General features: G+C 39.1%; 4 protein-coding genes across 6 annotated transcripts in view; 2 read left to right on the plus strand and 2 right to left on the minus strand.

Moving 5' to 3' along the window:
• Window positions 1–7,187, plus strand: part of LOC134653741 (uncharacterized) — a gene marked incomplete at its 3' end in the record, with an annotated part of 13,020 nt that extends 5,833 nt beyond the window's left edge. The window contains exons 2-5 of the mRNA XM_063509136.1: window positions 3,823–4,187; window positions 4,389–4,539; window positions 4,776–4,894; window positions 7,022–7,187. Coding sequence (XP_063365206.1) covers window positions 3,823–4,187; window positions 4,389–4,539; window positions 4,776–4,894; window positions 7,022–7,187 — 801 coding nt within the window. The remainder of the gene's footprint in view (window positions 1–3,822; window positions 4,188–4,388; window positions 4,540–4,775; window positions 4,895–7,021) is intronic.
• A 22,083-nt stretch (window positions 7,188–29,270) lies between these two features.
• On the minus strand, window positions 29,271–33,893 carry LOC134653742 (facilitated trehalose transporter Tret1-like). Its single transcript, XM_063509137.1, has 4 exons — window positions 33,873–33,893; window positions 33,275–33,349; window positions 31,445–31,580; window positions 29,271–30,559 (listed from the first exon to the last, which is right to left on the minus strand). The coding sequence occupies exons 1-4, from the start codon at window positions 33,891–33,893 to the stop codon at window positions 29,271–29,273; spliced, it is 1,521 nt and encodes a 506-aa protein (XP_063365207.1).
• Window positions 33,894–36,781: 2,888 nt separating this feature from the next.
• On the plus strand, window positions 36,782–76,204 carry LOC134653544 (uncharacterized). Its single transcript, XM_063508924.1, has 3 exons — window positions 36,782–37,128; window positions 63,298–65,858; window positions 76,078–76,204. Exons 2-3 carry the CDS (start codon window positions 63,298–63,300, stop codon window positions 76,184–76,186), a joined length of 2,670 nt encoding a protein of 889 aa, XP_063364994.1. The 5' UTR covers window positions 36,782–37,128; the 3' UTR covers window positions 76,187–76,204.
• On the minus strand, window positions 52,808–55,987 carry LOC134653538 (uncharacterized). Of its 3 annotated transcripts, XM_063508915.1 has the most exons (3): window positions 55,713–55,987; window positions 54,674–54,770; window positions 52,808–54,209 (listed from the first exon to the last, which is right to left on the minus strand). In XM_063508915.1, exons 1-3 carry the CDS (start codon window positions 55,932–55,934, stop codon window positions 54,199–54,201), a joined length of 330 nt encoding a protein of 109 aa, XP_063364985.1. In that variant the 5' UTR covers window positions 55,935–55,987; the 3' UTR covers window positions 52,808–54,198. The 3 variants fall into 3 exon arrangements, with proteins under 3 accessions (XP_063364985.1, XP_063364983.1, XP_063364984.1); XM_063508913.1 differs by having other exon boundaries at window positions 54,674–55,987; XM_063508914.1 differs by lacking the exon at window positions 52,808–54,209 and having other exon boundaries at window positions 54,225–54,770; window positions 55,607–55,987.
• Window positions 76,205–109,308: the final 33,104 nt, after the last annotated feature.

The following is a 109,308-nucleotide window of genomic DNA, read 5'->3' on the forward strand; positions in this document are numbered from 1 at the left end:
AAATTAATTTCCAGTTACTGATGAAGTTAAAGTGACATTGACATCACAATATTTGTGACCCCCTCCCTCTCCTTAAACGTGTGACGTAATTAATGGATGACCCCCAAGAAAGAAAAAAGAAACACTTTGAATAAATAGGTACGTTTTTATTTCTCATTAAATCTCTCGCGACGTAAATAACAGACTTACAAACCATAAAGTCACTTAAGTATGAGCTTTCCGTTAAAAAAAAAACACAATAAGACACCTGTAATAATTGCACTAGTACTTATGTGGTAAATATCTGGCAGGCATACCGATACCGGTTCAAAAACCAGGGAAGAATGTCCGTCCGAGAGTTGCCCACGATCTGTTCAATTCCGATAACCTTTACTTGACTTGTTTCCATTGCCTCATCAAAATAATAATAAATATATTTAGGTACCGTAAAATGGGGTTAGTAGGAATTTCGGGGGGAGTAGGGATGCGAATCTAGAATTTCATTTTTTTACTAGCTACTTTAATTTTCGGGCACAGGTTGCTCTTAAAGTAATTTTTATTGGCAACTCTAAGTTGCCAAATCATACAATTTTAAAACACACATTCACTGTCAAAGTTGATGCTCGAAAGCGGCGGATTTTTGTTTGAATTTAACTTCGGTTTTATGTGAAATTTGCCAAAGTACCTAAGTATTATTCAACCTTTCGGATATATACTTTCGGTTTATATACTTACGAGGCTTATTGAAAACAGAAAAACATAAGTTACATTTTCCTTATTTATAATGGTTTTAACATAGAATAACGATTGAACCGCATTTGAGGGTTTTTATGGGGTGAGTAGGTATGTATTGAGGAGTGAGTTGGGAGGACAACGGGGACAGTTGGGTCATGAATGGGGAGAGTTGGTGTTACGAACGGGGTGTACCGGGATGTTAGAGGGGGGAGTTGGTGTTTGTAGTTCAGGGTTGTCAGGGTTTTTGGCTTCAGCTCCGCGCGCGCCTTCCAAAGGTCCGGAACACCATTGTTCCGTGATGGGAAAGACATACAAATATACTATTATTAACCTACCTACTAAAACGTTACCTATAAATGCGAAAGTAATAACTCTGTCTGTTAGAAACTAGATAGGATAGTTTTTATTAATTATCATCAAGATCATCATCATCACCCTACGCAGACGAAAACAGACGCAGCTGAGCGTAAGCGCTGAGCGAGATGGTGGTGTGGCCTGGGGCCGTGGATTGAATTTCTAAGAATAAGTTTTAACAAAAAAAAAGTAATCGATGAAAAGCAATTTTCATATTTTTAGCTTTTGTATAAATTTTTCTTCACTTGATATTTTGAACTAAGAAATTTTGGGGAGATTAAAAAGGTTATCGTGTCGGGTCGTATAGTGGGCTCGCGCCGCGCATGCGCTGTGACGCAACCACTTTCACCCAAATCAGTATCTACAGCGCGCGCGCAACTTTTGATACAGGTAGGGTAAAGGCACCAGTAGTCAGCCTTATAACGACTTTTTTAAGTTTGAACGTTCGGTATTTCTACAGGATTAGTCGGATAATTAAACAAATGACATGGTTAGATCAATTGTTTATCATAGTTTTAAAACAAAATATTTAAAATAATAACAATCCTCTTTATAATATTTCTAATTAATTTTAAACAAAAAGTGGCACTTTTCTCCAGTAGTCAGCCTCCAAAATCCAGTAAGCAGCCTCTGTGTACCCAGTACTCAGCCTATATAAACTATTCATAATAATTAGATCAAAACCACTAATATTTATATCAAAATCAACGATATTATAATATTTATTTTTTCTTTATAATTTTTGTTATCGTTATTGTAGTTAGATGTAGTTTTTAATTTTAGTTTATAATTTTTTGCATATATCAAAATCTACGATGTTATACAAATACTTATCTATTTTTTATTAGTATTTTAGTTATTGTTATTGTAGTTAGTTGTAGTTTTTAATTTTAGTTTATTTTTTTTGCATATACTATGTATTATTTACCTACTTTTGTTTACTTATTTAATAAAAAAAAATCTTATAGGTACATACAATTCTTATGACATGAAATTTGTTGGCCATAGGTACTTAATTAACTAACACTATTCTTGCAAACTAAGAACCGCAATATTTATTTTCTAATAATTAATCCATCAAAAATTAATGAGGTAAATCAAGTAATATACAATTATGTTCCTAGTAGGTATTCGGTAAAAAATAATTAATTGAGTCTATGCAGATCTAATTATCATTAATAAACAAAGTCATATACCGACCAGGAAAAAGTAAAATGATAGTTATGTAGGTATAGTTAACGTCAAAAATATGTATACACTTTTGAATCTTATTTCAATGAGATAGGGTTTAAAAATGTGGACATATTTTTGGCAGCGACGTACCAAGCAAGGTCGATGGCTGAGTACTGGATCCGCGAAACCCAGTGCTCAGCCGCATTAAAACGTTATTTCAAATGCGGCTGACTACTGGATTTTACTTTAAATTGACTAGGGCATGCCTAACTAAATTTGAAAATGTAAATTTAACGGTCCTAACGGTCGCATTGGCTCGAAAATAATAAAATAAACGAATAACCCAAAGGTCAGCCGTGGGGGGCTGGGCACTGGATTCTTTGGAAAAAAGTGTTATCCAGTGGCCAGCCCCCTCAATTTATAAGTGAAATATTGATATTTTCATTCAAATATAATGCAATTTAATAGATAAATTAATAAATAAACCAATCATTAACAAAAACAATAACTTTTAACATTAAAACATAGTTTTTCTTGCCTGTTATGAGAACACCACGTGCAGTAAAAAATATGGCGGACATGACACTATTGCACTCGTCGACAAACAGCACCTGTATGAACGAGTATATTTCTTCCCCCCGTTCCCTCACCGCACCTGTCGTGTGACGTATTAACCAATAAGGAATCAAAGCTCCTATTTGAGTACTCGCGATTTGTTTAAATGAATATACCAGATATTTATGACCAATAAACGACTCAAAAGGCTGACCACTGGTACCTGGCTGGCCACTGGTGCCGTTACCCTATAAGTTAATAGTGGCTTAACTAAAAAGATAAAGATAAAATACAATTAGGTACTCGTGACGATCACAAAACATGTCCGAACAATAGCAGACAAAAAAACAGGTGTGCATCAATTGAGCCAACTCAGCATAATGTTAGCTTTGAAGCCAGGGCTGGTCTTCTTTAGGGCCCATTTGGTTATGCCACAACATTATAACACATAAAGATTCCACATATACGAGCTTAAATAATAACTACAGGGTGGCAAAGCGACGACGGAGACCCAAGTTTGATCAAAAGGCAATGAGCACAGTAAGATTCCCTCCTGCCTCCCTCATGTAAGAGCAATAGAGAGGCCGATAATGATGTTCGATTTTTCGATGTTGGCAATAAGGTCTTCTGCTCTGAACTCAACTAACGGTTCCCTGCGATCTTGACCGGATCGTAGTTCACCGTATTGTGTTGGGGCTCCCTTGCTGCTTGCTGCCTCTACTGGTTTGCGGTCACTACCTCGCGCATTGCCTCTACGATGCCAGTTACTACGGTTTCACTTGCCTTTGACGCACGACTTGACTTTTGTAACTTTTGTAACCATTAGGTACTTTGAAATTTACACCACGTAGCCGTACGTACCCTATGATGTCTCCTACCTTTCCCCAAACTATAGGTACTTCTTATTAGGTACCTAAATGAAAAGCTTAGGTCAATGAAGAAAAAAACACTAATTAAAGTACCTATATTATAAGTATAACCTACTAACATAACGTTTTCAACATGATGCCAACCTTATTGTTCCAGTTAATAATATGGACGTTGCTGCTCTCTAGTATATCATGCTACGGCGTCACAGAAACACAGGAGGAACCCGACAACGTCACCACTCTCTACCCTATCTCCAATAACTCCAGCGACCATGCCAACCAAACCGACTCTGTCAAGACAGCCACTTCCCTAGCTGAAACATTAAACAATGACAGCAACAAGACAGAGTCGAAGGAAGAGCCAGTGATAGAAAAGCCAGGGAATGACAGCAAAGAGTTCAAGCCAAGTGTCCACTTCCAGGACTTTTTTGATGAAGATGATTTTGGAATTGTTTCGCTGCCGACGAAGCCGACGGTGGACGGGTTTTCGCCGCTGAAGAAGCCGCCTTCTGCTTTTATCGGGTAAGTTTTAGTAATTAGCGATGTAACAGATAACAGCAAATACTGATCTGAAGTGAAAGCCTTAAATGATCAGCACTACTGCTTAATTTTTAATCCGAGAAAGCTTTTATCCGTAGAAGACATGATGGTTTTGAAACAGTGTGTTACTTGAATGCTAATAGAGTTAGGGACTTTTAGATTCGTATTTGTTTAAATTTGCAGCTCAAATAAAGACGCCTTCAAATCCACCAAGGTGAAACCGCCGCTGGAGAGGTTCCCCTACAAGTTCCAGGACGCCATCTTGACGAGGGCCAAGCCAAGATGGCGGCCGAACGAGCTGGAGTCGCGGCCCACAGTTCCCGTGCCCGCGCAGGTAACAATAGGACCAACGACAACCACTTTTGCAGCTCACATAAAGCATAAAGATGCCTTCAAATCCAATACGAAGCTGCGAATTTTTTGAAACTATTTCTTATAGACTTGAGGTGTGCAATATAGCTATCATCCTACATTCCCGCGCTCTGTGAACACATAGAAAATGAAAAGCGATCGGGTGGCAGGTTTGTTTAAAGTAATGATGGACTCTAGTTAGGATTATGTAATGTGCAGGTGCCAGCTGGCGGGCTGTACAAGAAACCTGATGCGTTCAAGGACAAGCCGAGCATCGATGACGACGAGCAGTTCGGGCTGACGTTCCACGACGAGAAGGAAACCCTTGTTAAGAAACGGTGAGATGAATGGAGTTGGTCGGTCAAAGTAGGTCGAAGTACTATACAGATGGCGCCACTTACATTTTTTACGGCCTGGATGCTAGCCTTTTAAGCCAAATCTCATAGAACAAAACTAGAGACAGGTAAAACCTATGCTGGCGCTATCTATTAATTAATAAAAACCTTTTAAATGTTGCCAACTCTTACGGCTGATATGAAATAAGTTCTTTTGCCAGCAATTTTTACGAAATATAGGTGCTTTAAATCGCTTTCTCTTTCATTAAGTTAAAACAGGCCCTCCTTTTTCCACCGCGATGTTATGAATCATTGTGCCGGTATGCCGGACATGGTTCCACCCAGTCTGTCGTAGTCCGGAAGAGACAGCATTTAACCGCGGATTTGTCTGAGTCCCTTAATTTCCAACCAGTTATTATTAATTGTTCCGGTATTATTGGACAAGGCCCTGCCCCGGTCCGGTCTGTCGTAGCATCCGGAAGGTTTGCCTCATTTAGAAGACGTTTCTTTTCCGGGCAGTATCTTACAGTTATTAATGCTTTGTGCAGGACAAGGCATCTCTGCCTATTGCAGCATTCAGAGACAAGCATACGAGTATACGCGACGCGAGTGGAGGCTTGGGTCACTTTTTCTTAGTGTATGACATTTATTTCAGTTTATAATTTATATAGTAGTGTTTCTACTTGAAATAACAACAAATTAAAATATTTTCTTAAAATAATTTAATTTGTTCTAATATGTATTACGAGTAGGCCTCGGGTATGATACATACATACTTGTTATTTTATTTTCCGGTATGTCAGAGAGGGCTCTAACCAGTCTGTCATAGTCCTAAAGAGACAGCTAGGTAATATGCCGCGAGACACACCCGTCTCAGAGGCCCTTTTCCAATCAGAATAAAATAGTGATTACATATTAGCGTCGGAAAGGTGTGTCCGAGTTAGAGGCCCATTTCTATTCAGTGTGGTCCGAACGGTCTGCCGTAGTCCGGAAAACAGCTAAGTACATGCCACAGGTATCCAAAGAATCTAAAAATGCTGTATTGTAGAAGAAAGGTCAGAGATAGTATGTAGGTCGTGATTGTCAAGAGATTTCGTAATTGCGTCATGGCTTTATTCATCTAACTAAATTAAATGTTGTATTTAAATGTAAAAGAAAGAAATATCGTTACAATGTAATAAAGGTTTTCGTTGCTTTTTACTCCTATACCATCCTGAAAGTGTAATCTTTGTTTTGCTCGATTTGGCGGGGGCACTACCGTGCCCCCAGATAAGATGCTGCTGAGCTTTTCAAAATATAATCTTTTTCCATTACAACAAATTTGTTAAATTGGAATACACTATACGAAACCCACACGAAACCTATTAGCCAAATAGCCATCAGATACTCCTAGTTACATAGTTAATTAGGTAGAGCGGAATCGAATATTTTAAATGGCAAAAGGCTAAAGAAAGTAGATTAATCATTAATACGACTCAATCTCCGCTTGTACTCATAGCATAGGTAAGGTACTTAAAATAATTCAAAGTTTCATTAATTGCCTAATAGACGGATGTAATAAATGCCGATGAATAATGTAATACGCCTACAGACATGTTGGACAAGTAGCCATTTTAGGCGTGCATAAATAACCGTGACCTATGTACTAATAGAACTACTAACTGACCTTATTAGGTGGACCTTATATCTTTGAAATAAGGTTCATTGTCGACGATCGAATGGTATGCATTATCTAACCACTTGACTCGCCGCTCGAATGATGGACAAGGAATTTGTCTTCTAAATACGGCGGTTAAAATACGCAATCTTGAGTATCAGGTGATTTATTTGTTTTTATTTAGGTACCTTGATGTCATGATTTGATGTATCTAGATTTCAGACGATATATTTCGACGTATTGTAACGAGTTGTGTAAAGCTTTTCCTATGCTTATTTATTTATATTTTAATTTCGTAATACATGGCACAACATGACTCCTAATCATAGCTCATTTATTTAGTGTTGATTGAAAAATCGACAATCGATATCTGCCCCTAGCTCGAACGCTCGAATAGGTACTTATTCAAGCTTTCGATATTTCGAAGTTGGCGGTATTGATCGATTTGTGTAAAATCCTGTTTCATTTTTCAGTGCAAATCCGTGGAAGAGTATCCTGCATCTCCTGACGGCGTTCATCCCCGTGGGACTCATCATCTCCGCCCTCACTCCCAGCGTCGTCACCATACACAGCACCGGCTCCGGCGGACCGGGACTCGGACCGGGACTCGGACCGGGGCACGGGCCGGGAATCGGACCGGGACTCGGACCGGGACTCGGACCGGGACTCGGACCGGGACTCGGACCGGGACTCGGACCGGGGCACGGGCCGGGAATGGGACCGGTAATCAGGCCAATGGGTCCGGGAGCTTCTGGCATTGAACCGTAAGTCTTATCGACGACAATCGACGGCAGTATTGATTATTTTCTATTAAAGTCATTAATAATAGGCCGAGAAGTATAGTTTATCATTTAATGCCACTACGAGTCTGCGACGGGTCGTTCTTCGGGCCGAAAATCGAGCCAGGGATCGGAAATCAGGAGAATTGGCGCGAAAACCTGAACATAATGAGTATTATCGACTTAGTATAGGTAGAGTTGATCATCTATTGGGTTTGGAATCGGCCAACAATGACCACAGTATACCACATGTTATAGATTCACAGCGACAATCCGTGCACCTGTTCATCAATCTGTAGACGCAGCTCCGTTTAAGATGCTGTCGCATAAGCGGTACAGTCATCTGCAATAATATGTTAACTCTTCGAAGGCAGTAAAAATGTGACACGCTCTATATAATTGCTCTATACTAAATAACATCGTGTCAGATATTTTTGCGGCCTTCGTTGTGTAACATCTTCAATATTATTGTAGGCGACTTTACTTAGGTAAGTACGTGTAAAATATCTCCAAACGTGGCGGTGTGAAATGAGAATGACGGTTGAGGCAACGGTAAAAAGCTAAAAAGCCAAAGTGGACGTCATGTCATTACAAATCCCCGGCCTTTAATCAATTTCATTACCTTATCTTTATGTCATTTAGTACTCATCAATGAGTCATCAAAATTGACAATGTATTCTTTTCTCACACAACCCGAACCCCGATCTTCCTTACCATGGTATAATAATATACTCCGCCTGGTACTCTATTCCGAGATTCGCGAATGACCTAACTGGCACTTGCCTACGTCATCATGCTGTTTACAGGTTCTCAAACTTTAAAATGTGGGAGAATTTTAACCAACAGTGAAAATTATTTTAACGGCATTAATTTTAAGTTATTCATGTAGAAACATAGTAAAATAAAACAAATCTATACTGCACTTTTCACTCCTACTCTTACAGTTCCGAATAGAGCAGCCAACCATTTTCGTAACAAAACATTAATTACGAAGCTTACGACGCATGGTCTAATAAAACATGGTCTTCTCTTCCCAGAGTGTCACTTGCCTACGTCACAATAACATTGCCACTTTATTTCAACATAACATGTTACATGGGTACATTATATCTATGGTTAATAAGTTAATTTATTTCTTTATAATTTAATAATTTTCATTTATATGTATTTTATCTTAAATTTTACAATAACACGTCATTTTTAATTATTCATTCGCAATATCTTCCGATTCACGAAAGAAATTTCAGACGTTCGGGTAATTCTGTTTAAACTACTGGCAACACAGGATAGCGCTTTCACATTTGACAATCCGCCATTTTGTCCCTGACCGACCGTCCTTGTCGAACGCGTGTTAATTGTTATTCCCTTCTCGCTCAGTGTCAGCAGTCGCAGTGTTTTCCAAACTTTTCACGTCGTAAGCTTCGTAATTAATGTTTTGTTACGAAAATGGTTGGCTGCTCTATTCGGAACTGTAAGAGTAGGAGTGAAAAGTGCAGTATAGATTTGTTTTATTTTACTATGTTTCTACATGAATAACTTAAAATTAATGCCGTTAAAATAATTTTCACTGTTGGTTAAAATTCTCCCACATTTTAAAGTTTGAGAACCTGTAAACAGCATGATGACGTAGGCAAGTGCCAGTTAGGTCATTCGCGAATCTCGGAATAGAGTACCAGGCGGAGTATATTATTATACCATGTTACGACGTGAAAAGTTTGGAAAACACTGCGACTGCTGACACTGAGCGAGAAGGAAATAACAATTAACACGCGTTCGACAAGGACGGTCGGTCAGGGACAAAATGGCGGATTGTCAAATGTGACAGCGCTATCCTGTGTTGCCAGTAGTGTAAACAGAATTACCCGAACGTCTGAAATTTCTTTCGTGAATCGGAAGATATTGCTAACGAATAATTAAAAATGACGTGTTATTGTAAAATTTAAGATAAAATACATATAAATGAAAATTATTAAATTATAAAGAAATAAATTAACTTATTAACCATAGATATAATGTACCCATGTAACATGTTATGTTGAAATAAAGTGGCAATGTTATTGTGACGTAGGCAAGTGACACTCTGGGAAGAGAAGACCATGTTTTATTAGACCATGTTCCTTACAAATTTACGTAACGCACGTGACCAAGACGTGACGCATAATGACACCGGCGCGGCGGCATGACACAAACGCAAACGCAACCATACCATCGCGTGCGCATCTACATCCGCGTCCACTCTCCACGGCCAAACGTCGGAACCCGCAACCTTTTACACACACAAACCGTCCTTTCGATCGATCAGATTTTTCACAGTCGGAGAATAAAAGTCGTATAAGACAACGTTTTACGTAAACAGTTCGTTCTTTTGTTAGCAATTTTGATTGTCCATTCACTTGTTAATCCTCACGCCACCGCACCGGTTAAGAGCGTTGCCACACTGTCCGGTCCGATATCGGATGTCAGATACGACCACAAAGAAGTAAAGCTTAAAAGCGGTTGACACTTTTTTAAGAACATTATTGTTAATCGTTTTAGGTGTCAACCAGTGTAGTCAGTTATGTTGTTTTTGTAAACATCCCTTCAATTTATTATTGTTCTAAATAAAGTTTCAATACAAAAATAAACTGACTTTACGGCATAGGGCCCATTCTAGCGGCTGTTTTTCCAAGGTCCATCCGACATCCGGTATGGAATCGGACAATGTTGAAACCCTCTAAAAGTCAGACGAAAAAGTGGATCGGATATCACAATGGCAAAAAATACTAAATACTCAGTTAACTAATACGCTGTTTTTTAGTTATAAAACGAAACAGTTCAAGTATTTGGATTCAGTAATCAACTTGCCGTGTCTGTGTCTAAATACCACTACGGCGCCGTTTTTCTGACCTTTTTTTATCTAGAAAGTTAAAATATTTGAAATAATTACATTATTGCATTAGTTACGCTTACAATAACCCTACTAAGTAGGTACATAATGAAGGGAAAAAATGCAATATTTTTAATTGAAGAACAAGTCGAATACACGAGTAAGATACAATCAGATAACATGAATAATTTGTACCCTACAATAAGCAGACCAAATCCAAGTAGAGGTACCTATTGCAAGCAAGCAAGTATTTTAATGTCACTAAAATTATGCCACATATATTATACCGACATGTGAAAGAACCCTTGAGACCTAGTCGCATAACATATGTTAGAATTTTGAGAAGAGAGTTTAGAACAATATTGTGCATATAGGTATCAATAGTAGTATTATAGTGAAATATCTTGAAGGCATAGCGCACGGAGGATATCCTGTTTGAGCGGCGCACGCGCACATTGCACAACGAGAAAGCCGGATGCAGGACTTATATCTACGGCTCGCGTAGTCTATTGACGCTTGCAAATCTAAGTGTCACATATAATAAAATTACAACTATTTTTTGAGTATCGAATGCCATCTGACGTTCCGGAACAACGAGAAAGCAGATGCTGGACTTATATCTAAGACTGTACTCTCATTTCCAGCCCACTTGGTAAGCAGTGACTGTAGTCTATGGACGCTGCAATCTGGATGTCACACACGACCTATTATAATTTCAACGATATTCCTAAGTATGAGGCGTGTTTGGAACAACCTAAATAAAACCAACCAACGGAAAGTCTTTCTTCAGGTTTAAGGTACTTTCAAAGAACCATAAAGTACCTTAAAAATCTCATTGCGTGCATATAGTCTTGTTGACTCGGCCTATTGCCATGGAGCTGAACTGTATGCAGTCGGATGGTAGCAAACGAAAGTCCTCGGTAGAAAAACAGAAACACACCGAGTTTAGGCTCTTATATAAAGGTCTCGAAAACTACTTAATAGACAAGCAAATAAGAAGATGTACAGTCAGAAATAAAAGTGTGTCACAAAAAAAAATTGTCACTTGTTGCAGCCTGCCTCCACGCCTGTTCCGCCGCTCGGACGAGGTGCTCGACCCCCTCCCCCCACCGGCAACCACCCCCCCACCAGCCATCAGTGAGCCGTGTCGAAGACGCCTGCTCTGTGAGCTACATTCGGAAAAGAACTACCACAGCCAACAGAGGTAAATGTTTTAATACACTTTTATTGCTTCTCTTGTAACAATACAACTATATAATAATTTAAAAAAGAGGCAAACCCGCCTGCGGGAAATTACTACACGAGCGCGTTTTCATACAACATGCCGTTAAAACTGAGATTGGGATAGCATAGAGTGCCATGCAGGGTGTTGTCCGCCCCCTGGGGAGCTTGGCCACTTTTTCATTCGAGTTAAGACATGTATTTATTTATTTTATTTGCAGTGGACGTCGTGGGCGCGCGTGCCACAAGCTGCCCTGCGACGACACAGATGCGCTTGCGCACACCCTGCACTGGCTGCTACACAGACCTCCGGGTCGCCCGGACCCCAACAGATTTAATTAACTTCAGTTTTTAGACAGTCCATCTAACTAACATGTGCCGTCGGATAGTTTAAAAAAAACGCGAAATTCCCACAAAGATAAAATTCGAAAACTTCTCATAATATATCTTTGTTTGTTGTTTCCTATGTTTCCTGTGAAATTTTCCTGAAATAATCCGTGAACTATTCCAACTTTTTGGAAATTTTCCGAAATTTGCACGTAATTGTAAAGCTAAATTTGGACCGGACTTGACGTGACAAAGTATGGCCGTACCATTACAAACGTCATGTTTTCATAGTAATTTGACGTTTAAGGTCAAAGAGTAAGTAAGTAGCATAATATATTTATGGTGGCACTCCGACACTCTGACACTCCAAAGTCTGTGCAGAGTTAATAGCTTGCGGGAACTCTGTTTTGTTTGGCTTTTTGAGAAGAATAACGACGACTGAGATAATTTTTCGTTCAGTGTAATGCATTTATGAAATAAATGTTTTTGTTTTTATGTATTTAGATTCATGTATTACATTCTATGTCTCAATTAACTATAATCGTCTGTAATTTTGGCATTTGTAAGAACTGAGGCTTGTAAAGTTTTATGAATAAGGGGATATGAATATAAGAGGGCTTAGCCAAAATGACTATTGTTGTTACAAAACGCGAATCAAAACATAAATAATAACGGAAATACCTATTCACGTGAGTTTTCATAGCATCTGTCGTTCCGATACACGTCCCGATGTGCGATTATCATCTTGACTAGGCCCCCAGAACGTGTAACGAAACAGTTACAAACAAAAACAGCCGCAACAACCATTGTCTTATTGTAATGGCTCAACATTTTAAAAAGCCTGTATGGTTACAGCACATCAGGTAGGTAATCGCGTTGAATTTATGAATTTAAAATTGTCCATCAGGGTCAATTTCTGAACACGATTTTTTTTCTGTCCGTGATGAAAATCGCGGGTTAGCATCAGACAATACTTACCAATTTTTTTTTACATATAGAAGTCACACTTTCACACCGAGTTCCATATGAATTCACTGATTAGTTGGTTTTTAGAGTACACATAAAAATACCTAAAGGCTCAAATTACTACTCCCGTGCCCTGTCCGGAATCTACTTTTGAGCATAATGAAAAATCCTACGAAAAATTCTACATTAGTATCACTAATTTAGTGTCAAATACTTAAACTAGATGATATTTACTATCACTGAGCACATATACTATTAACTTCATTGTGGTAAATAACTCGTGATCGATGTCTAAATTGTGTCCGAGCGCGCGAGTAAAATTTCGTCGGCAAAACTCAAAGGGCTCTGACAGCCGACGTTTGTATTTGAACCGCCTCGTGTCCCGCCTCACCTGTACTGGCAGTATTCGGCTGTCTCTCAAAGCAAGCGGATGTAAGTCAAGCCGCGGCGTGTTCGAGCAAATCGCGTAAGTATTTCGGAATCCGGGTGGGCGACAATTTTTTTCTAATTTCGATGCCCCTTATAAATTTTATTTTCCACATAGCTTTTCAATAGCAATTGTCATATTTAGGAGCCCTTTATGTATCTTTATGTAAGCGATAACATAACAGTTTGGTCAAACACGATTTAAATTTTTGGCGAATTTTTTTATTACGAATTCTAATTTCCGTGCCCTAATTCCCATAACAAATTTACCTAAAACAGCTGATTAAGTGGCACGGGAATTAGAAAGTATTACATATATTGTCAACAAATCTTTTATTGGGGGCACTGTAAGTTAATTGGCAATGTTTACGTCATATTATTATTACTTATATATATTGGCATTGAATATATATTATATGTAATAATAATACGACGTATATCTTTCTATTTTACATTTAAGGAAATCTTAAAGAATGCACAAAAATCTGTGAATAGTTTTTTAGTATAAGTACTATAGTACTTACATACAGGATCGACCCGAATAACCCGGGCAATTTTAATACGTAAGGTAAGGTGGGGTAAGACGACACCGGGGTAAGACTATCACTTGTATGGAATCCTTGTACTGTTAGTCTTGCCCCACCTTACCGTATTCATTGATCATATTATAACATTAAAATATTATATAAACAAAAAACTATTTCTGGAATTATTACATATTATAATACCTGTACCTAAGGTTACATGAAACAAAATGAATCACATTTGCAATGTTTTGTTTTTGTAAATTTGACAGCTGACAGCGTATGCCGTATAAAGTTTAAATATCTGGGAGACCGAGCTTTGCTTGGAAAACATATAGCTACTACCTAAAAACTCAAAAATGCGCGTTTTTCCAGAGATAACACCTACCTAGATAGATTTTTCACCCCAGAAAACCCTCATATATGATAAAATTTCATCGAAATCGTTAGAGCCGTTTCCGAGATCCCCGAAATATATACAAGAATTGCTCGTTTAATAGATTAGTTGTTATAAATTAGCTTTTCTAATACAAGAAAAATTAAATATATCCTATTCTTACTATATTATAAATGCGAAAGTATCTCTGTCTGTCTGTCTGTTATCTCGTCACGCTTAAACCGCTGAACCAATATCATGTTGATGATATTTGGCATGGAGATAGTTTGAGGCCCGGGGAAGGACAAAGGATCTGGGGACACGGCAGTGCCGCCGCCAAGTCGAGCAAAACAAAGTGGCACGGTCAAAATAACATTTAATTTGAACATGTAATCTAAGAATTAATGCACTTTAAAAAGCCCTTAGTTTTGTCACTGACACAATCACTCACGATCATCATTATTCTAAGGTACTTCTAGCATACCCACAAGTTCCAAATTTGAAACGTAATTAGGTTTAAGCTTTTTAAGCCAATACAAATCTAATAATACTGCAATATTAGTCGCGTTCTAAAGATCTAATAACTGCATAAATAAGTTTGTAATCCTATAGAAATATATGCGATAACAAATTTACCTTTTAGTTCTTACAATTAGTAGGGAAAGTAAAGGTACACTACGATGTACGATGTGAGTATGAATAAAGATGTATATAGTTATGATATGTGTATACATAGTATCAGTATGGTATGGGTATGATTACCTGACAAGAAGGACAGCCTACAAAAAGAGATGGGATCCTATCAAAAACATTACATGTAAAAATAAAAAGATGCAAGTCTCGCAACGCAGTTCTTCTACTACAAAAAAAGTTTTGAGATGTAATGTGAAACCAAGTCGGTTATTTTAGACAATGCCAGGGGGGTATTAAAACCGTAATACTATTAGATACCTTATTAGGGTTCCGTAGCCAAATGGCAAAAAACAGAACCCTTATGGATTCGTCATGTCTGTCTGTCTGTGATAGTCTTACCCCGGTGATAGTCTTACCCCACCTTACCTCATATGTGGTTAAACAATTGTTTGTGTTATGAATTTATGAAGGCAGCATATTCGATTTCTTCAGATTAACTTACACAATAACTTCTTCTCTCTGTGCCCCTATTTATTTCTTAGTATCATTTCCTATACGGCCATAAAGCAGATCATACACCTTGTACCTATCTACATGCAGATACATAATGACACTTTTTAATGAATAGTTTTGTATGTAAGGCGGACATGTTTACGCAACTACTCAAAGTATTGTTTTGAAATATATATATTTTACTAAGAAAAAGAGATTAGTTGCCATTAAAATCAAGGAAACTATTAGTCAAATACGTAGTTTTTAGTGTATCATACTTTCGTAGATTTGTCGTCCGAAACTAAAATTAAAGTAGATAAATATGTTCGATGCCGCTTCAGTATGGTTGAAGTATATTATTGTAGATTAAAATATACATAAATAATAGTTTTAACTACCAAAATAAGCTAAGAAAACAATTCCTGTGCCATGTTCTAATTTCCGTGCTAGTAAAATCTAATTCCCATGGACACACTAATTCCCGTGCCCTGACCAAAATTTTAAATTGAAATAACTTTTATAGTTTTATGAATATTTTTACCCCATAAGAAAATTAATGTTTATTATATTTTTTATCAAATTATCAGCATATTTTTTTTTGTGTAATGTTGGTATTTCAAAATTCCATGGGAATTAGACAAAAATGCTCGTTTGGTGAAATTGACCCATCATATTTACTTTCAAGAAAGCTGAATTTCTGGGTGGTAAATAAAAGTGATGTGAAAGCTTATTCAACATTCCACACCCGACAGCACGGATTAAGATCGCAGGCGCAAGTCCAGGCGGTGACTGGAAGGGGAAGTAAATAAGTATTCTTTATTGCACCGCAAAAGAAAACAAAATCAGAAAACGAATTACAGTGTAAATTAATTTTGTATTTAGCAGAAACGTTTGCAAACGATACCACAATGCTTAGAAATAAAGGAAAACTGGAACTCGATACCCGCCGGCGACCCCCTAAGGCGGAAAGATACGGAGAAAATATTCGCTATCAACAGGTTAGGTAGTCTCGGTAGCTCAGTTGGTAGAGCGGCGGGCTGATATCCCAGAGTCGCGTGAGTTCATGTAACTTGACGTAGCCAATACCGTATTGCTTTTTTCACAACGCAAGGCATGGGAAACAAGTGCAATCCTCGGGACGACATTATATTGTCATAAGTACAAACGGCTAATACCTAACTGTCAGATAACTAAATGCATCCCATGTGGAGGCCATGGGATGCAAGGCGCAGGGCAACAATATTGCACAGAGCGAGTATATCTTGCCTGGAAAAAGGCACAAAAACAGAAATGCCATTATTACGAATCGAGCCGGAACACTCGAATGAAATACCACTGGTATCGATAGCAAACGTTCCCAAGCCTCATTACGGCGGCACCCCACAAATCCGGCGGTAGTGTTTGCCACGAATTAATGGCCGCCTTGCCACGGAGACGAAGACTAATTGCCGGTTAGCCGATTACGCTAAACGCCCACGCGGGCGTTTGGCGGCTCGCGGCGGATGCGGCGCGCTCCAGCGTAAACGCAGGACGTGTGCGTGTGCGCAGCTCACCGTGCGCGGGCGCAGGCGAACAGTCATGAGACCAGTTACTGACAGCCACATATAGCATAGAATGGCAACCCCGGCTGTCAAACGATAAGCAGCTGATTTTGCTAGGTCCCTTGTAATTATTTTAATTTTAATAATATTTCATGTAATATTAAGCATTATAAGTGTGAATTAAATAGTTTTAACATTAAGTTATATGTATAAATAATAAGTGAAGTGCTTTAGTGACGTTTACAAGTGTCTTGTAATATCTCAGATTTGTAGCCGTTAGAGGTTATAAATTTGAAACCTGTGTTCGCCTTGGAATCCTTTCTGGTTTTTTTATCACTAGTATTTACCAAGTGTGTTTATAATAATCATTGTACAGGGTTAGAACACAGTGTAGACACAGTCAATCGTCACTATTTCATGTAAGTACGTACCTAAATATCGCTTGGCGTGAGTAAGCGATTCCTTGTTTATTTTGAGTTTAATACAAATTGCGAAACCATCTACAATGCTAACCCGCAGAGCAGCCGCAGCGGCTCGCCAGCAGGAGACTGATAAACTCCAACTTACCTTGCTGGAGTTGAAAATATCCAAGGAATCTTGTGCTCAATTGCTCAGTGAAAGGGAAGACAGTGAGAAGGAACTATTATTAGTAATTAATAGCAATGATAAGCTGAAAAAGGAACTATGTTCGTTAGAAACTGATTACAATAATGTAAATTCAGAGCGGGCCCGGCTTCAGGAGACGGTTGACAGGTTCACTGAGTGTAGTGCTGCGTATGAGCAGGCCCTGAAGGACATCAACTCATTGGAGAGAGCACTGCACGACGCCCACGAACAAATCTATGAGCTACAGGAGGCCCAAAACAATGCAGCAGCGGCACACACTCAGACCTTGTTCGAAGAACTGGTCCGGCCCGACTCTCAGTTGGTTGCCGCACCAATTGAAAACCCTGTGGCCACTACAGTTTTAGCCAATGATACTACCACACCAAGGTTAGTAAATTGCAGCGGAAACAAACTAAAGAAATATATTAAATTAAATAGACTCATGAAAAAAAAACAAAAGTTGTCAAAAATAAACAAATTGTTTTTAAAAAAACTGAGATTCTGTAAAATTAATGTTAATTTAGTGGATAAGTTAGATTTGTATTCTGCTCAGTTAGAAAATAGTCAATTACAATATGAAACCGACACACAGACTTTAAAATTAAAAATTCAGAGTTTGGAGGATTCAATACAATCCCTAGAAACAATAAATGACAGTTCGAAAAAGGTGATTAATGAATATTCTTTGGCCATGGATGACTTAATATCCCAGATTAAGCTTAATTCAGAGCGGTTTGAGTCACTGACCAATGCCCAGTCATGTGCTTGTAGACAAGTGACTGAACATTTGTCGACCAGTGTACTTGACCCAAGCCTGTGTGACGGTTTACCACACCAGCAATTAAATGATAATAGCTCCTTCCACACTACACAACAAAGCACACCTAAACCTAATGTTATTATGTATTGTGATGAAATTGGAAGCAATATGGGCTCATTTTTAAACTTTTACCTAAAGGGACTTAGTACAATCAGCAACTGTCTGCCTCATAGTAGTTTTGAAAATATCTTAAGACAAATTTTAAATGACAGTAATATTAATTCTAAGACAACACTGCTTATTCTTATGGGGAATAGGGGTAATGTGAACAAAAATAATTTAATTAAATACTTTGAACAGTTAAACTCACTGGCAGTGCATGAAATTATTTTTTTCACATTCCCCTATTGTGAGCAAATGTCAGAGGCAGAAAATACCACTAGACATAAGTTAAATATATCTCTATATAATCTTTGTACATATAGTAGTAAGTTTAGGATAATTGACACTAACAATTTTGTTAGTAAATACCATATGCCTATGGTGTTTTTGACTAAAGGCAAGTATTGCCTTTCAAATTATTACAAAAGACAAATAGCTTTATCGCTATCCTATTTACTTGACATTTCTGCCAAGAATTTGGCAGTCAATTCTGCTCCTATTGAGCAGCCCAGTATGAACATGGAATTGGTTCCAGTCATAACCAATGATTTAAACTAGCTGTTAAGACAAAAGATTCTGTCTCTGGCAATTTAGTTTTAAATAAATATAATGAAAAATACTGCAAACATGGAAAGTATATCCACCTGGTGCATCAAAATATTCAATGTATTAGAGGTAAAGATTTACAGATTGAACTTTTTTTGAATGATTTTAATATTGATATTTTATGTATTACTGAACATTGGTTAAATAATAATGAATTAATGCCTCAATTTAATAATCACCAGGCGGGAAGTTCGTTCACCAGACTTAGTTCCATACATGGTGGGTCATTAATTATATTAAATAGTCAGTTAAAATTTAAGGAACGTAAGGACATTGTATCCATGTCTGTTGAACGGACTATAGAACTAAGTGCAGTAGAATTGGAGCAATTTATTGTTGTCTGTGTGTATAGGCCGCCATTAAGTAATTTTGAACTATTTGAAAGCATAATGGAATCTGCCCTACTTAAAATATCATCTTCTAGTAAGAAATTGCTTATATGCGGCGACTTTAACGTAAATATTTTGGAAAATTCAACAATGTCTTGTAGATTATTGAATCTTTTCAAATCTTGTAATCTCAACCACATGTTTATGGAGCCCACTAGAGTGACTGCCTCTAGTGCAACCTGTATTGATAATATTTTCACTGATATTTTTCCTATTACTAAAAAAGTTATCAGCAATTTAGAATCAGACCACTTAGGTCAATTAATGGTATTTGAGGCATTAAGGAAAAATACTATGAGAAAACAAATAACTTTTGTACCAGTAACCTCGGACCGCGTGGAAAGAATGAAGCAAAGTTTAGTTCAGGCGCTACCCTTTTTGTCTTCCGATATGAGTCCTAATAGTATGTATAATTCATTCTTTCACACTTTTATGGAACATTATAATGCGATATTCACCTCAAAATCGGTCGTAGTTAATGGTGCATCAGTTTTTAGTGAGTGGGCTACTGCGGACTTACATCAACGAAGACGTGAACTGTATGCCTTGTATGAGGAACGGCGGTTTAATCAGAGTGATGAATTTAAAGAACATGTCAAGGAATATTCGAAGAAGTTTAAAGTAGATTGTCATATAGCTAAGCGAAATTATCTAAGTCAGAAAATAAAAAGTAGTTCCGACATTATTAAAGCAACCTGGAAAGTAATAAATGTGGAGACTGGTCGCTCGAAACACACAATTAAAGAACTTAAACTAAATATTGATAACAAAATTATAGATTCCAATTTAGAAGTAGCTACAGAATTTGAAAAATTTTTCACGGAGGTACCAGTATCCACAACTAAGGATTTAAATTCATCACCCTCATCTGCTGTTACATTATTAAAACATAACGCTCCAGAGTGTTGTGGAGACCTTCATTTTGAACATGTTTCTACCTCAGATGTAATAAAGGCGTTTAAATCAATTAATGTCAAAAAAACTAATGACCTCTGGGGAGTCTCTGTCCATGCTGTCAAATCCTTAGTAGAAATTGTAGCGCCTGACTTGGTAGTTATATTTAACAACAGTGTTGATTGCGGCGAGTTTCCTGATTTAATGAAACATAGTAAAGTAACTCCTTTATTTAAATCTGGTAGCAGCTCTGACCCCACTAACTTTAGACCGATATCTGTGCTACCAACATTTAGCAAGATTTTTGAAAAATTAGTTCTTTCTCAATTAGTACGACATTTTAACGTTAATAATTTAATGCATAATAAGCAGTTTGGTTTTACGCGGGGTCGCTCAACAACCGATGCTGGTGTTGAGCTAATTAAGCATATTTTCGATGCCTGGGAGGAGTCACGAGATGCTTTAGGTATCTTCTGTGATTTGTCTAAGGCCTTCGACTGCGTTTGTCATGAAACATTAATCAGGAAACTTCATTATTATGGAGTTAGAGGATCGGCACTGAATTTACTTAAGTCCTACTTAAATGGTAGAATACAAAGGGTCGATGTGAGTGGACAGCGATCACCGGGGTCATTGGTCTCTATGGGTGTACCGCAGGGGTCAATATTGGGGCCTTTCCTGTTCCTTATCTACATAAATGACTTGCCATTCCTTGTAAAGACCCACCATGATATAGTGTTGTTTGCAGACGACACCTCACTTATTTTCAAAGTCAAACGACAGCAACAAGCTTACAATGATGTAAACGATGCTATTTCAAAAGTAGTAAATTGGTTCAATGTTAATAATTTATTGTTAAATGAGAAAAAGACTAAATGTATTAAGTTTGTCACTAGTAGTAACGTTAGGCATGTGCAAACAAGTGTCATTGTGAAGGATGAGGAATTGGAATTAGTTGATAGTACAGTTTTTCTTGGTATAACTTTAGATTCTAAACTCCAGTGGGGTCCCCATATTGCTACTCTTTCGAATAGACTGAGTTCTGCAGCTTTTGCAGTGAGCAAAATCCGTCAGTTAACTGATGTGAAAACAGCTCGATTAGTATATTTTAGTTACTTCCATAGCATTATGGCATATGGTATTTTACTATGGGGTGGTGCTTCAGAGATAAATACCATTTTTGTTCTGCAGAAGAGGGCTATTCGAGCAATATACAAAATGAACCATAGAGACTCACTTAGAGATAAATTTAAGGAAATTGACATAATGACAGTGCACTGTCAATACATTTATGAGAATATTCTGTATGTACATAAAAATATTGTAAATTTTAGAAAAAATTGTGAAATTCATAATATTAATACTAGAAATAAACATAAGCTCGCAGTGCCCTTCACTCGGCTCCATAAAATTAAAAAATCATTCATGGGTAATTGTGTGAGATTTTATAATAAACTTCCAAACCATATTACTGAATTATCTATTAATAAATTTAAGAATTATGTAAAGCGTAAACTTATATCTAAAGCGTATTATACCACACAAGACTACATGAATGATAAAACAACGTGGGATTAATTGTTATTCGAAATGATTATTTATATATTAGGTATATTTGATTAATGATGAGGAAATTGATATTCCGAATATTCCGATGTTTGTACTTCTTTTGTGTTTTTTATTTACTTATTTGACATTTAGATTTTATTCTAGAAACATTCTAGACTAGTATTTTTTATACAATTTTTTTATCATGTTTGACGATCCTTTTGTGAAATTCTTAAATTTGTGTTAAATTTGATTTGTATAATAATCCAATATTATTATGGAATAATAACATCAATAAATTGCTCTGATAATTAGCTTAAGATAATTTATAAGTATGTTACGATTCATAAGTGCTTGTTGCTAGGCCTACATGAATAAAGATATTTTTGACTTTGACTTTGACATAATGTTCTTTTTTCTCATACATGCCCGGAAATATTGTATGTACTTCTGTTCGCGATAACAGGCTGCGAAATGTCATGTGTTAGGTGTTACAATTAAACTCATTGCACGGTCAAACTTTAAACGTGTACTATAATAAGTGTGTATTAAGTATGAACGTTAGTTTCTTTCTTATTGAACTTTGGGAACAAATCATATTATGAAATATTTTAATTTGTGTTTTTTTATGTTATATTAGTTATTTTAAACTGAATTAAATAATATGTCATATACTAAAGAAAAACGCGAAGAGGTAACGGAGCGGAGTGGCCTAGAAGTCCACGGTGTCAGCACTGTCAGCCGCGATAGCTGAAGACGCCAGTTCGAATTCGGCCTCCGCCGCTAGAGGGAGAGCTATCACTTTTTATTCAGTACGTATATATATGACATCTATTTCAGTTTACATTCTTGTTCTTACCAAATTAAAAGAAAATTGTGAAAATTGTCATCATCACCATCTGGGTCAACAATATTATGTAGATACTCATATTCAAGACATCCTCAAACATTTGGAACAAAATGAAGACGCACTGCACCCCTGGTTGACATTTTAATTGCTGATGGCTGGCTAAGTAGGCAACGAATTCAATCGATCGATCACATGCCGCAATGTATCGCAAATCACATGCGATTATCGTCACGTTTGGAGAGGCCACTTCTCGTCCGAGCGTTCGACTCGCCTGACACTTGTTTTGCAGCGTGTTGGAATCGCGTCCCAGCCGTCCCAGGAGATCGATCTAGAACGGGTTTGAAGAAATATAGGTGCGTCTAATGGGATTAAAAGGTACAAGCCAATTGCGCAGGGCGCTACTTTTATTAGGGCTTTGATGAAATCTTGAAATGTAGTTAAATATTAGCTGACTATAAATTTGTAAATTCAAACAAGTAGATTACCTAACCTATAATATCAGTAACGACACTTCGATTAAATTATTTTTCACCTCAGCAGCTCGAACAAGGGTACTTTGCTACTTAAAAACAGTGAGCAAAATCGCATTTTGCTCACTGAGTGAGACAAAATGACATTCAAGTGACCTTAATATTCAAATGTCATTTCAACATGCGGGGTCTAATACAAGTTCGAAATACTTGGATTTTATTATCTCTGTCCCTTTCACGTCGTTAGCAAAAAGAAAGAGACAAAAAAAATTTCAAACGACATTCAACGGTATATTGACGGCTTATAATAGACCCCCGAAAACCGTCAGAACGCATCGTTCCAAAACACATACAAGTATGAATTCTTAATATGTAATTAATGAAAATAAAGTTTCAGATTTGATACAAACTGATAAAAACACTATAATTTACGTAATTTATTGTACGATTAATTAAAAATTAAAAAACACGACTGCAGTTTAAAAGCGAACTGAAAAGCTAGAAATAATTTTTAGTTATGTTAGGTACTCAACTTAATAAATGTAAAATAGAATATAAGTGTTCAGTCAGGGTCATAAACAGCAATCGGAAAAGTTTAGGCTCATTTAGGATCGTGACTGTACCTGCATATTTTATTTCGATTGCAGTCGGGGACCTGTGAATGGGAAAATTTCAATATATCAAGGTCCCCGACTGCAATCGAAATAAAATATGCAGGTACAGTCACGATCCTAAATGAGCCTAAACTTTTCCGATTGCTGTTTATGACCCTGACTGAACACTTATATTCTATTTTACATTTATTAAGTTGAGTACCTAACATAACTAAAAATTATTTCTAGCTTTTCAGTTCGCTTTTAAACTGCAGTCGTGTTTTTTAATTTTTAATTAATTTATTTTATTTTATACATTTTAGTGACCATTTAAACCAACCACATGTTTTATGATTTAAGACAATTTAGTTGCTTCAAGGAGATTTCATCACGTTGATCATTGATATGTTAGCATAAAACGTGCTTAAAAACCTAACTAGGTCTGGTCTGACCCAAAAACCAGACGTATTGAAAAGTGCTATATGGCTTAATATCTCTGCAACTACATAATTATTTCCTATTAGTTGGCTTTCGGCCTTCGCAATTAAGATACTTGGGGAAGCTGCAGAAAGCGTGTATCTTTTTTACGCTCCAGGCCTTCGGCCCTACGCGAAGCTCGGCCTTCGGCCTTCGCAATTAAGATACTTGGGGAAGCTGCAGAAAGCGTGCAGCTTTCTGCGCGAAGTTCGGCCTTCGGCCTTCGCAATTAAGATACTTGGGGAAGCTGCAGAAAGCCTGCATCTTTCTTACGCTCCAGGCCTTCGGCCCTACGCGAAGCTCGGCCTTGGGCCTTCGCAATTAAGATACTTAGGGAAGCTGCAGAAAGCGTGCAGCTTTCTTACGCTCCGGGCCTTCGGCCCTACGCGAAACTCGGCCTTAGGCCTTCGCAATTAAGATACTTGGGGAAGCTGTAGAAAGCGTGCAGCTTTCTTACGCTCCGGGCCTTCAGCCCTACGCGAAGCTCGGCCTTCGGCCTTCGCAATTAAGATACTTTGCGGAAGCTGCAGAAAGCGTGCACCTTTCTTACGGTCCGGGCCTTCGGCCCTGCGCGAAGCTCGGCCTTCGGCCTTCGCAATTAAGATACTTGGGGAACCTGCAAAAAGCGTGCATCTTTCATACGCTCCGGGTCTTCGGCCCTACGCGAAGCTCGGCCTTCGACCTTCACAAATAAAAAACTTGGGGAAGCTGCAGAATGCGTGCACCTTTCTTACGCTTCGGGCCTTCCGCCCTACGCGAAGCTCGGCCTTCAGCCTTCGCAATTAAGATACTTGAGGAAGCTAAAGAAAGCATGCACCTTTCTTACGCTCCAGGCCTTCGGCCTTCGGAATTAAGATACTTGGGGAAGCTGCAGAAAGCGTGCACCTTTCTTAGGCTCCGGGCCTTCGGCCCTACGCGAAGCTCGGCCTTCGGCCTTCGCAATTAAGATACTTGGGGAAGCTGCAGAAAACGTGCACCTTTCTTACGCTCCGGGCCTTCGGCCCTACGCGAAGCTCGGTCTTTAGCCTTCGCAATTAGGATACTTGGGGGAAGTTACAGGAAGCACGCACCTGCCTTACGCTTCGGACCGTCGGCCCTATGCGGAGTTCGGCCTTCGGCCTTCGTAATTAAAATACTCGGGGAAGTTGCAGGAAGAGCCCATCTGCCTTTTAAGTTTTACTTACGTACGTACTACGTACGGACACAGCTATAGGTACTACAGAATGAGAGATGAATATCATTATCTCATTCTAACAAATAGCTTTGTCCCTATTTACGTAAGTAAAACTTACAAGTGTATCTCGGGCTTTATATAAAAATATACGTATAAAAATATACGGTTATAATGACACTTTGTTCCGTCGGTGTAGAGTTGTATCTGAAGACGGACTCTACAATCTCAGACTCTCTTCAAAGAACTTATTTACACTTTTCTATTCCCTTAGCGCAATTTAGAATATATTGGCTTGGTTTCAAAACAAGTAAAATATGATTAATATAATTTTTTTTTATGATCAGCGGTCAAACCACTTCCTTTTAATATCCCAACAATAGGATAATATTTGGTTTTATGAGATTGGCTTTTCTTAATATATTTTGTTAATTCTTACTTTCTTAAAATTGGACTTAAACCCTCATATTTTATATATATTATTGATCGTCTTTCAAAGCGCTTCATTTTGATGCCCTACTCGATGGGTTTGCAAGATATTTTTTTCTTAAGGTTGCGTAATATGGCGTATTAAGTCCGCCATATTGATTTTGTAATGACGTCACATAGCCTATGTCACCCGGGATGACGTAAGGATTCTAATGATATATCATACATCTAAATCGGTTAAGGCATTCTGAAGTTATCGTGGAATAAAGAAACTCACATACATATATACATACAAACATGAACGCTGAAAACAATACACTCTTTTTTTTTGGGCAGTCGTGTAAAAACACTATAATTTACGTAATTTATTGTACGATTAAAATAATGAACTCAAAAAATACACAGTATATCACGTAAAATAAATAATTATACTTTTAAGAATCTCTACAATAGTTTACAAATAGTAAGTATCCGTAATTCGGACCGTACGAGGGGCGTTCAAAATATTCTCGGTATTGATATCTTACGACCTCTTCTAAAATTTCTTTCGTTACTGGCCGCTAAGGTTTATTCATTGACATTAAAAAAAAGTATAATTCGAACCGAGATAGTCTTTTGTTTTTCTGCAATTGCTGAACAAACATGAACATCCTGTGCGAATTGACAATGTTAACTAAATTAGAACATCGATGCGTGATAAAATTCTTGACAAAACAGGGTAAAAATCAAAAAACCATAAAAGAGGAAATGGATTGTGTTTACCGTGAGTCTGCTCCTTCTTTATCTACCATTCAAAAGTGGTCAAGCGAGTTTAAACGCGGAAGGGAGAGTATTGAAGATGACCCTAGACCTGGCCGGCCTGTAGTAGCTACTTCACAAGAAAATATTGATAAAGTGGAAAAACTTATATTGGAAGATGGTCGAGTGAAGGTAAAATCTATAGCACAAGTAACCAATCTCTCTATTGGTACCGTACATGATATTATACATGACCATCTTAATATGTCAAAAGTAAGTGCAAGATGGGTTCCGCGAATGCTGACTCGGCTTCAAAAAGACATGCGTGTAGCTTGTTGTTCCGATTTTATTGACCTGTGCGGTGAAAATCCTGATGAGGTGCTGCAAAGAATAGTTACTGGAGATGAAACCTGGGTTCATCATTATGACCCAGAGAGTAAACAAGAGTCCATGCAGTGGCACATTAAGGGTTCAGCTCATCCCAAGAAGTTGAAGGTCATCCCTTCAGCTGGCAAGGTCATGGCCACGATATTTTGGGATTGTGAAGGAGTATTACTAATCGATTATAAAGAAAAAGGTGTAAATATCACAGGACAGTACTACGCTAACATTCTACGTCAATTAAAGGATGTAATTAAAGAAAAGAGGCGAGGAAAGTTAACCAAAGGTATTCTGCTTCTGCATGACAACGCCCCCGTCCATACTGCTCATATTGCCAAGGCAGCTATTGTTGAACGTGGGTTTAAAACTGTTACTCACCCACCGTATAGTCCGGACTTAGCCCCCAGCGACTTCTTTTTGCTCCCCAATCTTAAAAAGGATCTGCGTGGAAATAAATTTTCTGACGGTGAAGCATTGAAGGCGGCAGTGGAGGAGCATTTTTACACGAAAGATAAAAAATATTTTTACGAGGGATTAAAAAAAATAATTGATCGATCTTTTAAGTGTATTAACATAGGGGGGGAGTATATTGAAAAATAAAAATATCAAACTTTTCGTACTTGTTTGTTTTCATTCTCATACCGAGAATATTTTGAATACCCCTCGTATCTTACAATGTTTTTTTTTACAAAAAAAAAAGTTGCCGATTCAAATGTCAATCAATTGATGGTCGTTGTTTTCATATATTACCTATTTTACTGAAATTTACTACGTTTGTTTGTTTGTTTTTGTGTTTGATTGTGGTAATTATACTTAATTGTGAGTATATCTTAAGAAACATGACTAAATAGGTAAGTGATGAAGAAGGATTACATTTTTCGGGTTGTCTAAATGTTCTTACTGCTGAGGTGAAAAGTTTTATGAACTACACGAGATCAAAGTTATTTACATCTCGTGCGCTTTTGAGTCCCTTACTACGCTCAAGATTCTAAATTAGATTCACTCGCTACGCTCGTGAATCTACTATAGAATCTTTCGCTTGCACGGGACTCAAAATAAGCACTCGAAGAAATATCAAACTTTGATCTCTTGTTGTACAAATAACTATTGTAATTTCATCCCTGAATGGGTAAAAATTAGAAACTGACTAACCCTCTTAAAAATAAAACTTTACAAACTTCAAATAGTTCATTTATTTTTTCTCCATGTTTTACAAATAAGTACAAAAGTCAAAAACAAATGATTAACAGCTACTTATATAATTGATGCCAGACCGAAAACTAGCAAATACTACTACATACCTACATGAAAAAATGAATGAATTTATTGCTCAACAGCATTGTCTAATGTCTACGTTTCTCCTCATATATTTACACATGTTTTAATGTAAACATGTTAAACAAAAGCCTGTTTACGAATCCTGTTAGCATTACACATGTCATAAAGCTCTGCACACACATCGTAGATGAAAAACACAAACAAAGGTTACATTTTATTATACCGCTCAGTGCTTTCACAATACTGACGTTGCTACAATCAACTAGAACAACTCTAATGATCCTTAACTCTAATGATATAAAGATGTTTTTACCTTAAAAAACCGCAATTTTAAAGTGGATACAAAATAGTATTTGAAATTTGAAATGCACGCGGCATTTTTAAGGTGATATTATGATATTTTAGCAACTGTTGTGAAGTTGCAAAAATCTCAAGAGTGCCTTATGACACGGATAGTAACGTCTTTTTTTGCCTAAATATGATTTGCGTAAAGGTATTTAGCTGTTACGTTACTCAATTTTAGTATTACGTGCGAAATATTTGCATCGGACGTCCGGGAGCGTGTGTTTGAAAGTTCGACTCTGTCACTTAATATTATAATGCGGACTATTCGCATGCATTGGTTTATTAATTAGACATTAGTCGAGTCGATATAGCTGACATCGTGACATAGAATATGCCCGGGGGCCTGAGGCTGACAGCGTGACATGGTTAAGATTGTTGATAATTGCGCTCTTGGCGCATGTTGAACATTTATTGAAATATAATATGTCAACATGTTTGGCACCGCCGCCTCGACAATACTGGTTTTTTTAAATAAATTTAAAGGTACAAACAAGATCAAGTAACTAAGATATTCAGCCATAGTTGGATAATAAAAAATGAATGCCTTTAGGTCAGTGACTTACTTCAATGGTGACAATGGTGTTGAGACAGTAAGGCTTCCAGTATAGAAGAAAAAAGTCCAACGAGTGTAAGTATACTTACCTAAGTAGATACTTAAGTATACCTAGATAGGTATATTTTTGGGTTAATATACGAACTTTAACACTAGTTTGACGGCATATTTGAATGTGAAATGTATTAATACAAGTAAGTACATATTAAATAAAAAAAAAACATTCACCCCATACCTATCACGGTTCCTTTCTTAATAAAACAGCACACGTCAGGTAAATATGGGATTACTAAAAATTGTACCCAAAAAAGACAAATTTTATTACTTTTCACGCATTTCTAAATTCCCTTCTCCTTCCGCGTGTATTTTCCCATCGCTAATAAACCTCCCATGAATAAAGTAATCCTCGATCTCCTGCAGCGTCCGGTCCTTCGTCTCCGGGAGGGTGAAGTACAGCACCAGCAGGCAGCCCGCCATGGTCGCGCCGTAGATACCAAACGTCCCGTACACCTTCACAGCCCCCAGCAACGTCGGAGTCACCTTCAACACCACCACGAGACACACGGACATCGCCAACCCCGACATGGCCGAGCCTGCCGCCCTGTGGGCCACGGGAAACACCTCCCCGAGCAGAGCTAAAGGTATCACAGTACATCCTAAGTTAGTTAAAACAAAGTACAACATGAACATGGAGATGGGCAGCCAAGCCCGGTCTTTTGATACCACATCGATAGCAGACATATAGAGGTAGCTACAGATGCCTGTCAGAATGAGACAGGCCGCTCCGCCCGTGGCGAACAACAGGGTTCGACGATTCACCAGGCGAGCGAGCGCGGAAGAAAATGCCGCACTCAATGTTGTTATCAGATCTATCGCCAACGTATAGTAGAACGATCTTGACCTGTCTCCCGTAATCTCTTCAGTAATTTGTAAGGCGTAAGCTGGGAAAATGTGCTTCCCGCAGGCCTCTTTCAACATCACAGCGAAGAATACTATGATCAAAGGTTTAACAAAATCCTTTTTTGTGAACTTCTGCAGACAGTTTATCACGTGCGTCTTGAGGCCGGGCTTCTCATGTATTTCGGCAAGCCTTAGCTTTTGAGCTCTAATCATACGGTGAAACTCTACTATTGATTTTGCACCGTCGCCTCTCAGCCATATCCACATTTTTTCACTCTGATCGAATTTCTTACTGACCGCTAACCAGGCCGGACTTTCCGGCCAAGTGCATACTATGACAAACGCTAGGATATGAGAGGTTAACCCGAATATCGCCACAGTTTTCCAGGAGTAATAATGACCTACAATGTGAACAAAAGTATTGCCTGAAAAGGCTGCTACAACCTTGAGGCTAAGGAATATTCCCCGAAGTTTTGGGCTAGTGTATTCTGCAATGATAATGACTCCCAGGATGGTGCTGGCTCCGTAGCCCACGCCGCCAAGGATCCTGCCGGCCATGAGCGTGGGCACGTCCGCGGCCAGGCGGACCAGCAGCCAGCCCAGCGCGCCCAGCAGCACGACCAGCGCCTGCGTCACCTTCCGGCCCCACGCGTCCATGCACCACGCGGAGAACAGGTAGCCGGGGAAAGTCGCGAATCCCACCACAGAAGCTGGAATGGCAAATGCTTTATCAAACAAACTTATCGAAATAACGCATAAGTACCTAAGTATTCATTCCAAATTGATACCATAATTTAACTTAATGTCACGTCCTTAAGAGCCAACAGGAGCTGACATTTAAATATTTTAGGTAAATATACCCGTCTCGGTAACGGAAGCGGCTCCTAAAACTAGTGCGATAAGGACAAGGTGAAAAATCCTGCGTAAAAATCTCAAATATCGAGGTTTCGTACTCGACTGTTTCCTCCTCCAAAACTTAACCAATCGTAACCAAATTTGGAAATCTAAATGATTATGAAATTATCTGTGTCGGACCGTTTTGCTTTTTTGGCTAATTGATATCAGTTTTGAATACCACGCCTCTCATTGCGGCATAGTCAATTAGGCCATTTTGGCCATTTTTGAAGGGCTCTAGCGCCTTAAAAACCAAAAATATCAAAAAAAGCAAAACGGTCTGACACAGATATTGACAATATTAATATGTGTTAAAAAAATCATTGCTCTAGCTTCAAAACCCACAGAGGAAACAGTCGAGTACGTTTGTATGGAGAAATGACCACTCCTGTTGGCTCTTAACCTACGTGAGTCTTCACTGAAGTACGTAGGTGATAACCAACTGTGTATACAATTTGAAGGTATGCTTTATTCTGTACTTGAAACTACTCTACTTGAAACTAAATAAAATAAGTGTTACTTCAATATGATTAGACAATTTTACATAGATCGACCTATGTGGCTAATACCACCAGTTTGTAAACACTTAAGTAAATAAATCCTCTTACCAGGATCCGAAACCAGAAAATTCCATTTCATTTAATAAATAAATTCAATAATGTCTTAATAATGCACATAGAGAATGTATCGATGACACGTACCAAGCCATGACATCGTGTCGGGATCAGTGCTGATGATGGAGTCATGCGCCTTCAGCCCCGGCAGCAGCACCGAGGGGAAGCTGAGAACCATCCCGAGCCCCATTACGTTCAGCAGTACCGCGGACACGGCCCATGTCTGAAAACAACAATTACGAAAATATAATGTTTAAAAACTTTTAACTTGCAAGTTACTCGCCGTTTAATTTAGATCAAATCCTGGACTCTTAATATTTAGATTAAGTTTCTGACGTTCGATTGGGCTAAAAAAGGCTGGTGTATGTCATCATAATTTTGAGTATTGCATTATAATAATGAGATTATGTGATGATGGAAACTGAAGTTGGTCATAGGAATTAGAGATGATATAACAAAGAAACTTCATTGACTTTGGGTTTGTCTAAAATATCGAAAGAAACAGGACAGTCAGCCATAAATCTTGTGTCAAATATAAAATTCACCAGAATTATTTATTATGCTGACTTATTTAGGTATACAGTGTGGAAAGATAAGTCGGGCCCTGGAGGGAAACTACCTTAAATCCTTAAGCTGGCTCATTTTACTTAATGGAGACATTCCTTTATTTTTAAAAAGAAACAAAACTGCATTCAAAATACTTTTCTTTTTTTCTTCAATTTGGCTTGTCGAAAAAAATCTTGAGTACTAAATATTACATTTTATGGATATTTTGTAGGACAGACGAGTTTAAGACCTAATGTTTCTTGGAGAAATGTTATCATTAACATTAACTGTATCGACTAGTAGAATAAAATTGCCGAGTTTTTATTTTTTGGAATTTTTAGTCGGTTCGAGTTTCGGGCGCGGCACGCGAGTTTTAGAAAATCTTTGAATGCAGTTTTGTTTCTTTTTAAAAATAAAGGAATGTCTCCTTTAAGTAAAATGAGCCAGCTTAAGGATTTAAGATAGTTTCCCTCCAGGGCCCGACTTATCTTTCCACACTGTATATCCTATATATTATTATTTCTTTGGTTATATTATAGGTACACAAGTACCGCCTTACTACTTTGCCTTTGTACTGCCTACCCTGTGCCATAAATTTGTGTTTAGTAGGTACAATAAAGAGTAACATATAATACAAGTTAATTACCACATCATTCGTCAAAATTGGCCGAGTAGTTTCGACTTGAAGTACGATGGAACACACATATGAAACCATAACTTACTTGTCGCGCCGATGGAGATATTGCTTCTCTCATTTAAATCAATATTTAAATCCTGTTTTTTGTTGAAACGACACACGACATTTTAATAAAATATACACGTTACATTTAAAACGGACACGAATTACAACACCATTATTATTAAACATAAGTACAAGTATTGTGATTGTTTTTATTTTTAATACGTATTTTTTAAACTTTTTTTTACCGCTACACCTTACACGTGTTTTATTTGTATTATGAAATGATATTCTGAGTAATACAATTTCTATTTCGTAATTAACAAAGTATACGTTCTTCACCTGAATAAACATAATAAGGAACATAGTAGGTATGTTTACATGTACATAATAGCATAAATGTAAAAAACAAAATGATTGTTTGTTATGACTTACACATGTAATAAAGGTAGATACACCTTTCTTCATCTTTATCTGCAGAAAGTTTCATACACTATGTACAACATTTCAATATCATATATTATCATTATTCAATTCAATAGGTAGGTACAAGTCATTATTGATTAGGTACCTAGGTTGGGCCTGGGCATCCATGACAGTTTATATTAGAGTGCTGCATCAGTGAACCGTGGCCGTGGAAGTGAAAATTGGTCTATTTTCACGGGCGCATCCATCGCTTCGCGCTTTCTTACCTGCTCGACTGGTGGTTTGGCCTCGCCAGTGCATAGGTTATTTGTAGAAAATGCTTTTGTGCACTCGCCGGTAATCTAGAAGGTATTTGTAGTAAATATACGATATTGCTTATTTAATAACATTTATAATTATTTTAATTATACTTTTACTGACAATTATAGTTAAACAATAAATATATATACTCAAATTACAATAACTAAATTTAGAAATAAGATGACACTAACACTAAGTTAAAATAAAAAGCAAAAAAATAAACAAAACAAAGTCACAAATAAAAACCTAGCTAAACAACTAGTACATTTTTTTAACTCCGCTCGTTTATTCTTCGGAGAGCTAAATCGCTACAGGACGAAGTATTTTTTACTTTACGAACTTTTATATTGAAGCCGCAGTAAATTAAATACTCAAGGAATATGATGTTTTACTTGTTTCTATATCTTTAAGATTTTTTATTATTCATATAGGTACGTTCTACACACTTATTTCGCCAAATGTATGTAGGTGCCTATAAAAGATAAGATTCAAGAAGGTGATAAGGTTCTAGTCAGATAAAGCACTTGAAATCAAAACAATCTTTACACCCTAACATACACTCACGTAACACTCGCTAAAAACCATTTTCGCTGTCCAAACACTTTAAACACACACATTTTCAACACTCAAGGCGATAACTAAATACCTTACCGCAAATAGAAAACGAAAGGCCATGAATTACACAAACAGATGATATGCCGCAGTTTGACATGTAATTATTGCAACTGAAGAAACTATTTGCGATGTATTGTGTTTCAAAATGTTTGCAAAAGTTACTAACGCGATCTTTGAATTTGAACCTGATGGTATTAAAGCCGTGTCATTTATTATTATTATGATAGGTCTTAAAGAGAAAAGGACGCATGCAGAAGTCAAGACATTTGTTAAGTGAGCGACTATAGGTACTTCGTTTTTTTATCATTAGAAAAAGGGTAAACCATCTTGACGTATCTTTTTATTAAAAAACGCCTTAAAAAAAGAAAATATTACTTATAAAACCAAAGGAATGTAGGTACTTAAATTATCATATAGGTATGCTACATAAGTAATTTGTCGCATAGTTGCTGAGGCTTATTTTAAGTTTTTAAAAATGCTGACCATTCCTAAAAAAACGAAGTAACAGCGTGCATATTTAAGTAAATAGAGATCATGATCTCACGACGATAAAATCCTGGCTGATTGATTATCAACATTGTAAAGGTGTTGATAGATGATCTCCTGAGCCTGCGCTTTTCACTCGCCAAATGAAAGTCATGTGAGGCTTAATGTCTAATGTCTAATGAAACTCACCAGCGGTCTAAAGGAGACCAGACGGCATCGTATTTCAAATATTATATTTGGTTAGGCTAGCCTGAAAAAAATCTCGAAACCTAGTAGTTAAGTGAAGCACGTGTTGCCGCCTCTAACCACTCACTTATCTACCTGATAGTTCTCCTTGACCCCATTTTTAGCAGCTGACGATACATGATCACCACTAGCCCATGCAAATAAGATAGCTATAAGCTGTAAAAGTACATACCCACTTTACGAATGGTATTTTTTCATAAAGTGTACGTCCTTCTATAGAGCATGAATATGCCTCATTGAGCTTTACAAGAGGATTTCAGTTCAGACTTTACGCACTCAATTCAAATTACAAAATCTTTAATAACCTCCTCAAATAATTTATATGCACTGAATCTTTATATTCCTTCTTTATATTCTTTCGTGGGTCATCCCAGACGCTCTCTAACAATTACATTATTATCATCCCATCAATACACGTACGTCGTACAAACCGTGTAATTTAAGGTCAGCCCGCACCTTACCTTCAATTTCAATGACCATCCATAGTAATCTCGTCGCTTACAAAACGTGGATGAGTCGAATGATCACGCTCACCAGTATAATGGCCCCCACGCTATGAATCTTTCGGCAGCCATAGACAATAATCAGGGTCCAGCCGACAGACATTCAGATCAGATTATTCGTTTGCGTATAATTTTCGCTGAAACGTCCAGGTTTTGAAAGAGCCAATTTATATATTACGTAGGTTTGGTTTGTCTGACACCTCGACTCGCTGCGCCATGAGAAGAGTCACACGACAATCGGCACCTTACATCGACAAATCAAAGTGTTAGGTAACAATATGTAATGCCGGAGACGTAGTGAAAGTCAGCCTGAATACCGCGGGAATGTGGCACGCGGCCAGTTATGTAGGCCACGAGGGATGAAACACATACGAGTACATAAATTATTCCTATTCACTTTATGCATGACTATGATGGGGCCGTCCTGGAGGTTATGGGCCGAAGCGATCTAAGACTTGTAATTGTTAATTTACTTACTTTATAAATACACTAGCGACCTGCCCAGGCTTCGCACGGGTTAACAAATTATACATAAACCTTCCTCTTGAATCACTCTATCTATTAAAAAAACCGCATCTAAATCCGTTGCGATAGTTTTAGGAAGTCGAAGTCGTCGAAGGAAGCGTCGAAGGAACGAAGTGATATAGGGTTGAAACGGGATCTAGAACTGTTTAGTGTTTAAGGTACCAATAGCTACCTATACACACCACAGACTTGAGCGTTCACTTGTAATGAGCATTCTCGCGACCAGAAAATAATATACCTCCCTAGCGTTCGTCGAACAATTCGCCAAATTTGCTGGAAAACTGCGAATGCTCGCTGTTCTGCTCGAGTGAATGCTCAATAGACTTGAGTACCTTTAACCATTGGAGAACCTATTTGATAAGGTTTACAAATTGTCTGTCAGCAGAGACGATAGTTGACGACATGGTACCATCGTACATACTGTCAACAAACGCTCGTAGGGCTCATTGCAAAAACAAAAAAATCAAAAGGTTCACCAATCAAAGGTCACTTTACGAGCTGTTTGTACCTTCTTAACTGTGATTAATTCAACGTCCACAGATTCTCACTTAAAAATCTCTTGACAGTCTGTCTCGTAGTTCCTCACATCCTTCCGCGCGTTGCATCAGCCGCGTGCGCGCACGCAACGCTGCAAACAATTTACCTCACGCGCCTATCAAAGCTTTTGGCAAACTATCACTGGACTTGCGTGAAACTGATGGTTAGTAGACACCCGTAACTAATTCCCTAGGTATATACTCATAACTATAGCCCTGGAAGCAGTGAAAATTAAATTAATTATTATCAATTAGTTAAACTTGACTCACCGGCTTACCAATGTAGTTACCAACTAGTATAAGAAATGAAAGAATAACAATGATACCTGTGAATCATGAACCTGCGCACCTGGCGACCTACGCATAAAAATTATATTAGCTACCATATATTGCCTCTATGTAGATCTTTTCCCATCGGGCGTGTAGCGTGTGATACGATACGAGTTAACTTCTCACAATTCCTCATGGATTCCATCATCAGATCAAAACCCAATTAATATGGACCTTGCATGTAACTCCTTTCAAACTAGTAAGTGCATCCCAAACAATATTAGCTATATACACTATCTTATTACTTTCAATAAAAATTACACCTCTGTCATTTAATCCATCCTCATATTTATGTAAACATGTCACAGTTTTCACGTCTAAAAAAAGGTGTTTTGTAACAGATCGCTGCCATTTCCACTCCCTCTTACACAACACGCTCTCTCTACCACCGCGGCGCCGGCGCAGTTGCACCTGACGAGCCAACCGACGCGCACCAATCACAGACTAACAGTGCGAGATTCCAATTTCAAATTGAACGCGAACTTTGATTTATTTTACGTTTCAAGTGCAGTGTTTTGTTTGTTGTGAGTGTGAAGTGTGGGCATGCGTTGAGTTTTCCCTTTCTGCGGCGACAGCACGGTGAGTTGACCTCGGCTTGCGTAACGAAGAAAGTGCATGAAAGTGTGACCTGGAGTAACTCGGGTAGAAAATGTTGGTTGTCCACTGGACGGGTTTGGTAGGATTGTGGACAGGTAAAGTCGGCTTATGCGAACTATGGAGTATTAGCGACTAGAGTACCAAGAGAAGAGTCGTGCAATGTATTGGGCCCCATACATTCCACGACTCTTTCTGAACAGACTCTATCATAATTATTTTCTGGGAAGATAACCACCAGAATCGTTCCTAACGTATCAAACTGTCGCAGTATTTACCTACCACTGACTAAATCATCAATTTCTTTTCTAATTTATCTTGTACGCGATCAGGCCCGTTTAGTTGTAAGTGTAATAATACTTAATAGTTTTACCATAATGAGGCTAATAGAAAATAAGCTTAAAAGCCCTTAAACTCTACAGGAAAGATATATACCTAAGTCTCTGTATGACCTATACATAAAGTACGAAGAGACAAAAATACATGTCATCAAAACATGTTGAATTTAGTTCCTTGCCCTATCTATGGTAACATGGTTAGCTGTGCCATCTGTCACCCAGGAACGGATATAAGATAGTTTGAATCAATCATCATCATCATCTTAAGTATGTTTGTCACCTTAAGACGAGGTCGCGCGCAGAAGTTAGTACGAGTATATTTCTGCAATAACGCGGTGATCTCCTGCACCTGTCAGTTCACTCCTAACTCTGGATGTCATTTTAGCTGGCCCACGAGCTCGTTAATGCCTACAGCCTACCATTAAAACATCGGCATAAGCTCATTCATCTGAAGCCCAACCGGCTCCTTATGCAAGCGCCAGGTCGCGGCCCGTCGTCGATCAACGGCGAGCGTCACGTTATGTAACGACATGAATGACCCGCCCGCGCCGCCCGCCGTGTGCCGGCTTGCCAAGCCTATTAGTGATGCACCTACTCATTACTCATTAGCAAACGTTTATGATTTTTACGAATGTTGGTAAACGTTCACGGTTTTCGTTCATCTTTCTGGTAAACGTGTAAATGTTTTGTTTGCAAATATATCATTCGTTTTATCGTACGTGGGGCCCGTGTATTATTAAACGAACACTAACGTATAAGGGCGTAGTTATTTATCGCCGAGTTATTTACGAGTTCACGTGAACACTAATCGGACTATTTATGAGCATGTGGGTGTTTACTGTTTACTCGTAGATACTGACCTACAGCAGACTCGCTTTGAATGCAAAATGCGACCTACGCGATGACAGGTATAATAAGTATAATTTTAAGCTATACGAGATCAATGAGATCATATAAGGTTGCTTAGACACAAAAGAATGCAAAGTATTTTGTTATCAAAATTGAATCCAGGCTAACCAAAATGAACCATTTACTTGTGGTCTACATAAAAGGAATGGTCGATATTTATAGGAATAATAATGCTTAAAATATAAATAAAGTAAAAGTGCAAAACCTCACGGTCTCGGGCGAGACTCGAGTCCGCAAAGAACTCCGAGATACTAGATACCAGCTCGCCGCTCTACCAGTGAGCTACCGAGACTTCTCCATCTCACTCCTTTATTTCTAAGCTTTATAGTATCTAAACTTAGAATAAATTTAAAAGTGGAAAAATTACTGTCTTGGGTGAGACGAACTCACGGCCTCTGGATCGATACTCCAGCGCTCTGCCATCTGAGCCACCAAGACCTCATCCATAGCCAGCAAATCTTTCCACCATATGGGTCAAGGGGACGTGAGCGACATCTACCGTAAGAGCGTTACACTTCTTATGGTATCTTTTACAGACTTTTTTTATAATATTTGGAATAGTCGTAATAAAATACTTAGAGTTCGATGATGAAATTTTAGAAGTAAAGTACCTACAAACGTAGACGCAGGCCCCGACAATAAATTAGTAAAATTAGGTTAGTCATAGTCATAGTCATCAATGGGAATCGGGTTATTATGAACGCAACGATATTGTGTAAGGCACCAACAGCATTTTCGTCATTAAAGTTCTAGTTAGCTTTTTAGGGTTCCGTAGCCAAATGGCAAAAAACGGAACCCTTATGGATTCGTCATGTCTGTCTGTCTGTCCGTCCGTCTGTCCGAGTATGTCACAGCCACTTTTTCCGAAACTATAAGAACTATACTGTTGAAACTTGGTAAGTAGATGTATTCCGTGAACCGCATTAAGATTTTCACACAAAAATAGAAAAAAAAACAATAAATTTTGGGGGTTCCCCATACTTAGAACTGAAACTCAAAATTTTTTTTTTCATCAAGCCCATAAGTGTGGGGTGGTAGGTCTTCAAAAATTATATTGAGGTTTCTAATATCATTTTTTTCTAAACTGAATAGTTTGCGCGAGAGACACTTCCAAAGTGGTAAAATGTGTCCCCCCCCCCCCCCCCCCTGTAACTTCTAAAATAAGAGAATGATAAAACTAAAAACAATATATGATGTACATTACCATACAAACTTCCACCGAAAATTGGTTTGAACGAGATCTAGTAAGTAGTTTTTTTTAATACGTCATAAATCCCCTAAATACGGAACCCTTCATCATCGCTTTTTCTACCTTAATTAGTACACCTAATTACATAGGTACCTACTTATAGTTAAGTAGGTACATATTTCGTGAAGAATGCCAAACGTTTTGCCTGAGGAAACTTGCACGCGACGCGACGTTCACAAGCTTTAATGTCGCGTGAGCTACGTGATGCAACGCATAGTTGGAAGGCTAGCAATTAACAGCAAAACAAAGTTTTGGACGACATTCTTGTAAACGAACTGGGGCCCGTTTCTCAAAAGCTTGTAACTTGTAATACAAGCGAATGTCACTTTTTGACAGCTGTTGTTAGAAAGGGACTTCCACTTGTATTACAAGTTACAAGCTTTTGAGAAACGGGCCCCAGATATCTCTCCAGCAGACAGTGTACACCAATAACCATAAAGTCCGTTTAAGAAAACAATGCATCTGCACAGACTTTGCAGTGACAAACATCATACTTTTATAGGAATTATTAATTTATGGAGGCACTTTCACTACTCCGATGAATTGTTCGGATTAATCCCTGCAGCTTCTTTACGCCCTACGCGACAACATTATCATCTTAACCACTAAGATGGTTGGCAGTCCTCAACTGCGCGTTTCTCCAGACACTTCCTGCCCCGTACAGCTAAACTGTAAAATGAATTGTCGCCTGCGGTATTAACGGACCGGACCGACCGGATACGACCTTCAAACCTCCAAAGAGCGCACTCCCAGATGGGAGGCCGGCAATGCACTTCACAATCCCTCTGGTGTTGCGGATGTTTATGGATGACGGTAATCGCTTATCAACAGGCGATTCGGCTCCTCGTTTGCCTCCTATATCATTAAAAAACTGTCGCTTGCCGAGTCAGTCTTACTCGTAGTTCAGTACGAGTGTACAATATGTCCGCGCCCACGCCTGTTGCACCCAACCACCCATTGTGCAGTCGGAGTTGCACAATCATTCTCGTTCCCATGAGAATCAGAACCATTAATCCATCTATTGACTTTCCAATTTACAGTACAATTAGACACAACACAAGCCAATTGCAGGGCATTTCCGATTGGTTTTGCTGTCTGTGAAATATCGTGGAGATTTTAACTTCCAGTTTTTTAATCTCACTACACTTTGTGTGTAAGAAATAGTACCTAATGTTTCTATAAGATGGGTAAAATATTTATATTTTTGACTCTAAATGTAGCTATATAATGTTCGGAGTTGGATATCAAAATATTTGCTGTCAACTTTTTAAACAACAGAATATTTATATTGAACTTTACAAGGTGGTTACGAATGTTATACAATGGTATTATACTTATTACAAATCTAGTCATAACAGATTTTAGAATAGTCGCTTATAGAAGCGACTATTTTAAAGCATAACTTTAACCCGAGACTTGGGGCCCGATTCGGATTTTGAAATAGATATCTATATCTTTTAGACATCACCAAGATACGATAACGATATTTTTAGGATCTCACCTGTCAAATTTGACATTTCCGCGATTCTGGAGATACTCTTGAACGATTTCCACAAGATATGGCTTAGAGATCCAATTCACATCTAATAGATATCTAACTCTATCTAACGTAAAAGTGACATTGGTTGCCCGAATTGAGCTGCAAAAGAGAACTAGTTGAAATCTAAACCATACCGTATCTAGAATGGATCTAGTAGGTGTCGTCTCTTGTAAATATCTTGAAGTTCGAATACGGCAGTTGTACACAAAAACCAGACAACATAGACAATATTCATCCCTGTGATGTGATTTAGTCAGTAGGTAGCTATAGACATTCCGACATCGTCTGCGTGGAGTAATCCGTCGTACTTAGGTATAAGATGCATTCAAGTACAAAAAGGTACCTAGGTGTACCTAGGTACCTTTTTGGTATTTCTTACGACTGGAAACGCAGCCTAACGGACGTCAGGTAATTTGATTGATTGGTCGAGGAACGTCTCAATCAGCCACAACTGCCATAATCACGCCTTTTATGCGCATGCGCGGCATTCATGTCAAAGAAAGGTGCATGCGCTTTTATTTCCCGTCAATTAATGATTCATTTTATAATTGCTCCGATGACAGACAACAGTACAGTACCTACTAGATATACAGTGACCATCAAAACCAGCGTATCAGACTATGCGCGAAAGGAAACTGTCGAGATATCAATTATATCTCTGTTTGGAAAAGTATTTGACGGTGCCAGTTACTTTTGGTGCGTTATTTCATACGCTACTTTTGATGCTGAATGTGGAAGTGTCACCATAAACCATAAACGTCAAGTTAAGGACTATTACATTCTAATTTTCTGATTTATTCCTTATCCACATAAATGAGTAAGAACTCCTTTTGTAATAGCCTGTGTAAGTATATCTTATTATACCTACGTATGTTTGTCATTTATCGCTAAGCCAGTGACCCACATAGCGCCGGCGAGAACCGTCACGCGCCGATAACTCGCCGCTAAATGTGTTTAACGACCATCACTCGGCGCAATCATATACTTACATTCAACACATACCTACAGAAACTGATTATATCGCCATATAATTAAAATTGACCTCTTTAGCAACTCAACTACTACATAATGAGTACTAATAAGTTCTCCAGAAACATCCTACCTCGTACAGCTAAATACACCCGCCCGCAGTATTTCCGGACAGATACAACCTTCAAACCTTGAAGGAAACCTCTTCGGCAACCTCTGGTGTTGCTGGTGTCCATGGGCGACGGTAATTGTTTACCCATCAGGCTACTTGTCTGGTCGTTTGCCTTCTGCAATATCATAAAAAGCGATGAAAAATCTCGCATGCGAGTTTAGAGTATGACTTGGCTAGCAACACAATGTGAAAACGCACACAGAACCATCGAAATCCGATGAAAATCCCTTCTGTTTCACAACGTAGGCAATTGTCCCCTGACAAACCTGACTTTGGCAATTTACCGTACATTGCTGGTTCAAGTAAAAGTTGACGCTACGTATCGCCGTTACTTACCGACTTAGAAATGTATAGGTATATATACAGGGAATTATCAGTGTCAGGTGTCAATTGTCAAGTTGATGGTGAAACAGGCGCCTGATGCGCACCGGCTAAATCAGCCTTTATGAAAATGAACAAGTGGCAATACCACACTTGTTGCGTGTGCGCAGCGCAGGTTGAAGTTAGTAACAATGGTGGGCGCGACGATCGCATTACGATACGAGACCTGTCAGCTCTCGGGCAACAAGGTCAATAGATATGTATTTGGCTGACGTGCGAGCGAAGTAGGTATATTACCTACACAGTTTTATTTATTATTGATGTACGTTATATTTAAGACATTTAGTGCCAGTTGCACCATCCACACTCGACAGACTGATCAACGTCGGTTTACTATTCTATATATGTATAATAGATCTTACATGTGTGCATGTTGGAAAAGTTCTCGGAAATTCAAACATTTTGAAAATGAAAAATTTCGATCCCCATACTAAAGGAGTTATTGATATTATTATTGGAAACATTCCAAAGGCACATCAGTAATTGACCGACGCTCGGCGCTCTTCAAGAGGCTTTTCATTACTTTACTCCAAAAACAATTAAAAACAGGTCACTTTGTTACTCTCATGCTAAATACTTACGGTGTTATTCATAAACGTCTGCTAAGTTAATCAGCTGATGATTGTCGTTTATCCCTCTCTATGGCACAACGAAAGATGGGGACAAACGACGATCATCAACTGATTAAGATTAGCAGCCATTTATGAATAACGCCATGAATGGTTAAAAACTGGCGACACGTAGCGACTTATCATAAATTGCAGTGGCGTCGAATGTTTGCAAAAAGGAAACCTCAAGAAAAAACAATAATATACACGTAATTAACGCAGCTACCCAGCTCACGCACGACACAATGTAGACTACTTCCATTTGCAGAGAAAAAGTTAATTAAATATTAATAAGCACTGACCCCTTTTAGGGAAATCATTTCACGAAACTTACGCACTCGTTTCTAATTCTATAACGCGTTCGTTCGTTACGCCATTACGTCATATCATCGAAACTAAACATCGCCGTTAACACTCATTATCTATTAAGCGTTTTTTGTTACGAGTATGTTTAGTTGAAGTAAGTATGTCCATTTTATATTATTTCAAGATATAATTCTACAATTTTATAGGAAGCGATACATGATATAATTTACCCATATTTTGCTCTATAAAAAATGCAAAGTTAGCTATGAATTTGCTTTTTATTTGTTTAAAAATGTTAACATTAATGAATGTTTTTTATTAATTTTCGTCACCACTTATTGCCACCTATACTTCATTTTGTATTTAATAAATGCATGTGCTCACCTACTTATTATAATTATAATTTCCTACTTATGTAATATAAGTACATAAACGTAGAAAAAACTCCCAGGTCAGTTGCGTATAAATCCCCACCACTCCATATATTATTTAAAATGTAAACGGTATTCTAGGTACCTATACAAATAATAAATCTTAACACAAAATTATTTGTATACCTAACATATAATGTCAAGATGGTTTAATTGTACAACACGACGCGACGTAATGTTCGTTGGAACCTCAACCACATTCGGAGGGAGCCGCTCGGAGCCGCTCGGAGCCGTCCGGTTGCGCGTTGGAGGCCAATACAAACAAACGTACATTTTCATTATCTAAATGATGTCATTTTGTAGTAGGTAGTAGTAGTAGAAAAACACTAAAACAACTACATAATATAGAGAGAATACATTATGAGTACAAAGGCGAACTTATCCCCTTAACGGATCTCTTCCAGGCTAACCTTTAAGCAACTGAGACAGACAAATGCGCAATGGCAGTCAAACTATTCTATTCTAGACTAAGGGCCCGATTCGGATTTTGAAATATCTATTAGATATCTTTTAGACATCACCAAAATACGATAACGATATGTTTAAGATCTAACCTGTCAAATTTGACATTTACGCGATTCTGGAGATACTCTTGAACGATTTACACAGGACTTGGAGATCCAATTCACATATAATAGATATCTAACTCTATCTAGCGTAAAAGTGACATTGGTTGCCCGAATTGCGCTGCAAAAGAGAACTAGTTGATATCTAAACTATAACGTATCTAGAAGTTCGAATACGGCAGTAAAGAAGTAGCTATTTAACCCTGAAACATAACTTAATACGGTGCTTATATTTATTATTTATTATGCTTTGTTATCACGCGCCCGTGCGTTTGCTCCCGCCAATACATGTACCAACAAGTACGAGCGAGATGCGTGCGCGAATGACATCAGATATCATTTTGACTTCAAAAAGATTCGTTCGAATCGGCTCCCGAGTCCTGACGTAACCGTGCTTTCACCGCGCGCCCAAACACGAGCGGTTTTATAATTATATCGGAATGCGATGCTTTCTTATTCGATTCGCGCCGCGCGGTTTCCGTATGCCGTAACATCGATCATTTACTTCCGTAGGGTTCGCATGGTATTATCAAATGGGGATTAGCCATTGACATAGATATCTAGGGACTGACTTTACGGGCAATAATAATGAGGCATGACAGGGGCCAGTACAGCGGTGTGAAATCGCTACAACGCGATTGGTTTCATGAGTTCGCATCACGCGCGCGATTGGTTGACGAGTTCGCATTACGCGCGCTATTGGTCGCAACTAGTCGCGTTAGACTGCACGATTGGCTGGAATTCGTGGGTAGCACCGCTGAACTAGTACGATGTTTAGTGCCCCATTTGCCTGTCCTTAGATATTATATACGTCAATGGGATTAGCATATTTAGAATCATATTGAGCACATATGGCAACGCACACAGTTGGCAGAGCGATGGGCTAGTGATCCAGAGTCGCGAGTTCGACCTTAGCTCGAGAATCTCGAGACCAAGATTTTTTTCCACATTTCATCAATTTCTAAGCTTTATATTGTAAACGGCCTATTATATAATAGTGCTCGACGAGGTAGTCCAATATTGACTATAACATAAACAGTATTGTTAGGTAACGCGGTGATAGACTGGTTATTGTGTGACCTAGTTCCAACAAGGTGTTCAGAGCGACGTGAAGTTTGACAACAAGGCGCCTTTAAGACCAACATCACGATACAAGTGCCTATTGTTGCCAACAATAGATTCTGTTCTACAAAAGAACTATTTTGTGTTATAAATACGTAAGTCCGCTGCTAAATCGTATGGACGACGCTGCGTTGAGCAAATCTTTTCGAATATCATTCTAAAGGTACATATGATACATTCAGCTACAAATAAAGGCCAAGAAACTCATGATCCAAGCCAGACCTCGAAGTCACGGCCCTCTGTATGAAAGACCTCATGAATGAGCTACTTTACTACCACAGTATGTTAAGTTACCCAAAATGATGAGTAATAGATATTTACAGTACCTATGGGGCTACTTTTCCGCACTAGTGCGTAAAATAGCACTTTTCGTGCGTATGTCGAAACTTTAAAGTGCCATATGTACTGTAAAACGTTGTTCGATACACGTGCGAATAGGTAATTCGCAACTCGTGTCGATTTAAAACACTCCCTTCGGTCGTGTTTTAATTTATCGCCACTCGTTTCGAATTTCCTCTTTTTCGCACTTGTAATACAGTACATATGGCACTTTAAAGTTTCGACATACGCACGAAAAGTGCTATTTTACGCACTAGTGCGGAAAAGTAGCCCCATATGTACTGTAAATAACTATTTCGATACAAGTGCGAAAAAGAGGAAATTCGAAACAAGTGGCGATAAATTAAAACACGATCGAAGGGAGTGTTTTAAATCGACACGAGTTGCGAATTACCTATTCGCACGTGTATCGAACAACGTTTTACAGTACATATGGCACTTTAAAGTTTCGACATACGCACGAAAAGTGCTATTTTACGCACTAGTGCGGAAAAGTAGCCCCAATGCACTGTAAAAGACATAAACGCGCGCCGCGCTTCACATTTTTAGACACCAAAAAATTTCTAACCATCCATATGTTTGAAAATGAACTGACAATAGTGACATCATTAGATTATCTTCTCTTACTCGAATAGTGTCATAAATTCATGATATAACGTGACATAATCGACCTCGTACATATGTATAGGTACGTATTAATATTAATCGTTTTATTTTGTTTCATATTACGGATGCTAATGTTTTTCCTTCCGTTCCTAAGTAGTTATTAGTAGCTTCCAGTTTCAAGTGCGTTTCATATACACGTTATGTTCAAGACTTAAGGTTCACATTCGTGTGTTATCTTTACGATTATAAAAGTCCTTGGTTTATGCTGTGTTAATTACCTAAGCATGTCTAGTATATATAGGCTTTAAATTTTGCCTGTTTCCGTGCCTTTTTATATATGTACTTGAGAATAGGTCTTATGGTTAATAAAATAACTAAGTGTAAGTATAACTTCCTGTCCGTTTAAAATTTCCTGAGTGGCCATTTTTATTAATAATCTATCAATAGATTTACGGTTAATGCAAATTACGAATATATACCTACTACTATTACCTACCTACCTATTTTATAATTACCACCTAATGATAATATTGAAATCCAATTAGTATTATTTCGGTATTGGGTAAGTATGATATTATATTTATATATAGGGCTTTCTTAATACAAAAAGAATCCAAAAATGCCTTAAAATAAGAAATTACACTTTCTAAATAAGTTAAATAACGCCAAGTTATTGTCGATTTTCCTCGAGTATTGTATAAAGTAAGCATTCAATTAATTTAAATATTTCCAAATACGGCAGAAGCGACATGCAATGGGAGCTTAAAAAGCTTGCTTCAAGTTACTTCATTTCTAGTTGAAGTCTCCGAGCACGTCTGCACGTCGCCTGGCGGCTACAACACTATTCCCACTGCTTACAGAGCCTTATGGGCCCGATTCCAACTTTATGATACGTCAATTAATAGATCTAGAAACGATATGGATTACATATGTCAGTGTGAAATGTGACGTTTCTTCAAACAAGAACATCACTTTTGACACTGACACATCTAATCCATATCGTTTCTAGATCTATTAATTGACGTATCTTAAAATTCGAATTGGGCAGTTAAGGTGACAGTCCATTTCCAACCGCAGCTGCACTACTGTTCATTTTACTATGGAAATTGACAGTAACAGCGACGCGTTCAGTACCAGTAATGCAGCTGCGGTCAGAAATGGAATGTTACCCTTACGCTCTAGCTAATAACAGTTCGGGAGCTCGAGTAATTGCTAAGAAGTTTTAATTTAGATTCAATAGTGCCTATACGTATGTACTCGTAATAAAATTACAATTAGGACTCGTACAAGTAAAAAAGAAGAACACGACTTCAGTTTTGGAAACTCATCTTAAACACTAAAGTTTATATTGTTAACTTAACTAAGTACTTTCGACTCTTTCTTTCGAGTCTTTATGGAGCGTAACTCGAAAGTCTATTAATAGCATTGGTTGTAATCCAGCAGAGCGGAGATTACAACGAATGCTATTGGTTGATTCCTATTATCTCCGCTCGTCTCTGCAACAGTGGAAAGGCAGCCTAAATCTCGGATCCACAGTTGATGGAGAGCGGATCGTGTTGACTTTACCCTAATCTCGGCTACATAATTATGCTCTTCCCTCTGAAGGTTGTATAACCTACACTCGGTAAGCTACTGAACACCACCGCGCATATATTATATGCGTGGCGTGGAATAATGCCTGCGCCAGCGCCGCGTCGATTGCGAACTACTTACCGCCGAATAATGCATAAGGCGTTCGGCAGACCGAATGGCATAACGTAAATCTCGCGCGGACAGTTCGGGCCGTGTCGACTTTTTGTGCACAGTGCATAAATAAATACCTATTGGATTTACCTTTCCCTTAACCCTTTGAACGCTAAGAACCCTTAAAGGCGCCATAAGAAGTCTTACCCTTGGCGCCAAGAACGCTTATTTTTTATCTGACTGGATTTAACTTTAATGTGTGTTTGTAACACCATAACTTTTCATCTAGATAAGTTAAAAATACGCAGTGTTTAACTAGAATCATGAACGGGTTTATTGCGCAGGTGTTAAAAGTTGTAAAAAAATGATGCTTAAGTATATTTTTATACTTAATGTTTATTTCAAAAAAATTGCCAGTTTTTTAAATTGTACTATAACATACTGACATAGGTACGATTTAAATGACCAAGTATTTATGAGTCGTAAAGTATGATTTCCGATTCTGGTAAAAAAAGATGTGTTATTTAACCTAAAATAGGTATGCAATAAACTTGCAAAACGTTTTATACTCGTAGATACAATTTTAATATGGGTGGTACGATTTAACCATTTAGCCAAGTCGTCTACATCATACCGATGGCAGTGCTTTTTTGACTATGTTAATTTAATCCAGAATGCTCATTTTTATAATGAATGTAGCCAAGATACTGAACTTTTATAATATAAATTATTATTATGCAAAGTCAAACACATTTGTAACTACCTCCAAACACAAAATATCCATAACGTTTTTTAAAGTAAAAATGGTAGGTTATAATAACCGACTCTCCTCTATCTTGCCTCGGACCTAATTCGAGGTCAAGTCCATCCAAATATTAATAGATCGAGCATATTTATATCCGTTTACAGGTTGAACGTTGCACAACGCGATTAAATGAACATTGAGGGACCTCATTTCGTTGCAGTAAGGTCTTCGAACGATTACAATTAACAGTAGGTAACTGTAGTGACAACGATGGAACTCGGAACGGATGGAACCCGTCACAGAGATTTTCTAGGAAGCCCTCGAACTTGATCTGGCGTGGCCGTGAACTTGGTCAAACGCCTATCATCCGCCTAGTTTGGCTGCTACATTACCACCGCCAGAAACGAACACAGATTGATACTTTTAATCAATTATCCAAACTCATTTTAGGGTCATACTTACCAAGGTTCACGTACCTTCCGTGGACATGTCAAAAGTAAACCGCTACGAAGCCTAATTTTCTAATTCGACACTTATTATTTTGCGCAAAAATGGGGTCCTTCTTTCATATTAACCTGTGTGATATAATTATTTACGTAGCCGCGAATTTAACGAGATTATTGGCCAATTACCTACACACAATTATCCGAGGCGTTAGAGCGTGATATTTTTAGCATCGCTTGTTACGTGTAATATATTTTATAGCTGTACTATATTTACTCGACGATAGCGATCGTAATTACATGTTTAACATACAAGAGTTAGCAGAGTCACTGGTTTCACTTTCATGGCTCGGCCATCCTCTTGAACATGGTCAAGTTATCCTCGTCTGCGCGAGAGCAGGCGACTCTATATCTCAGAAAACCGCTGTATCTTGAACCCGAGCTACGTACCTTCTGATGTGTAATCAGAGACTGTATATAAACTGGTTCTTGAGACTTAATCGCCGGAGCATGGTAGCTTGGAATGTGTTGATATAATTAACCACATGCACACAGATGGCAGATAATTGTAACGAGCCCGGGAAAGCGTCCGGTGTGCGAGCGAGGCGGAACTATAGTTATTATTATTACTTAACTTAATGTTAAACAGATCATGTTTGAGAAAACCATATCTTTCAAATCACATATGGTTAATTCGGTAAATGGCCTCTCATAATTTTAATAATTACAGTGAAACCTGGTTAAATGGGACCTGAATAAGTGAGAAACCTCTATAGCTGGGACTCATGGTGCGGTCGGTCCCGACGTTTTAGCACTGAATTACCTCTGTTAGTAACTGTTAATAACCTCTGTTAATAACTGGGATTAATTGTTGTTGGAGAATACAAAATGCGCTTTTATGTTTTAATTAACTTTTATTGAAGTTTTGAATTAAATAAAAATACAGTGATCGCGGGACGTGCCGGTTAGTTCGGATCGAGAAGGAAGAGAGAGAGTTGCCATATACATTTTTAAGGCAACTACAAATGTGTTGCTATATAATAAAAATACTTAAGCTAAGTTTACACTCTATATGTTTTGTATTAAACATAGTTGGGGCCAGGCAATATTACATACAGGTAAAGAGTGGACCCGCCAATAGAAACCTAAACATAAGGCAAGTTATTAATACTACATTACAGGTAAAGGACATAATTTAGTTATGGCTCTACGAAATATCTTATTATTAATCTTAACATCAGCTACCCTTACTAATCCGTCCCTACCAGGGAACGTTTTTACTATACGAGCCATTGGCCAATTTAATGGAGAGGTGTTCATATTCTTTACAATTACCAAATCACCTTCCTTTAAATTAGTTTGCTGGTATTTCCATTTGGGGCGGCTTTGTAGCTGGGTCAAATAACTTTGAGACCAAGTTTTCCAAAAGTCTTGCTTAAGCTTAGTGCACATTTTCCAAAATGGAACCCGATTTACTGAGGTTTCAGTGAGATCTATTTCAGGATAAGCAGTCAAGGCTGCGCCACAAATGAAGTGTCCAGGAGTTATATAATCACAATCATTAGAAATAGCAGATAGTATAGGTCTACTGTTCAAAATGCCTTCAATCTCTATGATTACAGTGTTTAGTTGTTCGTAGGTCAAACATAGATTGCCTACTATTCTTTTAAAGTGGTGTTTTACACTTTTGACGCCACTTTCCCAAATTCCTCCAAACGTTGGAGAATAACTCGGTATCCAATTAAAAGTTATATAGTTATTTGAGCAATATTTGTTGACAGAGTCTCTACAATCTTTGGAGGAAAATAGGTCATACAAGTCTTTTAATGTATTAGAAGCACCTTTGAAGGTTTTTGCATTGTCACAAAATATGTTTGTGGGCATGCCACGCCGAGAAATAAATCGTTTAAGACATGCTAAGAAAGTTTCAGTCGTGAGATCAGAAACAAGTTCTAAGTGTATCGCTTTTACAGCAAAGCAAACAAAAAGCGCGATGTAGCCTTTTGTAATAATAGGTTTTCTAATGCGAGAAACCTTTACGTTAAACGGACCGCAGAAATCAATTCCTACATGCTGAAAGGGCCTGCTCTGAGTGATTCTTTCTTTAGGAAGATCTCCCATCAACTGCTTTGCTGCTTCAGCTTTCATACGTATACATTTTATACATTTATGCACCACCTTTTTTACCTCTCGTATACCATTCACAAGATGATGTCTCTGAGATAGAGAGCCTAATACTAGCCTAGCGCCTGCATGCATAAGTCTTAAGTGCTCTCGTTCTATAATGAGATCGGTAATAAAGGAGTTTTTTGGAAGTATAGTCGGATGCCGCTTGTCATAAGACAGGTTCTCTGCATTTTGCAGTCTCCCCACGGCTCTAATTACACCGTTTTTATCTAGAAATGCTAATTGATCACTAATTGTCACAGGCTTATTTTTTGAGAGCAGTACTAATTCTTTACTAAAATGCTCTGCCTGTGTACAACGTACTATCTTCAACATAGAGTCACGCAATTCCCTAGAAGTTAAATTTCTACTTGTTATTTTGTTGTCTTTGTTCAAGCAGTTATTGTAAAATCTATAAATAAAGCCTATTACTCTTTGAAGTTTATTCAAGTTAGAATAATTTTTTAATAAATCTAGAGGCTCTACATTTGTGGTATGGCACAAAATTCCCTCTACATCGTTAGAAGACGCATTCAATGAAGCACCATGCGAGTCTACATGTGTCATGATATCGTCATAATTAAATTCTTCTAAGTTTGTATGTGTATAATTTACATCACAAAGACTTGGCGAACCATGCCACCATAAATCACACTCCTGCAGCTTATGTGGTTCGACTCCCCTTGATAATAAGTCAGCAGGATTATCTTTTGACCTAACATACAGCCATTGTGAGTTTTCAGTAAGCTCTACTATTTGTTTGACTCTATTTTTTACATATATAGTACTTTTTACTGCCTCTGTTTTGATCCACCACAATACGATTTGGGAATCACTATAAAGATACATTTTATGAGGAACTCTATCTTTTAAAATCTTACTGACTCTACTTGCCAATTGCGCTAAAAGTAGAGCAGCAGAAAGCTCCAATTGAGGTATGGTGTGAGATTTAGAAAGTGGGGACACACGGGATTTGGAACACAACAAGTTCACTTGAACCGAGCCATCAGTCATAAAAACTCTTAGATAGAGACAGCTCCCGAAAGCTTTAAGAGATGCATCGGCATACCCTACTAGCTCTACACGTGATACTAATTTAAAATTTACACATCTATCTATTTTAATTTGACCCATTTGTTTTAAATTATTTAAAAAGTTTGACCAGTATAGGAACTTTTCATTTGGGATTGTAGAGTCCCAATCTTTACGCATAGAGCTATGGAGTTCTTGCATGAATAGTTTGGCCACCACAATTACGGGGCCAATTAAACCAAGTGGGTCAAACATTTTCCCTATATAGCTGAGAATTTTTCTTTTTGTATTCAGTATTGTTGCCTCATCAAGTGCAGGACAAGAGAAACTCAATTTATCTGAGTTTATTTCGAGTGTGAGACCTAATGTCTTCACGGTGTCGTTTTGACCTATCTCTACACTATCAATTTGTCTGTGCTCAACTGGTATATCGCTTAAAATTGGAGCGTGGTTCGAGCACCATTTATGTAATGAGAAACTACCTAACTCCAGAAGCTCTACAATTTGCCTTTTCAGCTCTTGAAGTGTCTCTACATCATCAGCGCCAGTCAACACATCATCAACAAATGTATTTTTATAAATAGCCTGAGCGGCCAAAGGAAATTGATCCTTATGCATATTTGCTAGCTCATTTAGAGCTCTTGTAGCTAAAAATGTACTCGATTTTAAACCGTACGTAACAGTTTGAAGCTGCAAGCAGTTGATAGGGTCTTTGGGCGATTCGCGCCATAATATGTTTTGAAGTCCGCGTTGATGTTCATTAATAAAAACATTGCGAAACATTTTTTTAATGTCACAAGTTAAAATAAAGGGATAAGTCCTGAATAAAATAAGGATATCAAAGAGCTCACTCTGTACAACAGGTCCGTTCAGCATGACTTGATTCAGCGATGTCCCATTTCTAGATCTCATTGATCCATCAAAGACCACACGATGAGGTGAGGTTCGACTGGAAGGATTGAACACGCAGTGGTGTCCTAGAAAAAACACAGGACCATTTAAATCATAACCCTCAATATCAACTATCTTTGCATGTCCTAATTCCAGATATAGGTCAATAAATTTTTTATATTGTTCAAATAACAAAGGATCTTTTTGTAACCTTTTTTCTAACATTATGAATCTATTATAGGCAACAGAAAATGAGTCACCTAGGCCTAACTCTTCCATGGGGAAAGCTAATGGCATATCAACATAAAATATATTGTCTTTTAGTGATACAGAGTCCTGAAATATTTTTTCAGCTTGAATAAACTCATCATTTGTAGATTTTTCCACTTCAGGAAGCTTTTCAGAGAGCCAAAATTGCTCCATTACATTTTCCAATTTTTCACCATCAGATATATTAATTAAATTTGTTACAATATTACATGTAGTACCTTGCTCGGGGATACTTCCTCCGACAACATATCCTAACATGGTATTCTGAAATACCGGTCCATTTTCAGTTTTAATGCAGCCCTGCAACAATATAGCAAAATAGATGTTTGCTGCAAGCAACAGAGGGATATCATTTGTAATGTAAAATGTGTCATCAGCTAAAGTTATATTTTTTGGGATATGATATTTAGATACATCTAATGTTCTTTGAGGCAGTTTGGAAGTAATTTCATCACTAATATGACATTTTAATATTATTTTAACATTATTTTTACAAGACTGAAGAGTCAAAATTACATACTCATTCACTTTACATAGTTGTTTACGGAAACCAATAATATTGTTTGGTTCCATCATCGGTTTTAAGCCAAGCCTGCTTACTAAATCTGAACGTATAAAACTGCCTTGAGATGCAGTATCCAGTAATGCCTTGCATGTCACCTCTTCATTATTTTTAGTTATTAATTTGACCTTTATGGTTGGCAGCAAAACACCACTATCGGACACACAATTTAAAATAGTATTAACAGCAATGTCAAACTCACCAGCATCGGATGATAGTGGCTGCTGACTGTCATCATTATTTGTCCTGGGCTTGTCCACATTCACATTGCGCTCCTGATGCAGCAATGTGTTGTGGCCCTGTTTACACATTTTACATTTAAAAGTAAATTTACATTTACCATCATGGTTATTAAGGCATACATTACACATGTGCTTTTCATTTACATAAGATTGCCTCTGAGCGATAGGCAAAATTTTAAATATAGGACAGTTATATATCTGATGGTCTTTATTATCACAATACCTACAGGGCGGCAACGACTTCGATACCACATTTGTAACCTTAGGTATTGATTTGTGAGTACCTTCATAGCAAGTACTTTTATTATTAACATGTTTGTTAGCACCATCATAGTAGGTACTATGTTTATTTTGATGACTATCTTCGAGCGCTATAGCACGCTTTTCTAAATATTCAATGAAACCAGCCATCGTAGGCATGGTGTCTGAGTCCCGGTCTAATTGGTATGCCCGGTTTGTGAATTGATCTAACTTTCGAGTCAAAATTGATATCAAAAGCATGTCCCATTTATCAACGGGTTCATCTAGATTTTTTAATGCATGCATCTGTTGATTTATTTGTGAAACAAATGTTCGTATGGAAGCCGCTGTGCCCTTTTGTATATTAGAAATATCTAACAATATACCTATATGATTTGCAACTAATCTAGCCTTATTGTCAAATCTCTTTTTTAATAATTGTATTGCTTCTTTATATGACTCATTTACCAACGGCAAATTCAGAATAACCGCCAACGCATCGTCCTGTAGGTACTTTCTCAAATAAAAAAGCTTTTGCACATCAGACAGCGAGGTATTCCGATCAATGACAGCAGTAAATAAGTCGAAAAAGGGTTTAAATTTAGTGAAATCCTTTCCGTCATAAAAGGGTATTTCAATTGTGGGTAACTTACATGTGGATGCGTTGTGGCACTCCGAAGTCACTTTTGTATTTAACATTTTAAGAGAGCTATTTATTTTTGCTAATATGGAATAGTATTTCTCTTCAATATCTCCCACCTGTTCACCGTCGCCTTCATCAATGCTTAGGATGTCCATTTGCACCTTTTCGTAATCTTTTAAGGTGGAAATAAGCTTCTCTTTACGCGCCTCTAATATATCGGCGCTGGCGGCTGCCAAAGCTACGGGATCCTTGACAAAACTGTCGATTCTTGTAATGGTTCCTTTGCACTGTGAGCGTATAACACGTAACTTTTTTAATTTCTCCATTTCGGTAGACATATTAACCTGTATTTATGACAAACGAAGGCACAAACACTTTTAAACGAAGGCACAGAGACACGATTGCAGTTTGTTTTGATTTTTATTTGAACGTCAATGTCAAATGTGACATGAACGTGACAGATGACACAAAATGTCAAAAACCGCTGCGAAGTTCCGCAAGATGGCTGCGGTCCGCGCCAACTTCACTTTATATTGAAAAATGAGGAATGCCGGTGGTCGAAAAATTCGACATAAACCGAATTACTTGCGGTTTTTGATGATGCTCTTTTCTTCAATCCGTGTATGATTTTCGTTCTATTATAGATAGAACGAAGTTGCAGGCCAGCAGCGCCAGCCTAGGCACTGCCACGACGAGATACCAGCCGGTATAGACGGCCAGCCAGCTCGCGCACACACTTGCCGCGAACACTATTTCGACGAAACATCGTACACTGATACTTTTCCTTAGAAGGACCACTTGCGCATGGAGAATACAAAATGCGCTTTTATGTTTTAATTAACTTTTATTGAAGTTTTGAATTAAATAAAAATACAGTGATCGCGGGACGTGCCGGTTAGTTCGGATCGAGAAGGAAGAGAGAGAGTTGCCATATACATTTTTAAGGCAACTACAAATGTGTTGCTATATAATAAAAATACTTAAGCTAAGTTTACACTCTATATGTTTTGTATTAAACAGTTGTGATTTTATAGTCCCTTTACCTCCATAATTGAGACAGTGTATTTTACCTCTTTTACTGAGACTATATTTATAAGATTACATTTTCCTAATTGTTTTTTTTTAATTTTATAGGAATTGACCTCTGTATCTGAGATAACGTCAATCTATGACCTCTCTAACTTGGACTTTATTGATCAATTTCCGTATTCTTACTAACTCTTAGTCTATCCACAAATTCCGCATTTGCTTAATTGTGTCTAAACGACTTCAAGTTTCATTTAGTTACTTTATGTAGTTAAAACTATCCAAACGAAAGCTGAAATATTGATAAGTAACACGAATAAACAAATTTTCATTTAATAGATTTCTAAGACGCAATGAAATCCGTATCCATCCGTATCAAATTTAATTGAAAAAAATCTATCCTTTGGAGAATCATTCAAAATAAATTCAAAGAAATATTTAAACAGACTTAACAAATATTTCAGGGACAATGATTATTTTACCTTATTTATTTTTAAAGATAATTACAAAATACCTTATTAACCACCCCTATAACTGAAATATATCCTCTATTCTCACCTCTATTAATGGGACCCTCTGTAAATGAGACAGAAATTTATTTGTACCTGGCTAACTGAGAGCCTGGGTAAGTGGAATACCTCTTTAAGTGAGACAAATCTGCTCGTCCCTTGAAGTCTCACTTATCCAGGTTTCACTGTATATAGGTTGGGCGATATCATTAAATTTTTCAATAGATACTCAATAAAAGTTAAGTTTTCACCTTCAGACTTACAGTCGCCATCAGATATATCGTAGCGGCCAACGTGGTCCCAAATATCTGAACTCCTCTATTGACGTTAAACTGCGTGTTCAGATATATTTGAGCACCTTGGCCGATCCGATTTATCTGATAACGGCTGTACATTGCATTTCAAAGTGGATTTTCACGTACCTATCTGCAAATGTACCTAACTTTAATGCATTGAGATTCTAATCTTCTTGTTTAATTGTTTCTCTTGAGTCATTCTGCAAAGATCCCATGAAATTGAACATATATAACAGAAATATGCATCAATACTTGATAGCACTGCTGATGGCAGAACACACAGTTTTCTGAACGGAGCCGGCCGGTGATTTCTCTAGAAAGTATAAACAATTTAGCATGAAATGGTTTCTTAACGCGCGTAATGTCTTGCAGCTGACACCGTTGCAGCGGATAGGTACTGAGTTATATATAATTTATTATTTTCCTTCAATATTAATTTAAATACCTTCATCGATTTTAGGTGTCATAAAGAGTCATAACTTCACCCGCACAATCATGGCACCTTCATGGCACTTATTATTGTGAATGCTCGAGTTTGAAAAACAACAACAATGTTAGAACTTAAAACGCCGTAGTAAAAAAAACATGTACTTAACCATATTAAAACCTTATGGTGATAAAATGTTTGTCGTTTCGCTTTTGACAGAGTGGTCGTGGCGTGGTCATCATTTCAGCGATGGTGACAAGGTTTACACGCTATTTTTTGGTTAAAAAGGTTCTTTTTTTTGTTTCTGATAACAGTGGTACTATCCATAATGAAATTAATGAAGTATCGTAAGTGTGTATGAAGGAATTATAGCAATACGTCGTTTGCTTTAAACAATAAGAACTGTTCCAAAACGAAAGAGCATAAGTTCTTCAGACTGATAGATGACTACGTGAATTATTATTTCTCACTAGCGATATGGAACAGTTTCCAATAGAGACCGTGGGAGAGTGACACAATGCCATGAAACGCGGAAAGCGCGAGAATGATGTAAAGATGATCGTAATGTCATCTCTATTATGACATATTGACAATGATGGCGTTTCTATCGGCGAACGAGGTTGACATAAGTAGACAGTAATTATGAATTTGATTAATTATTTCTCATTGTTGATTTTCTGTCTGCATCTTGGGACTTGGAAACATGCGAAGGGTCTGGGAAACGCGGGTATCATTTGATGATTATTCGTTAAGGTTCAACGGTATCCTTTTTTCAATTTATTGCTAAGAAATAAAATACACCTACTTGGATAACTACTTACTACAGAACTTCGCCAAACTACGAAACAGTTTGTTAGCCAATATATATATTTTACGTTAGGTATCTAACCATTACGCTCAAGCGCCATGAAAAATGCATAATGTGTCCATGCAATTTTGCAGCTCGCCGTAGATAGCCCCTTCTTATCATGCGATGTCGGTATGACATGTTCAACACTGTGTAGTTGATTACTTATCACTGATCGCTCCAGTTACCGACGCACAATGAACACATTACCCGCTCTCGACAGTCGGTTAAAGGGCAACTTTCTAGAAAAGCGACAATACAGTTAGTTCATGTAACTCTTGTTCATTAGATAAGTGTCCTATAGGAAAGTTAAAGAAAACGAGAAACAATGACAGGTTTTTACTATCCATTAAGAAGAGTCCGTTCTCATGTATTTATCTATATGTATATGTATAGGCAGGTCAAAGAGCGTTAATCAAAATTGCAGGGTTTCATGGCAGTTCACATTTTAATATTAAGAGGATACCTCAAGGGAGACGGAGGATTTGGCCATCACGCCTTTTGCCTTTTATCTCAATTACTCTGTAAATAAGAGTTTTTTTTAAATGTGTGTCCCCTATACAGGTGTTTGACGGGAAACAGACTGTAGCGCGTATCGGATTACATTTCAGTGTCCTACCATGTAATGCAAGTTTTCATTTGTACCTACTTATTACTAATACAGTCTTCACTGCAAATTACCTAATTAAGCTAGGTACCTACCTAGCACCTAGCTCATAATGTATGTAATGTAAAAGGATAATAGTATTTAGGTACTAAGATGTCCTCTGTTTAAAAAAAAAGATTGTTTAACATTTTATCTCTAATACATGGGTACGTTTTCGCATAGGAATAGAATCCAAGAAAAGAATACAGTTTCCCGAGGGGAAAAATTATCTACGCGTCCTGGTTAGGCTCTGAAGAATAAAGTTCGTATCCTGTCCCTTCTTGCAGATATACTTACATCTCAGACATTACCTGTACCTACGTAACTTATATGTTAGTTTTCCAACTCAGGATCATAGTTGTATGTTACCACATTTAGTTGCATAACAGCCATTTACACATATTTTGTCACGTTTGAGAACAAAGAATAGCTTTCATGGTCTATCATTGTCAGTAATAGACTATTATTATGTAAATCCACACGTTTTGTATGTCATCGCCGTCGGATAAAAGAAATTATCGGAGCGCGACTGATGTCCAAGGCGGGGCGGAGGACAATTTGGTGATTAAATTCATAATTACACTGACTGATATCATGAATGCGATACCTTTCACGCTTTAACGCATTCACTGCCAAGAACACACGTACATATGTGTGTTCATTTTGTACTGAAAACGGGGCGCCCAGTACCGAAAGTAATTCACTTCCGAATGTTTACCTTAAACCGATCCGTATAAACACGATTATGATTATGATTATGATAAAATTTTGTAAGTAGAAAACTCAGTAGCCGTTTGTACACGACAAAAAATGCGATGTACGTAGTATGTATATGCATAATATGATGATGAATTTTCCTGTCGCAGAGTTGATCCTTTTGACTCACAGATTGATTTAAGAAGCGATTGATTTATTTATTTCAAGTTTTGTAAAGATTTATTTTTATTATTATAAAAAAAATATGCAAAACTTTCGGGCGTCCACTAAAATTTCAAAAATTAACAAATTTTCTTATGTGTGACGTGTAACATTATCATTTTCATGTAAATAAAAATATATTAGGTATACCTACTGCCGGCACAGGCTAAATATTTATAGGAAATCTTTCACACTTCGCCTTTTAATATACGCTACTATATGTATTAAACACAAGATATTTGTTGTCACTATGTTCAACGTGTCATGACATTCGTTTCGGTGCCACAGAGTAAACCAAAGTCATGAACCGTGTTTGGAGACGCACAGCCGCATTTTCTTTTTCGTTTCACTGTCTCGGCTAGTCGGAGTTTCCCGCTCGCTGACTCATCCGTTTTCCGCCGCGTTTCTTTTCTCCGCTCGCTTTGATGTGCGCCGGCGCCGGCGCAACGCCCGGCGGCAACTGGTATTTGATATTTTATTACTCGCTCACATCAATAAAGCACAATGCGCTAGGAGTGATGTAAACATCATCAAATTGGACGTCAACATCATCAAATAGGCCGTCAATATCATCAAACTGACCTCAATTTGAAAGTTCAAATCGTCTTTAAATATTGGGTTGACTTAGTAAGAATATACACAGAAATAATATAAATATCTCCTATTGGAAAACTAAAGCCGTTAATTGCTACTATAATTTCTTTTTAAGAGACCTGAAATACTTAGTGTTCCTAACATCCTTTTTAGGGTTCCGTAGCCAAATGGCAAAAAACGGAACCCTTATAGATTCGTCATGTCTGTCTGTCTGTCCGTCTGTCCGTCTGTCTGTCCGTCCGTATGTCACAGCCACTTTTCTCCGAAACTATAAGAACTATACTGTTGAAACTTGGTAAGTAGATGTATTGTGTGTTTGGGGTTCCCCATACTTCGAACTGAAACTCAAAATTTTTTTTTTTCATCAAACCCATACGTGTGGGGTATCTATGGATAGGTCTTCAAAAATGATATTGAGGTTTCTAATATTATTTTTTTCTAAACTGAATAGTTTGCGCGAGAGACACTTCCAAAGTGGTAAAATGTGTGTCCCCCCCCCCCCCCCCTGTAACTTCTAAAATAAGAGAATGATAAAACTAAAAAAAATATACGATGTACATCTTGGAGGATACAACTAAACGGAGTAGCCATTAACAGGCTTTCCCCTCTGTCGAAAATAGGCGGCCAACGGTCATACACAATGTATGGACTGACGTTTATCTGACATGGCTATTTTTACGTTACGCATACATTTGACGTTCCCCTCCCCCGCAAAAATCGGCAGACTGTTTTGTACAGAAAATTACAGACATGGCGTCTCCGTTTGATTATATCCTCCAAGATGTACATTACCATGTAAACTTCCACCGAAAATTGGTTTGAACGAGATCTAGTAAGTAGTTTTTTTTTAATACGTCATAAATCGCCTAAATACGGAACCCTTCATGGGCGAGTCCGACTCGCACTTGGCCGCTTTTTTAAATAAACCAACCACAGTTTTTCTTTCATCAATTAACCAATAACCACGCTTGTTCGATGTTCCCTATTGAACCTCTAGCCTAACACCATACAAGAAAAATAGTCGGCCAAATTTGATCAATAATACGAGTACATACTTACTTATTAGAAAATAGAATTGAATTTGCTTCGTTTTAAAATCGAACAAGACAAAACAAAAGCAACTTGTGTTCCATTTCATTGGAGGTAAAAAGGTAATTCACAGGCAAAATTACTTACCCAAAGTGTAAGTTACAGAGCGGTAATACGAATGCAAACGGAATACAATATACATCAAAAAGAACCGTTTTGACTTTCGTAGCTTAATTATTTCACTGTCCTTGTTTACAAACATAAACATCACTCAAGTTGGTTTATTATTCACGCAATGTTAGTATTAATTCCGCTCGGAAAATCACACCGCTTACCATACGTTTATAGGTTTCCTGCCACTTTCACTCACTACGAGGGTTTAAGTGTTATGCGTGTAGAAAACGCGATCAAAGCTCATTGGCTCATTAATATTATATATTGATAGTAATCAACTAATCATCAGGTAATCGCAGTCATATCAATGAATTTATTGACAAACAGCTAGCACGCACGCATGTATAGGTCATTAATTTGAGTTACTTGCATAAAACCTGTCGTCTTATGGTTTTTGCCAGGGATGTAACGGATGTGGTTTTATCGGAACCGAAAGCGGAACCAGATGTTTTAAATTTAGTTTATCGGAACCAGAAACGGAATCGGAACCGAAAACGGAACCGGAACCAGAACCGGAGCCCGAGTCAGTACTATCAGTAGGTATAGATTACACAGCACAACACATACGAATAGGTACTTTAAATTCGAAAACACGGATAAACCAGAACATCTAATTACTGCAGCACGTGGCAAGCGGGGCTATGAGCGAATGACTGGTATAAACCTGTTTATTTTTGATGTACACCGCTCATGTCCTGCTGCCGCGCTAAGCATTGACATCCGATATAACTTCCGTTTCAAAAGTAACGGAACCGGAACAGAAACGGATGTGTAATACCAAACGGAAGTTCCGACTTAACGGAAACGGAAACGGAGCTCTGTAACATCCCTGGTTTTTGCTCGTGTTTTCTATCTGAGAGTCGAGATTCTTGGAATGTTCCAAAACTTTAAAATGATAACTTTGATTTCTTTAATATATGTATATTAAAGAAATGAAAGTTATCATTTTAAAGTTCAAACTCGTGTTAGATAAAAGAGCCCTTGCCAGCTTGTCACAGAGCGATTTTATGAAGTAATGTAGTATCAACCCTACTGTTATACGATGTTTTATTTATAAAAAAAAAATATGGATACAATCTTACACAGATCGACCTAGTCCCAAACTAAGCAAATCAAAATAATTATCATCACGCTTAGAAAAACTGTGAAAGGTTTAATACACAAAAATGAATTCCGTAACTAACAAATGATATAGGTACTTAAGTAAATCTTATCCGTTGTTTCCGTTGTTCCAGATGATTCCTGTAATACGGACGTGCGCCGTGCTCTGCCTGGCGGTGGCTTGCGCTCGCGCCGGCGACGACAACACCACCACCACCACCGTCATCCGCACCACGCTGCTGCCCGCGCGCACCACGCGCACCGAGCTGAAGGTCTCGCGCAGCCTCAACCCCGACACCACCACCACCCTCAACGTCCGCACCAGGACGGGGCACATGACTCAACTTATAGTCAAGAAAAAGGATAGGTCTACTACTCCAGCCACCACAACGATCGCCCCAACTACCTTGCCCATTAAGGACGCAAATGAAATGAAGGCTAACATCACTGAGGAAAACAAAAACAACACCGAAAGCAGAGACCAAAGAAAGCTCAACTACGTAGGCACGCTCAACAGCGACCTAGCTGGATTCGATTATTACTTAAATCGTAAAAACTCCGAGGAACCCAGCGACATCAAAGCGGAGTATGGCAACTGGTCGCCCGTGTCCGTCTACCCCGAGTCCCACATCCAGGAGGACGGCAAGCAGCCGCAGGCGGACCCGGAGACCTCCAGCTACTACCCCACGTACGACAACGAACGGAGAACCGAGAACAAAAAGGTTTACATCACATCGACCAGCTTTTTGGATTACGGAGGCCCTATTAAGAACTATAGGTTTGATCCCAGTAATCCGGTTATAAAGAACGACAGGAACCCCGTCTACATCGAAGTCGTCAGCACGAAAGTTTCTGATGGCGAAGGACGGTCTGTCAAATTGCCGGATCCCGTTGTTATTAGCTCAGACCCTGTTTATACGAAGAAAGTTTTGGACAAGTTCAACAAACGCGGCAGGTCTATTCTGACACTCGGTGATGACGGGATTCCTGAAATACAGGGCGTGAGAATGCCCGACGACGAATCCGATAAAAAAACGTGGCGCAACGCAAGGGTTGTCAACGGTGAGCTTATACCGTACCCGGAAGGATACACACCCCCCAAGGCCATACCGGAGGCCGATGTGTATCCTGACGTATCTGTTGCTGATCCCGCGCAAAACTTCGGCCCGTTTACCAAAGACGACAATTTCGAACCGAAAGACGGTCCCTTCACGAAACACGACAACATCAAGTTCGACGAGAGCGACAGCATCGGCCCCTACATGACCAGCGACAACCCTATGTTCGCGTATAAGCACAAAAAAGAAAACTATTATCCGAAATCCGGGTACGGTCCTTTCACTAAAGCCGATAATTCGAAAGTCGCCAACTCGAAACTCATTGAATATATTAAGCAAATTAACGAGCAGGAATCGAAACGCGACTACTTTAGCGGGCGGAGCTCCCGCGCGCACACCGGCGACCTCGAGTACGCCGAGAGCCACATCCAGCGGCGCATGCTGCAGCATCCCGGCGAGGTCAGCTACCCCGACTCCGCCATGTACACGCCCAAGAACGCCAAGCCGGGCTTCGACGAGAGCGTGAGGAATCCCGTCCTCCAATACGCGCACCCCGATCTAGGCGTGCAACCCGCTAAAGTCACGCGCGACAACCCAGAATATTACGAAAACAAGGAACGTAAAGTGAAATATTACACCACGAATGTACCGAAGAGCGCTCACCCGTATCCCATGGAGCCCATCGACGGATACGGCCAGCAGCGCTCTCAAGGCCCTACCAACGCCAACCGCTACTACGAGGACGAGTACAACAAGTTCTCGTACTACGACCGCAGTCACACCAGCCCGCGCTACCCCTACAGCTACAGCTACATCAAGCGAGTTCCGGAACCTTCCCTCTGGAAGAAGTTCACCGACTCCATGAAGGACACGCTCCACACCGCGACCCAGACCGTCCATCAGCTGACCAAACCCATAACTGATCCTATTGCCAAAGTAACGCAACCGATCTTTGATCCTTTAGTCGAGGCTACACATAAGATATCGCACAACTTAGGACTGTATCCATCAAACTCTTTACAAACTCAGAGATACGCTCAGGATAAAATCGGTGTTGCCGCGGTAGCGTCTGGAGCTCCGGCAATGTTGCCCGCTATAGGCCTGATGGCCGGAGGCGCGGCGCTCGGGATAGGCGCAGTAGCCATGGGCAGGCTGTTCGACGGCAACTTGATGCGAAGTGCGGGCTTAAGCGAGGACTACGACGAGTTAGACAAGGAACACAAGCGCGCTCTAACCGGAGCTCCGTACGACATCGACAGAAAATTCATCAGCCGACAGAAAGTGTACGATGACAATTATAAAATGCCGAGTGAGAACGTGTACGTGGTGATGTCTCCCGACGAAGTGAAGAGGTCAAAGCGCGACGTGTTAATCCAGGCGGATAGTTATCACGGCGAGGATTTGAGAAGGACGAAGCGTCAAAGGCGGTCTCTGTCTGAAGAGATGCCCGAGGAGCTGCAGCAGCTGGACGGCACCGCGGGGGGCTCGTCGCTGACGGCGGCCGCCATGCAGCTGGTGCGCCAGACGGACTGGCGCGACCACCAGTGCGCCAAGCGCACCTTCTGCCGGGTGCTCACCGCGCAGACCTCCGACTCCATCTTCGCCATGGAGAAGAAGATGGAATCGTTACTAAAAATGTAAGTAGCCTTGCCATACTTCTTTACTAACGTATTACGTATTTATAAAACGCGTTTAACATGTACCAGGATATTTAAAGATAAAAGGCAATTTGTTCGTAACAATCATAGACAACGAAACCAGACAAATAAAACATTAAGTGCGCATCACGAATACGAAATGAATCTAACTCAGCATAATAATGCTAGCTATAAGCCAGCGCTGGTATTCCGTAGAGCCCATTCGGTATTTAGTAATCGTATCAATGTGCGCTTTCATTAAAAATAGTAGCTAGGTCCCCATGCAATCATCCAGTATCATCCAGTATCATTGACAGTATTTTTTGAACACTTCCTATCTTTTTACACTTTTACTCGTAGTTATTCCGAAACTGTAGCAGCACTGGCCAGGAATCTTCATGGAAACAAAGTACTCGTTCAAGAACTCTAAATTTCCAAATTTAATGACTGCCGTAATGGACCATTTCTTGAGCGCATTACATTGCATTCGCGCTGCTATACATACATTCCCACACTCTTCGCGTACAAACGACAAACACTAACTACCCTATTAGAGCACACTCTGTCGTTGCGTCACAAGTTTCACTTTCAAAGGTCGCCACTGTCGCCAGCGCAGCGTAAATATCGTCGCAGTATTCTACGCACGCACTATTACATTCACACATGTGAGTTGTTGTGCGAGCAACATTCGTGATTTAAATAACAACGCAATAAATCACGACGGGAATGTATAAGGCTCATAATACGTGTGAAGTTATACTATGAATTGTATTAAGTAATTGTTCTCAATGCTTAAAGGCACAAGCAATTGTTCCTTTCGTATTTATAGTTAAAAATTGTAAATACAATTTTTAACCGTAATACCTACTGTGTTAATATTTCAATTTTGTGATGATAACTGGTAGATAATGCCTTCTGGCATTAAGTTCGCCTTTTGTACATTTTTTTACTGTGCAATAAAGTTTATATGATGCAAATGAGCCTCATAATAGTCATAATAACTCAACATTTAAAGTTTCAAACCTTTAGATTAATATTGCCTTTGCATTCTCATATAAATAAAAAAAACATCAAAATGACGGTAGCAATGTTATTTTAAGCCTAATAATCATGATTTACAATAAAACCATAGTGCACATTACGCGAAAAGTCGGACTGTCTGTTACTTTTTAATCCGGCATTTACGGGTTCACACACCCACAAAAAGTACAACTAATCACACCTATCATAAACTTATGGCGTTGAACCACGAAGTTAAAGCCCTGCCAATGTTTGTACCGTGCCGCAGCTAGAGCCACAAACACGTGCAACGAGTTGCGTCAACTTTCCTTTACAACGGCCCAGCGGGATGACGACGGCGATGACCGTTGGCCAAGTGTTGGCCAACGCTTTTCCAGAAAAAAATACCCACAAGCTCAATCCATCGTCTGTCCTTTACAAGCCAGCGCGTCGGCGATGGCAAGTTGATGACTGTTGTGACATAGTTGGCAAAAGCTTTAGCAGAGGAAAATACTGACAAACACATTCATTCTCCTTCGCATTCACAATCGTGAGATTATATATTCAGTGCAATATGTGCAAAGATATGTACCCAAACCCATACCCAAAACATGGAATCGAATGAGTTAAAATAATTAAATTCGATACTTACGATATAGAGTCTGTCCGGAAAGAGAAGAGTCGTCGAATGTATGGGGACCAATACATTCCACGACTCTTCTCTTTCCGAACAGACTTTACACATAAACATCATTTCTATTACTCACTTTCTAACAATAAATGATTTATATACTATATTCATGACAAAATTCAAACAAAATAAAATAATTAGAACCCTTACCAGCAGAATGGAACAATACTTACCATCAATCTTTAAAAATTACACACATCAGAGAAATGTTCCATCAGTCCTTTGATTGATTTTTTTTCCTTGTTAAGAAACTGTCTCAATAACTGGTAATGCCCCATTTAATGTTGTAACTAAGGATGGACATTCGAGGCCACAATCGATATTACACGGAAACATGTGTAGGTAAAAGGATGGAACTCTTGGCTCAACCGAGAATTTTATTCCAAACTGACAAGTAAAAATAAACTGACAGAATCTTCAACAAGTGAAAATCCAAGATCTGTGCTATATCTCGGTACCCTGCATGTAAATATCCATGTGTTTGTGTTACTGTTACTCCAAACATTTGCGTTGTAGCATCAGTCGCAAAAGTGAGTGGCCGGAGAAAGTGCAGCCTGGACGCGACGCACCGTCATGTAATATGTGCACGCGTGCTGGCACACTGGTCAACATTTACTGATAAATACAAATGCAAAGATTTATATCCGAATGGAAATCTACTGGAAAACTATTTATGATTTACGTGCTAACCTGACAAAGAAAAGTGTTTAAAAATAGCATGAAGAACATCTAGCGATTAAGCAGCTCTATGACTCTTGTTTATGGTAAATGTTGTCAGTGTTTAGAAACTGGTGTTATAGGTAATATACTTATTTTACCGGATTTGTGGTTTACGTATCATTACCACATCCATTATACCGAGTAGGTGTGTTAATGAAAGTATTTTAATAGCAGCTGAAATCTATACCTTAAGTAGAAACCTGAAACTGATGTATATTATTTTTGGTATCCTATTGCCCGGTCCTACGGTACGGTACGGTATCCTTTTACCGTATCACAAACAAATGGCCACTGTTAAAGCAGTTAATGGCAATTAAAGCCCAAATGGCCGGCACCAGTGGGTCTGTGGGGCAGACGGCGTTTACGATGCAGCAGACAGTGCACAATTAACACGTTACATTTCCATAGTGATGGACGTTTAACACGCTTGTTGAATGCAGGCCGCCCAAGTGACCCGAAACAAATATACAACAACGTGTATTTAGCATTCCCTCCATTTGTGTTTTCAATATTTAGGTCGGAGCCCTTTCATACACTACCATCTTTTAACATAATGGTCTTGGTAATTAAAGTTGTCTTTATCTTGGCGAATACTGATAGCAGTATCACAAATAATCTACGAGTCTACGAGTAAGTTCGTATGCATCCTCGACAGCGAAAGCTGTCCCTTTCTTCTCAACTGTAGATTTAGAGGAATATTTATTTAAGCATACGTTTTATCACCATCTCGTTAAAAAAAACCATTGATTTTATGTCTGATGCAAGTCATGCACTAGCTGCATACTAACTGAATCTTCAATTGACAAATAAATTTGTCCACACGTGATCCCTTCGTTAGAAACGTCAGTAAATCAGGCTGAGATGTCTCAGCGACGCGACGCATGGGATGCAGTCACGAGACTGAATCACGACTATCACGAGCGAGTCAGCCGTGACTGACTTATCGCACTGTTTAACTGACAACGAAGTTTCGTTGACAAGGAGTTCTCTTGTTGCAGTTCATTTAAAATAAGGGTTGGCAAGAATACGTACCCTAAATACGCCTTTCGTTTTTTGATGCCGGTTAAAATACAACTGACAAGCGTCCATTGACACACAGAGAAGAGATGAACCTGAACCTCACACATTCATCAGTTCATCCATTACACATCATGGCAACGTTTTTACATCAGGGTTCTCCGATCATCCCGATAGATTCCTAAGATTTTGGTGCCCCCACATCATGGTACCTTAATAAGCAATAACTTAATTAGCCTATATTAGTTTATCCGGCACTGCTAGCTTTGCAGCCAATAAGTACAAATGTGAACCAACTAATATTAGTTGAATGAAGCACGGTACGAGTATCGTTTTTCAGGAAATATCATTCGCCTGTCGCGGCTGCATTGTAATAGATGGTTTAATTGGTTTCCGATCGACAAATTGCATACTCTTAGCATGCTTTGTTTATTTGTTATATTGCTGCTCCGTTCAAAATATTCTTTTACCAGCCATTGTTACCAGCTGTATCCGACTCTTAATACAATCCTAATATCAATGTATTTTTTTTTTTTTTTATTGGGATTCAATGGTTATAAAATATGCTTCTTGATTTATATCCAAATCACTTTAAAGTTGTAATAAATCCTTCTCCCACTTCTCCCACGTTTAAAAAGCAGGCAAATCTAATGATAGGTCATTATCAATCAAGGTTACACAACATTATTGTCATGATTGTCATGAACAACAAAAAAATACCGATCGCACGCAATCTACAGCCGATGGACCATTTTTAATCGAGCTGAGTCAGAGCAAAACATTTTTTCCTCATTGGAGACCAAGCAAATAAAAAAGCAAAACAGCATGACAGCATCGGACGCAATCGAGGCGCCATCGCGCCATTGCATCACCGAATCTAAGCCACCAACAAAACAACCTGCGGGCAGACGGCTTGCCGCCAAAAAAATATGACTGCGACACGCACAGATTAAAACAGTACCCATAGGTACGAGTTGTAAGTTATAATACTTATAATTATGGAAGTAAATCATTGTTATTTATGTATTGTATTTATCGAATGGTATGGTTGTTAATAGTGCTTTGTCTAGTGTTAATTAATATAGTTAGGGAGGCGAGGTAGCTAAATGGCGTAATTCAACGGCGCCGTCGAGACCTATCAAAATCGAAAGATAAAATAATTTCGAAAAGAAAAGCTCGTATGGCAAAAACCATTTTAGCGGTGGGTTTGGCGTGTACGGTTTTTCAAAAATGTTAAAAAAAACAGTTACTTGGGCATTCTCGAGCGCGTCAGATATTCATACTACGTATGCCCCGAGTGCCTCTGATAACAACGGTATACTAATCTGCCGGTTTGCGTGGTGGGGGTAGGCATATAAAGTAGTCAAAAATGCAAAAAAAAAAATTTACTCGAGCGCGTCAGATTTTCGGAAGGGGTGTTAAGTAGGCCCCAAGGAAGCTTCCTTTAAAAAAACTGACGATTTCGGCGTGACGATAAGTTACGATGAATTTTTGAAAATGCAAAAAAAAAAAGTTTTTTTGAAATACTCGAGCGCGTCAGATTTTCATAGGGGAGGTTTATCTCGGTATCCTGAAAGCATATTTTTTTTAATCTGACAAAAATGTTGGTGGGTTCTCTTAATCTGACCGAAAAAGGTTTTTTGGTTCAAAAAATTCCGTGGCCGCGCTTTTTATTTGGACAAAAATGTAAAGAGACCTTTTTTTGTGTAAAATAAAATTACCTTTTTTGTTTATTTAAACTTTTTTTTGTAAAATGTATCGTTCGCGACTTATATGCCGCAACGCGTTCTTAGGAAGACGAAATGGCTCCTCCACACTTCCGGTCATGCGGCGGAAACCGGCAGATTTTGTATTTTTAGTAAGTTTTAGATTATATTCTTCAAAATAAAAAATAAAAAAATCGCGCTCGAGAATGCCGGATTAAAGTTTTTTTTTTACAAGTTCGCGACCCTATAACTCGGCGGCGTCAAGGACTTATCGTCAGATTAGTTAAATTTAGTCTTTAAACACTAAAATCAACCCCCAATATCTTAATCTGACGCGCTCGAGTATTTCAGACTATCCATTTTTTTTTACTAATCTGATCGTCTATCCTAGGCGCGCGTCACTACATATAGAGCTAAATACTTTACAAGGTTGTTCTATTAGGTCTAAGGTATCTCTCATATCTTAAACTGCCACGCTCGAGTATTGCCGAAAATTCCCCTATTCGCCTCCCTAACTAATAGGTTGGTTGTTACTTGTTCTCGTAGCGCAGTGGCGAAAAATATTCAATTCCATAGTGCGATTTGTGCGATAGACTTCATGATGATTCAAATTCTACTCTTTACTGTACTCGACCTGTTCGAGTGTTGTTAGGTTTGCGTATTCGATTATTTTTCTATTGTATTGTTTTACCTTTTGCTCCAAGTGAAGACCTTGATTTTTGGTCAATTCGAATTATTTTCCTACTTGTTTTTGTATGTGGTTTGTGATTGATAATTTAGCATTATGTGTTGGCTTACCCGATAATTCACTGCCATTGCCGCGATTGAATGTCGTCGTGTCCTTCATAATGTGTTACTGATGAGATCTGTGTGTCGCGGACATAACCTCTGGTTGCGCAACTCGGAAGCGGTGAAAGTGCGCGGACGGGCGGCATTCCGGCGCGCGCGCAACTTTGTGTACACATAATATGTAAACAAGAGGGAAATGCGGGATTCTACCAACACTTTTGACGTTCGACTTTTCTATAATGTGTTCAAATTATCACTTGTACTACTTACGTTTAACTGCCAGAGACTAGAGATCGTGTTAGTGATTAGCTAGATTCCAATTTTGCTAGAAGAACAATGAAACTAATTTATTTGCTTTGCTTTAATTTGGTAATTTGCTTTAGGTATAACTTATTAAGATTCGCTAATAATAAATAGGTTTATTATTTATAATCACACCACCGTCTTAATGTCCCGATTGTTTCTAATTGAAACTTTCACGAATTTTTTCACATTATTAGTACCTATTTAGTATTTACTTTAACGCGATCCTTGACGTAGACTTATGCTTTGAAAATGATCTCTGATGACTCGAGGACATTGTTGCCGTGGTTTCAGATTAAGACGAAAGCTTAAAAAAGTATACGCGATCAAGTCTCGTTTATGTAAATAATATTATGAATGTCTGATAGTCTCTGTTGTATCTTTCTGATTAAAATCTCTCGCTCTGAATGTTTACTAACGCACGATTATTTTGAAAGCAAGCACCTTGCTCGCAATGCTCGCACCGTGGTCATGCAGTCCGTAGTCGCTCGCGCAGCTCCAACACAGATGAGCCGATAAGAGGGCGCGGGCGCGAGCGCGACGCGGGCGGCGCGCGCTGCGGGACAACATCGACGCTGATCGATGGGGTTGCGCAAGCGCCGGCTGAACCGTTAGTTTTCCGTGTAGTGTCGACATGACAAGATTAGAGAACATTTGCAACAATACAATTAGTACAGCAGTAAACATATCAATATCAGTGATGGAGTAAACTAAGTAACTCTGGTTTTGTGTTCAGTTTCTACTTTCTAGATCTCCATATTAAGCACTTTCATTTTCATCTCCTCTTTTTAACTGTCAAATGCCATATATCATATGCATAAAAGGCTGTGCACACTGCATATGTGCGAGTTAACGTGCACGTGAGCGTTGTAATATACTGATCCTTATTAAGGGCTCATTTAGACGGTGCGAGAACTCGCATGCGAGTTTCATTACATTGCGTTATTTGATCGGTCGGCTGAATTGTTGTAACCTCAATGGTCCGCAATGTAACTAAAATCGCATACGAGTTTGCGCGCCGAAATGAAGCCGAAATGAGCCCTAAGTAAGAGACGATCGACACACCGCCAAAAATGATAATAGAAATATGTAGGTAGTGCTATGAAGAGTAATAAGTAGAGTTCATACGTAGCATTAAGCTCTTTAGTCTCATGCGTAAATGCATCTCCGGCAGTAAAAATTCAATGTTTAGATGAATCCATGTTGAAAATTACTCGCTACCAATAATCAACTTAAAAATAACTACAGTCTGTATAAAAGTAATCATCATTTTCAATACAACCTCTACATGGCTACATGCCCAATGTAATCACGTTAAGCAAATAACTATAGAATACGTTTACGCAATAAAAATAAGCCGGCTTTATCGCCAGCATCTGATTTCCTCTCACGAATCACGACAAGTGATCATCAGCAGAAATTGCTAAACGAGCGAGCTGTTCAAAATTAACTGAACACAACCTTATTGTAAAGAGTATAAGGGCGTGTGTAGGTTATTTTGGACACCTCGACCGCTTAGTTACTTCTGCTGCTGACTATTATATTCGTCCTGTTATTATCGACATAACATAGCACTTTCATCGATGTTGTTTGACCCTTGGCAGAAGTCGGGCCGATTAAGTGCAAGTAGGTATCTACCTAATAATATTGTAGTACAGACAGAGACGTAAAGTTCAAACAAAACGTGACTCGTGCAGCGTCGCCTGATTGTACCTTTCGATTCAACTGATGTAATATCTTCGATGCCTGTATAAGCTTTTTGGACGGAGATGCGCGTGAATTGAAACTATAATCGCATACTTTTCAATATGGGCTCCCGACTCAACTACCTATACGGGTAATGTAATTGACTTCACTATGAAGAACTTTAGTGTTCTAGACAAATTTGACCAATCACGTGTCGCCGCGGTCAAAAGGACAAAACCAAGCGATGGAACAAAAAACATCAACGAGCTTCTTTTTCAGTAGCTAATTTAGTTTATTTAGGTTGTAGGTACAGTAGAAAAAGTATTGTTTTAACCCTTAACACGGCAAGACATGAAATAATGTATCCACCTATCTCATGGAATGTTTTTAGGGATAGTAATGAGTAAAAAAGTACTATAATTTACGAAAAAAAAATTAAAAAATTCTGAAAGTAGGGTTTTTAGGACGTCCGTTAATTGACGCATAGGAAAAAGTATCGTATACAATAGTGTTATAATCAAGCTTTTCAATCTCGTACCTTCGACCTAAACACGGTACTCGACTTAAAAGCTCTCTATTATATCACGATTGTATAAAATACTAATTTGTCATTATAAATGTTGATCAAAGTTATACATATTAGGTATACTACTAGGTAAGGTAGGTGGGTACTGTAGGTAGGTATAGGTACTAATAAAACAAATATTGGATATCAAACAAAGTGTAATTTTTAACTACAGACTATACAGCCGCAAATCTCAGAACGCATGCCTTGAGAAATGTTGAACCTTCGGGCATGTATCGAACCACATTTATTGTATGTCAATGTAATTTGTTAGGATATAAACGGAACGATATTACCCGCGACATTTGGTGAAGTCAAATAACGAATATAACACGCGTAATAAACAGTGTATTTATGGCCTGGGAACCTGCACTTTGGACACTACCCATAATATAGGATAGGATACCTACATAGGCTGGCTAACGTGTGTCTTGCTTGAAATTATACGATGAATGATTGACAGTAAATAACTAAATACCTAAGTAATTCGCAATATTAACTAGATTCGATTACCCAATTAGACCTTTAGGGATAACTTTACAACTCAATATCTTTTTAAATCTCGGTTTGATCAGGTTTTATATAGAAACTCCGATAAGTTCCAATTTTCGTAACCATAAACCCTAATGCATAGGTACCTAAATATCGACTGAAATTAAAATGTAGGTATTTGATCGCTCCCAGCGTAAGATTTGCTCGGAAAACATAATATATAAAAACTCAAAAATGCGCTAGAGATAAGACCTAGCTAGATCGATTTTTTATCCCCGAAAACCCCCATATAGAAAATTTTATCGAAATCGTTAGAGCCGTTTCCGAGATCCCCGAAATAAATATAGGTATATATGTTTAATAACAAAACTTCCGTGAGACCAAGACGTATTAAATATATTAGAAACGGGTTACTCACGTATTTTAAGTCGAATACGTGAGTGACCCGTTTCTAATATATTTAATAGGTATATATGTATAAGAATTGCTCGTTTAAAGGTATAAGATATACTGTTTTTCATGAATTCAAAACTGGCCCAATTACCGTATAAGGGAACAAGTAATACCTATTATTATGGCAGGCCCAGTCGTGTCAATTTATATTTCAAGTTATTATTTAGCAAAAGGCACTAGATAGCAGTTCGGCCTTCGGCCATGTTTGGGCTACTTACAATCATTTAGGGTTTTCATTATACCACAAATTGATATAGTTTTGCTAAGTTTGCTCAAAGTACTCACGTTACAGCTACTCGTACAGAAGATTTAATTTAGGTGAGATTACGTGACCGTTCTTAAATAAATTAAGACGGCATTTTCACACGCTAGGTACCTAACTAATCTACTTTAAATGAAATAATTAAACTATAAGAACAGTCTCGACATCATTCATGTATTGCTTTACTGCTTCAAAATGGATTGCAATAGCAGTTGTGACCTACATGATGCTAAATAAAGTTATTTTATTTTTTATTTATTTAATAATAGGTAGAGTCACAAGCGATTATAAGTTTATACGCTATTTCAACTTTCAATACCTACAAGCTTAGTGCACAAAAAAGTGAATAAGTATGTCATTATTTTCCTATTAGAAATTGGACATGAACACTATGAATGATGACTATATCTTTGTCATTGCAAATGCCATGCAGAGTGACCTTGGTCCGACTCTACCTTGACATAAAATATCCATATATATGCGTCTGCGACTACATATAATATAATATAATAATATATATGTCTCTCTCATTCCAGGATCACCCGCGGCGGCGCCGGCGCAGACATCGTGGCGCACCACCTCGGAGACGTGATGGCGGCCAGTCGCGACCACGACTGTTCGAGGTTCTACTGCGACCGACACTAGCGCCATCTACACGCCGTTTACGAGCCCTGCCAGGCTACGGCCCAGCCGCAGCCTAGATTAGAATCGTTTATCGGCAAACGCCTATTGAAAAGTAAAACTGTATCCGGACAGATGAGAAGAAAAGTCACGTGATAATTTTTAAGTTTTAATTGGTTGTTAGGTAGGTACTAAGTACTAAACGATACCGATTACTTTTGCTGGTGTCGTTGCCGTGTTACTGTGAGAGTCTATTTTTCAAGTTAAGAAGAAGAAGTGAAGGCCCGACAGCGGCGGCGGCGGCGGCGGCGGCCGGCGGGAGGTATAAGCGGCGTAACACTACCTACATAAAAGACGTAGACGGAATAGAGACTGATTTGTCGATGTGTTGATAGAGCACTGGCAACAGCAACCTTCAACTGACCTATGGTGGATCTTATCACTTTGAAATAAGATTTACAAATTATCAGTTAACAGTATGAGCGATGGCACTACTGTCGCCGACCACCTCGTGCTCCACCCGACTGTTGTTTTTTCGTGAAACCTTTAAACGGTTATACAGTTAGGTACAAGGCATTACAAGTAACCGCTCGATTTGATCTGAGAATAGAGTGGATAATGGTACCAACAAACACTCTTAAAAGACCAACGTCAAACCTTAGCACAATAATATACGGCCTACTTACAATCACATACATAAGTGGGTCTTGTATTTTGTATTGAAGCCAATAGATTTTTTGTCAGAGAAAAAACTTAGTTTCGAGTGAGTCACTGCTTCTCGGAACGTAATACTTTAATTCTCAATTACGAGTATTGATCAAACGAAAAAGTGTTTGACAGAAGGCCTTCGAGCTTTACAAAATAGCTTTTTTCCAAGTGGGTTACTCTATTAACATGTCCAGTATTCTGTCGTAATCAGATAATATCGAAACAAACTCACAAATATATTAACAAGAATTTATTATCAAAGCGGAAGAGTATAATATATTTTTTCTACTCCAGCTTCTAATTACTTTTTTTTTTAAATAATAACTCAATTTTTTTTAAATAAAAACTCTTTTTTTTTAATAGTAACTCTTTTTTTTAAATAATAACTCTTTTTTTTTTAATAATAACTCTTTTTTTTAATAATAACTTTTTTTTTTTTTTTTTTTTTTTTTTTTTTTTTTTTTTTTTTTTTTTTTTTGCTGCAGCTGTCATAGAAAAAGTAATGTATGCAACAGCTCATAATTGGTTCTTAAAATTCTCGGGTCTTTTTTTACAAAACTCGACTACGTCTCGTTTTGTAACTTCGACCCTTGAATTTTAAGAACCCTTATTATATCACTGTTGCATAAACTACTATTTTCTACTCCAGCACTTAAATGTGTCATCTTATGAGTCTGCTAGCAGTCATCTTATGAGTATAATACAACTGCTTTATTTTTTTTAAAGATACAAGTTCCGATCATCTTGATTGAAAGAGGTATGTTTTCATTTACAATAATAACTCTTTTTTTTTTAAATAATAACTCTTTTTTTTTTAAATAATAACTCAATTTTTTTTAAATAATAACTTTTTTTTTTAATAATAACTCTTTTTTTTTTTTTTTTGCAGCTGTCATAGAAAAAGTAATGTATGCAACAGCTCATAATTGGTTCTTAAAATTCAAGGGTCTTTTTTTACAAAACTCGACTACGTCTCGTTTTGTAACTTCGACCCTTGAGTTTTAAGAACCCTTATTATATCACTGTTGCATAAACTACTATTAAATATTAATATATTTCTGAGTATCCTGTACAGTAAAGATATTATTGATAGCGACTAGCCGGCTCTCCGACAAACGATTAATATTTGCAAACGCAAAATTAACGGATGTGGCACAACTTACTCATACAATTTTATTATATTTACGCAACAAGAAAGTGTTACGGTTACATCATGTAGCGACAGGTGTGTGTGTGTGTGTGTGACAGGTGATGTTGGCTACCAGTACTTGAGACCTGTGGCTCCATTCTCAGTTTGAGGGAATAAAATTACACTGAACCCGGTTCAAATTGAACACCTTGTTACGGTTTTGATCTTATTCTGATACGACCTTGAAGATCTTTCACGCTGCAGATTGGTGCATGCGCGCCACTAACAAAGGCTATCGTCAAGGTCATATCAAAACCAGTTAAAAACCATAAATTGTTACATTAGAATCGATCTCACTGACATTTGAAATCTTAGTCGAGACTAGGAGTCTGGCCAGTCACAGTTATTATGACGTCTACACATTCCCGAGAATCTCAGTCGAGACTAGGAGTCTGGCCAGTCACAGTTATTATGACGCCTACACATTCCCGAGAATCTCAGTCGAGACTAGGAGTCTGGCCAGTCACAGTTATTATGACGCCTATACACATTCCCGAGAATCTTTATCTTAGTGACTTATTTGTTTTTCAAAATTATTTGTCTAGTTTTTTTTTACAAGAGTACCTTGGGAATGTGGGAAAAGTAAACGTAAAACATTTCCCGGTGAAATGTACAGTGAATTAATAGGATAGTAATTTATTATTATTTAATTAAATGTAAGTGATCAGCGTGATTTCTTGTTTTAGCCTTTTCCAGGCATAGAACGATTTACCGACCACATACGCGCCAACAATAGAATTTCAACGTTAGCGTTCCGATATAAGGTTCAAATTAGATTACACTTTCGGGAAATGTGTCTTCCAATGAATTATCAAAGCTGGATTAATTGGAATATATTTGGATTTTTTGCGAAAACCTAGTAGACTGGTGCGGCCTGGAAAAAGGTTAAATTATTTAGTGCAGCGAGACAATAATTTGCTAAGTAATTTAGGGTCAAACGAAGCCATACATTTCCAATATAAATTACAATCAACCTTCCTAAAATGACTACAAAAGTTACTATACAGTAGCCATATTTGTTTCGTTCCTAGATATTCACAATGCATTATGTACTTATAAAAATATTGAAGTTGTACTAGAGTTAGACCAAGATATGTCTGCAACGATTTTGATAGCACACGCAGTGCAAGTGTTATTAATACGTCATAATTTCATAGAAGTTTGACATTTAAAACAACACTTGCACTGCGTGTGCTATCAAAGTCATTGCAGACTTACCTTGGTTTATCTCTAACTAAAATTACGTTTATTCAGTGTATTTATTGTTACCAAATAATTATTTATTCGATTACTTTATTCCCCTTAAATTAGTGTTTTTACAATTTATTTAAGTATGTAAATTATTTTATACGACATGAAACGTATGATTCGCTTTTCTTAGGTTAAACTTCTTAGTTAGATTTTCTGTTTCCAATTATATCCGACAAACGCAAAACCAAACCCTCGTCGTCCAAGATTACCCGATACCCCGTCTACCTAGGCTGTAGTACGTTAATATTCTACGCATATTTTATAATGCAAGTGTTAAAGCTATAGTCTATTTTCTTTCAATGAAGTACTGCCCATAGAAAATAGTATGGAACGCTCATGTGATTTTCGCATAGAAAATGTATGGCGTAGTACTTTATAGTAAAAAAATAGACTATAGTGCAACTTTTCAACGCCACGGGCTTATCACACGCAAATGTGGGCCCATTACAAATATAACATTGATTGTATGATTAATTGGTTATGGTTAAGTGAATACAAAAATCTATTTATTTAATTTATATTAGGTGCTTGTAAGTTGTAAATACTGCTTTACTGGATGTAAATTATTTATTTATTACAAATTAAAATAAATTGAAACAATACACTTTGTTTTATTCAACCATGGTTATAAATTGATAGGCTTTATAAAAGCATAATTATTTAAAATAATCTGATAATATGACAATAAGGTCAGCTTTCCAACATTGTTCACACGTACATGCTATAATATTTTAGAAAATAATATATAAATTAACAAAGAATATCGGTATTCGATGCTTGTTCCACGTCTTACGCACGATTATGAATCTGGAAATGTAAAATTTCCTCAGTTTCAAACTTTAATTAAGTATAAAACATTCAGTTTGTAAATATTTGTAAATCCAATGATAGAGTCTGTGCGGAAAGAGAAGAGTCGTGAAATGTATGGGATCCAATACAGTCGACGACTCTTCTCTCTCCGCACAGACTCTAGCGTGACTTAAAGGCCTTATTGTTCCCTTCTTTAAATTTCCATTCTCAGATAGTCAGTGTAGCAAATATTGACAAAGTTCAATTTGAGCAATAGTGGAGGAAATGTGCTTGAATTTATTTTGGATTTGAAATCTAACTAAGCAAATGAAATAAAACTCTTCTTCTTCCCAGGCCTTATCGCATTGACTTGGGGTCGGCCCCCCTGTCCTCTTCTTCCATTCTGCACGGTTTAGTGCCAGCTTAGGTGTGCGTCCTTTATCCCTTGCTCTCTCAGGCTTTTCTCCACCGTCGTCAACCAAGTGGCAGGAGGCCTCCCGCTTCCTCGCGTCGCCGTAGGTGTCGCTAAGGCTACATTGACCATGTGTTCTGGAGGTCGTCTCTGAATGTGCCCGTACCACACCACCGTTGACGTTTCTCAACAAGTTTATCTGTTATCGGTGCGTCTTTGAAACTGCCCCTGACGCACTGGTTTCTAATTTCGGCTGTCTTTTTTCGGATGATTTAAGGCCATTTGTTAACAGAATAAAAAAACTCTGTTTCAATTTAAAAATGGTAAGTACTAAGTATTGCATAGAACAACGTGGACCTTAGAAAGAAGTGAGCTAAGTGGATGCTGGATAATGAGTAAGATAATAACTTATCTACCTCTACGAGTAAAAACTACCCCTTACCTTGCGCTTGCGATAAAAGCGCCGCAAAAGCAGTAGTCCCGTGGTGGCGCGCCTCACCCCACACATGCTGCCTTCCATCCCTCCTCATATACGGGCGTTTTTCTCCGCGCCTCCCCGTCCCTGCGATGCACTTCGCTCTACCTCCTGCCCGTAAAGCTACCCCGGCAGCGCCTACTATACGGCACTACCAACCGGCGGTACTAACAACCGAGCTTTCGACGGTCCAAGTTCACCCTGACCTCGGTACGAGCTACGAGCTTAATATAATTTAGTCGCCAGCCACCTAAATACTAAACGGTCAAAACCTACCAATGTCGCAGTGGTCGGAGACCTTGTTGCCGAATGCTGACAGTGACAGGGTAGTTGCGTTACCATTAAATAAGTGTGTGCAGTGCTTTATCCTGCGACTCCCTGGATCGGATCGGATGCTCTCCTCGCCGTTCCCTACGTGACGCTTACCTTGCAAGTCGGTCAGCAGCAGGCGGTGCAGACCCTCGGTGCCGGGGAGAGATTCTGCTCCCCCGTGCCTCACGCAACGTTTACCTTGACCGTCGGTCAGCAGTCAGCAGTCAGCAGTCAGGAGTCAGCAGTCAGCAGTCAGCAGGCGCAGTCCCCCGGCGCCGCGTCCCCGCCCGCGCGCGCGGTGCCGGGCGGCGCGGGCGCCGGCGCCGGCTCACGGTTACACTTCACGCACGCTTCCATTTGGGTCTCCAACCAGTATAGCTACAACACAATCAAGATATTATCAGCCGGTCTACGATAAGGCGAGCCGAAATGAACTAAGAAAGGTTAAACCGCAACATTTTCTTGGTTACCGGCTTTATTCTTCAAAATTATCAAATCCATAATCCAAGAAAGTAGAAGGAGACGAGCCTCATGCGCGGGTTATAATTGCTGTAACCGTTTACCGTATGACGCCGCTAGTGAAATTACGTCTAAAGCCTACAGTGAATTATTTTTACAGTTTTTCAGTAGGTACAGGATATCAAAAATTTAAATCTTCTTGAGGCAGTGGTGTAGTGAAATTACGGTAGGGTTGGAGCCGGTGTAGCTTTATTTGACGTTCATAGGCGCATTGTAATATGCCTACTTGAATAATAAACTATCTTTATCTTTAAAAAAAGGGTCAGAGTTTAGACTCTCAGAGTAAATTAAGTTAGATCATGTACCCATGTATCGTCGTCGACGTAGCGGTATATTTCTTCGTGACATCGGGCAGATAAATGGGCGTGGCGTGCACGTGACCAGCCGGCAGCAACGTAGGATATCACCCAGCGGTGACACATGACAGCAGTATGCAAGGATAATACATGTACCTATGCTGCAAGTACCCGTTTGTCGTCGCCGTATCCGGTAGGTATGTTTCTTCGTGACAGAGGTCGGCCCAGCCGACAGCAACGTAGGGTACCCAGCTATGACACTTGACTACACTATAGTAACGGCACCAGTCATGGGACATTTAAGAGGAAATTTGGAGTATTTGTGATATTTCCCTGTTACATGTAAAAGTTCTACCGCTTAGCTTGTTAAAAGATGAATATCCTATCCTTCTTTCATGTTTCAGGCGTGTTGTATCAAAGATACTGCAGTTAGTTTCCACATAATTAATAAATTAAAAGTATGTTTTTTTTCTCCAGTCATGGACACCAAAGCTCCAGTAATGGAACCCCGGTAATGGACGTTGATCCAGTAATGGGCCCCCTATAATGGGCATACCCTATCAGTATAAGATATTGGAAAGGGAATAAGTTTTTGGAAAAAACTAGTTATTAGTCATTTTTGTCACCCGATTGCATTGTCATCCGATTTGCATACGTATCCAAAATTTCAACTCAATCGGAAATCCAAAAGTGGCTCAAATGCCATTTCCAAGATTTGAACCACACTAACTAATACAGGGTGGATTTTCTTTTTGGGTCAGTGAGGGCAGCTATCAGATCCCGTGCTGCTACGAGAAAACCTTCCCTCGATTTCAAATTAATGAAGATTGGCTCTTACAGATTTTGGAAAAAACATACAGGGTGCGAGGAACAGGTAATTTCTGACAAACTTTTTTTTGTGCCAATCGATCCCATTCCTATTGAGGATCACTTGTATGGAACCAAAAAAACATTTCCGGCTAGAAAAGCCACAAATCGAGGAAAACTTTTCCCATACAATTTGTATGAAAATGAAAACTTTTATTTTTCACATGCTATTTTTGTATGTCAATCGATTCCATTCCCATCCAGTATCAATAGTTTCTTTGGGGTCAAAATTAAATTTCACATTTTCTCCATAGTAAATGTATGGAAAAAGTTTTTAATAATTTGTGGCTTTTTAGTACATTACCGTAAGTTGACCCCAAAGAAACTATTGATACTAGATAGGAATGGAATCAATTAGCATACAAAAATAGCATGTGAAAAATAAAAGTTTTCATTTTCATACAAATTGTATGGGAATAGTTTTCCTCGATTTGTGGCTTCTCTAGCCGGAATTTTTTTTTGGTTCCATACAAGCTTTTGATCCTCAACAGGATTGGGATCGATTGGCATCAAAAAAAAGTTTGTCAAAAATTACCTTTTTCTCGCACCCTGTATGTTTTTCCAAAATCTGTAAAAGCCAATCTTCATTAATTTGAAATCGAGGGAAGGTTTTCTAAGACCGTTTTCTCGTCGCAGCACGGGATCTGGTAGCTGCCCTCACTGACCCCAAAAGAAAATCCAACCTGTATACAAACTAACAGGGCAAGTTCAATAAAATTTTGTAAAAACGATATTAATTTATCCGAAGTCCGAGGAGACCTCCTGACATAGTTCGTACGAGTAACTACATTATACTTCTGTATTGTTTAAACATGAAATTACGCCATGGCAAGCATCATTATGTAAATTATCCCATCATAGGAGGTATGCAGTTTTACAGCTCCTATAATGGGATTGGGCAAAATACCACTATTTTTTATACATCTCTAGAGTCACAACATAATGTGTTGTATACCTTATCTCATGGTAAATGCAATTAACAAAACACATTCTAGTTTACACCAAGTAATAATTAATTACAATTTAATATATGAACTCGCCTCTCTTAGCGAAGTTGTTAAGAATTCTTACTGGTTATTTTTTCCAGTGACACGACAACTTTTGGGTTGGCGCCAATTTCTTAAAAAGTAACCGAAATTAATAAAAAGTCAAACTTAAACAGCTCTATGACTCTCATTTATGGTAAAATATTGCCAGTGTTTATAAACTACTTTTACATACTTATTTTAGAGGATTTGTGTTTTTATGTCCCATTACCGGTTCCACGTCCATTATAGGGTCCATTACATTATATATACAAAAGATACCGTAAGGTGTATTCGGGTATTTCCGAATGAACGAAAGTGGCGGATAATTCCGAAAGCTGACTCTTACTACAACGGAATATGAGTGATTTTACAATGATTTTCGGGATGACCCGATTTTCCGATTACCCGAATAAACCCTATTTATTATGCACCCATGTGTGTACACATATGACCTCGGGTAGGTCAACGGGCTCGGCTTGAGCGCAGCCGGCAGCAGCGTGTGGTGACACTGCACAACTAGGTACCGCATGCACGTACCCGCCCGTCGTCGCCGTAGCCGGTATACTTCTTGGTGACGTCGGGCAGGTCGACGGGCGCGGCGTGCGCCCGAGCGGCCGGCAGCAACGTGTGCGAGCCGCCCACCCAGCGGTGGCATTTGTGGGTTCTAAAAGAGAATACGGTGGTCATTATTTGAACGCATTATGAGCTGGACCGTCTTTTCCGAAGGGGTAGGGGTCAAACAACTGGACCTAAATTATCCTTTGCTAATCGGATGACCATATTCTACAAGAACCACCGAAGATTTTACAGAGTTTACTCTAAGGATCATCTTTTCAGCGATTAAATGCTATCTAATCCCTGTTAATCTTAACCCAATCATTAAGGATTCCGGACGGACAGAGAAATTCCCATTACCATATTTCATAGAATAATTTATCTGTAGCCCGAATGATAATACCTGGGCGGGGGGGCATAGGGCGTAGGGCGCATAGGTCCGTAATCTAAATCCGTAAAGCCAGCGGTTTCCAAACTTTGTTGAGGTGCATCACCGACCTGAAGTCGGGGTAGTCGAGCGGCCTGGGCTCGGGCGGGCGGGGCGGCGGCGCGGGCCCGCGGGCGGCGGGCAGCGCGGGCGGCGCCGCGGCCTCGCCCGGCGGCATCATGGCCGGCGTCAGGCACGAGCCGCACACGCCGTCGCGCGCCAGCTTACGCATCAGCATTGCCGCCTGAAAGATCACGTGACCGTCATCTATCGCGACTTCGAAACGTTGTTTACCCGACGTTTCATTCGAATGAAACGCGTTCTTTTAAAGGACTGTTGGATTTTTAGAAGGGTCACAAATCTAATCTAACGTAATGGCTGGCTAATCCGATGGCTTCTATGGGATCTTAATCAAAAATTAGCGGTTTTTGAAAAAACGCGTTCGGTCAAATGGAAATTCGGCAAATGAAACATCGGCAAACATAATTATTTGGAAGTTGAAATATGATACCGAGCGGTAATCGCGACAGTTGCTTTAGTTTTGCCCGAAAAGGAGTGTCCTTTCTTCCTTTTCGCCGCCATTGACTTGATATAAAGTCAGTGCCCCACACGCCCCGACTTGATATGTTATACTAGTTGTCTACGTGCAAATTTTGACATGGCATTGATGACACTTTATTACTTCATTGACGTGGCGGCGAAAAGGTTAAAAACCAGGAGGTTAGGAGGCTAGGAAGCCTAGTTGGGATTGGTACCTGGCAGTGACTAGTGAAGTAGTAAACGAAACCCATAATACACATCCAGCTTGTAGGCTGGGTACAAGCTGGATGTGTATTATGGGTTTCGAATTACGTGACAGTGATTTGTGTTTTCCTGATTTATGGGTATTTTCCATGTGTCTAACTATTGTATTTATTGAAAGGTAAAGCCAGTCATCAATCGACAGAATCTTCAGCAACTCTCAGATGATCTTTTATATCCATCAATTCACGCAGGCACATGATAAGTATATACTTATGATGATAAGTATATACTTATCATGTACATATGTACCTTGGGTTCTCCGAGTATGACAGTGAGTCGGTTGATTTTCTCATCGATGGACTGGAGGTGCGTTGTCGCCTCGTCCCGGATCTTCAACAGCTCCGTTAGCGGAGCTTTCGTGTCCGCCAGCTCGCGCAGGTCCTTTATTGCGTCCTATAATATGACAAACGCAATATATATCTTAGTTAAATTAACGCATAGAAATTCACAATGAACATAAACATTCTCATCTGCTTGTGATTACGCGTAGTTCACAGCGTGTAACGATGCACGTTACTATAGGCATCTAAATCAAAAGTATTATTTAAAATAATGTGAAATTAAGAAATTAACATAACATTTCTGTGCGCGACTGTACTTTCCGCCGAACGGCGATGTCAGCAGTTTTACCCTTCTTATACCACCGGCCATCACTCCGCGCCCCACTCTGCGCTCGATCGTCTTTAGGGATAGACGCTGCCGGTCGCGTTCACGGCCGTGTGCCGTGTCCTCTCACGCGCCGGCGCAAGTCTAAATAATATTTTTTTTAAATCGGCAATGCTAGCCAAGTGTAGCTAAATCTTTAAAATTTGCTATAAGCAAATGATTTTAAGTACTAGTTAGTTCTACCCGTCCTGCACCCCGTTTGGGTAAGTGTTGAACGTTACTTAGTTTTAAGAATCTAGTGTGCTAAATTCTATTGTGCTAAAACGCTTATTTCCGGTACCTAATGTTAATTGTGCCTTGCCGGTGTCATGTATTTTAAAATAATTCCTTTCTAGTAAGAGCTGTTAGCCGCCGCGTCGCGGCGTAACGGTAAAAGTACCGTTATAACATGGCGTCTCATACATTTTGCCCAGCGTGTTATTTAACTTCAGATTATTAATAGCCTTAGCTCACAAGCTTAGCTTATAGCACTTTTATCATTTTAGTTGATCCCCATTATTGTAATTTATATTTCTAATCTTGCACTCTGCTTTTGGTACCTACTTGCCATATCACAAAACCGCTGTAACTCCGTTCTGGTTATGAACACCCACCATCTACTTTTTGCTACTCCCTTGCTTACTTAGCGTCATCGTTGGGGTTCATACCGAGCGGCCAATTAATACGTGGACATAAAGCTGGACGATGTACATTCCAGGGTGCAATTAGACGGCTTGAAAACTACGGCGGCAGGGGGGACCTGCTGATCCGACCGCAGAGTAGGAGGCCCTCCAGAGGCTTCCCGGCTTCACATACCAGCTGACCTCGGCGCTTCCCGAGACGTCCCGGCGTCCGAACACAGGGCTCGCACGACCACCTTGCCACGTCAGGGGAGTACCCACCTACGTCAGTGAAATCAGACAGGCTAATTTAAAATTTAACGGACCACTACCACGACCACCGCTCGGGTTATTTTTTTAAATAAATTTATCTGTTATAAAGCGTTTGGGACTTTAATTTAAACCTCCCAACCTTAACCGCTTCATTGGCGCCCTTTAACGTGGTCAAAGTCTGGTTTCACTGCGTAGAAGTAGTTGGTGTTTGTGTTTTTTTTGTGAAACGTTTGCTTTGTGTTTTTTTGGTTGCAGCAACTAGTGTGTACGGGTTTTTATTGTTAATTATTGTAGTGTTTTTTACAAATTTTGATGAATTTTATGAATTGTATACGGTTTTTTTAAAGATTTTTTACGCAATTTTAATAATTTTATTGTGGAATTATTTATTACATTTTCAATTTTAATTTATTAACGTGATTTTAGTACTTTAATTCCAATCAATAATTAATTATTTTATCATAACGACTAAGGTTTTTTTTTTTACATTGGATCGCATTCCAAGTTTTGCTCTGTGTTCTTTGTTACTCTATGTTGTTTTGCATCTTACGTACAATAGTCACCACAAGTGTTACGGATTTTATACTGTGATATTTTACTTTTACTAATTGTTTTATTTTATTGAATTTTAATTTATTTTAGCTGTAGAACTCTAGCTCAGTTGAGTCACGCAAGCGATTTTATTATTATTATTATTTTATTGAATTTTATTATTGTGACAGTACACACTAGTTGCATTTATTTTATTTTTTGCTTTCTGTTGCGCTGTTTTCTTCTTCTCTTTGGGTGGCGTTGTTTTACTGTTTTTCTAGCCAGTCATTAATATCTATACATTTTATCAACCATAACGTTATCATCAGTTTATTTTTGTAACAGAACGGAGTAGTTATAAGTTGTAGCGCTCAACATTTACCCTACACGGTTGAATAATATATTTTCTTTCGCGGAGTATTATTATAAAGATTTTTTATTATTATTATTAGAATGGCTTTCCGAGTTTACTCATGAATCTTGTAATTGTTGTTCTCGTAGTAGGACGATAATGATGTCTCTCAACTTTCGTTTTTTAACGATCCTCTCAGTTGGGATACATGTCGTAAGGTAGTATGTCTCTCAACTTTCGTTTTTAACGATCCTCGCAGTTGGGATACATGTCATAAGGTAATATATGTCTCTCAACTTTCTTTTTTTAACGATCCTCTCAGTTGGGATACATGTCTGACATAGGTCTATAATTATGGGTCTCCCAACTTTCGTTTTAACGATCTTCGCAGTTGGGATACACTAATAATAAACCTTTTAATTTTTTTTTTTTTTTTGTTTTTATTTCTTTCCTCTGTGATCTGTTGTCTTAGTATTCGTTTGGGTCTCTCGTCTGATAAATAGACAGTGTACCTTACCAATGGCAGGTTGCGTTAATAATCGTATAAGATTATTTTCGCTTAGTTGAATGCGTGAAGAATGAGAGATTTTTTTTGGAAGGATAATGCGAATACATAGGTACTCAGAATTAGTGCGGATTTTATTAATTTAGATTAATAAAATCCTTCGGTTTCGCGCGGGGTAATGTAACGATGCACGTTACTATAGGCATCTAAATCAAAAGTATTATTTAAAATAATGTGAAATTAAGAAATTAACATAACATTTCTGTGCGCGACTGTACTTTCCGCCGAACGGCGATGTCAGCAGTTTTACCCTTCTTATACCACCGGCCATCACTCCGCGCCCCACTCTGCGCTCGATCGTCTTTAGGGATAGACGCTGCCGGTCGCGTTCACGGCCGTGTGCCGTGTCCTCTCACGCGCCGGCGCAAGTCTAAATAATATTTTTTTTAAATCGGCAATGCTAGCCAAGTGTAGCTAAATCTTTAAAATTTGCTATAAGCAAATGATTTTAAGTACTAGTTAGTTCTACCCGTCCTGCACCCCGTTTGGGTAAGTGTTGAACGTTACTTAGTTTTAAGAATCTAGTGTGCTAAATTCTATTGTGCTAAAACGCTTATTTCCGGTACCTAATGTTAATTGTGCCTTGCCGGTGTCATGTATTTTAAAATAATTCCTTTCTAGTAAGAGCTGTTAGCCGCCGCGTCGCGGCGTAACGGTAAAAGTACCGTTATAACATGGCGTCTCATACATTTTGCCCAGCGTGTTATTTAACTTCAGATTATTAATAGCCTTAGCTCACAAGCTTAGCTTATAGCACTTTTATCATTTTAGTTGATCCCCATTATTGTAATTTATATTTCTAATCTTGCACTCTGCTTTTGGTACTACTTGCCATATCACAAAACCGCTGTAACTCCGTTCTGGTTATGAACACCCACCATCTACTTTTTGCTACTCCCTTGCTTACTTAGCGTCATCGTTGGGGTTCATACCGAGCGGCCAATTAATACGTGGACATAAAGCTGGACGATGTACATTCCAGGGTGCAATTAGACGGCTTGAAAACTACGGCGGCCGGGGGGACCTGCTGATCCGACCGCAGAGTAGGAGGCCCTCCAGAGGCTTCCCGGCTTCACATACCAGCTGACCTCGGCGCTTCCCGAGACGTCCCGGCGTCCGAACACAGGGCTCGCACGACCACCTTGCCACGTCAGGGGAGTACCCACCTACGTCAGTGAAATCAGACAGGCTAATTTAAAATTTAACGGACCACTACCACGACCACCGCTCGGGTTATTTTTTTAAATAAATTTATCTGTTATAAAGCGTTTGGGACTTTAATTTAAACCTCCCAACCTTAACCGCTTCAAGCGATGGTGCTGAAGTAGCACTTTGTAACCAGAAACCTATGATAAGATGTACATTGACACTATAGGTATGACGTAAAGCATGACGTTGGCTTTGATTATAACCTGTCGAATCCCACGATATGACGTCACCCATAAGCGTTCTGGCTCATATATGAGCCACTGGGAGCTGACAGATTTGGGAAGTTAATGAAAGTTCCAGCCATAGGCAGCAGTCTACGCGAGTTTTTAAAACGGAACTTGATATTAGTAATTCTTTAATAGATTGTGAACTCACCATCCAGACTTGGTCCTGCCTCTTAAACTTGTCGTTGCACTGATCGATCTGCTGCTCCAGATGCGCCTGCGCTCGCTCGAACTCCTCCTGTCGCACCAGCCCGTCCAGCATGCTGATGTCCGCCTACCAAACGGAAACCACAAGATACGATTGCAGCGACCTTATTTGATCTCTTTGCAGGTTGAAGAACAACTTCAAGGGGGTAAAAAAGACGAAGTCATTTATGTAGACTGTAGAGCATAGACAAATAAATATATTTAAGTATATAATTATGATTTATTTATTTTCACCTCAGCAGCTCGAACAAGGGTACTTTGCTACTTAAAAACAGTGAGCAAAATCGCATTTTGCTCACTGAGTGAGACAAAATGACATTCAAGTGACCATAATATTCAAATGTCATTTCAACATGCGGGGTCTAATACAAGTTCGAAATACTTGGATTTTATTATCTCTGTCCCTTTCACGTCGTTAGCAAAAAGAGACAAAAAATTTTCAAACGACATTCAACGGTATATTGACGGTTTATAATAGACCCCCGAAAAACGTCAGAACGCATCGTTCCAAAACACATACAAGTATGAATTCTTAATATGTAATTAATGAAAATAAAGTTTCAGATTTGATAAAAACACTATATTTTACGTAATTTATTGTACGATTAAAATAATGAACTCAAAAAATACACAGTATATCACGTAAAATAAATAATTATACTTTTAAGAATCTCTACAATAGTTTACAAATAGTAAGTATCCGTAATTCGGACCGTATCTTACAATGTTTTTTTTTTTACAAAAAAAAAGTTGCCGATTCAAATGTCAATCAATTGATGGTCGTTGTTTTCATATATTACCTATTTTACTGAAATTTAATACTACGTTTGTTTGTTTGTTTTTGTGTTTGATTGTGGTAATTATACTTAATTGTAAGTATATCTTAAGAAACATGACTAAATAGGTAAGTGATGAAGAAGGATTACATGTTTTCGGGTTGTCTAAATGTTCTCACTGCTGAGGTGAAAAGTTTTATGAACTACACGAGATCAAAGTTATATACATCTCGTGCGCTTTTGAGTCCCTTACTACGCTCAAGATTCTAAATTAGAATATCTCTATCTAATACTATAGAGTCTATAGAATCTTTCGCTTGCACGGGACTCAAAATAAGCACTCGAAGAAATATCAAACTTTGATCTCTTGTTGTACAAATAACTATTAATCGTATGGCAAACATATTGTAAAAATAGAAACATAATTAATTATAATTACTTAGATGTCTAGACAGACCGTATATTATGATGGAAAAGTGTCATTTGGTTTGAAAGTACCCAAGTAATATTAATGTAATCTAATAATATGATTTATTGTAGTATGAGTGCTTTGGTGTAACTGTAAAGTTGTAAACTTGTATATTTGGAAAATAAAATAAGTGCTCGCTCTAGATAAGGCAGAAGGCGCTATAGTACATTACATACCTAGGGAGGTGAATTCGTAAATGCTCCAGATCGCAGGTGTTTGTGGCCCGAACCGAAAGTGAGGGCCAAAAATATGCGGTCTGGGGCTTTACGAATTACCGCCCGTGGTTTGTCTAAAGTTTTACGTCTTGCCTTGGCCAGGAAGTGAGATTTTCTTCTCGCGTAGCGGGAATAAAATCCCACTTATGGGCCTAGCTAGGGTGACGTAAAATTTATTACAAAGTTGCCTTTAACTACAAAGCGCCGCCAGGATTTTTCGGGACAACCGCTTTTTTGGGAAAGTTTAAAAAAGTGGAGCAACCTTGTCTCGCAGAATGTCGAGCAGTTCATCGCGGTCAGCCTTCTGCTCCCGCAGCATCTCGATGCCCTCCACCAACGTCTGCAAACAAAATATATTATTAAATCAAATCAAAAATCATTTATTTTTAGACAACAGAGGCCCACATAAGCCCACACACATATTTCATAAACTTTAAACTAAAGTGTCTGGTCTTGTGTCAGATTCGGCAATTTCTCCCTGAACCTCCGAAACGAGTCGTGTTTCGGCCCTTTGACCAAAAGTCGACGCACTCGGTGGTCCCCCTGCAGCTCAGGCCCTGCAGCGGTCACGGCACGCGCACTACAGGTTATTACGTTTTGGCACCTACCAGCAATGCATTTGGATGTTTACTAATTTATAATAACTATATTTGCGAATACTCCGTCTTCTCTTCTTTGTCGTTTAACTCCTGACAGCCGTGATCAAAGTCATAATTTCAAAGATAGGTTAGGTAAGTGACAATTGTCAAGCATGAAGCATTATTACAAATTCGTCTACTGAGCCATCTAATTGTCCACCTCATTGATGGTTTAGTTCGTCTCTCTGGGCCACACGTAGTCCTGTCGACTCACCTTGAGCTCCAGGGTGAGCTGGTGCTGCATGTTGGAGAGCGTCGTGTGCTGTAGCAGGGTCTCGTCATGGCCTCGCACCAGGTCCTCGAAACGCTCGTTCAATTCCTTCACCGCTGCCAAGAAACATTTGTACGAGTGGTGGGAGGTTAGCAGGGCAAAGATGAATGTAGCATTTATTTCATATTATAGGCATTGGTATTTTTATAGAAACTTGGTGGTCTCACGGAAAATCAGCGATCGTCTCATCGGAAGATTCGGAAGATCAGAGCTTTGGTTGGTTGGAAGATTAACAACATGCTTAATTCTTAGATGAAGCCATTTCGTAACAATTTCTCCTTTGTATTAGGTACGTTTTTTAGGGTTCCGTACCCAAAGGGTAAAAACGGGACCCTATTACTAAGACTCCGCTGTCCGTCCGTCCGTCCGTCCGTCCGTCTGTCACCAGGCTGTATCTCACGAACCGTGATAGCTAGACAGTTGAAATTTTCACAGATGATGTATTTCTGTTGCCGCTATAACAACAAATACTAAAAACAGAATAAAATAAAGATTTAAGTGGGGCTCCCATACAACAAACGTGATTTTTGACCGAAGTTAAGCAACGTCGGGCGGGGTCAGTACTTGGATGGGTGACCGTTTTTTTGCTTGTTTTGCTTTATTTTTTGTTGATGGTGCGGAACCCTCCGTGCGCGAGTCCGACTCACACTTGGCCGGTTTTTTCTTATAGGTATGTATTTTCTTTTGTATTAACAAAAAAAACTTTTGAAAAGCATTATTTAATTAGTAAAGTAGAACAGCTAATGAAAACCATCAAATAACATTTTGTCATGGGTCACGGCTCTCTGCAACGAGGTACTTTTATCACCTCAAAGGGGAGGATGGTGATCGATAATAGAGGGTAGGTTACCAGCAGTCTCGGGGTTACTGTTGCTGACCACCAGCTGCTCCAGCCCTTCCTGCAGCTCGGTGTGCATCGTCGTCATCTGCTCCTTGAAACTTGCCATCTGCACGCAACAATCACGTTCAAATCTTACCTTACCAACAGTCTTTGTTGACTGTGTTTTTGCAACAGTCAAATAAACTTTTTATCTATCTATCATGACTGTGCAGTGTGTGATGATGCCTCCTAACGACACTTATGCCGCCCCGCTGCTAGCCACAGGCCTCGTCCTCTCAGACGCGAGAGGGCTTGCTGGGTTATAGTCCCACACAATACGGATTGCGGAATTCACATACACCTTTGAATTTTTTCGCAGATGTATGCAGGTTTCCTCACGATGTTTACCTATGAACTGCTAAAAATACAGTTAAGTATTTTCTAGCTCCCAGATATTTAGTAGGAATGTTATGACTTATGAGACTTATGAGGGATTTCATATAAATCATATAATGTTACAATGTTTAAACGTGTGATGATCACCTGGGAGGTGAGACCAGCGTCGAAGCCGTTCAGCTGCTCGGTGTAGTCCTCAACCGTGGATTGCAGCGCCGTCAGCCGCGCGTCCATCCTCAGGAGCTCATCCATCTTCCCGTCTGTCGGAGCAAAGTTTCTTTTAGTGCGGACACCGTTTAAGACAATACCTAACCATGATAATGGATTGGATAGCACGTAACAGTATTGAATTGCCTAAGGTTTGTGGTGACCAGGTCGAGAAAGATCAACGCGCCAAAGAAATCTGCAGGAATCTGCACAAGGCAGGGTGCGCTGGCGCCAATTTGGAATCGTAGGCCTTGGAGCTTATGGATACTGACCGACGGTCTTGGCCGTCTTCTCGGCATTCTCGGCAGTCGTGACAGCTTTCTCGATTTGTGCTCGCAGCGACTTTGTCACTTCATCGTGGAACTTCGTCAGTGCGAAGCTGTAAGAGAGATGCGTAGTTTGTTTAATATGTTCATTAAAAACTAAATATCGAAGGTACTTAAAACTTCTGATTGAAGTCAACCAATCTTTTTGACATTCTAGAGGAAAATAATAATTCAAACCTTTTTATTGAATGTTTCCGATATCCATACGGCTACACGTAGGTAATTAATGTTTCTTTTTTTACTCACCCCATCTCCGGTTTGGTGACATACTTGCCGGCGGCGGGCGCGCCGTCCTTCGATGGAACCCCCGTACCTCCTGGCGGCGTCTTCCCTGCCTGGAAATATATACATCCGCTCAGGGGACAATTCCGGGCAAAAGGTATTCTACGCTACGTCTAAGGGTGTCGCCAGGGGAAGCAGATTTCATATAGAGTATGCTACTCGGCCCCGTTGCCTTTAGCCGTTTGTGCTTGTTAAACAATCATCCAAATATACAAACTGTCACATTTGTAATATTGTTCTTCTTCTTCGTCGTTTGCACTCCTGACAGAGTTACAGAGTTTTCACTCCTGAAGATGCCTCCATTCCTCTCTGACAGCCGTCTTCCCTATGCTTGCGTGTTATAGACATAGGCCATCTATGACATAGGCCCATCTATTGCAGCTTTAATGTGGTTGATCCATCGCATAGGTGATCTGGCTCGTGCTCTCGGTCTAGTGCTATCGGTTTTGCCTTGCACCACAAGTCGCTCAATGGCTACGACCTCCCTGATCGCGACGACATATAATCAATATATATAATAAAAGAAAGTGTACAATGTGCGTGCCGCTAAAACTCAGAAATGAGTCCCGATACGATCAAGGAAGCTATATGGGGTGGTAGCCCTCTATCTGCCGTCCATGAAGAAGTTTTCCGTTTTTACCTGAAGGGTGTGCTTTTGAAGATATAAGGGCTGAAAGTTTCGCCCTCTGAGACCAAGAAGCAGTTGTTTTTGTTTTTGAATTTTGAACCTTAACTTAATAAAACAAAGTTCAGAATAGATCGGGAAGTATATACCTACAAAAATGTGTACCTGGGGAGGTGTCTCGGGTCTCGGAGGCTAGATATTTCTAGAACAGTCCAGAACATTCGAGAGTATGCGAGAGCATTCCACAGCATATCAAAACATTCTGGAATGTTGGCGAATATTCGAGAACATTCTAGATTATTGTGAACATTCCAGAACACTTTCGAATGTTGTGGAATATTCTGGAACATTCGAAGCCGCCTCGGAGGCTAGACATTTCTAGAACAGTCCAGACCACTTGAGAGTATTCGAGAGCGTTCCACAGCATTTCAGAACATTCTGAAATGTTGTCGATTATGCGATGACATTCTAAATCATCGTGGAACATTCCAGTATACTTTCGAATGTTGTGAAATATTCTGGAACATTCGAAGCCGTCTCGGGTCTCGGGGGCTAGACATTTCTAGAACAGTCCAGAGCATTCGAGAGTATTCGAGATCATTCTACAATATTTTAGAACTTTTTGGAATGTTGTCGAATGTTTGAGAACATCCCAGATCATTGTGGAATATTCCAGAATACTCTCGAATGTTGTGGAATATTCTGGAACATTGTGGCCCATTCAAAGCCTTTTTTGTATGGGTGGAGCTACAGAACATTCTGGAAAGTTGTCGAATATTCAAGAACATTCTAGATCATTGTGGAACATTCCGGAACACTTTCAAATGTGGAATATTCTGGACCATTCGAAGCCTTTTTTATAGGGTTGGGGCTACCTATTGGTAGGGGTATATAGGTAGGGTAGTAGGGGTAAGCAAGACAGTTGTGATGTGCGAATGTTCGAGAACATTCCGGAATATTCTGGAATGTTATAAAATATTTGTAAATAGCCTAGAATCCAGGATCCCAGATCATTGTGGAGTGTTTCAGAACACATTCAAATGTTTTGGAATATTCTAGAACATCGTGGACTATTCGAAGCCTTCACAATCTCAGGAGATTTTTGACAAACACTTCCAGTTATCCCTATTCCCTATGCTTTTCTCACGGTCAACTATATTAGGTACGGGTCGTAGGTTGTTCTCGACTTCTCGAGTTGGAAATAAAAAAAATGTACGTAGAAGTAGGTACAGGTATTGTAGTAAAAAAAACCTAAATATATTTTAAAGTTGTTCCTTTTATTACAACCACCACACAATTCTCATGTCAGCTCCCTGAGCGAAGCTGGGTACCTCAGCTAGTATGTAATATGTATTAGAGCATACTCGTAGATACCTGTCCGTATCCAGGCCCTTCTTTGGCCGAGGGGTCGGTGCGGCCCGACTGGTACGCCGTGCCCAAAGTTGTTGATTTTATCAGCACCTGGAATATTTGTTTTTCAATATCAATACGTTTTATTAATACAAACTTACTTATAAAAACTTTATATAAATGTCATATACTAAGAAAAAGTGACCAAGGCCTCCAGTGCCCCAGGCTGGAATCGAATCAGCGTCCTCTGCTATCGCGGCAGGTCGCAGATCGCAGGTGCGATAGCAGAGGACGCTGGTTCGATTCCAGCCTGGGGCACTGGAGGCCTTGGTCACTTTTACTGAGTACCTATATGACATCTATTTAAAGCTTTTATAATTTATATAGTAGTGTGTCTACTTGAAATAAAAACAAATTAAAATATTTTCTGAAAATTATTTAATTTGTTCTAATACACAAACTTACTTACCTGCTTACGTTCGAATTGGTCTGTATGTAAACTTACGTAAAAAAATAGTATTTTATACAATCGTGATATAATGGAGAGCTTTTCAGTCGAGTACCGTGTTTAGTGTGTGTACCTAAGCTTAGGTTTAGCTAAGTAAGGTACGAGATTGAAATGAATATTATAGTTGACTAAACTGTATCGAAATGAATATTATAGTTGAGTTGGGGTGCCATAGTGAAAAAAGTATGCGATTTCACTTTGGTATACGAAGTCTTAATTCAAGAATTGCAGTCGACGAGTAGAAAAAGGTTTATTTTAAACTCGGCGGCTAGGTTCGAAACGCGAATTAAGTTGATTAATTGTTCGTCCATGCGATATCTATTGGAGAGCAATGGATTTAAGATGAATAATTGCTATTCCAACCGAGTTGTAAGTGGCGTACGTATATAAATGTTATAGTGATTAGACGTACTTGCCTTATAGCTGGTCTTCACCACATTGACCTTAAGTTATAACGTCAATTATTTTCCAAAAAAAATTGTAGTAGAAAAAAAAATGATATTTCGTTGACAATGAACCAATGATTTTATACTTTTAACTTAGGAAGTTTGAATGCTAGTGATCATCCCAGGTTGTGCTACAGGTAGATGTTTGTTAGGTTTACTAATTTTCAGTGAACACTGTGGGTAGTGTAGTGACCTCTTCGTCGTCCGCCCAGCCGCCCGCCATGACAGCCCCGGCCGCGGCGGCCGGCAGCGCCCCGCTGGCCGCGAGCTGCGTCAGCAGCCCGCCCAGCTTCATGATGGCCTGCTCCGCGGCTTGCACGCGAGCAGACACCTGGAATTGTGTAACACACAGTAAATACATTGACAATGTCAATGACAATATGTCAGTGGGTATAGATCGCCCCGAACAGAAGTCTCGCGATTCTTTGATCAGAATGTGTGTTAAGCTCTTAAGCTCAGTTAAAAACTCACGATCATGAAGAACTTGACGAACTTGTAAATGTATCGATCTACTTCTTTCTAACTTTCTACTTTCTTAACTAACTACTTCTTTTTAATCTTACTACTTGCGACGAGGGTTACCAGATACAAATTTTGAATTTCCTGAGAAAATTCCCTTCGAGCAATACCGGGTCTGACACGTCGGAAGGGAGGGGCCCAAGCGATATCTTACCGTACAAATCTTTCTGGCATTTCCCGGGGTCAGGGTTGGTCAGCGCTTCTAGTAGCTGGAACTGTGTCTGGTGACGCGAGGATGTGAACCTGCATGGCCTGCATGGCGTCGGTGAGCGAGGCGCCGGCGGCCAGGTCCCGCCGCAGCCGCTCGTTGTCGGGCAGGGCGAGCGCCGGCAGCGGCCCCGCGGCCCGCACCAGCTCCTCCACCTGCGCCTCCAGCAGCCGGAACTGCGACTGCGTCACCACGGCGATGCTGTCTGTTACAAACGACAAGCGGACTCGGTGCTCATTTGACTTGGCAACGAACAGACTCTAAAAATGCCGCCATAAAACTCAACTTCAATGATACGTACACTTGTCGTTGCAAAATCGGTGTACAGTTACACTGACTTTTTTGTTTGTATTATTGTCAACTTTTGTTAGTTAAGTTTGAACCACTTTCCGATGTGTGCGATTAAGGCAAAATTCGTGCAGGAATTAATAATAAATTAATTAGTAGGTATGTATTAGTATTTGCATCCGCATATTATAGAGGAACGTCTTAGCAGCGCCGTAAGTGCTAGCAGGTAATTTCGTCATTACTAGGAGACTCCATTAACTGTATTGTCAAAACGAAATATTTACCTAAGAAATAAATAATTTCCAATTTTCCAGTACTATTTACCTAATGTTTACAATGAGTATAGGTACCTCGATCGCGTCTAGATCCAATAGTTGATGATCCTTTTTCAACTGAAATGGAAAAAAATAGCTAGCATCATTCACTTCACTTATACTTAAACCCTGTTGTTTTTCCTTGAGGAAGTAATATAGAAACAGTCAAATTAGCTAACTAAACTAAACTACAAGTGACAAAAAATGGTGAAAGCTTAAAACCACTGACCAAAATATTTTTTTCTCAAACTTGCAATGAAATGTTGACATGACTTATTTCAAATTAGGTCCGGAAATATGTACTACGTATCCGGTGCCATGAGTGAAGATGATATGTAAAGGAATTTCATACAATCTAGTCACCTAGGCCTGGCCTATAAAGCCACCTTCTTTATTGTTTTCAAACAGCAGCTGCGGCTCGCGATACTCTCATATCGTGCGCCCCGGCCCCGGCCGCCGGGGCGCAGCGGGTTGGTCAACGATACTTTTTCGTAACTCATTAGCAGAGATGTGAAAAATACTTTATAAAAAGTATTTAAATACAAAATACAAATACTTCCTTGATATACTATTTCAAATGCAAAATACAAAATAGTTTTTGAATTTGTATTTAAAATACAAAATAGGTATTTTCAAAATACTTTTTAAAAATACAAATACTTTGCGATAAAAGGGACTCTGAATAGTGAATACCTAGTCTGAATTAAAAAGTATTACTCAGAATATCCGAATTGAAAAGACTCTCTTCATTCTTTGAAAACAGTGTGTCAATCAGTCCTCTATCTAAAGTGAAAATGTCTAGTTGTTTGCTCATATTAACCGGAAGGATGGATGGATGATGGTTTATAACGGACAATTTTTAAAAGCATTAATTTAGATTTGTAATGTTTTACAGCTAGTATAATGCCTCTCGTTAGTGTGATGAAAACGTCTCGTTTGTGCAGAAAAGTTTCATCAGGGCAGAAACGTTTGTTCTCCTCTCGTACCTTGAAACCCTCGCAACACTCAAGATTCCACTTTTTTAACCACTCGCTACGCTTGTGGTCATGTGCGACGTTACTAAACAGATTCAACAGTATGAGAGAGTTGCCAGGATTGTAACATCAGAAGAGATTGTAACTCCTACCTACATTACCTACTATAAAGTATTTTGTATTTTGAAAATAGAAAATAGGTCCCAAAAACTATTTCAAATAAAATACAAAATAGTTTTCTTCAAAAGGTATTTAAATACAAAATACAAAATAGGTATTTTGCATTTAGTATTTGCATTTTAAATACAAGTATTTCAAATAAGTCACATCTCTGCTCATTAGGCCCTGGTAGGTAGTTCTGGTACTTGCTCTTTCCTAAATTCAATTTTTAGACAGTTTTTTTCTCGGTCGTTTTTCTGGCCACCGTAGCCGTAGGCGGATCATTGCAAGTTTGATAAAAGTATACACCACAAATCTCGGCGAGAAACGGGGTTGCCAGCCGCCCATGCGCCCATCCCTGTGTCTATATCTACTTGGCCTACAATCCATTGACATCCATCTACATAAAAATGTATCTTACCAACAAGCACTTTTTCCTTTCCAGGTCCTTCAATTTCTGTTGAAATAAAGATATGTAGGTACAGTCGCTATCAGATATATATCGGAGCTGCCAAGGTGCTAAAAAATATCTAAACATGCACTCTAGCGCCTTGACAATAGAGGCGTGTTCAGATATTTGTGAGCACCTTGGCCGCTCCGATATATCTTATGGCGACATTGGCGACGTAAGCATTAACTCAGTTTTTGAATAAAAAAAAACTTGCTCACCACGAACTCCAATGCCTTGCTTGCCTCCTCGTTCCGCATCATCTTTCCCATCATCTCTACCTCTTCCGTCTCGTCCGCCATCTGTCCCCCGTCCGTCTCGTCCTCTACCCCCTGTCCCTACCCCTTCAAAGCTTCCTTTGTCTTCCCGTCCACCTCGCTTTCCTGACCTATCGATTCCCCCTTCCCCGTCCCTATCTTTACCACCACGTCCTCTTGATCTACCTTGACCCCCTTCATCATCTTCCTCGTCTCTATCTTTCCCATCATCTCTAGGTCTTCCATCTCGTCCGCCTTCTCTCCCCCGTCCGTCTCGTCCTCTACCCCCTGTCCCTATCCCTTCAAAGCTTCCTTCGTCTTCCCGCCCACCTCGCTTTCCTGTCCTATCCTTTCCCCCTTCCCCGTCCCAATCTTTACCGCCACGTCCTGTTGATCTACCTCTACCCCCTTCATCATCTTCCCCGTCCCTATCCCTGCCGCCACGTCCTCTTGATCGACCTCTACCCCCTTCATCATCTTCCCCGTCCCAATCTTTACCGCCACGTCCTCTTGATATACCTCTACCCCCTTCATCATCTTCCTCGTCCCAATCTTTACCGCCACGTGCTCTTGATCTACCTCTACCCCCTTCATCATCTTCCCCGTCCCAATCTTTACCGCCACGTCCTGTTGATCTACCTCTACCCCCTTCATCATCTTCCCCGTCCCAATCTTTACCGCCACGTCCTGTTGATCTACCTCTACCCCCTTCATCATCTTCCCCGTCCCAATCTTTACCGCCACGTCCTGTTGATCTACCTCTACCCCCTTCATCATCTTCCCCGTCCCAATCTTTACCGCCACGTCCTCTTGATCTACCTCTACCCCCTTCGTCATCTTCCCCGTCCCTATCCCTGCCGCCACGTCCTCTTGACCTACCTCTACCCCCTTCAACATCTTCCCCGTCCCAATCTTTACCGCCACGTCCTCTTGATCTACCTCTACCCCCTTCGTCATCTTCCCCGTCCCTATCCCTGCCGCCACGTCCTCTTGACCTACCTCTACCCCCTTCAACATCTTCCCCGTCCCAATCTTTACCGCCACGTCCTCTTGATCTACCTCTACCCCCTTCATCATCTTCCCCGTCCCTATCCCTGCCACCTCTACCCCCTTCAACATCTTCCCCGTCCCAATCTTTACCGCCACGTCCTCTTGATCTACCTCTACCCCCTTCATCATCTTCCCCGTCCCTATCTCTGCCGCCACGTCCTCTTGATCTACCTCTACCCCCTTCAACATCTTCCCCGTCCCAATCTTTACCGCCACGTCCTCTTGATCTACCTCTACCCCCTTCATCGCCCTCCTCGTCCCCATCCCTACCGCCACGTCGCCTTGATCTACGTCTACCCCCTCTTCCCCCTTCATCTTCATCGCTATACCTCCCACCTCTGCTACGTCGTCGACCACCTTCATCTCTATCTCTATCTGCACCTCCCCTACTGCCTGACCTGCCTCGACCGCCGCGTCCGTCGTCATATCTATCGCGCCCCCGTCCTGACCTGCCCCGGCCCCCTGGTTCGTCATCACGACGGCCACGCCCCGCCCCAGGCCTATCGTACTCATTCTCGTCTTCGTCAACATCTAATGAGCCCCTGCTCTTTTTCCGTCTAGATTCTGCTCTGGCTCTAGATTGTTCTTCTAGCTCATCTTGTTCTTTCTCCCATGCGAGCCGTTCTTCTTCAGTTTTAAATTCAGGCGGCGTCCCGCGACGGTACACCTATGCAGTCAGAGAAATGCGATCATTAAACATTACTTTATATTTTAATTCTCAACGAATTTATAATTAATCGAAGGAAAAGAGAACGATCCCATTTTGAATAGGTCAGAGAAAAGTGCGTGCCAAACATACCACTTGTGTCTTGTTACTTAAAGTGAAATTAAGATTAAGAAATTAAATAGGAAACGGAAATACGTTGTAATTGTGCGGTTTTATCGAGGTGGTTGGTGAGAAGTTGCTGTACGTGTGTTGCCACTTTGTGGCCAAAACCACAAAACGGCTGAATGCTTGAGGTGGAGCTAGGGTTGCCAGATGGTCGGGATTTGGCGGGATTCTCCCGATTTTTAGCATGTGTTCCCTGACATGCTAAAAATGAACTGCTTCACGTTATAAAACAATAATTTCAAGTTCCGAACTGTCGTTGAGCGAGCGCGCGGGGCGCGCGTGGCGAGAGACTGTGCGGTGAGGGTGCGATGTTTTTTTTTCCCGACTTAAGTCACAAAATCCCGATATATTGATATTTTTTCCCGATGATAGCACCTTTCGATCTGGCAACCCTAGGTGGAGCTGATTTCTTATACACATGTCAAGAGTGTAGAGATTATTATTTGTAAATTAGGGTTTAGTCCAAGAATTTTATTCAGCCCTCCCTCTACCAGAAAATCACCACGCATTAGTTCCTTGCCAACTTATGTGATGAATGGTGAGTACTTATATGAATGATCTTACAAATCGACCAAATTATCAGTTAACCCTTTGAACGCCTCGCCTCTCGTGCGTGGCGCGTCATAGTGAACCATCGTCAGAATGCACAAAGATTCATATTTGGGTTGTAGCCGCACGCGTCATGTGACATGTTTGGTGGTCAACAACGATATATTATAATTGTAGGTACCTATATCATTGGTGGTCAAGGGGTTAACAGTAGATATGGACTATGGAATGAGATTAGTAAAAGCCTGGATACCCCTCCGTGGTAGCTCCTCCTCTCGTCTCGGGACAGAGCCCGGCGGCTCCGGCGGCGCGGCGGCGGCGCGGTCCCCGCGGGCAGGGGCAACTCGCCGGCCACCAACACCACCTGCGTGCGTTACACACACTGCATCACTGCTCCTGTCCAGTCCTCCCCTCCACATATACAGGGTGGAAAGATAAGTCGGGCCCTGGAGGGAAACTACCTTAAATCCTTAAGCTGGCTCATTTTACTTAAAGGAGACATTCCTTTATTTTTAAAAAGAAACAAAACTGCATTCAAAGATTTTCTAAAACTCGCTTGCCTCGCCCGGGACTCGAACCGACTAAAAATTCCAAAAAATAAAAACTCGCAATTTTATTCTACTAGTCGATACATTAATGATAACAGTTCTCCAAGAAACATTAGGTCTTACACTCGTCTGTCGTACAAAATATCCATAAAATCTAATATTCAGTACTCAAGATTTTTTTAGACAAGCCAAATTGAAGAAAAAAGAAAAATACTTTGAATGCAGTTTTGTTTCTTTTTAAAAATAAAGGAATGTCTCCTTTAAGTAAAATGAGCCAGCTTAAGGATTTAAGGTATGTAGTTTCCCTCCAGGGCCCGACTTATCTTTCCACCCTGTATAATAATAACACGCTATTCCTGCACAAACGTTTAACTGACCAAGTGGCACTATAAACCGCATATTTTTCATAATAATATGACATTTTGCGTTGCCACTCCGTAAAGTATGTGCAAAATTTGCTTGGTCCGATTTTTGTCACTACTTATACATATATAAAGTGCCAACAAATTAGTTACCAATATTTTTACAGCTGATAGTAAGTAGGTACTCGGCACCTGGAGTGTATATTAACTATTAAGTATGAAACATTATAGGTTTTATGAGGTTTTTAGGTTAGGAGAAAATTGGAAAACTAATTTCCTACGTAAAAGCACCCTGTTAATGAGATAGACAGGTACTACTTACCTAATTAAATTCGACCTCATTAAACAGATTCTAGAACCTCTTTTACCTAGCACTATATGGCCACTTCGCGTAAATCAAATCCCATCAAAAATATTACATGTAAAAAGATGCAAGTCTCGCAACACATTTCTACTACAAAAAAGTTTTGAGATGTAATGTGAAACCAAGTCGGTTATTTTAGTCAGTGCCAGGCCAGGGGGTGTTAAAACCGTATCAATAAGATATCTTTAATTTTTAGGGTTCCGTACCATAAAAGGAAGAAAACGGAACCCTTATAGTATGACTCGTGCGTCTGTCTGTCCGTCTGGGCCTGTCACAGCCTAATATTTTCTCCGAAACTACTCTGGATCAATTAAGTTGAAATTTGGCACACATATGTAAGTTTGTGATCCAAAGACGGACAATATATAACGTAAACAAGTGAATTTTAAATATGGGGGCCACTTTTGGGGGGTAAATGAGCAAATTAAAAAATAAAGTTTTTCAAACTATATTATAAAATATAAAATAGCTCACTGTAAGAATCTCAAATATATATATTTATAATTTTAAGATAAATAGTTTAGCAGTTATTCAAGAAAATAGGCAAAAAATGACCATTCCACCCCTTTATCTCCGAAACTACTGGGTCTAAAATTTTGAAAAAAATACACAAAATAGTTTTTAGGGTTCCGTACCCAAAGGGTAAAAAACGGGACCCTATTACTAAGACTTCGCTGTCCGTCCGTCCGTCCGTCCGTCCGTCTGTCACCAGGCTGTATGTCATGATCATGAACCGCGATACTAGCTATCGCGGTTCATGACATACAGCCTTACAATACAGTTGAAATTTTCACAAATGCCTGTTGCCGCTATAACAACAAATACTAAAAATAAAATAAATATTTAAGGGGGGCTCACATACAACAAACACGATTTTTTTGCTCTATTTTTTGTTGATGGTGCGGAACCCTCCGTGCGCGAGTCCGACTCGCACTTGGCCGGTTTTTTTACCTATAGATGACAGGAAAATCTATTAGAAATATCAAGCTTGAGTCGGACTTAATTACTTAGGTTTTGATCCGACGCCTACGGGTTTTTAATAAGTACCTAGACATTTCACTCACGTTTCACATAAAAAATACATTGTTAAAAATTGTGTTATGTACGGAACGCGAGAACGACTCGCACTTGGCCGGTTTTTAGTACATTATAATGACTTGGTAGTCGCACATAATGCTTTACTCGTACCGTTAGTACCGTAATCGTAAATATGTATAACTAGCGACCCGCCCCGGCTTCGCACGGGTTTACAAATTGAAATTATACATAAACCTTCCTCTTGAATCACACTATCTATTGAAAAAAAAACCGCATGAAAATCCGTTGCGTAGTTTTAAAGATCTAAGCATACAGACAGACAGACAGATGATAAGCGCTAGGGTTATGTTCAATTAGAATTATTTTTAAAAGTATTTTTATGATCCTTATGTCACTATGCAGCCGTGAGATGGCCAAGTCATTATACGTATTAAAAATTAAAGATATTTTATTCATACGGTTTTAACACCCCCTGGCACTGGCACTGACTAAAATAACCGACTTGGTTTCACATTACATCTCAAAGCTTTTTTGTAGTAGAATTGTGTTGCGAGACTTGCATCTTTTTTTGGAGGAGTATTTTTGGAAACATCTCCTTAATTCTCAGCTACTGCTTCGCGGCCCAGACTTTTTGCCTCCACAATAATAATTATGCTTTAATACCAATATTTAGTAAGTCTGCGATGCGATATGCCTACATATATAATATAATATTATGATATTTATTTATGATCAAGAATCTTCATATAATGTTGCTTGTTACTTTTTGCTCCAGCATGCGCATCTGACGAGCCAAGATGTGCAGAACAGTCTGGATCATCTTGAAGTCCACTGTATTTTTCTGGAAACGGTAAAATAAATGAGATAGTTTATTATTCAAGTAGGTATATTACAATACGCTTATGAACGTCAAATAAATAAATAAGAGCTTGCTTTTGTAAGTTATATAGGTTCTCCTTATCGGTATAGGCCCAGTAACCAAACTGAGCCCGTTTCCACACTGCCCGATCCGATACCGGATGTCGGGTGGAAGTAAAATGTAAGATCATTAACTTATTCATTTAATATTGCGAATTTCGGTTTTCGCGGTAGGCCCTCTGATGTTTCGTATTTGGCATTGTATTATGTACGAGTACCGAGTACATATTTACCTATCTATCTAATTCTGTGCTGGAGTTACTTCTCTGGAGCCCATGGCCAAGGAGACGAGGTCCTCGCCGCTCAGCAGCAGGGTCTAGGTATTAGTCGCTCATGGCGGGCGACGACAGTAGGTATACTGATATCGCCGACATCTTCATATTTTTAGGGTTCCGTACCTCAAAAGGAAAAAACGGAACCCTAGGTATGGAACCCTAATAGGATCACTCGTGCGTCTGTCTGTCCGTCCGTCTGTCACAGCCTATTTTCTCCGAAACTACTAAACCAATTAAGTTGAAATTTGGCACACAGTATATGTAAATTTGTGACCCAAAGATGGACGTGTAACGTAAATAAATGAATTTTAAATATGGAGGCCCATTTTGGGGAGTAAATGAGAAAATTAAAAAATAATGTTTTTCAAACTAATACCTATCGTGTTACATATCAAATGAAAGAGCTTATTGTAAGAATCTCAAACATAATTTTTAATAATTTTAGGATTAATAGTTTAGCAGTTATTCAAGAAAATAGGCAAAAAATGACCATCCCCGCCCTCTTATCTCCGAAACTACTGGGTCTAAAATTTTGAAAAAATACACAAAATAGTTCTTAACCTATATATAGATGACAGGAAAACCTATTAGAAATGTGCAGTCAAGCGTGAGTCGGACTTAATGTACGGAACCCTTGGAACGCGAGTCCGACTCGCACTTGGCCGGTTTTTTACTCGTATTTTTAGCCTGTATCTTCCTATATCTAACTGGACTGAAGATCGAGTTACCTCTCTGGGGCCCATGGCCAAGGAGATGAGGTCCTCGACGCTCAGCAGCAGCGTCTTGTCGCTCATGGCGGGCGACGATAACGATATTATATCGGCCATCTTGATGGTTTTCACTTCTCTCTCAGACACTAAACTTGATCAAGTCTGGCTTGTAAATATTTCTAAAAATTTACCAACGACCAAACATTTAAGGTATGTTTTGACATTGATTATAGATGTCATAGAGTAACTTAGATGTCAGTTGAAATAGTTGAATACCTAAATGTCAGAGTATTTGCTTTAGGAACAGTTTTAGAATCAGCCAGTTTAGTTTAACCCTTACCAGGCATTGTACGGTACGACCAGGTACGCGCCCTTCAAGCAATGCGATTTAAGGTTCAAATTAGATTACACTTTTGGGAAAGATGACTTATCTTAAAAGGAATCCTCAAAAGCTGTATTCTGCAGCATTCTAATTAATTGTTTCGGCGTTCCGGCATAAGAGAGGTTAATTGGAATATATTAGCATTTTTTGGAAAAACCTTGTATGCTTGCATGCAATTTACGTTACATTGCGGACGACTAAGTTCTCGGAGACTCAGGTAAACTGCATACAAAAGTTTGATCAGATACCGCTGTCCTCAGAAGTCACGCTGCAGCGAAGAATACAATACTCTGCTCTGCGCTGCAGTCATTGCAGTAGACGCGTCTGCTGAGTAGGGCTCACACTTACTTTACTCTTTGGGCTCACAGCAGACCAACCACCTATAATAAGGGCGTACGCTAGCTGGCGCTGTTTCACGGAGCGGGTGCCATTGAAGCAGGTAAGGCCAAGCGAGCACTATGTTTTAAATTTTTGCGACATGATTTTAGACTCGCGCTGTAATACATATTTTCTGTCGTATATGCGTGCACTTACATATAAGCACCTACACCTACCTACCGTAGCATTTCTACGACAAAATTATCGACAATAAATCGTAGTGCGTGCTTGGCCTCAAATCCGACGCACGCTCCGCGTCAGCAAAGAGAATAGAGTGTATAGTTTCAAAATCTCTTTGGCGAGTTTCATTCAGCCCGCCACCCGCGCCATCTAGCGGACGCCCTAAAAGGTCACCACCTAGGTTATTGTGGTTAGAGCATGGTTAGGGTTGGTTAGGGTTTTCTCACAGACTTGTCATTTTCGCGCTCGCGCTGGTTTTCTATAGGGGTTTGATTTTGATTCGTTCGCTTTACCCAGTGATTTCGGCTTGGGACTTTTGGATAACAACGAATGGCGATGAAAGCTCAATAAAAACAACTTCATTAATATTTAATATATTTATTATTTATAATAACTCTCGTCTCCTCTCAACACTGAACGTCACAGAGCCGAAACAGCAAGAATCTCGAGCACATCGTTAATATTTGTACAACTGGAACCGACTTAATACTGAACACAGACTGCCGTCACGTACACCGGCGAGCTGAAGCGTTAACACGATTTTGATTAACTCTAAATAGGTATAACGTGGAATGCAAGAGGATTTCATCGATACATTGATTTCGAAAATTCACACAAAATATCATCGGGCAAATAATTCACAGTTAGTGTATATAAATAGTGTATTTTATTTTAATAATAACAATTTAACTAATCAACCGAAGGTGCGACGCACCGAGTGGGAACAATATTTACAATGGACGCGGCCCAACAGCTTTAAATAAGTAATACATGTACTTAACGACCTACGCACTCTCTACATAGAC

This window comes from Cydia amplana, chromosome 13, assembly GCF_948474715.1.
Source record: "Cydia amplana chromosome 13, ilCydAmpl1.1, whole genome shotgun sequence".
In the NCBI taxonomy this organism is placed as follows: Eukaryota; Metazoa; Arthropoda; class Insecta; order Lepidoptera; family Tortricidae; genus Cydia; species Cydia amplana.

Coding starts and splice junctions, on each gene's coding strand:
- LOC134653544 (XM_063508924.1), top strand. CDS start 63,298: ATGATTCCTGTAATACGGACGTGCGCCGTGCTCTGCCTGGCGGTGGCT. Junction 65,859..76,077: donor ATGGAATCGTTACTAAAAAT/GTAAGTAGCCTT, acceptor CTCTCATTCCAG/GATCACCCGCGGCGGCGCCG.
- LOC134653538 (XM_063508913.1), bottom strand. CDS start 55,934: ATGTCTACCGAAATGGAGAAATTAAAAAAGTTACGTGTTATACGCTCA.
- LOC134653742 (XM_063509137.1), bottom strand. CDS start 33,893: ATGGTTTTTAGCGAGTGTTAC. Junction 33,350..33,872: donor TGGTTTTTAGCGAGTGTTAC/GTGAGTGTATGT, acceptor AATACCTTCTAG/ATTACCGGCGAGTGCACAAA. Junction 30,560..31,444: donor CGACACGATGTCATGGCTTG/GTACGTGTCATC, acceptor TTGCCATTCCAG/CTTCTGTGGTGGGATTCGCG.